General features: G+C 44.6%; 2 protein-coding genes, 1 long non-coding RNA gene and 1 other non-coding gene across 7 annotated transcripts; 2 read left to right on the top strand and 2 right to left on the bottom strand.

Moving 5' to 3' along the window:
• Positions 1 to 33691: 33691 nt before the first annotated feature.
• RAD51 (RAD51 recombinase) lies at positions 33692 to 51956 on the bottom strand. Of its 2 annotated transcripts, none has more exons than XM_053257682.1 (10): positions 51832 to 51956; positions 51281 to 51388; positions 50114 to 50251; positions 48458 to 48575; positions 47625 to 47716; positions 44509 to 44603; positions 42634 to 42747; positions 41567 to 41696; positions 39524 to 39645; positions 33692 to 34420 (listed from the first exon to the last, which is right to left on the bottom strand). In XM_053257682.1, the coding sequence occupies exons 2-10, from the start codon at positions 51368 to 51370 to the stop codon at positions 34297 to 34299; spliced, it is 1023 nt and encodes a 340-aa protein (XP_053113657.1). In that variant the 5' UTR covers positions 51371 to 51388; positions 51832 to 51956; the 3' UTR covers positions 33692 to 34296. The 2 variants fall into 2 exon arrangements, with proteins under 2 accessions (XP_053113657.1, XP_053113665.1); XM_053257690.1 differs by having other exon boundaries at positions 51805 to 51851.
• A 2-nt stretch (positions 51957 to 51958) lies between these two features.
• On the top strand, positions 51959 to 73716 carry LOC128328092 (uncharacterized). The gene is made up of 3 exons (XR_008309000.1): positions 51959 to 52003; positions 66100 to 66223; positions 73554 to 73716. It is a non-coding gene; the product is annotated as an uncharacterized LOC128328092 (long non-coding RNA).
• KNL1 (kinetochore scaffold 1) lies at positions 57510 to 139812 on the bottom strand. Of its 3 annotated transcripts, none has more exons than XM_053257641.1 (26): positions 139636 to 139812; positions 138482 to 138535; positions 137542 to 137581; positions 136092 to 136151; positions 131621 to 131682; positions 114769 to 114815; positions 114612 to 114651; positions 113735 to 113772; positions 108755 to 108807; positions 103735 to 108207; positions 95705 to 95852; positions 94203 to 94270; positions 93975 to 94073; positions 93380 to 93495; positions 92553 to 92643; positions 90716 to 90832; positions 79250 to 79337; positions 78388 to 78471; positions 77360 to 77399; positions 77136 to 77237; positions 73657 to 73757; positions 63512 to 63580; positions 62037 to 62143; positions 59569 to 59687; positions 58518 to 58640; positions 57510 to 58403 (listed from the first exon to the last, which is right to left on the bottom strand). In XM_053257641.1, the coding sequence occupies exons 2-26, from the start codon at positions 138514 to 138516 to the stop codon at positions 58280 to 58282; spliced, it is 6444 nt and encodes a 2147-aa protein (XP_053113616.1). In that variant the 5' UTR covers positions 138517 to 138535; positions 139636 to 139812; the 3' UTR covers positions 57510 to 58279. The 3 variants fall into 3 exon arrangements, with proteins under 3 accessions (XP_053113616.1, XP_053113637.1, XP_053113627.1); XM_053257662.1 differs by having other exon boundaries at positions 58518 to 58619; XM_053257652.1 differs by lacking the exon at positions 139636 to 139812 and adding an exon at positions 139449 to 139474.
• A 356-nt stretch (positions 139813 to 140168) lies between these two features.
• Positions 140169 to 140250, top strand: TRNAS-GCU (transfer RNA serine (anticodon GCU)). The gene has a single exon. It is a non-coding gene; the product is annotated as a tRNA-Ser (tRNA).
• The last annotated feature ends 3929 nt before the right edge of the window (positions 140251 to 144179 follow it).

Below are 144179 nucleotides of genomic sequence, written 5' to 3'. Positions count from 1 at the left end.
GGAAGAATGGCTGTTCAGTCCCCAAATAGCAGAGCAAAACCGGTTTGGTGAGAAAGCAGCAAAGCAAGAGGTCTTGAGACAGTTCTTTAGGATTGAAGAACTTAATGATTGAATCTTTTAAGGATTGAAGAACTGAGGATTTATTTAAAGAAAAGATTACAAACAAATGTGAAAAAGCCTGTAGCTTAATTTCAGCTGTAGCTATAGCTCATGGCTGAAGAGAGAGACCAAAACAAACAGCCATCTCTGGAGAGACAAAATGGGGACTAATACTGAAAGAACAAAGCAGGGAGGAGTCCAGCACTTTTCTCCATGACCCTAAAAAACCCCTGTGGTCACTATGAGACATTGCAGCTGAGATGCTGCCAGGGTCCTAGCTCCAACAGAAGCAGGGAATGCACCTCTCTCAGATGGACAGTGTGCCTGCCTTGTGGTATGTGGTCCATCAGCCTTCCACGTAGAAAAACTCCATGCTTATAGAAAACTAACACAGCAGGAAGAAATACAAATATGACAAATATTTTATATACTTCTTTTCAACAAATAGCAGAATGTTATTGTATCCAACAGGATTCTAAGAAGCCTTGGAGGGATTTAGAATTGGAACAGTAAACTCACCAGGGCAGTAGACATGATAGCATATAAGCGTTCTCTCTGACCACTTCAAAATTGGCCTCTTGGTATACAGAAGAGCTACGGGGACTGAAGCGGCGAGGTAGATGACTGGAGCGGAAGTGAAGGAAGACTCAGCTTGAATCTGACAGATTACAACATAGAGCACATTTGGAGATTAATGTTCTGGCAATATGGGCAGCAAAGAAGCAATTCTTTCCAGCCCTTATTGTGTCCGCAAGTTCACATCCAGTGAAGTTGTTCAGGGTTGTGAGACAGCTAGTGAGTGCCCCTCCTCCTTTGTATCAGAACTTGGAACCATCTATTACCAGCTGTGACATGTTTAATGAGTTTTTTGTGGATAAAATCTCTCGTATTCAGGCCACTTTGGATTTAGACCCCACAATTACTGCAGTGTCTGAATCAGAAGTGTCCAGCAACTCTTCTTATGTGGTCAGGCTGGATCAGTTCCAGTTTGTGACTCCTGAGGATGTGTCAAGCTGCTTGGAATAGTGCGGCCTACCACCTATTCTCCTGACCCGTGTCTGACATGGCTTATACTATCTGGCAGGGAGGTTGTTGTAAAAGGCCTAGTAGAGATTATAAATGCTTCTCTGAGGGAGGGTAGGATGCCTCCTTGTCTTAAGGAGGTAATTTATTAGATCTCTTTTGAAGAATCCTGTGTTGGATCCCTCAGAGTTAAGCAATTATAGGCCTGTCTCCAACCTTCCATGATTGGGCAAGGTAATTGAGAGGGTGACTTCCCAACTCCAGGCAGTCTTGGATGAAACTGACTATATAGACCCATTTCAGACTGGCTTTCAGGTGGAGACTGCCTGTGGGGTGGAGACTGCCTTAGTCGGCCTGATGGATGATCTCCAATTGGGAATTGACAGAGGAAGAGTGACTCTGTTGTCCTTTTGGACCTCTTGGTAGCTTTCAATGCTGTTAACCATAGTGTCCTTCTGGAGCGTCTGAGGGGGTTGTGAGTGGGAGGCACTGCTTTGCACTGGTTCCACTCCTACCTCTCGGGCAGATTCCAGAAGATGTCCCTCGGGGACTATCGTTCTTCAAAATCTGAACTTCGGTGTGGTGTCCCTCAGGGCTCTGTATTGTCTCTGATGTTGTTTAACAGCTACATGAAACTGCTGGGAGAGATCATTAGTAGATTTGGTGCAGGGTGCTATCAGTATGCCGATGACACCCAAATCTTTTTCTCCATGTCAGCATCATCAGGAGAGGACATAACCTCCCTAAGACATAACCTGCCTGGAGGTGGTGATGGGCTGGATCAAGGATAACAAACTGAGACTGAATCCAGATAAGACGGATGTACTTAAAGTGCGAGGTTGGAACTCGGGACCTACAGTCTGACATGGTGCAGGGGTAGCTCTACCCCCTCATTCCCCAGCATGTGTAGGCCTCAGGGACAGTGTGTGTGTGTGTGTGTGTGTGTGTGTGTGTGTGTGTGTGTGTGTGTGTAATTGATTGACATGGCATGTCACAAGAGCTTCTAATGTTGATTGTAATATGTGGGAAGAAAGTTAAAAGTGTGTACAGTGCCTGGGCTTATTAAGTCGGGTTATTAACTGGCATGGTTTCTTTAGAATTTGCTTCTTAATCATTAGTGCTGTTAAAGCATAACAATGAAAACTGTTGTTAAATGCTTCCTTCCAGTACAATGTTTGCTTACAATGTTGAAAATCCAGTTCTGGAGATCAGGTAAATCTGTTCTCACTTTCAAGCTGTGCTGAGCTTAATTGATACGGAAGATAATTCTGCTGCTCTTCCTTTCAAGGTTCTTATAATAGTAGCTTCTCTTGCAGTAGCAGCTTACTTTGAATAAACAGATCGCTATTAACTTGGAACAACCATTATAAGAGGCCCCCAGAGAGCCTCTCTCAGGACAGCTGTTTAATTTAAACCTGACTGCTTCAGTATGTGTTCTTTCATCTCGCTGGCTGTATGTTTTAAAAAAAGAAAGAAAGGGAAGACAACAAAGATGGAAACCAACTGTCTTGTAAATTCTCAGTCATCTGCATTGCTGTATGATGACAAGAGTAGGACAAATGGCTACACTGCCTTGTAGATAATTAACAATGTAATAAAGCATTTAGTGTAAGAATGTAAGGCTGGTTTCTTGGCCTAGAAATTCCCATTCCCAGAGTAGCAAAACATTGCTAAAACAACAAACAGGGCAGTCGTACGCCTCCCCCCACACTTCTTCTTTCAAAAGTTGGTGGCTCGGGAAAAGAAAACATTCTCTCCCATTTCTTGGAGGGACAACTTAAGGCAAGAAATTGTGAAATGTTTTGCTAGTAGGTTGAGGGTAAAGGTAAAGTGTGCCGTCGAGTCGGTGTCAACTCCTGGCGCCCACAGAGCCCTGTGGTTGTCTTTGGTAGAATTCAGGAGGGGTTTACCATTGCCTCCTCCCGCACAGTGTGAGATGATGCCTTTCAGCATCTTCCTATATTGCTTCTGTCCGATATAGTACCAGCAGGGATTCAAACGGGCAACCTTCTGCTTGTCAGTCAAGCATTTCCCCGCTGCGCCACTTAAGGTGGCTCCACTGTGCCATTAGGTGGCTATAAGACGAAGGGTTATGCTGTGGCAAATTCCTTACATCTAGGTAGTATATGGAAGTAGGGTAGCTTCTAGTAGGGAAGCTGTCCAAAGCAAGTAGAAATGCAAAAGACAGCTAAGAATGTGAATTGGCAAAGTACATTTTCTATAGGCTTGTGCCCGAAATGTTTTGGAGGCCATTGTAAAGGCCTCCGAAACGTTTCGGCGCTGGGGCAGGATTCGGTGCTTCGGCACCGGCGGGGTAGTACTTTAAGGGTGGGGGAGGGTGTACTCATCCCCCCCGCCACGTTTCCCCCTCCGGCGCTCTGCAAATTTCAAGCCCCTTGGGGCGGCAGCATTCCTCCCTGCCGCCCTGTTCCCCCCCGTCGGCTGGAAGTGGCCGGAAGCTGCGAGCGCCGGGGGGAACGCGGCGGGGTGTGTGTGTGAGTACACCCTCCCCCACCCTTAAAGTGCTACCCCCGCCGGTGCCGAAGACCATTCGGGCACATCCCTAATTTTCTATACAAGAATTATTTTATAGCTGGCAGTAGCTCCTTTGACTATCTGCATTGTATTTATTACTTTTATTCTTGACTATGACCTATCCAGTAAATTTGAAAAGCAGACATTCAGCAAAGTTTATTTTTTAAAGAGCTTGGGACAGTTTGGTTACACACAGCACAAATCCACTTTCAATAAATCCAAATACCTTTGTTGGACTTCCAACTGAAATCCCCGTAATTCTCCTCGTTCACTCATTGTCCCCTATCATGGCAGTCCTTGCATTAAAACCTAGAATATATAGAAACCTACATCTTGATACCAAGTAAATTGTGAAAAGTAAACATTCACATTTGCTTAATATATTCTGAGCACAGAATTTGCATTTTCTTGGTGTAAAACTTTTGGGAACAGATATAAAATATATTCAGTCCTGATTATCTGTAAGGGTGAGTCAACAGGCAGCAGCCAAATATTTGCATCAGATATAAATGACCCTTGTAAATTAAAGTCCCAGTGCTGGATACCCCTCGGGAAGGGGCAGAAAGCTGGTTGCTTTCCCCTGGAAGCTAAGGAAGAGATGGTGCAGACGCAGCCATCGTTAAATCTAGCCCTGCTATTAAGCAAAGCGAAGTGGGTGGCTAAGCAGGAGCTTCCAAGTGCTATGAAACATGGGCAAATTATCAGTTGTTTTAACTTTTTATTGCAGCTAAATGCAAATTGTCCTGGCCATACTCTTCAAGATGGCCCAGTCATCTTGCAAGAACGGAAAAAACGGAAGAAGGAGACTCCTGGCTGACATAACCCAGTCATAAGGATGTCTACTAAGTTCCCTTCAGTTCACGGAGTGTGCATAGGGTTACAGCCTTATGAGTGCCAGAGAAATGGCCCTGTTAGTCTGTTGTAGCAGAAACAACAAAGAGTCCTGTGACATCTTAAAGACTACTAAATGTATTGTAGCAGAAGCTTTTGTAGATGCAAAGCTACAGAAGCTTTCAGCAGATGCAAGAAGGGTTCTCCTCCATTGTCAAGGATGGATAATAACACTCCATGCATTGACTGTAATCTATGAACGCTTATGCTACTTATGCTATTTGGCAACATGCCACAAGACTGTTGTTTTAGTCATTCCAATGTCTATAATAGCTGTGCCAGCTTGGGCTGATCTTAACTGTCTGTAGACTGCTATTGACTGCTATCTATTGACGTGGGCTGACTTTGGTAAGAAGACATGGATTTTGCAGGCTTGGTTTCTCTTTTTTAAAATATAGTAAGATGCCTTTTGAAAACTGCAGTAAAAGGACAGGTTTTCCTCATCCTAGTTGTCCTTATATTGCTGCAGTTTACAAAAGACATTGTATATTATTATTTTTTTAATAGTACCATTTGGAACATTTTCCTGAATGGATAAATCTGTTGTCAGTCTAAAAGAGGCGAAGACAGATTTCCAGGTGTAAACAAAAATGCTCCTATGGACCATGCTGCTTAATTCATTCCCATGTCAACATGCTGGGCAGCCTGCAGAATCCCTTAATAAGCACTATTGAATTCTTTAGACGCATGCCAGGTCAGAATGCCCGACTCCTGGGACCAAGAGTTGGAGCAAACGTTCCATTCGTGTTCAGTTAAATGGGACACTACTGGCTCCACCCTGCTGTTCTATCAGCATGTCCCTGGTCACTCCACAGAATTACCTCTAAAGTTTTAATAAGTTTATAGTACTCCAAGATTTTAGAAATAGCAGCTGACACAATGAGGAAAATCACTCAAAGTAGTCCCACTTAAATTAAAGGGACTAATTAGGCAATGACTACTTTGGGTAATTTAATTTCAGTGGGACTACTTTTGAGTAATTTTCCTCATTGTGTCAGCCAGGAACATCTAGAATGTGTTAAACAGAAATTATTGAAACTTGTTTTGGAACTCTGGAAATGGTTCAAATAAAAACTCAGGTGGACCTTGTTATTTGTGGGGATTCCTTTCTTGCCTATAGGTACGAATACGGAAACCATGAACAAGGAAACCTTACCCCTATGGGAATCCAGAGGTTAGGTTCCTACACACACAAAAAAGTCTAAAAATGCAGGGAGGAGGCAGAAATAAGAGAAATAAAGTACTGTACCTTGCTCTCCAGGTCTTCAGCAATGCCCACCCCCCGCCCAGTTCCTCTGATATTCCACGAAAACCATGGGGCAGTTTTTAAAAAAGCAACAAGATGGTTCTGTGTGGTAAAGTGGCGTCTGGAAATGACTTCAGAAGTCACTTCAGGGTCATTTCTGGCCACTCAAACCTGTGAATAGGTGAATTTTAGCCTATTTTTATACTGTGGATAAAGCAACTGGCCATCCGTGGATACATGGAACCACGGTCTAATTCACTAGTACAGTGATGTGAGCAGCTAGATATTTTTGGTGGTTCCTGCTCCTGCCACGCCCGCTAGTCTTTGCCCCTCGGCCTGCCCTCCCTCACTCTGTGGTCCTTTCCCTCCTCCCCCACTTTGCCCTCATCAGTGCTGGAAAAGAGCCGCTGCACATCAACTCCTGGTGCATGTCACTGGGTGGTGACATCGTTAGCCCTCGCCAGCAGTTGCAAAGAGCCAATATCAAAAAGGTTGAAGAGGCAGGCAGGCCATAGTGGAGGCAGACAGTACATGCCTCCCCTGGCCCTGGTCCCATGGCATGAGCTCTTTGCTGGCACTGTTGAGGGAGGAAAACAGGTGGATGGCTGCAGAGGCAAGCAGTGCACCACTCTGCTGGCCCCGGGCCCACTGGGCAGCCTATAGTCACTGCCCACAGTTGCCCAACGGTAAATCTGCCCCTGTTAGTGTACAATTTGGTTCAAAGTGCAGGGCTTTCTCACTGCACCCTTCTGCATGCCATTGGCCTTTTTAGTTGCAGCAAACTCCAACCACATCTGCGGTTCAGAGGCACATATGGCTAGGGTTGCCATATCCAAGCTTCCCAAATCCGGGTGGCCTAATTTGCATATTATGTAAAATATGTGGCAAATAATCTGCATTTATTTATTTATTTATTTATTTGACCGATTTGTATACTGCCTGCCACTACCCAAGTATATATAAATATATATAAAAATATATATATTGCAGTTATATAGTGAACCATTTTGGGAGTCTTTATAGGGCACAAAGATGCTATGTAAATTTGAAAACTGAAACACAGAATCACATTTTAATCAGTGTTTTAGGCCTGGAATATGTAGGGTTTGCCGCTCTCCATAAGCATGGCAAACAGCCATAAGCAAGCCTAGACATGCATATGTGGATGCAAATTCCTTTGTGAAAGATATTTCATCCACTGACACATTTTACTGACCCAAGTGTAGGGGAACACCATATGCTCATGCATAATATCATGTGTGGTGGGTGCACACACGGCCATTTTAACATAGAGAAGTCATTATTGGCATGCCCCATCTGTGTACTCCCAGCAAAACAGACATCATGCTAAATCTTCACAGTTGTAAGTATACAGATGTTTTCTCTCCTTCTGTTGACACCAGGGGCAGCTCCAGATTTCTTTGTACTTGAGGCCATGCACCAGATGCTCCTTTTATGCATACCCTCCTCCCCGCAATTTCCATTTTTTCCCTTACAATGTTGGGCAGAAAGGCCTCTTGCTACCTTGCAGGTTATGCTCCAATAATCGGTTGCCTGCAGTGACCGTCTCGCCCTGCCTCATGGAAAGGCCGCCCCAATTGACACCCATGTCATGTGAGAACTGGACCTAATAAAACAAGGGAGAGTGTGGGGGAAAAATAAGTTGGATTTGTCTGGAAGGCCACCACATGCGAGTCAGCATCTCGGTTTTGCAAGAAGAGTTCCGCTTGCTAACCGTCTGTCAGTCCCCATGTAATGTAATTCAATCCATTCCAGCCCGCAAAGCATTGTTATTCATAATCATTGCCAGCTCTACTGGTGAGAGCAAGGGAAGGCGGGGGTGGCGGGGCTGAGTGTATGTGTGTTTTGGAATGCAGCCTCTTGCCTCCCTGCCTTTCTCAGTCCCCAGAGGGTGTGGGCATTTTCGGGTGCTCTCTTCCCCCCCGCCCTCCAAACAGCTAAGCAGAGCTGGCTGTGGAAAAAGGAGCTGACCCAGTGGTGACTCCAGCGGAAATTTGCGTGTGAAAAATCTGACCATTGAGAAGCTCAGGGGGCCGCAGTCACGAAGGCCAGAGCTGGAGCTGATCAGTGTTTACCACTTTCATTTCCTTTACCTCCCAGCTTCTGTCACGCACTCCCAAGGTGGCATGGCCGGGAAAGAGGGGGAGGGAACTGGGATCTGGAGGTAGAAGGCTCAAGTGTACAGAAGAGCTGCTCTTTGCATATTAGCAGTGGGGCTAAGGGGATTAAAGGGCAAGTAGCCATAGGTATCTGAGCAGAAAACATGCGTAGGGCTGTGTGTTTTGTAACTGTTCTGCTAAATTGGGAATGGCGGTCTCCAGGGCTGCATATCTGGCTGCTTTTCCAGTGCTGATCTTTAACACCCAGTAATAATTATTCCTGACTTCGAAGCAAAATTTCTAAATACTAGGTCATAGCCAGGGCCACAAAGGATCCTTCCAAGATACACTCTTTCCCAGCACAGATGGTCTTAATTTATCATTTTTGTAAGGCCTGCTATGCCTCACAAAACCCCCAGACCTGAACTGTTCTCCAAGAGCGAAAACTTCAGCCGAGTTATAACACAGCTAAATTCTGACCTGAGTTTACTTTCCCCAAAGAAGTTCTTACTTTCCTAGGTGACCTGCACTGCTTCATTTGCTCAGTCAGTGCATGGGAAATGAAAAAGTCAAAGTGAAGTGAGGCTTAACCGTGGGGGCTGATGAGGTGCTACTATGGGCTTGTGCTTCAGAAGATGACTGAATTTAGCACCCTCTCTCAAGGCATTTCGGGGGACATGCTCCTGTGATTCCACACTTCTGTGGAAGTGTGATTCTTCTGTGATTCTTCTGAGCTCCCTGCGACTTGCCTTAATTTATCAGGTTGTATAGCTAAGTTGGCAGAAACAGTTTTCATTAACTTTTTTATTTTTAAATCTCAAGAGTACACAGTATTTTCCTGTTAAATGGTAATCCGTGCAAATGTTACTATGCTCCAAATCAGCAGAGAAAATCTATGCATGGAAAAAAGACTTTATGCATGCAATCAGTACAGATTCAAATGTTAATCTACATCATGTTAATCTACATCATGATTAACCGTGGGGGCTGATGAGGTGCTACTACGGGCTTGTGCTTCAGAAGATGACTGAATTTAGCACCCTCTCTCAAGGCATTTCAGGGGACACGCTCCTGTGATTCCACACTTCTGTGGAAGTGTGATTCTTCTGTGATTCTTCTGAGCTCCCTGCGACTTGCCTTAATTTACTAGGTTGTATAGCTAAGTTGGCAGAAACAGTTTTCATTAACTTTTTTATTTTTAAATCTCAAGAGTACACAGTATTTTCCTGTTAAATGGTAATCCGTGCAAATGTTACTATGCTCCAAATCAGCAGAGAAAATCTATGCATGGAAAAAAGACTTTATGCATGCAATCAGTACAGATTCAAATGTTAATCTACATCATGATGCTCGTTTGGACCCACTAGAACAGACTAGGCATTGCTTATGACATGGATCCAGATTCACATCCCCAAGAGTGAGCTCACTAGGTTCACACTGGTGTGTATGTGTCTAGCTGTGTGCAAGCTGAGCTTGACCAGGGCCATTATCTGTTGTGCTTCCCTTCTCATCTGAGGTTTGTAATAATCTATGCAACTACATCATAGTAGTTGCAACTACTACAGATAACTATTGGAAGAGTTAGCCCTGAACAGAGTAACACCACATTGTTAATATATCGGAATTCTAATAGTTATAAAATGGTCATGGTGCTTAAATCTCCTGAGATGTAATTCTGAAAAATTATGTGGGGGATTTCCAGCAAGGAGTTGGCATGTCATCTTTCACGGGCTGGCTAGCACCATAAATAATTCATTTATGTTACACTTCCAGGAAAGCCTGAATCAATGATTAGCTGCCATCAGCAATGTCTCTGTGCAGTATAATCAACTTATTGGACAAAAGGTTTATTAAAAATTGAGGGGGAGGATACAATTTAGCACTGTTTGGTTTGTCCTTCTCTTTTCCACATTCATATTGTTTTTATTTTTAAAACCACTCTTGCCTTTGAAAAAGAAACTTATGGTTAATCAGTGCTAATGAAAGTCATATTGGGGCAGCATTTGGTGATTGGTGGATTTGATGTTGTCCCCTTGCAAAAAAAAAAAAAAAAGTCTGGTCTCACACTTAGATAAGGTTTGAAGGTCCGACTTTAGGTGCTGTCCTCTGAAGTAAGCTGGGTGTGACTGTGGAGGGGGCTTTCCTGGTGGTGGCACCCCATTTATGGAACATCTCTCCCCATAGGGTGCAACTGGCACCTACTTTGATGTTCTTCTGGAACCAGGTGAAGATCGTTTTGTTTTCCCAGGCTTTTAATTGGTGACATAAATTATTTTTAATTGCTATTGGCTGACGTCCAGACTAATGCACTAGTGCAAGGATGTTGTGCTAGCTAGTTCCAGTAAGTCAGGCGCTTGAGTTTCAGACTAGTGTGCTGGTGCATCAGGGTACACTTGCAGGGCATATGGCACACCTTCTCCTATGAAACCTCTTCCTCAGTCCATAGATGTTGCAGGGAATGATGCACAGCCATCCGCTAACCATTTTAGCGCAAGTGCAATGCTTGCACAAGCAGGATGGGAGCACAAGAGACTGAGCAACTCTGATCATCTGCTCAGCTATGTGACCTTCTTGCGTGGGTACCTCTTTGTTAATTACACTACTGCAGCATTAGTCACTGTTTTTGTCTAGCTGCTCTTTTATTACTGTTTTGTTAAAGCCCTGAGTAGGTTTTTGCATTGAAAGGCAGGATATAAATCAATGGATTGATTACTGAAGGAACAATTAGTTTGCATTGATAATTCAATCAAATGATGAATGAATGATTGCATTGATCATTCAATCAAGTGATGTATTACCCTTCAGTCAGGGGCGTAGCAAGGTTGGAGTGGGCCCAGAGACAAGATTTTAAAATGGGCCCCCCACACACTGAAGCTCAGCTCATGAAATAAAGAAATTTTAAATGAGGCTGAATAAAAGTTTTTCTAAATTGTGGACGATGCAAGTCATTTAGTGGTACTAGAGAAAGACATGCTGTTCTGGTAGCTCCAGGTCTTAACACTCACATCAATTTTGGAGGATGAATACTACTGAAGGAAGCCTGGGTGGGTGCGCGGCTGGGGGAGTCAGTCATGTGACTTGCCTCGGGGGCCCCCCAAGGCAGTGGGCCCCCAGACAACTGTCTCCCCTTGCCCTATTATAGTTACGCCCCAGCCTTCAGTGCTAACTCTTAGTTGTAGGCAAGGGTTTACTAGCCTACAAATATCCAATGTTCTTTTTCCTGTTAAAAACTCCCTTTTTTGATAGGTGCACTTGGTATCTTCCATAGCAGACCTCTGAGTCTGCACAGGCACTATGTCCACACAGGGCAAGCCAGGCCTGTCTTCAGTCAGCCTCTCACTTTCAGGGCCATAACCTTCTCCAGGAGATTTTTGACTGGCCTTCCCAACATTTTCTTTATAATGAAATTCAGCTGTGGTGGGAAGGGCTGCCAGTTTGGAACAATGACAAGGGATGTGGTCTGTTAACCTGTTTCCCCTCAGTGCATTTTCCTGATCAAAATCTCACCCAAAGCTGCCAGTAGTATCTGGGGTGGTGGTAATTTTGGTGAGGAGCTGAAACATTGTTCCAATCAAACTGCCTGCCCGTGATGGCTGTGCTTCATCAAAAAAGAAATGATCAAGACACCCATTCATAGATTTCGCACCTGACATTTAGTTGGGAAAACTATATCTCCCATCTGTCATATAGTGAAGACCTCAGTCTTCACTTGGTGGTGGTGGTGGTGGAGGAAAGGAGGTGCAGTGTGCTCCTCTAAAGCAACCAAAGACTCAGACTTTCAGTAGTTGCAACCTTTTCTGCATACAGGTATTCCTCAGAATCCTAATTAGTTGTAGGGTATCCACAACTGGTGATTATCTCTTTGCAGGAGAACCTGGTAGACTGCACTACATGAGGAGCAGAATGTCTGTTATCTATGGACACATCTACTGTACACACTTAAATTGGCTTTATACCATGTTAAGCATCATGGCTTCCCCCAAAGAATCCTATGATTGTAGTTTGACAAAGGTCCTGAGTATCCTGTTCTTGAGTCTCCTTCACAGAACTATAGTTCCTGGGTTTCCTGAGGAGAGGGAATAATTATTAAGACCTCTTTGATTGTGGGGTGGGATAGATTTAAAGAGGGTGGGACCAATAATTAGGTTGTAGGACATCTGCTTTGCATGCAGAAGGTCCCAGGTTCAATCCAGGGGTGTAACTACTGTTAGGCAAGGGGAGGCAGCTGCCTGGGCCCCCCCACGCCTCAAGGCCCCCCCCAGAGGCAAGTCACATGACTCCTCAACACCCACAGAGCTTCCTTCATTATGATCCTTCCTTCGTATTTCTTCCTTCGACCTGGCTAGTATCTCTCTCTCTCTGTCTCTCGACCCTCCCTCCCTGCCTCCCTCCTTGTGTGTGTGTATCAGCGAGGTGCCCATTTTAAAATTTTGTCTCTGGGCCCACTCCAGCCTTGTTACGCCCCTGGTTCAATCCCTGGCAGCACCTCCTGAAACCTTGGAGGGTTTCAGCCATTGTCAGTAATATTGAGCTAGATCAGGTCTGCACTTAGCACCCCCCCCCAGCTGATCAATGGCCAGGGATCATGGGATCTGTAGGTAGGCCAACATCCGTAGGAGAGCCAAGGTTGATAGAGCTAGATGGACCAATGCTCTGAGTTTATATAAGGCAACTTCCTATATTTTATATGTTCTTAAAGCCACTAAATGGTGCAACAGGGAAGCAACCTGCCTAGAGAGCAGCAGGCTGTTGGTTTGAATCCCCATTGGTGTGTTTCCCAGAATATGGGAAACTCCTATATTGGGCAGCAGCGATATAGGAAGGTGCTCAAAGGAATCATCTCATACTGCACGGGAGGCAGCAATGGTAAATTCCTCCTGTATTCTACCAAAAAAAGCCACAGGGCTCTGTGGTTGCCAGGCATTGACACCGACTTGATGACACAACTTTTCCTTTCCTTTAAAGCCCCCTTACTATGATACTGGTCCAGCTGCTATTTAGTTGGTTTAAAAACAAGTCCATCAGCTCTAATAAGAGACTTAACGTCCTATGTAGTTTGGCCCTAAGTCTTTAGTCTAGACATGCCCTTTAGTATCAGGAGCTGATGTAGCAGGAAAGGAGAAAATGCCTGCCTCTTTGTCATCTGTATGCTTCTGTGCAAGAGCTGGCAGATAAGAATGTGGATCCCTTGGTCAGATAAGTGTGGGGCAATCAAACACATTCCCAAGTAGGGGAGACCTCATGATGTTCATACAAGACTATCTGGCTTTCATACCACGCAGCACCTGGCTAATCCAAGAGAGGGGCATGATCCCATCCATTTCTAATCAGACCCATGCTGTTTCCAAGCTTGGAGGGCCTCCATGAAGCTTTGCAGATCAGACTTTTATTTTGAATCCACTCCAGATTGGAGAGTGCCAGTCCACATATTAGCTGGATTTACCCCGAAGTCCCTGTGGGCTATCAGGGAGCAGGACAGACAGGACTTTGTGCCCCCCCCCGCCCCCCAAATAGAGGCTGCACATTTTGGCTTAGCCTGAAGTATGTTTGGCTTTTAAAAAATCCTCTCGTTTCAGAGGCGTGTGTGTGTGTGTGTGTGTGTTGCGAGGGGGAATGGGGTTTCTGTTATGACCCACATTTTCTCTGTTATGTGTGGGGTACTCATGCCAGTAAATTGGTGTTTTTCAAAACTCAATGAAGGGGAGTTTGACAGCTGTTTGGGGTATGGTCTGCTCTAAGTGATTTGCAATTGCAAGAGCGGGGGGTGGGGTGTTGTTGCAGATTGGTGATACTCTCTTGAGGGAGTCCAGAAGGGGAGGGAGAAGGAGAAATTCCTGAGGTAAACACAAGCACAAACTGCAAAATGTGTGTCTTCCTATGTTTTACATAGGCTTTAGATATGCAGAATGGATGTAACCTGGGCCCTTTTTTGTCTGAGCTGATTCCATTAGGTGTGTGTGTGCGGGGGGGTGGGGGGGGTGGAACATGAGGTGATGAAGGCAGTCACTCACAAAGGCAGGGGTTAAGCATGCTGCTGTTTGATCCAGCTGCTGCTTGGCAACTTGTCATGTTGTCCTTCCGCTCTTAGCTGCCAAGCTAAAAAAAACCCCACAACCTATTCTCTTGCCTCTTCCTCTGTGGTGTGATTTGTGATTGGTTGGAGAAAAACCTGGAGCAAGTAGGTGGGAACCCACAGGAAAAAGATCTGCCAGGGAGTGTGGGGAGGAGCCGACAGCTATGTGAACTGTCAATGTAATCCCCTGAATTAAACATCTTGCAGATCTGCTGCGAAGCAGATTTGCTCGTCAGATACCCCGTGGCATGAAAACATGTGTGAATAACTCCCAGGGTGAGTAAGAATTGTGTCAGTGCTGAAGCGATGCCTCTCCATAAGGAATAATGGGAGATTTGTCACTTGAGCATTGATGTAAGTCTTAGTTGCCATGGAGGCTCTTCAAGCTCAGAAAGTGTGGTTGCCACTTGGAAACAGACAGAACCAGTACAGGCACCCCACTCTTGGATTGGCAGCAGAGTACTATGTAAGCTGCTGTTTCCAATTCCATATATATTGGAACGGATCTAAAAACTCAGTTCATACTAAATGTAATTCGCCCCAGATCACTGATGTCTTAACAATGTGAAAACAAAAGAAAGATGGAATTGCCATGAGCAATAAGATATATAAACATACACATTCTTCTCCAAAAAAAAGAGAGGGAGTATTTTTAAACATGCTCCTGTGTGTGTAAATAATAAAACGACGCAGTTATAGCTGGCTATGAACCTACACCGCATTCAATCAACCAGGAACGAGCATATGGCAAGTAGGCTGAAGCTGTGCCAAACTGTCTCTTTGCAGTTCTGAGTGTATGGCTCCTATAATGCTCAATTATCAGAAGCCTTTTGCAACATCTCATGCTATGTGTAATATAAAAGATGTCACATGCGAGTTCAGTGCAGAAAGAAAATACCACCCATTTCAGTCTCTCGCAGCCAATGCTCTGCAGTTCCCATTCTCAGGGCCAAACTACACCACAGGCCTGGCGTCTTCAAGCTTGGGTCCCCAGATGTTGTTGGACTACAACTCCTATCCTCCTCAGCCACAATGGCAGGGCTAATGCAGCTTCAGAAAAAAGGAGTGGGGGGGGGGAATGGTTAAATGCCTTCTCCAGCCTTGCTCCGCCAATCAAAATTGGAGCCCCCGCAGCCCCTTTGAAGTTTAAAAAAGGAAAGATCCAGACATGGAGCACCTGGGCCTTGTGTCCAATCTGGTTACATTAAATTACTCGAGAGTTGGAGGATTGTTGTCTTCCTCTCCTGTGCTGCATCAGCATGGGTGCTATGGACATTTGACAAGAGCTGGGTTACTTGGGAACCTGTCCTGATTTGATCAGGACAGAGGAAAACTCTTTAGAAATACTTCAAAATAAAACAGGATTATTTCAACAAGGCTGGAAGGAAAAACTGAGTTTACTTTACAGTACTATGTGTTGGTCTAAACACAATTATCAGCTGGTCCTCCTTAGTGTCCTGGGCCCGGTGTAGTGCATGGTGCCGGGCCCATAGGAGGGCCTTCTCTGTGGCTGCCCCTCTTCTTTGGGACACTCCCCCCCAATTTGTTCAGCCCCCTCCCTAACTGCTTTTAAGGCCCTTCTTAAGACCTACCTGTTTCGCCAGGCATTTGCCCTTTAATTTTTGTTGTTGTTGTTATTGGTATTGTTGTCGACCGCCTAGAGTCTTTGAAGGAGGCGGTATATAAGATAATTTTAATTAATAAATAAATAAATTACTAGGGTGAATGTCCCTTGGACCCAGTGGCCTATATCTAAACTGAGAGTTGATTGTGGGAATGCTTGTGGGGACATGTTTCTGGGAGGCACAGGCAGCTGCAGAAGGAAGGGGGGACTGCCAGAAACCACCTCTCCCCTTCCAAGGAACATGGAAGTGTTCCCCTGACACAACTCTTTGGATGTAGGGCTGCAGGACTTGCTTCCAAGGAAATCTGCATAAGATTGTGCTGGGCATCTGTTATATAAACTTAGCAGCACTATTCAGTGTTTCCAGAATACAAGCAAATTGAAGTTAAAGCTTCAAGTTTAATATTTGCTTTAGGCCCTGTCCAAAATGCAAGCAAGAACCCACTAAAAGCTTGGTGAAATTGGGGTCATATGAGCTCTGCAGCAGAAACAGAAGCAAACAACAACATTTTTTTTTTTTAAACTGAGCTCCAAGTTAGCAATGAAGTGCAACACTGAAAAGCTTCAGTTTTACACGGTAGAATTCAGACAAATTGGCAATGCAAAGAGAAAATATAGCAAACTTATGAAGCTCCTTTATACTGAGTTAAAAAGTTTATTTATCAGACCCAGCATTGTTTATTATTCCATCAGCAGTTGATCTCCAGAGGATTAGCAAGGGTCTTTCCCAGCCTTGCTGGCTGAGATCTTTCTGACTAGCTTAACCTGTGCAGAGCATCTGGGTGCTAGTACTTGATTGCTCCCCTTCCCCACTGCCACAGCCCCGCTGACCTCAGAGATCTCTCCACCCTCACATGAGTTGCATTCCTGCTCCTCCTCCTCCATCCGGTTGCTTCCATCCCTTCTTGGTCCCTCCTCCATCCCTTTACTCCATCCCCTTCACCCCTCTTGGTTGTGGCTGCAGTGTTGCTGGTACCTGTTGGCCAAGCTGTAGTCCCCATCCCCAGAGACCTCCCCACCCTCACCCAAGACCCGTTCTTGCTCCTCCCCACAGGAGCAGCAGCAGTTGATTAGGCCCTTCCTCGCTGCTGCCACCACCACCACCATGTCCGCTCATTCCCCTCAGGCTGCTGAAAGGCCTGGGCCCGTCCCTTGCCTGCCTGCCTCCCTCCACCAACTCAGTAGCCCCAAACAGCAACAGTGGTTGACTGGGCCCTTCCTTGCTGCCAATAGGTGCTGCCATGGCCACTTACAGTATACCCCTCAGGCCGCTGACAGGCTTGGGCCTATCCCTCACCCTTCCTTCCTTCTTTCTATCTTCCCCTCCTTCTTTTTCTCTCTTTCTCTCTCCTCCACTTGCTCTTCCTCTCTGTCTTTCTTCCTTTCCCTTCTTCTCTCTCCCTCTCCCTCCCCCTTCCTGAGTCAACAGATCTTGTTCATCTTGTTTCCTCATCTAACTCACACAGCGGCAGCCTCCTTCTCCTGAAGGGGTTCTTCCCTCTCTTTGCAGACCCCTGCCCACTATCCTTTTATATATACTAGCTGAACCAGGCACAGCATCTGCTCCTTTAGTTCTCCCACTTTCTGCCCCCCCCATCTTCCACTCTCTGGCCATTTGGCCAGCAGGCGGGCCCAAAGAGGGAGGCTGCACCACCCTCTCCACCACCTGCTCAGCCGTTCTTCAGAGGCCCCAGTGTGGGCCATCCTTCTTTGCCGCCGCAGCTTTCCCACCAGCTGGCCACTGTTTTCTTCCCGACTTTTCTCCCCGGCTGCCTGCCGGCCACTGTCTTTCCCCCCTCTGGCCTGGCTGCTGCCTCCACCACCACCATTTCCCCCCCTCCCACCCGTGCCTGTCGCTGTCCCTCGCAAACTCTTGCAAGGGCTGCCACACATGGGATTAGCCACAAGTACGTCTTAGAGAATTAAATATATAGATTCCTCTCCTCTACAATCAAGATCATCTTCCAGCCAGTAACAGTTGCATTCCAATTGACCTTAACCGTCACAGGCTCCTCATCTGCATGGAATCCCCACTGCCCAATCAGATGCTTCTGCTCGCAAACTCTTGCAAGAGCTGCCACACACAGGATTAGCCATGGGTACGCCTTAGAGAAGTATATATATAGATTGGAGGCAGCAAGGATTGAACCTGGGACCTTCTATATGCAAAGCGTGTTCTCTGTACTGAGGAATAAATTACACGTGTAAATGTGTGTGTTTTATAGCTACCTCCCTTATAAACACAAAGTAATCTTATGCAGATCTGTCTGCCTGCCTGCCTGTCTATCTAACATGTTTTCTATACCGCCCAAAACTTGCATGTCTGGGCAGTTTAAAATTAAAACCATTTAACCATTAAAATCAATTAAACAAAATAATTTAAACATCAAAATCGTTAACATTAAAATCAGTTAAAACCCAACATTAAAAGTATTAAAACTATAAATCTAACTAAAAGCCTGGGTGAATAAATATGTCTTCAGTGCCTTTTAAAAAGTTGCCAGAGAGGGGGAGGCTCTTATTTCAACAGTTTTCAATAAACACTAGGAGTTTATTCAGAAACAACTTCATTTTCTCCTCCTTTCCCTTTTTGACTCCACTCCTCACACTCTTTATAGGAGCCGCACTGGGACAAACTTCTCAACAACAAAACATAAAAGATTACTAGACAGAATACAACACACTCCTCCTCTTTATAACAACCAGAATTGAACTGATTTAAAAATCAGTGACAAAGTCTTGAAGACTTTTAAGTGGTCTCGTCATATACCCTTCTCCTAATTCTTAGGTTCTCTGGCAGATAGTGATTTCTCTCTCTCTCTCCTGGCACAGAGGATTGTGCATCACTTTCATCAGCCTCATCTATGAGGTCAAAACTAGAGGCAAGATCGAAGTCCCCTCCAGTTCTTCTCTGGAGATCAGACTCCCTCCTCTTCGATAAGGGACTACTCCCTAGTAGTTTGATAAGCAAATAGAGGTTCACGGATTGCCTCTTTCCAGGGTTGTTGCGTAGTAGCCAGTTTTAAACTTTCCTTCACTAACCTGTTCATTCAGACAATTCAAAACACAGTGCTAAAAACAATATTAAAACAATTAAAACCATTTAAAACCAATTAAAATACTTTAAAAATACTTATAAAAAGGCCTTCTTTAGGAAGACCTTCCCTCACAAAAATTGCAGCCGTGAACTGGATCACCTTGTTTGTAGTAATGTTGTCAGCAAATGAAACTTCTGGCCACCTGGAATAGTAATTCGGATCGTGTGTGATCCCCCTTGGGAGTATCCCCCAATGTACCACACTTGTTGAGCAGTGCATTGTGGGATACAGATGGGTAATGATAGTGTACAGAGAACCAGGATCAGCCAGGATCAGCACTTCATGGCCATTATGTTTAACTTGACAATGTGGAGAAGCAGGCTCTGATTCTGCCATACTTAAAACGCTGTCAGGAAGTGGTTCATCTGCCTCATCCTTATCATATGGTGAATCAGTAATGGAGTGGACTGCAGACTTGCAAAGCTTAGCAAAGTATCCCCCCCCCCTTTTTTTGCACCTGTTCCACATGACCTTCCATACAAGATAGTGAGCAAAATTGGCTTTGTGGACAGAATCTCTATTGGTAGCATTGGTAGCTCCTCCTTTCTTGTGCTGTCATATTATGGGGCAGTGCCATATGAGAAGATTGGGTTTGGAAGGATTTAGTCTGAACAGCCTGGATTTCAAGAGGTTGGGTTTGGGGTACCAAAGAGAGCAATTCTGCACAGTGAAGAGCATTTTCTACCATCCTAGCCATCTCTATAACTTTATCCAAGGTAAGTTCCCGCTCCATTAGCAGTTTTTCACACAATTTGGAGTAGTTTGTTTCATAACAATCTGATCCCTGATCATTTCATCAGTAAAGTTGTCAAACTCACAGGTTCCACTTAAGGCATGATGTGATATACTGATCAACAGATTCATTAGGCAGTTGGGATCTAGAATAGAACTTGTAACATTCAGCAATCACATTCAAAGTAGGGTTGAAATGATCCTCTAAGGCTTGAAGAGCAGCTTCATAAGGATTGACCCCTTCCAAGTTGGCAGGAAAGGACAAATGATTATATATGATTTGGCTTTTAGGGCCAAGGCAGTGAAGCAATATAGCCTTCTGCTTTGCTGGAGTAAAATCAGGAGTCTGTATAGTGAGAAGGTAGTTGCAGAAATAGGACCTCCATTGCTTCCAAGGAAGAGGCAGGTTCTCCTGGGGGTGGACAAGAAAAAAGGTGGTGGTGGGATCTGAGCCATGCTGCAGTGGGCATTCAGTGAACAACAGAGTCCAGGACTGAGAAGGAAAAAGTACCTTCAGGGGTTGTTCAGGTCAGGAAACTGGAGAAACAATCAGCAGCAGCAATAGTAGAAAGCAGTTTAGGAATGTAGACCCAGTAATGGAATGGAATGAAGTTGCAGGAACATTCACAAGCTTTGCAGGCTCACTTGTTTAGCTGGTTCAAAATCTCATCACCAAATGTTTTATAGCTGTTTCCCTTATAAACACAAATAAATCTTATGCAGATTTAACTAAGAGTTTATTCAGAAACAATTCCATCTTCTCCTCCTTTCCCTCCCTTTTCCTTTTTGACTCTGCACCTCTCCCCCCCCGCCCCCACTCTCTACAGGATCCCCACTGGGACAAACGTCTCAACAACAAAGCATAGAAGATTACTAGATAGAATACAACAGTGTGTAGCTGTAACCCTAATGGGTCCTTGTTTTTAGCCCTGTTCAAATGTTATGTTCAACACTCGTACAATGAGTATACTGTGTACACAGGTATAGATCTGTACACAGGTACCGTCATTCGCACATTATGTTGAATTTATCTAACTTATTATTTAACATATGTGTATACTGCACAAAATGCAAGTCTCTGTGCGGTTTACAACACAATAAAAACAACAAATAAAAACGTTGACATTACAACAATTTAAAATTTAAAACATTAAAACTATTAAAAGCACAATTAAAACACTATCGAATGAAAAGCCTGGATAAACAAATGCATCTTGACTTTAAAAGTTCTAAGAGATGGGGAGGCTCTTATTTCTGCAGAAAGTGTGTTCCAAAGCCACGGGGAAGCAACGGAGAAGGCCTGTCCCTGAGTGAGCCACTGGCAACTGCAGACGAACCTCTCCAGATAATCTCAATGGGTGGTGTGGTTAATAGCAAAGGAGGCATTCTCTTAAGTACCCAGGGCCCAAGCCATTTAGGGCTTTATAGGTTACTAGCTGACCTGGCACAGAGCATCTGCATCTCTAGTCCTCCCTGTCTCTCTTCCCTCCCCATCCACTGGCCTAGCCGGCACCTGCCGCTTTTATTCCCTATCCATAGGCCTGGCCAGTGCTTTCCCTCCCCGGCCAGAGCTTTCCCTCGCTGCCCAGCGGCTCCCGCAGCGCTTTCGCTTGCCACCCGTGGCCAGTGGTGGCATACCCGTGGCTTTCTGGCAGCTGCCTACGAACTCTCGCAAGAGCTGCCATGCATGGGATTAGCCACGGGTATGCCTTGGAGAATTAAATATATAGAGAACCAAAACCTTGTATTTTGCCCGGAAACTTATCGGCAACCAGTGTAGATCTTTTAAGATAGGAGTGATATGGTCTCTCCGAGATGACCCAGAGACCAACCACCTATGATCCTCCTCCTATCTGTCCCATGCATTCAAGAGGACTGTACCCAGGTTCACTCTTAACATGTATATACGTACAATCGTTCACACAACAATGTGTACCTGTGGACAGACAGCTGTACACTAATACAACATAAAGTCTGAATAGGGCATTTGGCTTTAGGGAATTTCAGGACAGTCTGATTAATAGCTGAAAAGTTGCAGGAGGTGTATGCTTAACCCTTTCCTCAGCTACTTTTACCTGCTTTAAATCACTTTGTCAAGACTCTCCCCTCCCCCATATTTGATCTAACAACAGATATTCCCAGTGTTCTTTGCTCCATGTTATGCATTAGACATAGGAACATAGGAAACTGCCATATACTGAGTCAGACCATAGGTCCATCTCGCTCAGTATTGTCTTCACAGACTGGCAGCGGCTTCTCCAAGGTTGCAGGCAGGAAAATCTCTCAGCCCTATCTTGGAGAAGGCAGGGAGGGAACTTGGAACCTTCTGCTCTTCCCAGAGGGGAATAACTTACTGTGCTTACAAATCAAGTCTCCCATTCATATGTAACCAGGGCAAACCCTGCTTAGCTATGGGGACAAGTCATGCTTGCTACCACAAGACCAGCTCTCCTCTCCCAAAACTTCATCTTTCTCCCTTTCAGTTCAGGAGCCTGGATGTATGAGGTTGTCTTCTATGAGTCAGACCCCTGAACTACCTAGCCCAGGCTTGCCTATGCAGACTGGCACTCGCTCTCAGGGGTCTTTCTCTGACTTACTGGGGATGCCAGGGATTGAACCAGGGACCTTCTGCAGGCAAAACACATGCTTAATCAGTGAGCTATACCCCATCTCTGAGACCTCTGTGGAACCATTGCTTTGGATATAAATCTTCAGCAAAAATGCCCAGAATGCTCTTTGACATGATGGATGTCTCACTCTCTGCGTCTCAAAAGAGCTCTGCTGTCTCTCTTGACACAATGACCCTGAAATCCACTCCTTCTCCACCTTCATGCTTCAGGCCATTGAACGCTGCAAACAGCTGGCTCTCCCTCTGTGAGATTTGAGTAAAGGTGCTTCAGGAGTCAGGAAATGTTAACTACCCTGTAGTGCAGTTTCCTCTCCACCCACCCCTTAAAAAAAGAAAAAGAAAAAGAAAAAAGTAAGGCAGGTAGGAAAAGGCAGGGAGGATGGAAGGGCTCTTTTTGAGAGAACCAGTATTTTACAATGACCTGACAACAAAATCAGAAATGAATTATATCCTGGTGTGTTTTTTTTAAAAGGGCCAGACACTATACCAGATTGACAGGGCCAGGAAGGAACTGGTTGGTTTTCCTATGAAGCTAGAGTCTAGGGAAAGTACAAGAAAGCACAAGAGCAGATTAGGCATCTAGGTGTGGCTGACACACGAACCGTTAAGCATTCCATATTGTAGGGGGTGGGGAGAGATGGGGTATAGCTCACTGATTAAGCATGTGTTTTGCCTGCAGAAGATCCCTGGTTCAATCCCTGGCATCCCCAGTAAGTCAGAGAAAGACCCCTGAGAGTGAGTGCCTGGGCTAGGTAGTTCAGGGGTCTGACTGATAGAAGACAACCTCATACATCCAGGCTCCTGAACTGAAAGGGAGAAAGATGAAGTTTTTAGCAGAAACTGCACTGCCACTTTGTAATTTTTTTAAAAAAATAATCTCTGTTAACACAATTATGAAATGGGTCTTCCGGCAGTTCCCCGTCCAGTTGCCCACCGGCTTGGCTTCAAGAACACAGCAGCACCAGGAATTCCAAAACCTTTGCGCAAGCTGCCCACCCCCAGAGGCGTAACTAGGGAAAACAGCACCCAGGGCAAGCACTGAAATTGCACACACCCCGCCCCCCCCCAACATACATCTAACTGACACACGTTTCAGAAAACTTCCGAGGAAGTCTATGGGACTGACTTAGGAGTAAGGGTCCACAGGACAGCAGGCAGCCTCGAGCGGAAAGCGCTTCAGATCGAGCTGCCCCCTTTCTTCCTGATGCCCCAAATTGACAGTTAGCATTGGGGGTGGGGGATCTGGATGGGCCCCGTCGAGGCAGCCTTCTTGGCGCGCCACTTGTTGTGTCTAGAGAATTCACTTTGGATCCCCCACCCCCCGCAAGCTTTAGACAATAGCAAAAAAAAAAAAAAAAAAAGCCCCCACCCCCGTCTTCTTCCCACTCCTCCTCCTCCTCCACCACCACCTCTTCTCTCCGCAGCAGAAAGCAGATGGGAGACGAAGGGAGAAAAACCAGCGCCAGAGCCGGGTAGGTTTAGCGAATACTTTGACGGGGATCTATAGATTTTTCTCCTTCCGATGGCTGAATGGGTGTCTGTGAATTCACGGGCGACTGTAGCGTTTCTCCTAGGATTTCGCCGCTCGCTTCCCACCCCAGTCACTTTAGCGGTTAGTTTAGGGCGATCCTTACAAATTCCACATGGCGCAATCCCAGGTGGTGGACAGTGAAGGAAGCTAGATCCGCGGGTTCGGTCCCCCTCCCTGGCCTATCCCTGGACTGGGGGAGGGAAAAATTAATTACCTCCGTACCCCTAAATTGGGGACAATGAATCCCCCCCCCCGAAATGTGCGTGAAAGGTAAGCTCCACGCGGAGTGTCTTTCCCTCCAATCGGTTCAAGATTTATTTATTTATTCCCTAAGCGTGGAGGAGGCTTTCATTATAGACGGGAAGTTTTTTAATTTGGCGGCTTGGTGGATTTCAGGATTCGCAAACAAGAAGTGCCTTTCCTTGTGACTTTCCCCTTTTGAATTACACCCCGCAGACCGGGGGCAGCGTGCCTCCTCTCATAAGGCTAGATCCTGGCGAGAGCGGCTTACCTCCAGGCAGGCAGCCCAACAGCGCCCGCAGAGCGATCTGCAGCAGCAATGGGAGGGTCCCGGCGAACGCGAGCCAGTCCTTGCGCGCTCCTCCGCACAGCCCCGGCCGGAGCTTCTGGCGATCTCCTCCGGTCAAGCCGGGCCCGGAGGAAGGCAGCAGCATCAAGCGAGCAGGCGGCAGCAGCAGCGAGCCTCAGCCTCTCTCTGCTACATCTCCAGCCCGCGACGGCAAATGGGCAACCCCGGTCTGCTCACTCCTGTCCAGCCCAACGCACTGCACGGCAAGTGCACGTGGTGCAGCCGTGCAGGCGGCGAGTTCTCCCAGCCAGACACGCATGCGCGGCGTGTCCTCCCAACACGCATGCGCGACTGGCGTCAGCAGACTCTCGGAGTGTCGAGTGTGAGAGAAAGAGAGTTGCCTTGCCGACGAAGCTGCAATTTGCAAAGCAGGCAGGCACTACAAACGGCAAACACGGCGGCGGCGGCGCCGCCCAGTGCCGGAGCTGGCGCCGAGGGGGAGGGGGAGGGGGGACCGCTGCAGTGCACTCAAAAAATATTTTTTTTCTCAAAAAAAAAAATCCCCCCCCCGAAAACGGCAGGGGATCTTCGGGGGTACTTTTTGGCACCCCCTAGCGGGTGGCGCCCGGGGCACATGCCCCCCTGCCCCCCCTATCATTACGCCTCTGCCCACCCCCTACTGTCGCTGGCTGACATGGTGCGCAGTGCTAACAGGACCAGAAGTAATTGGCGCCATCACTGCTGTGTCTTGTGGTAGCAAGCATGACTTATCCCCTTAGCTAAGCAGGGTCCGCCCTGGTTGCATACGAAAGGGAGACTAGAAGTGTGATCACTGCAAGATATTCGCCTTACGGGATGGAGCCGAGCTGAGAAGAGCAGAAGGTTTCAAGTTCCCTCCCTGGCTTCTCCAAGATAGGGCTGATGAGAGAGATTCCTGCCTGCAACCTTGGAGAAGCCACTGCCAATCTGCGTGGACAATACTGAGTGAGATGGACCTATGGTCTGACTCAGTATATGGCAGCTTCCTATGTCCCTATGTGTCCATGGAAGCAGCAGCGCCACTGTCCCAGCCTTCAACTGTGCAGCTGCACCCCTGCAGTTTCTCCCATTTGCCACAACAGGAGAAGCCATGGGGCCCCAGCTTGTGCAGCCACAGGTTCGGATGGTGGCGTTGCGACCTCCATGTACACAGCAGTGTGGCGTAGTGTTGATGTCTTCTGGCCTTATTAGCATTGTGCACCATGTCAGCGCCTCTGTTTTCCACAGCCATAAAACAGTGATCAAAATAAGAAGTCCTGGCAATGCTCTTTAAAGACACTCAGCTTTGGAAAGTCTCCAAGGGAACCAGAGTGTCACCATTCTTTGGGGCCCCTGAAAGCAGTGGTGTTGTTAGGTACTTAGCCAACAGCCCCCACTTTGATACTTAAACTCAATAGCCCTATTCACATGTTACGTTCAACTCATACAATGAGTATACAGTGTACACAGGTACAGTGATTCACACATTATATGGAACACAGAGACAGCAATACACTTCCTATTTGTACCATCCATAGGAAGCTGCCATATACTGGAGTCAGACCATTAGTCCATTTAGCTCAGTATTGTCTTCACAGACTGGAAGCAGCTTCTCCAAGGTTGCAGGCAGGAATCTCTCTCAGCCCTATCTTGGAGAAGCCAGGGAGGGAACTTGAAACCTTCTGCTCTTCCCAGAGTGGCTCCATCCCCTGAGGGGAATACCTTACAGTGCTCACACATCAAGTCTCCCATTCATAAGCAACCAGGGCAGACCCTGCTTAGCTAAGGGGACACGTCATGCTTGCTACCATAAGACCAGCTCTCCTCTCTGGAGAGGATTCATTTGAGGGGCCTGTACCCAGGTTAACTTTTAACATGTAAGGACAGAAAGTCATTTACACCAAAATGTGTAACTGTACAGACATCTGTATGCTCGTGCAACATAAAGTCTGGGCTCATCATGATCCCCCCCCTCCAATAATTATGTATGTTTTTTTAAGTCTCTAATTAATATTATAGTACAACACATATGAAGGTGGAAGCGGTAGAGTGCTTGATGAGGCTAGGAGCTCTCTCTCATGTTCCATGCAGGTGTCTCCCCTGCTGCACTTCCTTTCTGGACGATTCCAGACCCCTTCCTGGAAGAGGTCATGGAGGAGGGAGGGGGCTGGTGAGATTCTCTGACCAATTCATTGGGGGGGTCTGTGCCTCATGGGTCACCCCTTAATGATGCCCCTGCCTGAAAGTGTGTCTGCATGTGCCTTTGGTATCCTAACCTGGCACACAGGGAGTAAACTCAAGAGAAATTACAGTGTGACCTAAAAGGGGATGTTTCTGTGGTATGTGGAGCTCAAACTGCTATCGATATTGAGCTCTATGTCATTGCCAGTGTTGCTAAAGCCTGAAGCTCCTTTCTTGTTCTCTGTCCCAACCAGGTCTCCTGTTGCATACAATTCTGACATACAGCCAGGATAATAAATGAACTGTGTAATAGGATGGATAAGATTCCGTGATTCTTTCATCCCCATCACATACAGATTTTCCACTCCATCAACAACCCCAAGAGCAGCTGATATTTAGCAAGTTTAAGAACACTGAAGGTTCAGGTAATAGTTGGAGGATTTGTGTGACTTTTTTATTTTTGCTGTCTATGCAGCAGTGAGGCAGGCAATTATCTTGGTAAGCTCTAGAGACAGAGAATGTTCAAGGCAGATACTACATGCTTCCCTCTAGTTGCTTCCAAATGCTCAGCTGTCATACCGTCCCCTCCCAACTGCTGCACAGTTTCTTACAGGAATTGTGGGGGGTGTTTATGATTTAAGCATAATCCACTCTCTTCCTTCCTTCATTTTTTGTTTCATCGTTTCAAAATACAATGAATCAAATTCACTTCATAGCTTTAATGCTGCTCAAGGACACCCACCAAGTTTTCTGTCTCTAAACGTAGAATCTGTGATGACTGTATTACCAGAGAAAACCAAAACAAGAAGAGGGACCCCATGGGGACGATCCCTTTAAAATTAAGCCCTTCAGAATCCCATGGATTTAAATGGAGGAAATAGCTCCGTTCAGCAGGCAGGAGTGTTAGTTGCAACCAGCCGGAGTGCACACCCCGCCCCATGGCAGTTCTTTGATAATCAACAGTTAGATGGGGTGGGAGTGGAAAAGGGGATGGCCAGTCTCAAGTACATTTGATCCTTTCCATCTCCTCCAGGGATTTGGACAATAGACATTACTCAGAAGCCTCTCACAGCATCTGTCTACTATTAGAAGGGTAAGAGCCTGGAAGAAGGCACTCCCCCGCCCTCTCACCCGGCGTGGCAGCTAACTGGTGCTCAACAGGGCTTCTGCTCCATCACCCTGCTCGCTTAGCACGAACATTAGCGCAGCAGCATGCCTGCAGCCTTCCCTTCTGCTCCTGAGTCTATGGACTGCTGTCCCTTTAGGACTGAGTTGCAAATGTGTGATGCCGTGTAGGGCCTTTTAGGGATAAGACCAGGCAAGCAGCTGCAGTTCTGCAAGTCACAGAGAGGTAAATGAAAGACTTGGACTCTGCGTTACCTTGGATTTTCCTGTCGCTGACGCACTGCCTTTTCTCTTCTGTGGCTTTTCCTCTGGTGACCTGCTTCTGCTCTAGTAATTAAACTTGAACTCCTTACCTGCCGTCTTTTCCCCACTCCCCACCGCTACCACTGAACTCTATCTTACCCATGACCTTAGCAGCTTGTAAAAGATCCATTAGCCTGACATGTACAGTGTGATTGTAACTTGGCATGGTGTAGCATTCACCTCAGATTATGAAAGATGAAACATAGAATTTTGTCCATCATGAGCCTCTTTGTGCTTAAGGTAGATGCAAACTTCAAAAAGCTGAAGCACAACCAGAAAGACCATTGATGCTGAGGCTGATAAGCTGAAAAGTCAATTATACTCCATCATGTTTAGCTTTTTAGCCCACAAACAAACATGTTTGATCCAAAGGGAAAGGTATGGGGAGATCCATAAGCCCCACTCCCAATTTTAATCCAACCATGCCCACTCCCTTTAATTTTTGTTTTTAATAAAGAGTATTTGGGTCCCTTTACCTCATACTTTACTCATTTGTCCAAAGCAAGGAAATAAGCCTAATTTCATTACAGAATGCTACAGAATATGATGCTGAAAACCTGTACAAGACATAACAAGAATTATTGCTGAGTGCAATGATCAAGAGTAAGGGAGTGTTACAGCTACCAAGGACTTTAGTCTAAATATGTTAAGAAGGCTAGACAAGAAGACGGCTGGAAGATTACAAGAATGGAATGACATTTTGGAAAAAATCAAAATCCATTGATATTTCAAATCTCCGAAAGTGTATTTTTAAAAAAACTTGACTTCAAAAGTAAGGGTTAGGGAACAATTAATGCCGTAAGTTGCCAACTATTAATTAATATCAGCATTCTGACAATAGTTGTAAAATGTCAACTGTTACTGTCTGATATTAAGCGTCACATATTGTCAGATGTCAGTACAGACATAAATTCACACAGAAAAATGTTGAGAAGAGGTGAACAAGGCAAATTAACTTCATCTCTGCATGCGAATAGACTACTAAGTAGATTTAGTATTTGCATTAGAGCTCCATAAAAATATTTTCAGAGCCATTTCCAAAACAAGTTTCGCAGATTCACACTCTCTGCATTTGCTACAGAATATTACTAACCATCTCCAGCTACGGTGCAAAGGGATTAATTTCTGCCATGTTTTCAGCAATAATAGATGTGCCTTGTGTAGCATCCTGTTTAAATTGCCAGGCAAAGATTACCCAAGTGCTCTGCCGAAATATTACCCTGGACTACTCCCATCAACTTTCATCTGACATGCAAAGTTCAAAGCGTTGCTGAAAAGATTGCTCTCCCTGACTTGAAACACCTGCTTTTGAGTTTAATGGAAGAAGTGGACTACGTAGACGATAATGGGCCTTCCATTCCCAGAATGAATGATGCTCAGTCTGTTTGTGTACTGGTGGAGAGTGAGGGAGGGAGAGCTGTCAGGATATCTTGCCAAAGAAAGAGGAGGAACTGAAATGAAAAAGTTCCTTCTGGCATGCAAAATCGAGACATAATCACTGCTCTTCATAACTAGACTTCTTGGCCAAAGAACAGACTCCCCCACCCCCACCCCCACTTCTGTCTCACCCTTGAGAGAGAAGTGTGTGTGAGGAGAAGATTAATCTACTGTCGGTGTGGATTAATGCTGACAGGAGGGCCTGGACCGTGACAAGATAGATGACAGGGTTACACGGCAATGCGTGAGAACCCTGCCCCCTTTGAGCAAGCGCTGTTTTCATTGCGTGACTGCCTTCCTTCTCCCTTCCAGCCGGCTTCCACCTTGTGACAGGCTCCCCTTAACTCTTTGTTCTCCAACCACAAGAGAAAGGAGGTAGCGAAGGGTTGAAGGGAAAGCGGCCACTGCGTTCCACAGGGGAACAAGATGCCAGGAACTTTGATCGTTCTGCTGGTGCTTCTTTCTGTGATTTTGAACATTAGGCCTGCCCTAACCATGGGATACAGACACCAGAGTGCTACAGACTTATTACAATGGAACATTTAAGTTCTAGAAAGTTCTCCAAGAACATAAAACCTGTAATGACCTTTAATGCAGGTCTTTAGCCAGATTATATCCACATACACATTTATAGGTAATGGGTAGCACCCAGACTGTGTTAAGTCATGTTCATCAGGAACATGAACAGGAAACTCAGATTCAGATGGGCCCTCAGCTGTGAAGCTCATTGGACAAGTTACCATCTCCCAGCCTAATCTACAGGGCTGTTGTGAAGTTAAAAACAACTTATTAGGACAGATCATAACAATTCCTTCCAACAAGTGTAACAAAAACAACAGGTATACAAAACATTGGATTTCTAAGCCAGTATTGCTGGAAGTGGGGTGGGGTTTGTATGTATATGTTTATTCCTTATGTATGCCCAAATTAGATCAAATATATTTACAGAAGCATTCACAGTGGCTGCCTGCTGCCTTTAGAACTCCTTTCCTTTGGAGATCTACCATTGTCTAAGCCCCAGCATCTATCTTAAATTTCAGATTTGGTGACTGGAACTAAGTGGGGGTGAGGTTTTATAGCCTGTGAAATGTTTTTACATATATGTATGCTCAATTATAAATTATACACCTCAAACTTTTGGGGTGCATGAGCTACAGAAATGACATATTTGCATCTATATAAACACATATCACTGAAGACATGGAGCACAGCTCATGAGGAAATCATCTTGCACAAACAAATGGGAGCTGCGTAAGACCATGGTGGTGCCTTTGCACAGCTCCCAATAATGTTAACAGGTCTTGTATCAAAATCTGTGGATTGTGTCCAAGCTATATAGTGCTTGCACTAGAGAGAGAAATCTGTATAATCTGTACATTCAATGACCTACTTGCTCACATGTAGATCAAAAGGTGCTATTACCATAAATATTCTTCAGAATGCTCCACAGCAATTTATGGTTGAAGTTTGTCAAATTTTGACTTTTTTTTTTAAACTTTGCAGTATTTAACATTCTCTAGCATGACATATTTATCTCAATAGTTCACAGCCAAATGGTATTTAACATTTGACTCAATTTTGATAAGTGGCATTTTATAATCTTTTATACATAATACCAGTGATATACACACTATGCATTATTCTACATACTCTGCAGATTGCTAGAGGTTATTTGATATCAACACTGAGAATCAATATTTGTTTGATATGCTAAGCAATTGCAGTTCATTCTTTGCAATCTGCAGCCAACTCATTTACAGACATCTTACTTTTCTAGAACTACATGAGCCACGATGTAGTTCTTAGACAACAGACCTTCCTGACCAATTGCTAAATTTTACTCCTACTACAAAGCTTGTGGTGTTATGGAATAAATGAGCATGATCAGAAAAAAGATGAAAATCAGGTGAGGTCTGTCCTGTCAGTGGTAGCTCAAGAACAGCTAAGCTCTCTCATATAACGCACATACCATTTTCACACTTTGCCTGCCTTGAGTAGGGAAAAAAGCTGTTTGAATGAGACAAATTAGAGAATTGCACAAAGTTACTTTATTAGCAGGACCTCTGCCAGTAGAGAGTATGTAGAACTGAGATAGTCTCTCACAAAATACAATTCTTGATTACAACGTGAAAGCTGAAAATGAGGTGTATAAATTTTGTCACCCCAGAACTATGGATATGATTCAGTCTGTCTCCACATATATGGGATAGGGGTGAATGAGGATTTTCTATAAGAACCCTGTACACAAAATTAGTCAAGGCATTGAATCATCACTTAAACACAGCACTGTGTAGCTCAGGAGCCTGTAGGTTTGTAGGTACTCCAACAGAAGAGGGATGGGGCATTAGCTCAGTGGTAGAGCATTTGCTTTGCAGGCAGAAGGTCCAAGGTTCACTAGTTGTCTGTTGATAGGGCTTAGAGAGACTCCTGCCTGACACTTTGGAGAGTCACTGTAGACAATTCTGAGCTAGATGGGCCAATGGTCACACTCAGTATAAGGAGTTCTGTGTTCTAGAAGATGCCACCTTTTCTCTTTGCTATACGACGACTGGAAACCTGTTACTCTCATACTAAAAGATAGAGGTGTACTCTGGCAATCAATAGCCATGCCTATGGTTAAATGCATCTATAACCTATGTAGCAATTGCTTATACCAAATTGGCAAAATTGAGAGAGAGATGGCATGAATTAGTAGTCCCTCTGTATTTGCACCAATTAAGTCTACATATGGAAAGAGTTTGCATATACTCCTGAAAGCTGGGCAAAGAACTCAACTTTTGACCACACACAGTGACAAATTCAGCCAACTCTTTGCCCGCAAACTTGTTACAAGATGTGGATTTTCTTTCCAGAAATGAGAGAACAGATTTCTCAACAGTGCACAGCTATCCGTTTGTTCCTCCAACTGGGAGCCTGGCTCAGTTCCGCCGTTCTGTGGTTCTTCCACATCTCACGTATATTAGGCAGCATTTTAATGTGTGTACAACATGCTAATTGTTTAGTGTATGGTGTTGCCAGTTCTTTTGGATATGTACAGCAGATGTCTTAGACCTCCAAAGAGTGGCAGCAGGATGTTCGTGACTGGTAACTAGACCAGTATACTGCAACAGTTTGGGGCAGTTTAGGCAACAGGTTTCCCACCCAGCTGACAAATCATCCTCAAGGGCAAAGATGCAAGAGCAGAAAACTCATGTTCAGTGCATGCAGTTTTGAACAGTCCAACTTCTTCAGACTCCTGCAGCCCTTAAGACTTATTTCAGTACAAGTTATTCATTAATCAGCCTTTCAAAGTAGTCACATCTAGGCTTCACTTTAGGTTTTAGCACAACTTGAATATGAGCAAGTTGTCATTCAAGAACATGCACTGCCTGCATGTTTTGTAGCCTTTGTCCACAACCAGGGGGTTGGTCTTGTGTCCCCATGGTACACTGGTCCCTCTTTCAGAGGGGAAAAAAGCTAGTCTGCTGAACACCCCTGCCATGTGAGAGTGAACGATAGTGGCTTTAGCATTAAACTGAACACAGTTATCCAAAGGATACAAATAATGTGGTGTAGAGACACCACTGCCTATGTTTTACCCACAACCCAAGTGTAAATAATAGGTTGCTCAGTAAGAACAGAACGTGGGCATCATTTAACTAGATGGAACTAGACATGCTGAAACACCACAGTTGACCACAAGAAACAGAGTACATCTGAACAGACCATTTTCACTCTGACCTGGAGCAGAGTGGAACAGATCATATTTCAGAGAAGATTTGTAGGAAAGAGCTGATCCTCAGAAACCTGGCAGTGCCACATTTTGTCAATGTTGACTGGCAATCTCTCTGCAACACAGTGCAAGATGAAGATACAGAGAGCCAGCAGGTTTAGTGCAATATTGTCAATATTCTATTCCATTATGCCATTTGCTGCTCTCTCCACCCCCTCCCCACCCCACCCATTTTGAGGGGGGCTTTGTACTGAACCCAGGCCTATAGACTGAAAATTCAAAGTGGGTGAACATCAAATTGCAAGTTAAAAATGAAGTTAGAAGAATCTTAGGATGCCTGGTTTGGGAAGTCATTCAGCACATACCATTTTAGAAGATCTTGTTGCTTACAAACTTGCTGAATATGCTGGTTTCAACAGACAGTGTTATACAACAACTCTGGAATTCTGGAACAGGGAAAAATACACAGAGTTTGTACACTGGCATGCATTACAGATTTGCACCATTTTTGTAACTACCCCCTTTCCATTTATGCTAGTTATCTCTTGAAAACTTTGCAGTAAAAACAGCAACAGTTTAAGCTGCTCTTGTACTCTATTTTTTGTATTACTTGATCGTCACAGTATTGCTGCTGGTTAAATGAATTCAAATAGAAGATTGCGGATGGTGTGTTATGCAAATGCTTAAATTCAATTAGGAAATGCCATCACTTCCTTTTCACATTTGCCTAGGAGTTGTAAATAAAAATAGAAACATAAAAGGCAGTGATCTCCACAGCCAGCAACTGCAGGTGTAATATTAACTTTAATCAGTCTTAAAGATTAGCACAGAATTTCTAGGAAGTATTTACAAGTAATCAGTTCAAACACACCTTTTGCTCACCATTTCAACAGAAAAGACTCTAATCTGAACTGATAGCTACCTACACATTAGAAAAGAATCAAATATGGTCAGTTTGTTTACAGAACATATTTGTTCTTTTGGGGATTAATCACAAAATGAGGGAAACATTCAGTATTTCACGCTTGCTATAACCGTGACCCATACACAAATTTTGCAGGTGCCACATTGTTTCTCAACGTTGTCACCAGACGACAGCATTAAACAACGTAAGGTCTAGCTTAGGGAGAGATGTCAAGAGGTGTGTCAGCTAGGCACACAGTCTTTGAGTGCATTTTTTTTTTGTTTTTTTAAAGACAACTAAGTGCACCAACAGGAACAGAATTCCTCCAGGAAGTGTTCACATGTTCAGTCGGAGTACACCTAGCTTATGGCAGCTTCCTCTGACAGTCACAAAAGCTATAGCAGGACAGTCATCAGCAAAAGGATCATTTGGAAAGGATAATCTTTTTGCCCAGTCTCTTGCTGCAAGATGAAAACATCAGGTTCTTCAGTCTTTAGCATCTCCTACTCCATCAGCATTAATAGCAAACATGGCTTCAGCTTCAGGAAGGCAAGGCGAGTCGTAGATTTTGCATATCCTAGTTTCACCCCGACCTTTCCTCAAGTACAGCCTGACAGAACAAAAATTAGATCCGTTAATAAATCAAGGAAAATAAAATATCTATATCTATAACTTATCTATGTTATCTATGTCTATAACTTCTCCCTCTACCTCCTCCTCCACCCCCCCCCCATCATCTACCAGAAGCTAGGAAAAAAGTGGTGAGAGAGAGGGAGATTGGCAACAAACGAAGAGGTTGCTGCAGCCCCATCTCCCTGGGTAAGCAGATGTACTTGACACACAAGGACTCTTCTGTCCAGTGAGGGGATCTTCTTGTTTGCTCCTTGCCCTCACTAAAAACCATCGGTCAGCATGGAAGAAATATTGGTTTCACTCTGAAGGTTTCTTCTGGATGGGTGGAGGATATCAAAGGTGGGTTATCTCCTACTCACCCCCAGGTAGGGGATGACTTCATAAAAAATAAATAAATAAGCAAGACTTAAAATCCACTGAAAAGATCCCATCCTATTTCCCAGGACACACTAAGCTTAAGCAAACAAGCAACAATTCTTGATTTGCAATGAAACACAGAGCCCTTTCTCATGAGCAGAGAAAGGGCTCCAGCGGGGCAAGAAAGAGCTGTGAAAAATTTAGCTCCCCCAGCAGACGAATAAGTCCTTTGCTCTGGGTGGGCGGATTGCCCACCCAGACAATCACTGGCTGCTGCTGGTTGCTCTGAGGATTAGGGTGTCGGGACATGTTGCCCCGGAGCTCCAATAATGCACTGCACAGGTGCACAGTGCATTATGGGGATCTCCCTCCCCTCCCCTGCTAGTCACGGCTGCTTGCTTTACCGACAGACTATCGGTAAAATGAGGATAAGGGAGCGCTTGCTCCCTTAACCTCATGTTAAAAGGGAGGCTTCGTAGATAGGTTTGCTGCCACCAGGATCGGCCCAAAACTGGGCTGGGCTCCCTTAGCCTGGTTTTGCACATGCATGTGAACAGCATTACAGACAGAATTGAAGAGCATAACTTTATGGCAATGGGGGAGTACCAAGATAGGATTATTTCCGACTGTATCCTTTGGAGCCAAATCACTTGTGTTCTTTTTGGGAGAAGCATGGTATTCATGGACCACCGAGGTGGGCCTGGATAGCCTTCATCCACCCATAAGAATAAGCCTTTTAGGTCAGCACCAATGTCTGTTTTCTGTAAGGGGTGGAAGGCTTACAGTGTGGGAGATGGAATCATAGCCTGAGGAGGGGTATCTTGCTGCTCCTACCAAGGTAAAAATTCTTTTTTGAAAGCCACAGCTACATTCTTGCTAAATGCTTCTAAATCAAAGGAGGGAGAAGGGTGGAAGCCTCATCCCATCTGTTTCAACTGTTTCTTCTCATCTTGTCTTCTTAAAATCTTCTAGGTCTGGTTGGTTTAGGTTCAACCTTCTTAAACTGAATAATGCTAGCCAGTTTGATTCAATGAGTTTGGGTTTTTTGTTTTTAAACAAGACACATTTTAAAAAGCTGTGGACTCTGTCTCTCTCTCTGCCCTGTGAGGCTTGGAGGAAACAAGGATTCAACTGGAAAAAAACAGTGAAGGCCTGGGTTGAGGAAAAACTCCAGGTGAGAGCTTGACTTGAGAGTGAAGGCAAGGAAATAACCCACAATTATTTAATCAGAGAAGTAAATCTCTCAGTGTATATGTAGCAGACCTTTGCGTTTATGGTATTTGCATTCATGATTAACTTCTCAGGAATTTCTTTCACCAGCTCCACCTAGTGTGTGAATACTGTGATCTATCACTTTCAGACCCAGCAACTTCTATTCATGTCTTTGTAACTTTGAGGCTGCAGTACTACAGGCTACAGTCTTAAGACTGTTGAGGATGTAGATGAACGCAAGCCACCTACAGACTGGGATGGGTTACTGGAAGGACATTAATTCTGGTGCTCCACGTTTATACTGCCTCTCTAGGCTTTGGTTTCCCTCAAGTGTACTACAGGTCACAATTCAACAAGCCAGTTTGTACCATAAAACCCTTTAATAAACCTAAAATGTTTTAAAAGGGTGCTTTCTTCACTGTTTCCCAATATGTGTGTTACACTAGGTGTACCAGTTCTCCTGCTAATGTCTTTCATTGGAAAAGAAGGCTAAAAGACACATAAAGACACCTCTTGCCTGGCCTGGACAGCTAGAAGATCGGCTCTGCTATGCTGCCTTGGTTAGAGTTGTGGCCTTCCTTTCCTGATTGCCTGATAATCTATACCTGTGAGCATTAGTTACATGAGCCCTGTCTCCAGCTCTGAGTCTCTCATGAGTTTCTAGGGCTTAAAAGAGGGTGTGCCGCCTGCAGGCAGAAGGCCTTTGGTGTGGGACTGAGGGCTGGGGCAGAGTATGTTATTTTATGGTTGTATGAGAAATTGAAGCTATCATTGAGAAGGCTCATATTGAGTCTTGGGAGAAGCTAGTCTACAGTGTGTCTAGCCTTGTCTGGAGATGGGGAGACAGGGTGGTGTCCATTGACTGTGGGGCAGCTATTCTGGTGGTGGTGGTGGATAAAAGTAGTAACAGCAGGTTAGCAGGCCATTACAGGGGATGGGAAATCAGATCACTGTTTCCCATTTCAGCTGTCCTGCCAGCTCTTTGACCCTGGAGATCAGTGCCAACTACACACAGAGCCTCACCTTGCTCCTTTGTAATATCAGATTGGTTGGTCCAGAACAAATCTGAATTAATCTATGATCTGATTAAGCTGCTAGGAACAGTGTGGGCCTACCACCTGTTCTCTTGACCCTTGTCCAACATGGCTTATACTATCTGGCAGCGGGGTTGTTGTAGAAAGCCTAGTAGATATCTGAAGAAGCCTGCATTGGTTCCCACAGAGTTAAGCAACTATAGGCCTGTCACCAACCTTCCATGATTGGGCAAAGTAATTGAGAGGGTGGTGACCTCCCAGCTCCAGACAGTCTTGGAGGAAACTGATTATCTAGACCCATTTCAAACTGGCTTTCGAGCGGGCTATGGGGTGGAGACTGCCTGGGTTGGCCTGATGGATGATCTCCAATCGGGAAGGACAGAGCGAGTGCTACTGGTCATTTTGGATCTCGCGGCAGTTTTCGATACTATCAACCATAGTATCCTTCTGGAGTGTCTGGGGGCTTTGGGAGTAAGAGGCACTGCTTGTGGTTCCGCTCCCACCTCTTGGGCAGATTCCAGTGTCCCTCGGAGACTGCTGCTCTTCAAAACGTGAATTTTTATATGGTGCCCCCCTGGGCTACATACTGTTGCCAATGCTTTTTAACATCTACATGAAACTGCTGGGACAGATAATCAGGAGACTTGGTGTAGGGTGTTATCAGTATACTGATGACACCCAAATCTACTTCTCCATGTGAACCTCATCGGGAGAAGGCATAACCTCCTTAAATGCCTGCCTGGAGTCTGAGATGGGCTGGATGAAGGATAACAAACTGAGACTGAATGCAGATAAGATGGAGGTACTTATTTGTGGGGTCGCAGCTCAGGAGACAATTTTGATCTGCTGGTTCTGGATAGGATCACACTTCCCCAGAAAGAACAGTTAGACAGGAGTACTTCTGGATTCAAACTTCTTCTTGGTGTCTCAGGTTGAGGCAGTGGCCAGTGGTGCTTTCTATCAGCTCTGGCCAATTTGCCAGCTGTGTCCATTTGAGATAAATGACCTCAGGACATTGGTACATATGCTGATAACTTCCAGATTTGACTACTGCAATGCACTCTATGTGGGGCTGCCTTTGTACGTAGTCCGGAAACTGCAGTTGGTACAGAATGTGGCAGCCAGGTTGGTCTCTGGGTCATCTTGAAGGGCTCATATTACTCCTATATTAAAAGAACTACACTGTCTACCAATAGGTTTCCGGGCAAAACACAAGGTGCTGGTTATAGCCTATAAAGCCCTAAGCAGCTTAGGCCCGGGGTATTTAAGAGAACGTCTTCTTCACCCATCACCCACTGAGAACATCTGGAGAGGCCAGTCTGCAGTTGCCACCAGCTCATTTCTTGTCACCTTTGAGACTTTGTAATGTGCTTCCTGCTGAAATAAGAGTCTCCCCATCTGACAACATTTAAAAGGTCACTAGCGACACATTTGTCCACCTGCTTTTTAACTAGATTCATGGTGTTAAGGCTTTAATCTATATATTTAATTCTCTTACCACTAACTATGTAAGGAACTGAGTGGGGATGCGTCTGGATGCCTGGTGGAACTCTTGCGAGGTCCTGCGCAAGTTCCAACCATTGACTTGGGAGGGAACGGCAGCGAGGGAGGCAAGCGGGAGAAAGGAGGAAACCGGACCACAGAGAGGGTGGCGAGACAGACATCCACCGTCAAGGAGGAGGAGGAGGAAAAGTGGCAGTGGAGGACAACAACAGGGAGGGGGCAGCTGGGACAAAATAAGGACCCCTGTGAGGTAAACGGACCCAAGGAGCAGGAGGAAATTTGGTGGCTGGGCAAGCAGTGGCGAGGGGGTGGATGGGGACAGTACCGATGACTGAGGGAGCGCAAAACGGCAAGTGGCTCCGGCATGAAGTTCACCACTTTCTGCCTTCAAACAGGCGCATTTGCTCTGGGCAGAAGTGGGTGGCGAGAGGAGACTAGGACAGAAGGGGCTGGCGGAGGTGGGGGGAGTGTACTGCTGCACAGATGCTCTGTGCGGGTTCAGCTAGTTTATGTTCTAATTTGTTTGTTGCTGTACACTGCCCAGAATCCGATGTTTGGGGCTGTGTACAAATATAATATAGATAAATGAAGGCAGCAATTCCATTTGGCTGCTGCCTAGCTCCGGAACTTGCTGCCCCAAAGGTACAGTATACCAGATCCAGATCTCAGCATTGTTAGAAAGCAACATGCGATTTCTAAATGTAAGCAGACATTTAGTGTGTTTATTCTCATGCTATTTTACTTCTTTTATTTTTTAAAGTTACTGTCTGCCCTGAGCTAAGGCACAGGCTGGAATTTAAGAGCAATTATTACACCTACCCTTCAATCTCAATTGAGGAACAAAAATCTGTTCTTGCTTTAAGGAAGGAACAATTCAATCTTCATAGTGAAGCATCAAAGCATAATAATTTCAGGCTAGTTAAATGACAACACAGAAGGCAACACAAATAGAAACTACAAGTCTGCTGTCTTACCTGGTTGTTGAAGCATGTGCAATGATGTTTCCTCCAATAGGCTTTTTGGGATCTGCCGCAAACATTGCAGCTCCATCTACTTGTGCTACCACCTGATTCGTGATCACCACTGCTACACCAAACTGTCACGGAAGAGGCATACAAGCAATTTAGCACAATTTTGCCTGTTTACAAAGCAGTAAGTTCTATTATGTTCAGTAGGGCTTCCCCTCAGGAAAGCATGAATAGGATTGCAGCCCATGTTTCTTTTTCATAAATGGAGAGACCTCAAGTAGTCTGTCACTTTCTCTCCAAACCAAGGTCTGCATAGAGTCAGAGTTTAGGAGCTGGTCTTGTGGTAGCAAGCATGACTTGTCCCATTAGCTAAGCAGGGTCTGCCTTGGTTGCATCTGAATGGGAGACTTGATGTGTGAGCACTGCAAGATATTCCCCTCAGGGGATGAAGCCGCTCTGGGAAGAGCAGAAGGTTTCAAGTTCCTTCCCTGGCTTCTCCAAAATAGGGCTGAGAGAGATTCCTGCCTGCAACCTTGGAGAAGCTTCTGCCAGTCTGTGAAGACAATACTGAGCTAGATAGACCAATGGTCTGACTCAGTATATGGCAGCTTCCTATGTTCCTATGACCTTGGAGTTCTTCTAGTCCAACCCTGCAGGCATCTGCTATAGCATCCCTGACAGATGGCTGTCCAGTCTGTTTGCAAACTTCTCATAGCTCACCACTGCACAAAGCACTGCACTGTTGAACAGCTTTTACAGTTAGGAAATCTCTCCAAGTGTCTAACCTAGATCTGCTTCCTTGGCATTTCATTGCTTCTAGTGCAGTCCTCAAGAGGAACAGAGAACACATCTGCTTCTTCTTCTATGTGATAGCTCTTCAGGTATTTGAAGACAGTTTAAAATATTTCCTCTAAGTCTTCTCTTTTCCAGGCTAAAACATACCAGACACCTTTATCCATTCCTTGCAGGACTTGGTTTCCAGACTCTCAACACCTATCATGCTTTCCTCCAATTCTACTTCAGTTTATCAATGTCCTTAAAATGTCATGCCCAGAACTTATCACAATAATTCAAATGAGGTCTAACCAGCACAGAATAGAAACTATACTCTATACCTTTGTTAAATGCAGCCCAAGATTGCACTTTTTTTAGCAGCTGCATCATATTGCTGGCTTATGTTCTATTTGCAGTCCACTTAGACACTGTTCACAAGTACTGCTGCCAAGCCAAGTAACCGCCATCCTAAATTTGCACATATGGTTTTTCTTACCCAGATGGGGATCTTTAACTTGACTCTGCTGAACATCCTCTTGGTTTTGGTCCAGTGTCTAAGCTTATCCAAATAGTTTAAAATATTGATTTGGACTTCCAAGGTGTTAGCTATCCCACTAACCCCCACTTTCATGCAAAGGTGAACAGCACAGAGCCCAGGACAGAGCCCTATGTTACTCTACTCAGTACCTCCCTTCAGGTTGATATTGAGCCATTAATTAGAGTGTGCATGGACCATGGTTTGTGCACTGGGCTAAATTTGGACCAGCCCATGGCCTGGGACACTGGTTTGAGGTGGCACTAGGGGACGTGGTGAGCGGCATCTTTAAATGTAAAGACGGAGGGCCTTACCAGTCGGACCGCCACTCCAAGCAGATTCCTGCAGCAGCAGCAGCACTCCCCTAACAGGGAGCTCCCTAGCATGGCTCTGTCACTCACCTGGCCTCTTGAAGCTGCTTGGAATAGCAGTCCAGCCCTCTACTTTTAAAGCTGCCGCCCACTCCCCCCCCACCACCTCAAACCACTGGACTGGTTTGAGGTTTGGCTGAACCGGGCTGTGGACTGGTCCAAATTCGGACCGGTGCATGCAACACAGTCCATGCACACCCCTACCATGAATGCTTGCTGAGTATAGGTGCTCAACCAGTTGTAAAGCCACCTACAGATAGTATGATCTAGCCGACTTTTTACCATCTTGGCAATAGTACATCCAACCCCATGACCAACTGGAGCTGCAAACAAAACAAGATGGAGAACAAGTTTCTACTAACAGCTCACCTCATCTGCAAGCCGAAGCAACATACGTAGAAATCTGGCCAAATGCATCTGTCTGGCTGAGAGTTCACCTCGGCCAGAGTAATCTGTCCTGTAAAGGGCTGTGGCGCTGTCTACTATCAGCAAAGCATACCTAAAAAACAGAGAAGATGAACATTCACTGAATTTTTCTGCTCTAGGACTCAAGAGTTTTGTTTGTTTCTATGAAAGGACTGACACATTCAACAGGCTTATAATTCACCAGAGAGATAGGCTATATCCTAGTCTTCTTGACTAAAGCGTAGATGTGCTGTCTGTACTCAAAGCTCTGTCTGCACAGACACCTGCAAAACCCGTACACTGACCCTCATCTTGTTCTCTTAGCACTAACTCAATTCCACAACCATGAAATACTGCTATTCTGCAGGTGTTCCTAACACTGACGAACATCCCATACTGGAAAACTGCCTGCTATTCCTTCAGATGATAAATGATCTTTGACCCATTTGAAGTAGTACCAGGCACTGGTACTGTGTCAGGATCAATATCTGAAAACTGATCTTTTCCTCCTGTGAAAAGGGCACTGTTCTTCCTTGAAAGATTGAATATGGGTGGAAAAGAAGAGGCCTGAATAGAATTCAGCTGGTCTGTTGCAGGGTATAGAGAGGCAGGATGCCAGAGATGTTCCTCTGGAAAGAATTCCACTTGCTGGCAAATCAATTACTTACTTACAATAATTCTTTAGAAAGTTAGCATCTTGTCTCAACCTAAATTACTACTGAGTCAGAAGCTTAGTTATGTCAACATGCTGTTTGTGTGTTTATTATCATAAATACCTGAATTTTCTTTAAACAGTGGCTGACATGATGTGCAGTATAATGGAAGCATAATGCTGAACAGTGGGGCTGTTGCAGACTTCAAAGGGGGTGTTGGGGATGCACAAAAGGGGTGGTTGTGCAACCCACGCTTCCACAAGTTTCCCCATTGTCCCGAAATATAAATCATGCAGCTACTGAGACGTATCTGCTCAGTGCATTATCTTGTTTCTTAACGAATGAAGTTCGCCCTTCTAACTGTGCCACGTTTGTTACCTTGATTCTGTCATCATAGCAGATGCTTGGTAAAGGAGCTGAGTCTGATGGTCTGTGTTAAATCCTCGAGCATATGCTACATTATCAAGTACGTCACTGCCAGATAAGCCATACCTAGGGAAATCAAACAAAAGATAAGCAATTTCTGTTTTTAATGAGGTTGGCAAGCACTATAAGAGGCCTAATGAATTCTGCTAAGTTTTATCACAGTTTATTTGAAAAAGGAAAAACAGTAATTTCTTCCTCTCCCTTGCTCCCTTCTTTATTACATTATTAAGAGTTCCCTTATCCAGTGTATAAAGGAAGATTTCTTTAAAAGAAGTGCTTCTATGCTACCGAAGCAGTTTCTCTTCACTACCCTGCCCCAGTTTTTCTCAATCAGCAAGGTATGGTGAACACTGTTGCCTGCCTTACAACATGGCTTTTATTCAATCCCCTTCACAGGAAACACAAACTCTCCAGCTCTGCCCAATAGGCCAGTGCAGCCACCACATATAAAACCATGTAAGAACTTAAAAACAAGAGCCCTGCTGGATCAGACTAAAGGCCTATTTAGTTCCACATCCTGTTTCTCACAGTGGCCCACCAGATGCCTCTTGGAAGCCCATAGGCAAGAGGTGAGGGCATGCCCCTTCTCCTGGCATTGCTCCCCTGCAACTGCTTTTCAGAGATATCCCATCTCTGAACCTGGAGGTAGCCTATAACTTTTCTGTTTAGTAGCCACTGATAGTCCTGACCTTCATGAACTTGTCTAATTAAAGTCATCCAAGCCAGCTCTTTGCAGAGCATTCGGCCAGCTCCAGTGCCTTACAGAACTATGGAAACTGTTCCAGACAGATGTATAGTTATTTCTCCTCCATTGTGCTGCTCCCTAGGCAGCAAGGGGATCTCTTTCATTTTGACTTGATAACTGGGGCAGAGTGGTTACTACTATAGGTTGCTTTCTTTTTTGCCAGAAGTCCTTAAAAGCCATCTTTTGTCTTTAATTTCCCTGCACTTCCATGACTTTCCAAGTGCCAAAAAATTAGTCTGGAAAAGAAAAGGTGGTATAGTGTCAAAGACCTTGCATATATTGTCTTAGTGAATGATGTAATTGAAGGACCTTTACTGTGGCTGCAGCAATTGCCTGTATACCAAATTCCTAAGAGCAGTGTAGAAGGAACCTGAATCACCACAAAGCTTCCTGTAATTGTCAACAACTCATCTGAAACCATTAGTGTCTCAGGGTGGGTGGGTGGGAAATAAATCAATGGAAGGGAACTGAAAAAAGATCTGACAATTCGTCATTGTTAATTAGTAAGCAGTGCATTCAGTTCTTTTATCATCAAGTAATTTGAGAGTGTCTCAGAGAGCACTATCAGAATGGATATGGTAGTTCCATACCTGGAGAGCTGTAGTGCATGCATATTCTACTACAAGACAACCCACTACTGAAAGAATACTGTTACATTCACCTGCCAAAACTAGAGTCTACTAGGCCAGCACTGCAGCACAGAGCAAGCCAGGCTGTAAATGGAATGCTGGGCAGTGGAAGTTCTGTTGCCTCTTGGATCTCTCTTTGAGGCAGTGGAGAATTTCATTGACAACCAGAAACATGCATCTATGCTTGCAGAACGCAAGCTGTATACACTACTAGCATTGCACAAGATATTATAAAAATATTGTACTACTCTTATCTTTAAGCCAACTTGAATAATAAGCTAAGTGAACAATCAGGCCTGACTTTCTATGGCATTCTAGTAGTTTAAACGCAATTCAGGTTTACTACAGTGTCAAGTATTTGTTTCAATGGTCAGTAGATGGTGCTATTGCTATACAGATTTTTGGAGCACTCTGGATGCAAGAGCAATGATCTCCCAGGTTAGAATTACAGACCTCTCAGCCACGGCAAGCAAACGTTCTGGACGGAAGGTGCCCTCTGTGTCGATGTACATTGCCTTCCCTTCACCACCACCTCGATCAATAGGAAGCTAAGAACACAGAGCAAAACAAAGCCCAATTGTCAAATGTCCTTTATTCTATGGTAAAGCTAAAAAGTAATTGCATCTTTCTAATAGCTTAATGTTTTTGATAATTGAAGTGTTGCCTCAAGAACATCTGGAAACAGAAACCCAAACAAACACAAGGACAAGTATGATATCTTAAGAACATATAGGAGAGAAAGGTAAGAACCAAATGATTATTTTGTCTGCAACTCCTAGGGCAGAGCTTGCTTGCTTGAATGAATGAATGAATGAATGAATCTTTATTACGGTCAATGACCCATAACAAAAGCAAGACAATACAACTCATTTCACAAAATACAGAAAGCGGGGGGGATTAGTGAGCCAATCATTCTAATACCATTTACTCAAACAATTTAGATCTAATCTTGAGTGCTGCTGCACAAAGTTTAGCCACATTCAGTGTTATACATTCACTACAGTCAGCTAACAGAAAGAAACATACCCATCCTCAGTTCTACCAGGGATATCCAATAAAAGAGGGGCAATCAGTTCAGAATGAATATCCTTATAGAACAATATAACAAAACATGAATCACTGTTTCTACATCTTGGCCACAAGGACAGATCCAATTGTTAATAGTAATTTTGTTATACCTGCCCTCTACTATAGCTGATAACATCGTACAAGGGAGAAGGCTGTTCTCTGGGACTTGGTAGCTAAATTAAATACATATTGTGCAGGTTTTGGATAATTTATAAAACTACCTAAGAAGTTACCTGCAGAAATTTGTGCAAGGTCACTCTGTTTTTCAACATCTGCTATACGCTGCTTAATAAACCTCTTAGCATTATCAGGACCAGCAAAGCTTGCTTAAAGTGACTTAATTAAAAGAAAAGTGAGGGAAGGATAGAACATGATGACACCCTGGACAACATCCAGACTAAGTCATGACTAACTTTTTCTCATTGATTTAAATGGTGCTTAGTCATGACTGACTAGTCTGGATGTTGCCCCTTGAAAAGCAAGTCTAAAGTGATGGCAACCAAATTGCTAAAATGTTTTTAAAAACCCTCTGCTGTACAAATAGCTTATTTGTGAGCTAAAAAAATACAGCTAACAGATCTTGTGGAGCAGTTTTACTATATGAACTCTTCTTTATGTTAAGATTGGCTGATCAAAGCCTATTTGAGAGGAATCATCTGCCGAGACTAGATAATTATCCCTAGGGCTTAGAGCTGAGCTAGGTAGTTGGTGTCCAGGAATGGGAACTGAGTCACTAAACAAGTGTAAAACTGTTTGTAAACAATGCTCTCTGCCAACAAAGCAAAGAGGTACCTTTCAAAATGGCAATTCTCTTAAAGTGTTTCTTCTCAGAATGTGAGCCCTTTGAGGATAGGCGGCCATATTATTTTTCTATGCAAACTGCTTTGAGAACATTTTTGTTGAAAAACAATAATAAGAGATATCTGTGGGGAGGGGGAGGTAGATACCTAACTTAACAATTTCCCCCTGCAGGCCACCCCTCCTCCCAGTACTTCTGTGCCTGCCCTGCCAGGATTCTGGACACACTTGCCATGCTGTGGTGAAAAGCAGGAGGGAAAGTATTCCCTTCCTGAAAAATGATGCTTCTCCTCCCTGCTAGGGGTGTGCATGGTCCGTAGTCCCCCCTGGTCCGGGACGGGGTGGGTGGGGGAGGACTGTAACTTTAAGCGGTGGGTGGGTGGGTGGTAGTACTTACTCCCCCGCCTCACCGCTCTTCCCCCTCCAGCGCTGTTCCTTTGAAGAATCTTCTTGGGGCGGCAGAGTTCCTCCCTGCTGCCTCTGCCCCCGTCGTCGTTCCTTAAAGTCCAAAAGAGACGAGCCTTAGTGGTGCACATGAGCGCTAGCAGTGCACATGAGCCCTGCGCGCGCGCTCTTCTCTGACACTGCCACGCGCCGTGATGTATGCGGCGTGCACACGGCAGCGTCAGAGACGAGTGCGTGCGCCGTGCAGGGCACATGTGCACCGCTAGCGCTCGTCTCTTTTGGACGTTAAGGGACGACGACAGGGGCAGGGGCGGTAGGGAGGAACTCTGCTGCCCCAAGAAGATTCTTCAAAGGAACAGCGCCGGAGGGGGAAGAGCGGCGGGGGGGGGAGTACTACCACCCCCCCCACTTAAAGTTACAGTCCCCCGCCCATCCGGACCGGTCCGGCGGTCTTTCTATTGTGCCGGACCAAAACCGTGCACACTCCTACTCCCTGCCTCTTTGAAGCTGTTCAGAGATGACCAGGGTCCTAGACCAAGTTCAGCTGAATATCTAGTTCAGTCCTCAATGCTTAGTTTCCAGGCATGAGCATTCTCTCATTTTGTTCAGACATATTAGGAGGAAATCCAGCCCCCCCCACCACAAAAAAGTCTATTTCAGACTGGAAATAGTCCTCCAGACTGGATTACTGCAATGGGCTCTATGTGGAGCTGCCCTTGTGTGTAGTCCGGAAACTGCAGCTGGTTCAGAATGCGGCAGCCAGGTTGGTTTCTGGGTCATCTCTGAGAGACCATATTACTCCCATATTGAAAGATCTACACTGGCTGCCGATAAGTTTCCGGGCAAAATACAAGATGCTGTTTATAACCTATAAAGCACTAAACGGCTTGGGCCCTGGGTATTTAAGAGAACGTTTTCGCCCACTCAGATAATCAGGAGAGGTCCGGCTCATCTGGTGGTTACTTGGGGACGGGTCTTCTCCGCTGCTGCCCCACAGCTTTGGAACACTCCCTGCTGAGAGCCTTCCCATCTCTGACAATTTTTAAAAAGTCTTTAGAGACGCATCTATTCACTCAGGCTTTTAATTAAATATTGTTTTAACAGTTTTAGCATTGTTTTAAAATGTTGTTTTATAATTTGAGTTTTTGTAATGTTTTAACTTTTCCTATATCATTTATTTTGTTTTAACTAATGTTTTAACTTTGTTTGCTTGTTGTAAACCACCCAGAAACGTGAGTTTTGGGTGGTATAAAAATATGTTAAATAGATAAATATTTGAAAGAATTTCAACTACTTACTTGACAGGTTACTGCCAGTGTGTGACACAACTGAGTCTTTCCTGTGCGGAATTCTCCAAACATCTCTGTTATAGACCCGGTCTCTATTCCTCCTTCATAATGAAACACAGTGAATTTTAAAAATTCACTACACACACACACACACACACACACACACACACACACACACAGAGTATCACAAGTGTTGAAGCAAGTTCATTGAGGTTATATCAGTTTCTGATTTCTGCAAGATGTAGTAAGCAATTGATTCTAGGTTAGCATAGCAATTAAAGACAGACTGCAATTCTATATACTAGCAAGTAAGTCCCACTGAACACAGTGGGATTTATTTCCAAGTAAAAATGCAAAGAATTGCACAGGAAGTGACTGAAAGACATACAGTGGATAGAAGATGGAATCTGGAAAGATCTTATAAAGCAAATTAGTTATAAAGCAGCACTTTAAAAACCTATTATGAAAAATATTAAATACTTTTCAGCAACTAGATAAAAATCCTTATATGAAGCTAGTATTTATGTACTCCTTTGCTGAATAAAGTTATTTTTGTATGCAACTTCCCTTGCTGTGCTATGTGTGATACACATGAATAAACTGACACAGTAGTATGTGTTTTCATGAAACAGTGGTGCAATCATCTTTACAAAAGATCGGACCCTTCTCTTAGATACTGAATTATACATTTAAGACTATGTGGCCTCAAAAGAAGTTTCCTCCTTGCTTTAGAACTTCATAATTTACATGCATTTTTCTATATGTCATATTATATATTTGGTTTTGTGCCTATAACAAAATGATATCGAAATAAAGGGCTAATTAGAAGCCAAGGGGCATACCTTGGAGAAGCTTATCAAGTTCTTTGGACCCAGTGGTGATCTGAATGATTTCTGACCTCCGTTGATGGAACTCTGTTGCTGTGGTGAAGCCCATTGGAACCAGTTTTGCTGCTTCTGCCTGGAACATAGGAAGGTGCCTTATACCAAGTGAGACCATTGGTCCATCTAGCTCAGTATTGTCTACACAGACTGGCAGTAGCGACTCCAAAGTTGCAGGCAGGAGTCTCTCTCATCCCTATCTTGGAGATGCCAGGGAGGGAACTTGGAACCTTCTGGATGCAAGTGTGCAGGTGCTCTTCCCAGAGTGGCCCCATCCCCTAAAGATAATATCTTACAGTGTTCACACATGTCTCCCATTCAAATGCAAACCAGGGTGGACCCTGCTTAGCAAAGGGGACAATTCATGCCTGCAATAACAAGTCCAGCTCTCCTTCCATGTTGCCAGAAATCCCCCTGCACCCCATATCACCAGCTTCTATAACAGCCTCTGGAAAACCAACTATTTCCAAAGATGCCAGACAAATCATGGGGTATAAAATTTGGCAAACTGTATTTTCAGAATCAGTGCACCTAAACACATGGTTGTTTCCAGTTCAGTGGATTAAAAAAAGGGATGATTTTTTAAAAATTGGGACTTTTGAAAAAGTTTCAGCTATAATTTTTTTAAAAAAAATTAATCTGGTGGAAAATAAAATCTGAACTTAATGCAAACATGTACTCCATATTTTTATGTCAATAGTAATAAAAGACTATTATTTTTACTTACAAGTATCTAAATAATAAAATTTAAGTTGCCTTGATTAAGATTAATCCACTCTGCACTCGTTCCCCAGAAATCCCTTCACCAAGTTTTCTAGAGGCTTTTCCTGGATTTCTGACCAGTCGAACACTAGCGCTTTGTCAACAGCCACTCAGACACAGGAGTCACCCAGCACCTCCTGCAAGCAACTGCAGGGCCCTCTTCTGGGGCCCACAGAACTGTCCTTCCCCCAGTCAGGCTCGCAAGAAGTACAGCCAAGGAAGACAGAACAGTTTTGTCAAAAGACTAAATGGTAGAAGTTGTTTTCCCAGAAAAAGTATATTAACTGCAAAGAGCCATTACATAGCTGTTTCCAGGTCCAAGACAATAGGGATCTTTGACAAACTTCAGTGATGCAAGAATTACCCAATTACCAATTTGAAATGCTTAATCATATTCAGCAGGAGCACCTAGAAAACTAAACTGCTTCATTTCTCTTTCCACTCTTTACATTATTGTAATACACGTGGGGTGGGAGGGATAGAGAGAGCCAGCGTGGTGTAGTGGTTAGAGTGCTGGACTAGGACCGGGGAGACCCGAGTTCAAATCCCCATTCAGCCATGAAACTAGCTGGGTGACTCTGGGCCAGTCACTTCTCTCTCAGCCTAACCTACTTCACAGGGTTGTTGTGAATGAGAAACTCAAGGATGTAGTACACCGCTCTGGGCTCCTTGGAGGAAGAGCGGGATATAAATGTAATAATAATAATAATAATAATAATAAAATAATACTGAGGAATGTATTTCAGTATACCACCACAACTAGGAAAACCACCCAAAGATTATAGTTTTATAGTTGACTATAGTTTTATAGTTAATATACAGACACAGCCATTTAATAGCTTTACATATCATTACCAGGATTTTGTCAGCTTTGGCTTCACTGATGCCTTTAATATTAAGCAGTTCCTTCTTTGGTGCATAGGCAACAGCTTCAACGGTGTGAAATCCAGCTTCTTCCAACTTCTTCACATCATTTGCATTAATGCCGCATTGCTACACAAAATAAAATATGGTTATTTACTACAAAATGTTTAGTGTAGAACCTGAAGCAAGGCACTTCAGTTCAAGCTTGCAGACAATTACAGTAGTACAAAACTGAAAAGGATACTCCTTTGTCTAGATTTCAGTTATTCACACATTATGAAGGGAAACACAGCTCTCCTCTTACTTCATCTGCTGGATAAAACACTATATTATGTTGAAATACACAATCCAGTCCCTTGTTAGGCGGATAATTTTGGCATGTTTATTTCTACAAATCAGCAGCTTTCCTACCATTATTGTTTCAATTGTTAAAAGATAAGGGGAAATTGCATTCAGATTAGCACACACTCAGCATTAACATTTCTTCACCTTCATTCTTTTGCAGATTAATCTGCTAAAACAAAACCAGAACAGAAATAAGAATTCCCTTCTCCCCACCAAGAATAAGCTAAACTTAATTTTGCTAAAATTTTGAGTCACATAATCAATGAATCTACTGAGTTTTACACTGCAGTATTTGAACACCACAGCAACAGAACATTAGGGCTGCTTCAAACCTTAACCCCAAGTACATATTTTGTGACATATTCATGGTGCTGCGAGTGTTGTTTACAGTATCCACATAGATGGGGAAGTGCCTCTCACTGCAACATAAAAGTAATGCCCCACACAGAGCAATGCTCTGTTGAATGCAGAAACCACACGACTATTGCCTCCTTCCTGGGCAGCCTTTGGAGCTTTCTGAAAAGCCCTTCCCAGAGTTGAGGGATCTTCAACAACAGGCAGCTGTAGTGGGAGGGGACAGACCGAGGCGATCAGACAGCCATTTCCCCATACGCCTGGTTGCTGGGCTCTGTACCATCCCCTATAGTATTGGCCCTTGACAAAGGACTGTTCAGAAAGCTCAGGGGGGCACCCAGGGAAGAGGCGACAGTTATGCAGACTCTTGAGTGCCACTAGCATTACTCTGTATGTGAGCCAATATATACAGCAGGCAGCCGTGAGACTCTTTACCTAATCTAATCACAAATCACATACCTCCAGCCGTGCAATGGGCTGAGGACCAAGACTTTCTTCTTCTGTCGATATGTCTGCACTTGCATCGCACTGCATTTGCATAGCCATCATATAAAGTACCCAACGTTCCTATAGAGAAAAATGGAAATAAGCGCACTGCTTTAAGAAGTCTCTCTTATTGCGTTGTTTTACATAATGCGCTAAGGAACTACCATCCACTATAGGACATTTTCTTGAAGCGCCCTTCCTCCTATCCCGCAAGGCGCAAACTTCGCTAGGTAGCCTCGTTCAGCTTATTCCCTAGGGCAGAAAACATGATGGCAGACAAGGACCAAAAGAACTCCCGATTCCTACAAAGAGAGGACCACATTTCACAGGGAAGTTTCCGTTCCCCACCCGTCGTCAGGCAGGCCAGAAAAGCAAGTCAACCTCTCCACCCCCTCCTCCCGCGAGCCTCCACTCTTCAGCAACGTCTACAATAACACTGTCTCTTTCCCTAATTCCCAAAAGGTCGAGGGGAAAGCTCTTCACCAGCCCCAACCTACAGCGGGGGAGGTAGCTCATCAACCCACCTCGGAGGCACCCGCCCCACTGCCCCGGCTGTTTATCCTCCCGGCCCTTGAAGCGCCTTCCGCCTCCGGATTCCGAAGAGCCCGCCACTGAGTCACGTGATACCCACGTACACACGCAGCCACGCCTCACTCGCGCGCTGACGCCGGGACAGAGGAGGAGGCGCCGCTCTGTGTAAGCCCGCGCGTGGCCGTCTAGTGTTTGTTTGGTCTCTGCCGGGGGTTTCCCATCCCAAGCGGAGGTCTTTTGGTCATGGTGGCAGAGGATGCTGGGAGTTGCAGCCCGGCACCCAAGTGTAGGAGCCTCTCCTCGATCCTCTTGCATTAGGGCCGTTTGGGGAATGTGGGCGGCCAGGCTTTTTCCCTGACGCTTAAGTTACGGCTGAGGGAAAGGCGCCCTTCAGCACTCCGTATAGAAGTTCTGGGCAGCTTTATTTCTTTGGACTTTCGATGCTGGTGCTGCCTACAGTGACTGGCAGCAGCTCCCTCGGCTTTCACACAGGGGTTTTTATCAGCTCAACCTGGCGATGGCAAAAGTTGAACCTGGGGGACCTTTTGCCCCGGAAGGAGGTGTTTCACACTAAGATTCGAGCTTACTGCAATAGTTGAGCCAAGTGAGAAAACAAACAGCATTTGTTTGTCTTGCATGCCAAAGCATTTTGAAAATATGAAGTGGGAACCTAGTATTTCCTTGCATGTTTGTCACACATCTTGCTGCTAAAATGTTAGTGTTCAGAGTTTCAAAATTTACATGATGGAAAAGCTGCAGTTTCATAGACATAATAAATAACTAGCTTAACCTGCGGAGAGCATCTGCATGCTAGTACTTGATTGCTCCCCTCACCCCCTGCCACAGCCCCCCACACCTGAGCCACCCTCCTGCTCCTCTATCCGGTTGCTTGCACCCCCCCTCACCCGGCTTGGTCAGGGCTGCTGGCCAAGCTACAGCCTCCTATTCCCAGAGACCTCCCCACCCTCACCTAAGCCCTGCTGCTCCTGCCCACAGGAGGAGGAGCAGCAGCAGCAGCAGTGATTGACTGCTACTGCCATGGCTGTTCATTCCCCTCAGGCTGCTGACAGACCCAGGCTCTTCCCTTGCTTGCCTGCTTCCCTCTGCCATAGCAGCTTATTCCCCTCAAGCTGCTGACACGCTTGGGCCCATACCCTACTCTTCCTTCTTTCCCTCTTCCCCCCCTTCTCTCTCTTCCCGTGTCTTTCTCTCTCTACCTTCCGAGTTAACAGATCTTGTTTCCTCATCTAATTCACACAATGGCAGTCTCTTTCTCCTTAAGGGGGTCCTCCCTCCCTCATGATCCCTCTCTTCGTAGACCTCTACTCACTATCCTTTTATATGTATAGATTCCTCTCCTTTACAGTCAAGAACATCGTCTGACCAGTAACAATTGCATTCCAACTGACCATCACAGGCTCCTCCTCTTCATCTGCATATGGAATTCCCACTGCCCAATCACCAGGGTGATTCTGCTCATGAACTCTCGCAAGAGCTGCCACGTATAGGATTAGCCACGGGACCTTAGAGTTATATATATACACAGACATACATACATATACACACACACATTATAGCTGGGCCGGACACAGAGCATCTGCACCACCTGCCACCACCTTTTTCTTTCTCTCCCTCCCCACACCCCTGCAACTTTCTGGCTGGCTGTACACTGGCTTCTTCTCCCATGTCCCTCACCCCGTTTCTGGCCAGCTTCTCCTCGCCTACCTGCCGCTTTCTGGCTGGCTGGGTGCTGGCTTCTTCTCTGTGCCACCCGCTGGGTAGGATTCATTTGGAACTTTGGCCATGTGTTGCAGTAATCTAAGTGAGAGGTCACCAGAGCATAACTGTGGCTCTGTTATGCTGTCAAAGCTGATAAAAGGTGTGCTGAGCCACAGAGGCCACTTGCGCCTCTAGTGTCAGTGCTGGATCAATGAGCACCCCCAAGCTGCAAACCTGGTCCTTCAGGGGGAGTGCAACCCCATTTAGAACAGGCTGATCATCCTTCACCTGGGCAGAGGAGCCACTGACTGGCAGTACTTCTGGCTTAAGTCTCAACTTGTTCACCCTCATCTAATCCATTATTGCATCCAGGCCACTGTTCCTTCTAAGGATTGCACATATGCACATGCTCACACATTTTCTGATGTCTGCTCAGTTAATTTTAGATCCCACTCAGGTTGAATCAGGAAAGCCCCATTCTGAATGCATATGCGTGTACACTGCCTTGATACTGCTGCCCAGAACAAAACTCATTCCACACACAGATGAAAAAAAATAGAACACTGATAGACAGCCAGTAATGTGCTTGTCAAAATGCATCTTTTATTCTGAAATTTGCAGAGTAAGGTTTTTCTAAAGAACACTGACATTCTTAGCTGGGGTTTAACACCACGGACTGCACTATAAGCAGAGGGGAACAGTGCCCTTCAGACCGGAGTATATACTCACTGTTGTGAAGTGCTCTTGGGCCTTTCTTGGCTGAAAGTGTCAAAATAGCAGAACTTCCAGAACAGACAGCAAACTAAAATTTGCTGCTTATAGAATAAAACAGTACTACAAAAGCATGAAGATTGGGCATTTTAACATCTTTTAAAAACTTGGGGGAAAGTCTGTGCCATGGACCAGCACTAAAACAGTCTAGGCAAAAAGGCTGTGCTGGGTGTTTAGCACTGTCCAATCAGAGAGAATGTATGCGATTTGTTGTGACAACCAGGGATATATCAATACCTGTAGAATGCACATTGTATTTTACTATTCTACATAAAGACAGAGTCACAATGCAGAGAGGAAAAAATGCAGTTGCTATACATTTCAGAAAACATGGCAAGCATTGTGTGTCAGCTAAAAAAATTGTTTGGCAATGGATTCTTTTTGGCCTGGAGATGGATGAATGTAGACACCTTATCAAAGGAAACTAAAAAGTCTATTTGAGAAAATGTAGAGGTACTTGCCATTATGAGTTTCAGAATGGAGTAATAAATGTGCCATACTTGTTTCACAGTTCAGCAGATGTCGAACTCCTACTATATATTTAAAAACCCTAAGTTTCTCATGGTGCACCATCAGTTCCTTGGGTCCAAACACAACCACATTTTTTCCTTTAGAAAGTTTTATTACTACTTTACAGAACACACAAAAGATTAACATAATGAAAATCAAATATATGTACAGAATTTACAGGTAAATTTGTTTCCCACTATTCAATAAAGATTTATCAGTGCCTTGGAAAAGTATTACACTGTCATCCATCTTTAGTCTGTACATGAATTAATTTAGATCACACATTCATGCACCTTGTATTCTTATTTGCATATACATGGGTCCCTCTCTAGACTCCAGTATTTAGTAAATAAGATTCTTTTTGCAGTCAGTATAGACTACAGCATCTCATCTATAGGGTTAATTCTTTGTATGTATTAATGATAAAATAAAGGTCAAACTTACTATACAAATATATTCCACTTATATTTCTTATAGTTTGGCCAACCTTTGTGCCATAAGTGATAAACACTTGCTAATCCTCTTACATTTCCAGAAAAGTTGCAAGCCAGTGATCCAAGAGTAAGGTGGTAGCAAACACTTCACTTGTGTTAATGTTTAGTTTTTATATGGACATATTTACTGTACATGACTGGAAGCCTACTGGTTCAGTAGATATGTGCTTTGGACTGTGTGTGTGCAATAACTGCCAAATTAGCACAGCACCAAGCTGTTACACTATGGCATCATCATAAGCAGAGTAAAAATAGAGTTGTGTTGAAGTTAATGGGACTTGACATCTGCTAAAAATCAGTGCTGGTCAGAGTTCTAAATCAGGCCAACTAGATTATTTCTTTATAGGAGTAGAGTCAAAAACAGAAGATTTCAGCTCTTGCTGATAAAAAAATCTAAGTGCATTCCCAAGTCCAACATGACATTTCCCACATGTATTCTGTTATGCTTAGCCTATTAGCAACTGCCCCTGATCACTGGGTTATATATACAAATAGTGGAACACTAACCAAGTCTTCACTCCCTGAGAAACATTTACCCTTTCCAACTCCATACTAGCATATGTTGCTTCAAGTTATGGGGCTCTCCTAGCAGTGGAAACTAGTGTATATGTGCTAGTTATAGACCTGTCTTAGAACATTAAGTTCGGTTGATATAACTTGTGTACACTGCCTAGAGATGTATATATCAGGCAGTATATACATATAATAAAATAAAAACAACATGAGCCAGTGTGGAGTATTGGTTTGTGTCATATTAGGGACAGGGAGTCTTAATTCAAATCCCCTAACTCAGGTATGAAAGCTCACTGGCTGGCCTTAGGTTAGTCACTGTTTCTCAGTCTAATCTACCTCACATAGTTGCTGAGGATAAAATTGACAGTATGCCACCCTGAACATACATCAGAAAATAAGATAGGACGACATGTAACACGTTACATTTATATACAGAGTAACTCTGGAGAATCATTGAATTTTGAGTGAATTTCCAGTTATTGGTAGAGTGGTATCACATCATCATTTGTTTTTTGGAATACTGAAGATTGTAGATAAATACTGGAATCTTAGAGCTTACTAATTTGAGATTTGGAAAAGTGCTTTATACATATCTAAAATAATAAATAGTAGAAATCTAGTTAAAGATTTGGAGATTATGACATAACATTATGTTCCTAAAAATCTATGGAGAAGTCAAACAACAGTGCACATAAAGTTATAACTAGAATTGCTCTGATCACATCAGTAAATATACACTACACTCCAACCCTCAGCCTTCTTCAGCAATACAAAGGGACTGGTAGTTGAACAGCAGAGTCCTCCAAACTTTTACAAAGTATGTTTGAGTGCCCTCTGCTGGCTAAGCACAACTATAATTAAACCTTTGAGAAATATTCCAAAGCTTTAAGTATTTTTAAATAATTTCTGAGATAACTGCATATTGTTGATGTAATGCAATTGTTTATTGATAGATTGCAACAATTTTTTTTGATGAACTGAGACAATGAGATGTCTCGTTGATGTGCTGGATTTTCTATTTATTCGTTAGTTAAATAAGTAGTTAGTAGAGCTGATGGATTAAGTCCAAATGAAGCAAAAAAAATGAGCATGTGGACAAAGCAATTACTGCTGGAAAAATAAGTCTCTATTTTAGCTGGGCACTCAAAAAAAAAAGGGGGAGATAAGCAAAATACGGAATGGAATACAAGCGTATCAGTAGTTATGAACACAGGTATTTCTTCAGTGTTCTTTAGAGAAATAAATTTGAGGTATTAATGAAAAATGAGGTATTAAAACAAGTGTATAGCGCAACATATGCAAAATAATTGATTAAAGCAAGAATAGAAAAGTTGATTTACCTGTACTTTAGCCATTTTTTTCTGAAAGAGATTCAGAAAACTATCCTGGGAAGAAGGCTTAAAATTTGTCTAGTTTTGACCAAATTAGACAGACAATTTAGAGTAAATAGTTCTCAAACATTTAAGTTATAAGTAACATTGAAAAGGACATTGAGGTTGCATTCCTAAGTGCTCTTATTAGCGAGAAAGTTCCACTAAAATCATTGAGATTCCTTCTAAATAAACTTGCTTAGGAACTGCACTATGAAGCTAGAAGCTAGTGGATTTAGGGGAAGTGTTAGCAGTGTATCTTCAATTTCTAAGTCACTGCGAAGACAAAAACAATTTTACAGTATTAGTGTAAGCATATTTATTAAACCTTCCTCTTAAAGAAAACATTTTATAAAAATGCACAAACTTCAAAAAGTGTTTTAATATGATGTACATACATAGAAAGATCCGAGGCAACAGAAGAGCACACTAGAGATATTCTGGTCATTTTGCTAATACAAATTGTATAGATCTAGGATACAACCATATCAGTCTGAATGACCAAAAATATTTCAGAGTATGCTAGTGATATGACTATAGTCTTCTCTGAAACGGAAGAATTCAGTCTATACAAGCATGAATAAAAACAAAAGATTCAAATACACTAACATTGTAAAGCACTTGCTTTCTGCATGCAGTGTTTTAATTTTTGACATCCCAATTACTGAGAGCACATAATGTCGAAAATAAAATTTTGTCATGGGGTGTCAAAGACTCCTACTGATAATCCATACGCTTGTAAACCTTGTAAAGTGTGCAGTTTCATTACTTAAAACCTTTGAAATTGCACAGACTATGGTAGCAGAATTATTATATTGTTTTATGTGTTAAACTAGTTTTCCAAGAATTATAGGTGGCTACATGCAGCACTGGAAGAAATGAAGAGAAACAAAGCAAACGAACTATATAGAATTTCTTATTAGTCTTTTCAGTTGACTTTGCTGAAGGAAGAGCTAGTACTTGTGTATACTGAGATTGTATTTAAAGATCTGATGACTGCAAAATTTCTCTCTTGGTAGTTGACTTATCACAGAGGCAGAGTGTCCTATCTGATAGCTGCTCAGTTATCTTTGCTGTTTGTGGCTTGTTGAAGGACACTGGAGCAGATGATGAATCTGATTGACCATTCTCTTCAAGTAGTTGGCTCCCACCGGAACACTGGACAAAACTACAGAAATTTCCTCTTGGCTGGGAAGAGAAAATGTGAACATAGGTGCTAAGGATCGAGTTATTTTAATCAAGTTCTCCCACAGAACTCTAGTAAAGATTATTTCTATAGTAGTTTGGCTTTATTTTACTCACCCAATATTTCCTGTGTATTTTTGGACAGTGAAAGTCATTGGGGATGCAGGGTAGCTGGCAGTTAAAGAGAGTTCAACTTCAAACTTTGCAGAAGCTATAGAACTGGAAAATAAGAGCTTCATGCTAGGAATGAAACAGATACAGGCACAAAACATTATTATCGTTGTACTTTGTTACTGAACTTTTTATCATCCCTGTTCCGCACCCAGGACTTCTGCCACTTCCGGCTGAGGATGGGGAAGGGACGGCAGGGAGGTACACTGCTGCCCCAAAGGTTTTTACCGGTAATGAGCACTGGTGGGGGGAAAGCGGTGGGAGGGTTAAGTGCACCCTCCCCCGCTCTTAAAGTGGCACCCCTCCCTGGCGTTGAACTTCGAACCGGCCCCATGTTTGAACCTGTTTGGAGGCCTGTAAAAGGGCCTCCGAACAGGTTCGTGCACATCCCTAGCAGAGACCCTTTTCTGGATGCCCCTGTCCACAGAGTCTAGGTAAATGGTTACCAGAAAGAGGGCTTTTTTCTGGAGATAACACCTTGACAGTAAGTCTCACTCTCAAAAATCTGCCTGGTACCTTCCTTATTTTTTTAGATGACAGGCAAAATCTATCCTGTTTCAGGAGGCTTTGACTATTTAAATCAACTGGAAAAGAAAACTAATTTCATCTTGTTGTGTTATGGTTCTGGTGGCACAATGTTTAAATTTGGCTCTACTCTTACTTGATGTGTATATGTAGTTGGGCTGCTGTTATGCAATTTTATAATTATTAAAGTGTATGGTATCCATATGGGGTTTTATCCCTCATTAACTGACTTGAGTACTTTTTGTATAAAGGTGGCAAAAATGTGCACATTTTTCTAACAAATATACATGTGCTGAAATATATTAGAGTTTTGTGCTAAGCAGGACCAATTCTTCAGAACTATAGCCAGCCAGGACTAAGAAATACACAGCACCAATCTTAACCTTTTAAAAGCCCTACTCTTTGTAGAAGTATTATTCACACAACACATCAATACATTTTATAGGACTAGAACTAGATATTAAGCACTTACTTTGTATCGTTCACTTCAGTCTTCAGAAGATTGAATTTTCCACCCCATCTGTCCAGGAACTTTATCTCTTCCCCTAAATGCTGACAACGACTCACCACAAGAGAGATGTCATGCAGCATCTGGTTGGAAGATCAGAGGAAGTATTTGACACATCTTAAATGACTATAAATCATATCAAAATTTTGAAGGTCAAACAAGACTATGGAACTATTAGAATAATTAGAACAAGTTGTTCTAGTAAGAACTAATCGGCCTACTTTCTTTTCACTGTCTCTACATCTGGACTAAGTTTGGTGCATACTGAGGTCCACAAGTTAGCTCTCTTGTGCCTCAAATTTTCATGTGTCCGCCATCTTGGATTGGAGTGGATGTCATCATTACAAACTGCACCATTGAGGTATCCCTGTGTGTCATTCACTACAGCTGTTCTAAATTTGATTCAAATCGGTTAGATAGTCCTCAAGTTAGTGCACTTGTGCCTCAAAAGTTTATGCATCCGCCATCTTGGATCGAGGTGGGTGACATCATCACAAACTACACCATTGGGGCATCCCTATGTGTTCATTCAGCTATAGTAAATTTGGTTCTAATTGGTTAGACTGTCCACAAGTTAGTGCACTTGCGCCTACAAAGTTTACATATCCACCCTTGAACTGAGGTGGATGACATCATCACAATCTTCGCCGTTGAGGCATCCCTATGTCCCTACAGCTACAGCAAATTTGGTTGAAATCAGCGAAGCTGTTCACAAGTTAGTCCACTTGCACCTCAAAAGTTTGTGTTCGCCATCTTGAATCAGCGTGGATGACATCATCATAAACTATGCCATTGAGGTGTCCGTGTGTGTCACTCACTGCAACTGTATCCAATCTGGTTCAGATAGGTTAGGCAGTCCACAAATTAGCCTGCTTGTGCTTGATATGTTCATGCGTCCACCATCTTGGAACAGGGTGGATGACATCATCACAAACCACACCACTGAGGTGTCCCCATGTGTCACTCACTACAACTGTACCTGATTTGGTTTAAATTGCTTAGACAGTCCACAAATTTGCTTGCTTGCGCCTCAGATGTTCATGTGGCTGCCATCTTGAATTAGAGTGGATGACATCATCACACACCACACCCTTTGTGCATCCCTATGTGTCCCTACATCTGTAGAAAGTTTGGTTCAAATTGGTTAGGTGGTTCACAAGTTAGCCCACTTGCGCCTCCAAAGTTTACGTGTCCACCATTTTGGATCGCGGTGGATGACATCACAAACTATGCCGTTGAAGTGTCCCTATGTGTCCCTACAACTGTACCTGATTTGGATCATATTCATCCAGGCGTTGCAAAGTTGATGGAGGTGGACACACACACACACACACAATGCTGGGTGATCTCATAAGCCTACAGGAAAGTAGGCTAAAAATGCATGAGATAAACTAACAGAGATTTGCAAGAAAAATAATGGTTTGCCAAATAAGTGAAGCTTCTTTGAAAGAGTTAGAAGTAAATATAGACTTTGAATGCTTGCTAGGAATTGAATGCAAAAGTTCTGGCTTCACTTTTTGAAGTGACCTCCATCAGGTTAGCTGCTGGCACGTTCATGAATATGCTGACTAAAACAGACAGCATGCAGAGAAAAGGCAGCACTGATCATGCCCTGATCCCAGTCTCTGAAACAGATCACTTCATTTGCTGGGGACAGAGGAAGAAACCAATATCTGGAATTGATTCCAGATGCCCTTTCCACATACCCTATTGCAATAAGTCAGGTTTTGGTTAATAGAAGTGCAGAAGCTTGGCAAGTTTAGTTCCCTGACATAGACCCTCCATTCTCCTCCTCTGCAGGGATAAGGGGAAGTGGATTCTTAGCTCCCACGTTCTTGAAATGGAAAAAGGCTGCAATTTATTTTGCAACATTTTCAGAGAGGGAAGGGAAGTGGGTGCTCAGCTCTTATCCTGTCCTGGACCCAGTCAGATATAAGCCAAGCCATTGGCTTCTCTCTTCTCTGGAATTCTGCCATCCATTTGTACTGACTCTTTTGTACTTTAATAAGTCATACCTAATATCAAGTCTTCTAGAAAGCTGTGATCCAAAGGATAGCTGAATATACTGCATGATTAATGTATCTGTGTAATCTACTTTAAGTGCCAAATGGCAGTAAAGCAGGCAACAAATGCTACTACTAACCCACCCAGAATTGTACCAAAAATGTATACAGTTCATCACAGATTTAGAATTTTCTTCTGCACCTCAGCAAACCCCAGGAAAGTAAACTGCTGAAAGATCCAAGAGAATCAAATGAGTTACATCTTCCCGTCTATCTCCCAGCATGGGCTATTCATCAGGCCAGTTTCAGTCCCAGGTTCAAGGCAGTTTCAATCCCGAAACTGATCCAGAAGCCAGTCAAATTAAGGATATCTAGTTTGTTCTAGACAAAATTCTATAGGTTTCATTTGAAACTAGACATATCAATTACCTGATAAAGGTTGTGCAATGTTGAGCATGTCTCCTGCCATTTCTGACTCTTAATAAATTGGAAGATGAGCCTTTGCACTAGTTTGGAAGAGGGCAACGCTTTTTCTTCTGGAAGAACACCAAAAAAAGTCATGGTAAATTAAGTTAGTCAAGTCATTTCATTGTAGACTATACAGTTCTAAACAGCTGGCCAGTTTGATTAACACCGCTTTCATTGTGAGTAGTAATCTGTGGTAGGGCTATGCCACTTTCAGGCTACAGCTGGGGGCTCACATGATTGAAAATTTCTTCCTTTTCTCACATAGAAAATGATGTCAGGAAGGAGGATTGTAGCTTAGCCTTCTTTCTGACACCTATGTTTCAAAGTAAAGGACTTCTTGTGGGCATGGACGAGTGCCTTTCACACATATGAGCGTGCACCTGCAATCTGAAAGTGGTATAGCCTAGACACAGGTTCACTAACTAGGCTACAGTCACAGTCAGAGTCAGTAGCAAGGCAGCCAGTTTGCTAAGCAAAATGCCAGAATTCAGCTGCTAGGGTCCAATATAGCCTAAAACCAATTCAAATGCTATTTCCCCAAAGTTCCTGCCCTGCACTAGTGATTTTATCACATTGGAGTGGTAGCAGAGCCAGGTCTGAGCCACACTTGGAGACCACTACTACTACTTATCTACTACAGGTTGAGTATCCCTTATCTGAACTGCTTGGGACCAGAAGTGTTCTGGATTTTGGAATATTTGCATACTGTAATGAGATATCTTGGGCATGGGATCCAAGTCTAAACACAAAAAGTTACTGTTCACAGTATTTTATTTTTTTAGGTTTTATTTAAAGTATAAAAGCAAATAAGCATTGAATTTACAATAACTACAGGTAGCTGTAAATGTAATGAAAATGTAAAGCCCAAAACACATTTGGTTTCCGGATTTTGGAGCATTCCTGATTTTGGATGTCCGGCTTAGGGATACTCAACCTGTATCTACCTCAGCTCCTTTTACTACTTTCTTGATAGTTTTACGTGTTCCTACAGTCATGGCTGTGGCTAGGTTTCACACTGCAGTGTCACCAGCAGGCAAATGGCCAAACTCAATGAAACTTAAAACAGGTCATTTGCCCATATGTCTTTATGGTTTTGTGAATAGTAGCTGCGGGGCTCTTGATCTGGACTGGGACCGTAGCAAGAGAGAGCTAACCTGTTCTTGTCATGCTGTAGTCCTGAAAACCACAAACACCCCTACCTACCTACCTCATGACTGCTATTTCCCTAGGTGCAAGATTAAATGGTTCTCCATACAAATCATATTTGTAAGATTGATTAGAAGTACAGAACAGACCACCACTACCACAAAGGTAGGATCCTCTTGAAAGCGGGATGCTTTTCATATTTTACTGAAATATGGCAATATATTTCACGTGACGTAAATACAGATCTTCTTTCAGAAAGATGGACACAACAAAATACTTCAGGGACTTACCATCCAACAGTGATTCAAAGTTCACACCAGCAATCTTCCTGCAGAACGTTTTGCTGAATGTAGCATCATCTGTGAGAAAGCAGCAGCAGCATGAAGAATACATACATTTTAGATTTATTTATTTTTATTTATTTAACATATTTCTATACTACCCAAACTTACATCTCTGGGTGGTTTACAAAAGAAAGGATTAAAATATTAGTTAAAACAGAATAAATGACAGAAAAGTTAAAACATTAAATAAAACAAAATAAATGATAACAGAAAAGATTGACACATTACAACAATTTAAAATTTTAAAATATTTTAGAAACAATGTTAAAACTATTAAAACACTATTTAATTAAAAGCCTGGGTGAACAGATGCGTCTTTAAAGACTTTTTAAAAGTTGTCAGAGATGGGGAGGCTCTTATTTCAGCAGGGAGCACATTCCAAAACTTTGGGGCAGCAGAGAAAGCCTGTCCCCGAGTGGTCACCAGATGAGCTAGTTGCAACTGCAGACGGACCTCTCCTGATGATCTCAATGGGTAGTGGGGTTCATAACGAAGACAAAGTTCTCTTAAATAACCAGGGCCCAAGCCGCTTACAGCTTTATAGGTTATAACCAGCACCTTGTATTTTGCCCAGAAACCTAGCAGCAACCAGTGTAGCTCTTTCAATACAGGTGTAACATGATCTCTCCAAGATGACCCAGAGACCAACCTGGCAGCCGCATTCTGGGCCAACTGTAGTTTCTGGACTATATACAAGGGCAGCCCCACGTAGAGCGCATTGCAGTAATCTAGTCTGGAGGTAACCAGCATATGTAACACTGTCCTGAGGTCGTTTATCTCAAGAAAAAGACGCAACTGGCGTATCAGCCAAAGCTGATAGAAGGCACTTCTGGCCACTGCCTCAACCTGAGACACCAAAGAGAGGCTTGGATCCAGGATCACCCCCAGACTGTATCTGCTCATTCCGGAGAAGTGTGACCCCATCCAGAACAAACTCAACTCCTGAGTTTTGACCCCCGCACAATGAGTACCTCCATTTTATCTGGATTCAGTCTCAGTTTGTTATCCCTCATCCACCCCATCACCGACTCCTGGCAGGCATTTAGGGAGGTTATGCCCTCTCCTGATGATGCTGATATGGAGAAATAGATTTGGGTGTTATCAGCATACTGATAGCACCCTGCACCAAATCTCCTGATGATCTCTCCCAGCAGTTTCATGTAGTTGTTAAACAACATCGGAGACAATACAGAGCCCTGAGGGACACCATACAAAAGTTCAGATTTTGTAGAACAACAGTACCCGAGAGGTAGGAGCGGAACCACTGCAAAGCAGTGCCTCCCACTCCCAACCCCCTTAGATGCTCCAGAAGGATACTATGGTTGATAGTATAGAAAGCCGCCAAGAGGTCCAAAAGGACCAACAGAGTCACACTTCCTCTGTCCATTCCCAATTGGAGATCATCCAACAGGCTGACCAAGACAGTCTCCATCCAATACCCAGCCCGAAATGGGTCTAAATAATCCTCCAAGCCTGTCTAGAGCTGGGAGGCCACCACCCTCTCAATTATCTTGCCCAGCCATGGAAGGTTGGAGACAGGCCTGTAGCTGCTCAACTCTGAGGGATTGAAGGCAGGCTCCTTCAGGCTCCTTCAGAAGGTCTAAGAATTGCCTCCTTAAGACAAAGAGGCATCCTGCCTTCCCTCAGAGGAGCATTTATGATCTCTACCGGGCTTTCTACACCCCCCTGCCAGATTGTATAAGCCATGTTGGGCAAGGGTCAAGAGAACAGGTGGTAGACCGCACCGTTCCAAGCAGCTCATCCACATCCTCAGGAGTCACAAACTGGAACTGATCCAACCGAACCACACAAGAGGAGTCACTGGACAGTTTCACATCAGACACTGAAGTAATTGTGGAAGTCGGCCAGAAAAACAGGTTGCTTACCTGTAACAAATGATCTGGTAGTGGTTCTATTAATTCATAAGTAGTGGGTTCTGCGCCTGTGCAGATCAGCTTCGGGAAGAATTCGTTAGCTCTTTGCGACGCCGGCAACCGCCCGTTGCACGTTACTGCAGTACCCTCTAGTGGCGGTTGGGCGTCTCTGTAATCAGTTTCTTGATGGCTGACATGGCGCTTGATGGAACAGTGGCCTGTGTATGAAGGTATAGTGGCTTGCCATTTCAGTAGCGGGGATGGACGGGAGGGTGTTATGAATGAATGGAACCATTACCAGATCATCTGTTACAGGTAAGCAACCTGTTTATCTGGATAGTGGTTCCATCATTCATAAATAGTGGGTGAATTACGAGCTACCCAGCTGGTGGTGGGTATACTTTGCAAGTCACTGTAACACCCTCTTTAGGACCACCCTTCCAAATTCAGCAGCCTTAGCCACACACAGATCTATGGAGTAGTGCTTTATAAACGTTTGATGTGATGACCACGTGACCGCAGAGCAGATATCCACGAGTGGGCCCTAATTGTGGCTGGTGGACTGACTCCCTGTTGGTCATACGCCAGTTTAATTAATTCCACCAACCAAAAAGACAGTTTCTGTCAAGTTGGCAAACATCCCTTGAATTTCCCTTGCAGGTCAATAAACAACTGAGGTGTTTTACGAATACTGCTAGTGGCTTTCAAAGAGAAGAGAAGAGCTCGTTGGACGTCCCCCGAATGCATCGCACACTCGAGAGCAGACAAAGGTTCCCTGAAAAAGGTAGGCAACACAATTTTGGCATTCAGGTGAAACTCAGTAACAATTTTAGGTCGGAAGTCGGGATCTAAGCACATCACGACCCACTCCGGATAAATCCTTGTATAAGGCTCATCTATACAGAGTGCACATAGTTCACTTACACGCCTGGCCGAGGTTATTACCACTAAAAAGTGTCTTTAGAGTTAAGAGTTTCAGCGATGCAGTTGCCAGTGGCTCAAATGGTCCCTCCGTTAGCAACGAGAGTACCAAGGAAAGACTGCAGTTCTCGGCCGGCTGCCGCACAGGTGGGTATAGGTTATTGATACCTCTCAAAAAGTCCTTACATCTTGGAAGGGTGAAGACCGTTTTGCTGTCCCACTCATCGTGGTGAGCAGATATAGCCGCCATATGAACCTTAATAGAGACATTTGCTAGACCGCTTTCTTTTAGAGTGGTCAGGTAGAGGAGGACGGCTTTCAGACTTGCCTCCTTTGGGTCATAGTCCCTAGAGGCAGCATGTGCTGTAAACCTACGCCACTTTGCCCGATAGTTTCGCCTCGTGGACAGCTTACGGGTGTTCAGGAGGATCTTCCTCAGAAGCCTATCCTCTACGCAGTGAGATTCAGTACGGACAAGTTGGGGTGAACCACCCTGCCCTAATCCTGTGTGACTAGATTTGTCTACTTAGGGAGCCTTCTGAATCTGCCCCTGGACAGTCTGAGTAGTTGCGTGTACCATGGTTGTCTTGGCCATCACAGAGCAATTACTATCGCCCGCATTTTGTCGTGAAGGAACTTGGCCAGCACCCTGGGCAGCAACGGAGTGGGTGGATAGGCATAAAACAGCTCCTGGCTCCATTGATATTGAAAAGCATTACCCTTGGTTCGTGGACTGACTCCCATCCGAGAGCAATATTGATCGCACTTGCTGTTCTCGAATGTCGCAAACAGATCCACTTTTGGTCTGCCCCAAGTCTGGAACAACTGCTCCATTATGTCTGGATTTAACTCCCATTCGTGCTGTTTCAGCATCAGATCTCTGCTCAATGAGTCTGCCAGAAAGTTCATGGTGCCCTTGATATGAATGGCAATGGGATAAATTTTGTGCTGGATGCACCAATTCCATAATTGTACATTGAGACTGCATAATGATCTGGACACTGTCCCACCCTGCTTGTTTACATAAGCAATGGCTGTTGAATTGTCCATCTGTAACTGGACAGTTTGTCCCACAAGCTACTCCTGAAAGGCAACTATGTTTTTGAACGCAGCCAGTAGTTCCAGGAAGTTGATATCTATAAGTTTCTCCTTTGGAGTCTACCGCCCCGTACCCTGTGGTGTGACAGGTGGGCTCCCCAGCCGTGCATGGAAGCATCGGAGGTAACCGTTTACGTTGGTCTCTGTGTGTGGAACTGCATGCCGTTGAGCATGTTCGTCTCCTTTGTCCACCAATTCAGCAACTCCAAAACCTTTCCTTTCCTGGAATTGTGATCTGCTTGGATTGCGGCTCGACTCTCGGTTTGTAGGCTCTCAGAAACCAGAGTTGTAACCTGCGCATCCGTAACCTCGCATATAGGACCGTAGTGGTTCAGGACGCCATCAGGCCCAGCATCACCTGAACTGTTCTTGCCTTTTGTACGGGAGTTTTCTGACACAGGAGAATCAGCGCACACAGGCGTGCAAACCGTTCTTTTGGGAGGAATGCCTTTTGGGCTGTCATATCTAACTACGTGCCGATATACTGCAGGCGCTTTGCAGGTTGTAGAAAGGACTTCTCCCAACTGACCTGCACTCCCAAATTGTCCAACAGAGTTGTCACTACGCTTATGTGTTCCAGTAGTTGTTCTCATGTTCTGGAAGTCAGAAGCCAGTCATCCAACTAAAGGTATATGGACGCACTCTTTATCCTGAGATAGGCGATTATCACTGCTACACACTTTGTGAATACCCTTGGGGCGGTGACTAGGCCAAAGGGTAACACATTGTACTGATAAATCTCGTTCCCCATGGTGAAGCGGAGATATTTGCGATGATTTTCCTGAATGCCTATATGGAAGTACGCATCCTTCAGATCAAGCGTAGCAATCCAATTCTCTCTGTGGAGGAGTGGAAGGATGGCTTGCAACGTTGTCATCCTGAATTTTTGTACTTCGATGTACTGATTTAGGCCACGAAGATCCATTATCAGTCTTATGCCCCCATTGCGTTTGGGGATTTGGAAATACCAGGAATAAAATCCCGTCTGGCTGAGAGCCCACTGCACTGGCGATATTGCTTCTTTCAACAAGAGCTTTTGCACCTCCTCTCTCAGTATTGGAGTCTCGGGAGTGCATCTCATGCCCAGGGTTTTGGGGGGGGCAGCGTTCCTCCCTGCCGCCCCTGCCCCCATTGTTGCCCGGCAAAAAGGGAAGTTGAAAGCACACATGTGCCTGTTGCGACGCACGCTCGTCCCCACCATGTGCGCGCGCCGCACACATCACACATTGCCGGCAACGGGCACGTGCGCGTGCCGGCAACGGGCACGTGCGCGCCGCAACAGGCGCATGCATGCCCTCAACTTCCCTTTTTGCCGGGCAACCACGGGGGCAGGGGCGGCAGGAAGGAACACTACTGCCCAAAAAACTTTGCTACAAAGTTGAGCGCCGGAGGGGGAAAAGCGGCGGGGTGTGTGTGTGTAAGTACTACCCCCCCACCCTTAAAGCTCCATACTCCCCCCGCCCACTGGACCGGCCCCAATCCGGACCAGTTCGGAGGCCTCTACCATGGCCCCGGATCGGTCCAGGGCACATCCCTATAGGAGACCCGTGACTGGTGTCTCCCTGGCTGAGAGAGAGGGTGTTTTAGGTATAGCCAGAGGCTGGTGGTCACCCTCCTGAAATCCTGTAAAGGTATCGATTGAAGGTGTACTCTCTTCTGAATGCAACATGTAGGCTAGACGTCCGGTAGGGAGATCACTCATCCCTACTGGGGTCAAAGGAGATGTTCTAGTTGCAGCCAGATTCACATAAGCAGAATCTTCCTCGATGTTGAGTTCTGTGTCTAATATGATTGCAACTGTCGATTTCGGTGCTGTGAAGTTGTTCGATGTAGACATTGACGTCGTGTGTTGTTGATGTCGAGTGGTCGGAGTTGAAGGTATTGATGAGCAATACGTAGGCTCTTCACCAGTCCTGTTCAATGTCGAGTGGTCCCGACGTTGGGTAAGTCGAGGTCGTGGAGTCAGTGGTGACTGATGTGGTATCGGAGCCGGGGATAAGGAAGCCACTCGGCGCCAAGGGATCACATAGTCCTGCAGCCCTGAAGGTGAAGGGGTATGCTCAACACTCTGGTCACAGTGTTTCAGCTTTAGTTTCTTATGCGGAGGCTCCTGCATCGAAGCCTTATCCTTGTGTTTTCTCTTTGGGCTAGAATGTCGATCCTCAGGCCGCTTAAATGGAGCCGAGGTGTCCGATGTCGTAGCGGCAGATGTCATGGCTTTCAATGCTGATGCAGTTAACGTAGTGCATGACGTCAAGGCGCTCAAGGTCAAGGGTTTATTCAACCTCCCGGGGACTTTAGACTGCACTTTTGAAGCAGGACCCGGCGTTGTCCCCTTGGAAGCCATGTTAGGCGCCAGAGACTGCTCTAGCAAATACACCCTAAGGCGTGCTGAGAGATTTTTCAAAGTCTGCTTATTAAAAGTAACGCAGACTGATCAGGTTTTCGTATCATGTGTCTCTACTAAGCAGAACAAGCAGAGGGCATGGCCATCTGTTGAGGGGATTTTACCCCGACAATTGGTGCACCGCTTAAAAGTTGTCTTGTCCTTACCAGACTTGCCTGAGTTGCTCGCCTTACTAGGCTTGCCTGAGCTGCTCATTTCAGAGTAGTCGTCTGTACATTTAGATAAGAGTAGTTGTCCGTTCCGTAGTCACAGGGGAAGGCTGAGATTGAAACAAGTCCGAAGGAGTAGGAAAAGAGTCATCAAGTCCGTATCCAGAAGTCTCAAGCCAAATAAGTCTCAAAATAGTGCCAAATCCGAAGGAATTACCAAAGAATAGTCAGAGTCCGTTTCCAGAAGCCAAAAAACCAAATATACAAATAAAAAACTTTCTCCGAGGAGCAAACTGTCTCCGGGAACTGATCGCTATGGCGGTCAGAAAGAAACTGATTACAGAGACGCCCAACCACCACTAGAGGGTACTGCAGTCACGTGCAACGGGCGGTTGCCAGCCTTGCGAGGAGCTAACAAATTCTTCCCGAAGCTGATCTGCGCAGGCGCAGAACCCACTATTTATGAATGATGGAACCACTATCCAGATCACGAGAGACTTTCCCCACAAAGAATGCATTAAACACATCACAGTGGGTAATTGATGGTTCCAGATTCTGATTCTGTTGGAGATGGACTTCCAGTGTATCGACCTTTTGCACCAACTATCCTAATGACCACTAGAGGCACTGGGAACAGAGACAGTGAGTAAGTGTCTCCCTGACTGTTCTACCTGTCTCTACTCTATGACCCCTGATCTGACTCTTCCGGACCTCCTGTGCTGAGCCACAATTCTTCCTTTCCTCCTAGAGATCAGATGGAAATATCTCTCTCCCTCCTTACCTATTTATTATGTAGTTCTTTAGATTAAGTTTAGGTCTTTCCTATCCAAGTGTACTTAACCAATAAACCACTCTAACTGGAGTGTGTGCCCATTCCTTAGTGCTCTGCTATTTTATCCACTGGGGTAAACATTAATAACCTCCAATAGAGTCAAGGGAGAAGGGGCACATACTAGCCCTCTCACAACCCTGAGCAACTCTGCCAGACGTGAAGTTGTGGATACAATATAGGCAGAAAAGAATCGCTTCTTTGCTGCATGTATTGCCTGAGCATAGATTTTCAAATGAGCTCTATGTTGCAGTCTGTCGGATTCAAGTTGAGTCTTTTGCCACTTGAGCCCCCATAATTCTTACTTATACCAAGGAGCCAGTTTTGAAGCGGGTCAGAGAGGATCATGTCTATTGCCCCGGTAAATTTGCTGTTCCAGTTCTCCACCAGGACATCAGCAGGATCACTGGCAGAGCCAACATTAAGTTCCTCCAAGGTTTCTTGAAATCCTATTGGATCCAATAACCTTCTTGGGCGGACCATCCTAATAGGTCCCTCACCCCTGCAAAGGTGGGAAGTGACTGTGAGTCCAACCTTAACCAGATGGTGATCGATAAATGACAATGGGAAATCACAGGAGTCCCCATCAGGAACACCACCCTGATCAGAGTGAAAGACCAAATCAAGCTTGTGACCAGCAATGTGCGTCGGTCCTGAGACCACCGCTATGAACTCCTGAGCTGCCCCGGACAGATTGGTCCCGAAATGAACACTGAAGTCCCCTACCACCACTAGTCTGGGGGACGCCAACATTGTCCAATAGCTCAGTTAGGGACTCTTTGAGCAGCGGGGTGATCAGTACAGCAACAGAAGTCCTAATCTATCCCTGGTCCCCAAACTTAAGTACACACATTCTATATGGTCTGACACTTCCACAGGGATCTTGGTAAGATATATATTATTCTTATAGACCACAGCCACTCCACCTACCCACCCACAGTCCCTCACCTGCTCCTCAACAGAGTATCCTGGAGAAAGAAGCTGGGACCAGAGTGGGCCACTAGCCTTCCCCATCCAGGTCTCGGTAATACATACCAGGTCAGCGCCTTCATCCAGAATCAAATCGTGGATGGTTTCTGATTTGTTCTGGATTAGTGGTATGCACGGAACCGCCGCGGCGCGGTCCGGCACTGAGGGGGGTCTACCTTTAAGGGCGGGGGGGTAGTACTTACCCCTCCCGCCGCTCTTCCCCCTCCGGTGCTGCAGTTAGGAACAAAGTTTCGGGGGCGGCAGCATTCCTCCCTGCCGCCCCTGCCCCTGTCGTTGCCCGGAAGTCTCGTCAATACCAGCACACATGTGCTCATCGCGGCGCGCGCACGGCAACATATGTGGCACGCGCCGCGACGAGCGCATGCCTGCTGGTATTGACGAGACTTCCGGGCAACGACGGGGGCAGGAGCGGCAGGGAGGAACGCTGCCGCCCCCGAAACTTTGTTCCTAACTGCAGCACCGGAGGGGGAAGAGCGGCGGGAGGGGTAAGTACTACCCCCCCGCCCTTAAAGGTAGACCCCCCTCAGTGCCGGACCGCCAGACCGATCCGGTTCCGAACCGGTTCGGAGGCTTCCAACATGGCCTCCGAACCAGTTCGTGCACATCCCTATTCTGGATCGACCTGGCATTACAAAGGAGCAAAGTGAGGTTCCAAGGGTAGTTGGCACTGCTCCCCAAGGTCAAAGAGCTGGCAGGACAGCTGGAAGGGAAAACAGCTATTAGATTTCCAATTCCCCTTCCCCTGTAATGGCCCGCTGACCTGCCAATGTTACTACTTCTGTTCCCCACCACCACCGGAATTGCTGCCCTACAGTCAGTGGATACACCCTGTCTCCCCATCTCCAGATAAGCCCAGACACATTATAAACAGGCCTAATTTTTAAAAAAGCACCCGGGACTAGTTAAAACAGAAGCCACACTATTAAATATACACCCACATGTGCTTTCTTGGGTCAAAAACCTGGCCCTTACTGTCCCCCTTTGGTGTCACCCCTTCGGTGATGACCCTGCTGGTGGGCTCGCCGCCACAAGCAGCATCCCTTTATAGGAAAGCCACTCTGGTCAGATGGTAAGGCAGGGACAGCTGAGTTACTCCCGGCCCCGATCCTGCACAGTTCTCCCCGAAAGAGCAGCCACAACCAGAGGCCACAATCCCACAGGTCAAACAAGGGGCTGGCAGATGGTCTCTCCCTCTCTTGCAGGCAGGCACGCAACAGCAGCAGCTAGACAGCCAACACCAGCCTCTCACACTGGGGGCTGTCTGGGAAGCAGGTGGTCTCTCCCTCTACTGCAGGGCTTCTGGTTTGGGGTGAAGTAGATTGAGGCCTACTTCTCACTGCAGTAATAATCCTGTGCTTGGGCTTTCTGACTTTAGGTTATAGTGGGTGATCAGATGGTCAAGTGTTCCTCCATTTTACAAAAAACCCGCCACATAGAAAAGCTGCATGCCTAGCTTCACTATGATATGCCAGTTTTCTATGTGAAGGATTTTACTGTTTGTTTTTGTTAGTTCTCTAGAAAGAACTAGACCTGTCACTCAGAAAAACTGAAGGGAAAGTGGCTTTCAGTTGGTATCAAAGCCATGCTGTTTTTACAAATCTGATGTTTTGATCAAATAGCTCTCAGCTTGCTCCCAGTACTATGGATTTGCCTCCTAGACAGTTTTAATTGTTCAATCTGTTATGTGTTTGTCGGGTTTGTTTTCTCTCTCTCTCTGCAGGCTGAAAATTCAAACACAAGACAAATGGCCCAAAACACACAGTCAGTGAAGTGGTGCTTCTTCTGTGTACACCAGAAAAAACTCCTGCTCGTTTGCTACTTACCTACATGGCAGCCAAACAAGACAGTGAGTTCAATAGAATCATAAAGGAAGGTGAAAACTGCCTTGTGATCATTCCATTCTTTTATTACCCATTCAGAGAAGCTACCAAGAGAAAAAAAAGGGGGGGGGGGAGGAAAAAAGCAATTATTACCAAAAATTAGTCATTCAAAGCTATCATAATAAAACATCTATAAGCATCTATAAGGCTGTTGCTAACAATACTATAATACCATGATGTTCAATAACCATAATCTTCTCCCCAAATATTTTTCCACATCTGCTGCTGCTTGAGGAACCTAATTTAAAAGAGACAGGACTATTTCCCCCACCTTCCACCATGTTGCCCTGAGGGAGCAAAGTTTTGTACTAATACAATAAAAGTCATTCTTACTATAAATTTAATCATTATGGGTTGTTTCCTAAGAAAATTTTCCACTGAGATTAATGAGATTTAAGCTAGTCATGACTAATGTGTCACATTGTTTTAAATGGTGTTTAGTCATGACTAGCTTTGTTAGGACACAACCCAATGTCTTAATTTTCCTCAGGGTCCACGTGTGGATATGAAGGATTACAAATGAGCATGAATGGGGGACATGCTCTGTGGGGTAAGAGAGAAGCTCTGCTAACAGAGACCCTTTACATTTGCAGACAAGCAGCAGCAGCATATCCCTTCCACCCCCACAAAACAAAAACAAAACCACCACAGTCCGAGTATGTACAGATAGTTGCTCACATACACATTACCAGGAAATATACTTGGAAACAGAGAGCAAGTGCACAGGCCACCCAAGGCTGAGAATCTGGCTGGCTGGCGGGAGGGGCTTCTCTTCAGTCTAGCACAAGCTTCTCATGATGGATTTACAGTCAAATTAGGCAGTTGAGAGAGAGGGGAGCACACTCACATACAGTCTTTATTGCTGGTCTATGACCATAATCAATTCAACTCAACATACACTTTGTTTCTGAAGTCATTAGAATAGAGTACTTTGGGATCTGGGAAGGATTCTATGGGAAGCGAGAGGAAAAAATAAGATCTCCTCATTGCCCTGCCCCCATAATTTTATTGTCACTGAAATGTTCACTTATTCCTTTTAATTAGAATAAGACAATGACCTCAAGTCATAGCAATTGCCCAAGCTATGGCTATGTCTGTCTGTGTGAGGCACGTACTCACTCACATAGGAAACACTCTTATTTGAAAAGGTATTGGTTAGCATTAAGCCAAATTAGTTTTGCACCCTGGCTGAACAATTTTTATTGTCCCAAGCAGTGTTCCCTTTAAATTTTCTCATCTCTGTGTGGAATGAGTTTTGTTCTGGGCAGCACTATCAAGGCATTGTGTGCGCACATGTATTCAGAGTGGGTACTTCTTGATTCAACCTGAGTGGGATCTAAAATTAACTGAGCGGACATTAAAATGGCTGGGCATTATATCTGAGTGGGTGGTGGCCTCCAGCTCCAGACAATCTTGGAGGAACTGATTATCTAGACCCATTTCATACTGGCATTCGGGCAGGTGATGGGGTGGAGACTGTCTTCGTCAGCCTGATGGATAATCTCCAATTGGGAACTGACAGAGGAAGTGTGACTATGTTGGTCCTTTTGGATCTCTCGGTGGCTTTTGATACTATCAGTCATAGTATCCTTCTAGAACATCTGAGAGTGTTGGGGGTGGGAGGCATTGTTTCACCATAGTTCTGCTCTTACCTCTCAGACAGATACCAGATGGTGTGGCTTGCAGACTGTTGTGCTCTTCGAATTGTGAGCTTATGTATGGCATCCCCAGGGCTTCATACTGTCTCCAATGCTTTTTATCATCTTTTTAATTTATTTATTTATTTATTTTATTTTTATGTTTATATCCCACACTTCCTCCAAGGAGCCCCAAGCAGTGTACATGGTTATGTTTATCCTCACAACAACCCTATGAGGTAGATTAGGTTGAGAGAGACATGACTGGCCCAGGGTCACTCAGTGAGTTTCATGGCTGAATGGGGATTTGAACTCAGGTCTCCCCGGTCCTGGTCCAACACTAACCACTATACCACACTGGCTTCATCTACATGAAACCGCTGGAAGAGATCATCAGGAGATTTGGTGCAGGGTGTTATCAGTATGTTGATTTCTCCATGTCAACATCATCAGGTGAAGGCATAACCTTCCTAAATGCCTGCCTTGAGGCGGCAATGGGTTGAATGAGGGATAATAGACTGAATCCAGATAAGATGGAGGCACTTATTGTGAGGGGTCAGAACTCCAGAGAGAATTTTGATCTGCAGGTTCTGGATGGGGCTTCCCACAAGTATGCAGTCTGGGAGTGCTTCTGGATCCACACCCCTCCCTGGTATCTCAGGTTAAGGTGGTGGCCAGGAAGTGCTTTCTATCAGCTTTGGCTGATACGCCAGCTGTGTCTGTTTCTTGAGATGAACGACCTCGGAACAGTGGTACATACGCTGGTAACCTCCAGACTTGACTTTTGCAATGCGTTCGATGTGGGGCTGCCTTTGTACATACTGCGGAAACTGTGGTTGGTACAGAATGCAGCAGCCAGGATGGTATCTGGGTCATCTTGGAGAGACTACATTACTCCTGTGTTGAAAGAGCTATACTGGCTGCTGATAGGTTTCCAGGCAAAACACAAAATGCTGGTTATAACCTATAAAGTCCTAAACAGCTTAGGCCCTGGGTATTTAAGAGAATGTCTTCTTCACCATGAGCTTCATCGCCCATTGAGATAATCCAGAGTGGTTCATCTCCGGTTGCCACCGGCTCATCTGGTGCCCAAATGAGGATGAGCCTTCTCTGTTGCGGCCCCAAGACTATGGAATGCACTCCCTACTGAAATATGAGCCTCCCCATTTCTGACAACTTTTTAAAAGCACTTGAAGACTTCTTTCTTCACCCAAACTTTTTAATCTGTGTCTGGTTTTTAATTGTTTTAAAGTTTTTATTTTTCTGTGTTTTAACCTGTTTTATGTTGCTGTAAACCACCCAGAGAAGAAAGTTTGGAGCAGTGTGCAAATTTGATAAATAAATAAAATTGTGTGCATGCACATTTCTTAGAGAGTACACCAGTCACAAATGAGCAAGCTTTTGAATCTGAGAAGTAACCCTGTGAAATTGAACTTCCTTGTGTTATTTGAAACCCCACACAGGCTTATTTAGCACTTATTCTCTGGGATCAGTCTAACAACTATACACAAAAAAGGAGGGAATGTTTGATTCAAGTTTGTATAATTTTTTTAGATCAGCAGGGAGATAGCAGCCTTTAGTACTGTTTTCTCCTAGGCAGTAAAAATCTTCCCTATAAATGCCACCTCATTTGAGGGTGAAGGAAAGTCACAAAACAACTAGATTCACTGCTAATAGGGATGAAACTTACAGAGATAGCACATAACACAGAGACAAAATATGCTGGTATGGAACTGATTAGCTGGTGAGAAGCATAACAGCAAAATTCCCTTTAAATTACTTTACTTGTATTTCTTCATGAGCTCCTGATATCTGTTTGCATCTTCCTGGAGATGGCTGATCTCAGAAGTTCTCTCTTGCTTTTGATCTCTGAGAATTGAATGCTCTCTACAGGAATCCAGCAAGGGGAAAAATGCAATATGTGAGAGCAAAATACTCTGGAAAGTGCTAAAACACAAGAACACTTCACAGGATGCAAATGTAGTTCAAAGTTTAATGCCAAATACTACCTTTGAAGTTCTTCCTCTTGGGCTTTGCAGCTTTCCAGCTCTAAGAATGCAAAGACACACAATTAAGCGCCTAGGAGTAGATGGCAAGCATAGTTGTATATTCTATCCGATTAAGCAAGTCTGGTTCCTGACAAAATATTCAGATTTCCTCTCTAAAGGATGATGTACACAAAAATGAAATTTCCAGATGGGGATAATTTGTTGAGGGTTGAGCAAATTCTACATATAGGGTATTATGATCCTACAGGCAGGGAATTCACAGCATATATGCAAGCACTGGGAATGTGTAGCCAATCACAACTTTCTAATGTATATATTGAAATACTATTACACATGTCGTGACTTCCATGCAGGATTTTCACCATGTGCAATATAGATGTACCTAAGGAAGACAACATTTACTTTTAAGCAATGCCAGGACGGAACCTCCTTTATTCCTCATGTAGTAGGGGAAAAAACAAGTTGTTTTAGTAAGAACTAATCAGCCTACTTTCTTTTCACTGTCTCTACAACTGGACTCAATTTGGTTCAAATCAAGGTTCACAAGTTAGATCTCTTGCACCTCAAATGTTCATGTATCCACCGTCTTGAAACGGGGTGGATTACATCATTATAAGCTATACCATTGAAGTGTCCCTGTGTGTCACTCACTGCAACTGTACGTAATTTGGTTTAAGTTGGTTAGACAATCCACAAATTATCCCGCTTGCATCTCAGATGTTCACATGACCGCCATCTTGAATTGGAGTTGATGACATCACTCACTATGTCATTTGGGCATCCCTATGTGTCCCTATATCTGTAGCAAATTTGGCTCAAATTGGTTAAGCAGGTGTCCCTACAACTGTACCCGATTTGGTTCATATTGGTCCAGGCGTTGCGAAGTTGATAGTCAGGACACACACACACACACACAATGCTGGGTGATCTCATAAGCTTACTGGGAAGTAGGCTAAAAAGGAGGATGCACGACTTCAGTATAGTCATGCACAATACATTGATCATGTATCTCAAAATGACTACTGTACCTCTCTCAGCATCTTTCAGCTTGGATTCATATTTTGCTATGGAGACCTTAACGTCCAACTCAGACTTTTCTAAATCAGCAGTTTCTAAAAAGCAAGAAGTGTTTAACAAGAACACTTAGTCCCAAAATGCTATACACATATTCAAGGAAACCCTGCAGAAAATGCAACTTTTATATCTTGGAGGTTTAGTGTATTGAGGTTCAACAAATTAAAATACTGTAATTAGACTGCATTTTCTTTACACTTACAGAAAGTGTTCAAAAGGAAATACAGAAAGAATATATTAAGAGCAGGCAACAGTAATTTATGAACAAAGTCTGCTTTCATCATCATAAGACACTGAGAAAAACCAAAAACCAAATTAGTTATTCTATTCCAATAGTTCCTATTAGAAGGGACCGTACACGTTCTATGTCAGCACAGTATAGCATATGACACCCAGAACTCCTCTTGCCTGTTTTTTAAAAAAAGTATAACCCTGATAGTATAACTATCAGGGTTATATACTGTTATTCTGAAGGCATACAGGTTGTATTCTCTGAAGCTTCAGAAGTCAAATGAAGCTACAGATGGGACTTCCATTGATAAGGGGGCTGCAGCACTGTGTTCTGTACAATGGCTTGTTCTCTGCATGGTTCCTCACCCCTGTGCTTTGAATGTGCAAGTTCCAAGTACAGAATTTGATTTTTTTTTTTTTTACACCAAGTACTGTATTATACAGCCTGACAATTCTAAACCAAATCATGTTTGCAGGGCTGTAATGCTTTCCATTTTCTCTAGCTTGTAACACCGACAAATAACTGAAATTATTGCTACCAGTAAAGTAGAGTTATCAAAAGGCTAGAACCTTTTGAGGCTTTACCTTTCTCCAGAGCATGAAGACTGCTATCCATTTTTTTAATAAGTTCATCTACTTTAGCTAGTCTTGATTGAAGTTTTTCCCGTTGGAGCTTAAGAGGAAAAAATTGGACATTTACAACAATATTTGTAATATAATGTATATATTATATGGCTTTGATCTTGGTAACATCCTTCTTTGCTTGCTAATTCCCAAATAAATAAAACCAATTTTAAAAGTTGTTATACTTGTATTCAGCGATAGAGGCACTTCCGGGATCTCCCATCCAGAGGGCTCATCAGGTTCATACCAGCCTAGCATTGGATGTTGCTATTTGTAGGAACTATCAGACCTTTTACAGGGACCCAAATGAAACCAGTTCTGCCCATCACAGAAACAGACTGGCATATTAAGAGACTCAGAAAGTTAACACCTGAGCCGCTATGTGTTTTGACTAATTATTTGCAAGAGCTTAGGACAGAGTCAGTTTGGGGACTGCCTGGACTGCTCGTTCAAATCAGCATCCAGCTTACTATGTAGCCTGGAATCAGTCATTATCTCCAAGCCTAACCTACCTCTCATACTTGTGGCAATAAGCGAGATAAGAATCATAGACTACTCCAAAGAGTAGCAAAACTAAATAAGTGCTAAAACGAACAAGATTATATAGTTTGGCAAAAACAGGTTGCTCATCTCTAACTCTTGATGTGGTAGTGATCCGTTGTATTCATAATGACTGGGTTCTGTGCCTGTGGAGGGACCTCGCGGGTAGACTAACTAGCTCCTCGAGATGCCCACTCTGCCTTGCACAGACTGTCAAAGTCTTTGGTATCGACATCCTAGTCGCGGTTTGGTGCTTTGATGTCAGCAGCCGTTCTCTAGCTTGTAACACCGACAAATAACTGAAATTATTGCTACCAGTAAAGTAGAGTTATCAAAAGGCTAGAACCTTTTGAGGCTTTGATGTCAGCAGCCGTTCTCCCTTGTCAGGCTATAAGCCAGCAACATCATTGGGGATGGAGTTCCATTCCCTGTCTTGCTGTGGTGCTTTTTTGTTGGAAGTGAAGTGCTCTCTTCTCCTGAGGCATGCTTCCGCTTTCTTCCTTTATGTCTGTGGCTTGTCTTCGAGACCTCCTTTGGTCTCTTGAAAACAAGCTTCGTCTGCTCTGACACGGTTTTAGACTGCGTCACTGCAGCTCCATGTGTGCTCAACATTGAGCTTGGCATCGAGCTCGAGCGAGTCTCTGACATCGAAGGGTAGCTTTGTCTTGGCGTCGGCGGTCTTAATTCCTCACCGTAGAATGCTGCTCAAAGGCAGAGTGCTTTGTTTTTCATTGTTTGTTTTGAGAACGAGCAGCAAATTTTACAAGCAGCAGTATTATCTCCAAGGCACAAGCACGATTCATGGTAATCTGTAGATGGCAGCTTTGCACGGCATTCTACACATCTTTTGAACATTTTCTTTAACTCCATGATGTTAAGGAGCAGCCAGGGCAGACACCCCGCAGTGTCCATTCACAAATCCTTTCTCAAGTCCTCCCCCCACCCCCGTTTAGCAAAAGAATTGTCTTAAGGTCCTATACATCCTGAGGACCATACAAATGGTCCTGAGGTCCTATACATCCCAAAAATCAACCCTGAAAACTCACTTGTCTTTTCTATTTCAAATAATCCAAGAAGCCAGTACCGAGATATTGACGCATTGGCAGTCAAATAGAAACTGAAGAGATGGCGCCCTCAGCTGCCGTTTACAATGGAAGCACGGAGCATGTGCAAGGCAGAGTGGGCGTCTCAAGGAGCTAGTTAGTCTACCCGCGAGGTCCCTGCGCAGGCACAGAACCCATTCATTATGAATGCAACAGATCATGATCCAGATTAGAAGTTTACCTTGAGACTTTCCTGGTCCCACTCCAAACTGAGGTGTCCCGTCACTAATCTAGCACCAGAAGCCACTCTCTTTCAAAGTTTACTGAGCTCATGGAAGTAACATCCTACATCTCGATCTTATCAAATTGCTCTTCCTCCACCTTATTATTTTAAGTTTGCAGAAGTACCCAGGATCCAAACAGAGCAACTATGTGTGAGCATATAAGAAATGAGTCCCTCAGAGTATATTTGTTCTGCTCAGGAGATCAGAAAGTGAAAGGTTTGACTGTAACTAAAGTGTATACAGCACATATAACAGTTTTAGCTTCCACAATTTTGACCTTCTGCAGGCAACTTCCAGGTATATTACACATTAGCTATCATAGGGTTAGTTTTGATCTTTCACAGTACTGTCCCCCCACCATAGATATGTTTGTGTAATATACTGAGAAGTTGCCTGCAGAAGGGCAGTTTGTGCTGTTTCTCTGGCCACAGCACCCATCCTCTGCTCCTGGGATGGGGTGTGTGGGTGGATGTACCTGCTCCCTCTTTGCACCCAAGCCCCTGCCCACTCATAGCCCATCCAGACCAGTGCTGGCTGAAAGCCCTCCCAGGATTGCTCCATCTTCAGTGGTTCCATTGCCAACCAGCCTTGGACTTGGAATTTTGAATTTGAACCTGGGAATTGTAGTCTTCTTGGGGGCACAGAACACAGCCAGGAATTAGGTAGGTGCATACTCTTACGGAGCTCAGCAAGGTGGTGGTCGGGGGGAGGAGCAACAGGCTTGTGGCGTTAATTTTTAAATCCCTGATTAGATTCTCAGCTGACTGAATCTTCCTGCTAACTAAGCAAAGGGGCACCTTTTAAAATGGTGATTAAAAACTCTTCTGTTTAGAGTAAGTGGCCCTATTCAACTCCAGCACAGCATTTTCCCAAATGGTTGTTGGTGGTGTTTCCTTATGTCTGTTTTGGATTATGAGTCTTCTGGGGACAGTGAACCATCTTATTTATTTCTATTTATTTTTTATATTTAAACCACTTTGAGAAATTGTTGAAAAGCAGTATATAATTCTTCCAGACAGTCTTGGAGAAATTACAGGTTGCTTACCTGTAACTTTAGTTCTTCTAGTGGTCATCTGTCCTTTCACAACAATGCGCTATACACCTGCGCAGAGACCTCGTTGGGACCTAACAAGCTCAATTCTCCTGATTTAGGAAGGAACCCTGCCCCCAGCCGCTATATGTGGCTGTGCCACTGCACATCTCCATAGTCACGGAGTCCACCTTCAGTAGACCCAGCGGGGAGACGGGAGGGCGTGTAAAAAGACGGATGACCACTAGAACAACCAAAGTTACAGGTAAGCAACCTGTGGTTGTTTGACGTGGTCTCACGTGGTCTTTTACACCAATGGGCGCATAACAAGCTAGTACCCAAGGAGGAGGAAACAAACGGAAACAAGGCTGCACTCTGCAAGAAGAATTTATTTCATAGAAACAAGGTACATCATCTGAAAATGGACTGCAGGACAGTCCTGCCAAACCTAGCATCATTCCGTGCCCTGGCATCAACAGCATAATACCGGATAAAGGAATGGGGCGACGCCTAAGTAGCTTCTTGACAGATAGTGTCCAAAGGGACTGCATGATCAAAGGCAACAGAGGCTGCCATAGACCTAACTGAGTGTGCCTTAGCAGTCACAGGCAATTGTTTATGTGCTAAATTGTAACAAAGTTCAATAGTAGAGACAATCCACCTAGACAGGGACTGAGCAGAAACTTGCAAGCCCCTGCAAGGCCCATCATATAGAACAAACAGAGAAGGAGTTTTCCTCCAACCCGCTGAGCTCTGAACATAGGAGGACAATGCCCTTTGAACATCCAAACAGTGCAACCTGCATTCTGCATCAGATGAAGGGTTTTGAAAAAAATACAGGCAAGGTGAGTGGTAGCGAGCGATGAAAGGTAGAAATTACCTTCAGAAGGAATTGAACATCCGGCCAGAGCACGACCTTATCTTTATGAAACTGCAGGTACAGTAGATCAGTCCTCAGGGCCAACAGTTCATGCACCCTCCTATTAGGTGATTGCCACTAAGAAGGCAACCTTTCACGTCAGGAGACGAGGATCAACTGAGGCCAAAGGCTCAATGGGTGGTCGCAGAAAACTGGCCAGAACTACTGACAAGTCCCCAGCTGGTGACATAAGAGGGTCATCTGGCAAAATATGTGATAAACCCTTCAGAAAACTCTTTATCAGCAGGTCCTTCAACCACGAAACCCAAGAGGCAGGCGAATGCACCACAATGGCCGCCAAATGTACTCTGAGAGAGGAGAGCTTCAAGCTAGACACTTTCAAGGATAACAGGTAGGTACAAACATTTTGAACAGATGGATTAAGAACATCAAACCCATTCTGATTAGCAAATGAAAAGAAACGAGTCCATTTGTGTCCATATGACTTCCTCGTCTAGGGGTTTCTAGCTGCCAGCAAAATGTCTCTGAGTCTCACCAGGAAGTCAGTCAGATCTTCCAGGCAGACAGGTGCAGACACTGGATGTCTGAATAGAGCACCCAACCTTTCTCCTGTGACAGCAGGTGAGGCAGAACGGGAAGCACACCCAAGTCACTGTCAGCTACCTCAGAGCTACAGACCAAGGCCTCCTGAGCCACCCAGGTGGTATCAGGCCCTTGATGGCCCTGGAGTGGTCCTCCCTCAGCTTGTGAAGAACCTTTGGTATGAGGGGGAATGGCGGAAACAGGTAAAGGAAGGGGCTTTTCTAGGACAGGATGAAAGCATCGCCCAGAGAGCCCTCCCTTCCCCTTAGAGGGCACACTGAGCATTGTCTCGAGATCTAGACATCTAGATCCGGAGCACCCCACACTGCAAATATGTCCCGGAGTACACCCCAGTCCAAGGTCCACTTGTGGGAGACTTTTCAGCCTGCGCAGCATGTCCACCTAGACATTCAGGTTCCCTTGGATGTAGATTGCATGAGGCGTCACCGCATGTGCTACGCACCAATGCCAGAGGTCAATCGAAAGAAACAGGAGGCTCCTGGAGGTCGTGCCTCCTTGCTGATAGATATAGGTCTGCGCCACTGTATTGTCGGTTTGAATGGTCACCGAACAACCTGCAATTATGGGTAAGAAGCCCCTTAGGGCATGGAATATGGCCGACAGCTCCAAGTAGTTGATGTGCCAACCCCTCTCTGTCAACGTCCAATGGCTGCTTAGGCAATAACCGCCCAAATGAGTGCCCCAACCTAACTCCGACGTGTCAGTCGTAATCACCCAGCGTGGAGGGGAGACCTGAAAGAGGGAGCCAAGGATCAGATGATGAGGCTTGACCCACCAGTCCGCAGCTTCCCACACCAAACGAGGAGACATGCGCTCCAACTGAGTGGAGTCCCAAAGGAGATTGAGTACATCCAGGAACCACCTCTGAATGATGCGCATCCAAAGGCGAGCATGCGGAAGCATGTACATGGTGACAGCCATATGACCTAACAGGCACTGCACTGAATGCATGGTCTGTGGCCCTCTGGCTAGGAAAGCAGAGGCCAGCCACATAAGTGTCTCTATGCGGGCCTCTGGGAGGAAGACTTGTTCCAAGCTGGTACTGAAGATCAGCCCTATAAATTGTATCCTGTGGGCTGGATCCAGCCGAGACTTCTTGAAGTTGATCTGCAAGCCCAGGCTCTGCAGAGTATCTATGACTGCGTTGAGAGAGCTCAAAGCAACCCACTTCAAACCTGCCAGGATGAGCTAATCATCTAGCTATGACAGGATTTGTATCCCCTTTTCTTGCAGAAACGCCACCACAGGGGCCAGACACTTTGTAAAGACCCTTGGGGCCATCGTGAGGCCAAACAGTAAGGCCTTGAACTGATAGGTGACTCCCCCATCAGGAAGCACAGGAAACAGTGATGTTGAGGGCGTATGGAGATATGATAGTAAGCGTCTCTCAGGTCCAAGGAGACCATCCACATGTCTTTCCCCAACAGGGCCAAAATAGTTGATACTGACAGCATCCAGAAATGCTTGTAAACAAGCTGTCTGTTCGGGCCCGAGGTCCAATATAGGGTGCTGACCGCCGTCTGGTTTCGGAACGACAAAGTAACAGGAATAAAAACTAGGGCTTGCCACACTGGCGACCTTCTCAATTGCATCCTTCAAGAGGAGAGCAGAGACAACCTGATACAACGCTGGGGTCGATGGAGTAGTCACGGCCCCGGACAACGGTGGTGTCTGGCAAAACTTGAGGGCATAACCCATGCGTATGACTGTGAGGACCCACTGATCCACAATCACTTTGTCCCAATTCACCAGAAAGGAAGCCAGGCAGGTCCGAAAGGCCCAATAGTTATTGCTTTTTCTGAAAGGTATTTGGACGCTGTTTCTGAAAGGTAGGCTTATTGGGCTGGAACCCAGACTTGTATCAGGGTTGGAACTTGCTGACCTGAAAAGAACGCTCCGACAAGGATTGCTGCTGTGAAGGGGCTTTAGGCTGTTGTTATGTGGACCACCTGGGTTGCCTCTGCAGCTTAGGAGCAGATGAAGAGTAGGACATAGATTTTGCCATACTCCTCAGCTTCTGCACCATCTGTAAGGTGTCATCAGTCTGTTCTGCGAAGAGGCTAAAGCCCTCGAAGGGGAGATCCTTAATCCTAGTGCAGGCCTTGTAGGTCAGCCTGGAGAAACGCAGCCAGGCTTGCCTCCTGAGAGCCACGGACACGGCCATTACCTTTGCTGCGCATTCCACAGAGTATCTGGCCAAGAAAAGTTCTTGCTTTGCCATCTGGACAGCCTTGCACAGGATGTCCTTCGCCAGATCACACTTATCCTGGGGCAGAAGATCCAAAAAGGGGGCCACCTTCCTGCCCTCCTTATCACCCGGCACAGAGTGAATGCAAACTTTAGACTTCTGCTGGGATGTCTCCATCACAATGGAATCAGGTGTAGGATGATTCTTCAAGGTGGTCATATCTTCCTGCATCTGCACCCTATAGAAGTTCTCCAAACGCCTGTTGGGTTGCAAAAGAGTTGCTGGCTTTTTCCAGTGTCCATGCATGACTCCCAATAAGGCAGTGTTAAGTGGCAGAGTGGTCGGTACCTTAGCCTCAACATCAATGAGACCACATAAAGAGTCCAATTCCCCTTTCTGTTGCGTATCAAGGCTCACACCGAGGGCCAAGGCCATGCGGGCCACATAGGCTGAGTATTGCTTCAAATCTTCCGATAGAGATACTGGCTTAGAGTCTGGAGAGCCAGGTTCACTTTCACTTTCCGTCTCAAGAGGAGCCACCGAATCTGGGGCCAAGACCAGAGGGGCAGCTGGGAGCTCAGTCTGGTTTCCCCAATGGTTCCGGTAACAACCCATCTGCCGCTGCAGACGGTACCAAGGCAAGTTGTGGCATCAAAGACTGAACTGAAACTTCCGAAGCGCAATCCCAAAGGTCTTGTTGAGGAGAGCAAGGCCTCCCTTCCAAATGCAAAGGGGCCTTATGCCAACCACAAATAGTTCCAGCTTCTCCATAAGCAGAACTCTCTCTGTACCAGGATCCGTATCAGGGCTTCCCATAGTCAGAACGATAATCAGAGGAATACTGTCTATAAATGACAGTGTCACGGTGCCAATCTCCATAAAAGGAGAATTCGTCCTCTACATATGTGGAACCTCGTGCAGAGACACGGTATTGATCAGTGTATGAAGGCCCACGACGATCCCAGTCTCTCCCATATCTGTACTCTGAGGAGCGCTCCTCTAAGTCCCAACGTGCTCTCCAATTGCCAAGTGAGGGCTGCTCCACAGAGAGCCTGGGAGACAAATGACGTGGAGGCAGCCATGAGGCATTTGCAGTGGGCTTGTCCGACGAATAGGGTTTGTAGTCCAACACAGCATAGTCCCATTCATTGGCTGCTACTGAGAGTTCCTGTCCCACAAAGGTACAGTTGGGCATCTGACTGGGAGACAACAAGGCCACCAGAGAACTAGGGCGAGGGCCAGTAGAACTTGGTATTGGAGGAGCGACCTTTGGACGCCTGGTCCAAAATTGCTGAGCCATGCCCCGAAGATGCCAATTTCGGCTTCTTCACCAGTGGAGCCTCCGAAGAAGAGACTGGCAAGGGCTTCTTCTTTTTGGGGATAGGTGAAAGGTGTTGGTCTGCTGGCAGATGAGGAACCAGCATTGGCTTCTTTTTCTTCTTGATCGGTACCAAAGGGAGGTCTGGTACCAGAGGTAAAGTCTGCTTAGGCAAGTCCTTGAGCGGCACAGAAGGGGCTGACACCACAGATAGGTCCGAGGCAGGCGTTGATGACACCGGTACAGAGGCCGGGAGTTCTGGTGCCAGAGGAGTGGAGTCCAAGCGCTCTGGTTGCATTGAAGAAGCCATTTTAATCTATTGCTTCAATGACAAGGCCTCTGAAGAATGGAGGGCCAAGTCCCACAGGGCAGTGCACAAGCAAAAAGCCCTATTCTTTCGAGCCTGCTTCGTAAACCTCTGGCAATGAATACAGGTCTCGAAAATGTGGGATTCCTCTAGGCAGAGAAGACAGTTGGTATGAGTATCGGGGGAAGGGATCTTAAATCCACAGCAAACACATTTCTTAAATTTCTTTGTGCCTGGCATAGAAAACTTTTGGCCAGTCGGCCACAAAGCCCTGTCCCAGACAGAATCTGAGCCAGGAAGATTGAGAGAGAGAGAGAGAGAGAGAGAGAGAGAGAGAGAGAGAGAGAGAGAGAGAGTGTGTGTGTGTGTGTGTGTGTGTGTGTGTGTGTGTGTGTGTGTGTGTGAGAGAGAGAGAGAGAGAGAGAGAGAGAGAGAGAGAGAGAGAGAGAGAGTGTATAATAAAAATGGCAAGAAAAAACTGCTACTGCACCAAACCAAAAAACAAAACCAATAATAGGCGTGAAAACAGGGATTCAAGAATAGTCCTGCTTGTTGCCAAGCTGAAGATTCCATGATGTCTAATGAAGCAAGGACGATGAAGACTGAGTGGCACAGCCGCATATAGCAGCTGAGGGCAGGGTTCCCGCCTAAATCAGGAGAACTGAGCTTGTTAGGGTCTGACAAAGTCTCTGCACCGGCGCACAGCCCATTGGTGTAAAAGACAGAGGTCACGTCGAAGAAACAGATTATCAAGACCCATTTCAAACTGGCTTGGGGTGGGGGGCTACAGAGCGGAGACTGCTTTGTTTGGCCTGATGGATGATCTCCAGTTAGGAACTGACAGAGGGAGTGTGACTCTGTTGGTCCTTCTGGATCTCTTGGCGGCTTTCGTTATTATTCGCCATAGTATCCTTCCAGATACTATGCATCTGAGGGGGCTGCTTTCCAGTGGTTCCACTCCTACCTTTTGGGCAGATTCCAGATGCTGTCCCTTGGAGACTGTTGCTCTTCAAAATCTGATTTTTTAAATGGCGTCCCTCAGGGCTTCATACTGTCTGCAATGATTTTTAACAGCTACATGAAACCGTTGGGAGAGATCATCAGAAGATCTGATGCAGGGTGTCATCAATATGCTGACGACACCCAAATCTATTTCTCCATGTCAGCATCATCAGGTGAAGGCATAACCTCCTAAATGCCTGCCTGGAGGCAGTGATGAGCTGGATGAGGGATAACAAACCAAGACTGAATCCAAATACAACAGAGGTATTTATTGTGCGATGTTGGAACTCTGGAGTCAATTCTGAACTGCTGGTTCTGGATAGGGCTACACTTCCCCAGAAGCAATAGGAACACAGTCTGGGAATGCTTCTAGATACAAACCCCTCTCTGGTGTTGCAGGTCGAGGTGGTGGCCAGAGGTGCTTTCCATCAGCTTTGGCTGATATGCCTGCTGTGTTTATGTCTTGAGATGAACGACCTCAAATGTAACAGTGGTACCTGTGCTAGTAACCTCCAGACTTGACTACTACAATGCGCTTTATGAGAGGTTGCCTTTATACCTATTCTGGAAACTGCAGTTGGTACAGAATGTGGCAGCCAGGTTGGTCTCTGGGTCATCTTGGAGATACCATATTACTCCTATACCAAAGAACAACTCTGGCTACCAATAAGCTTCTGGGCTAAATACAAGGTGCTAGTTCTCTATCTGTCTGTCTGTCTGTCTATCTATCTATCAATCATTCTCTAAGGCATATCCATGGCTAATTCCATGTGTGGCAGCTCTTGCGAAAGTTCACAAGCCAAAGCACCTGATTGGACATTGGGCATTCCATATGCAGATAGGGAGGAGGAGCCTGTGAAAGCAGAAGCACCATGGTGATTGGGCAGTGGGGATTCCATATGCAGATAAGGAGGAGGAGCCTGTGATGGTTAAGGTCAGTTGGAATGCAATGTTACTGGTCGGAAGATGTTCTTGATTTTAGAGGAGAGGAATCTATATTTAATTATTTTATTTTATTCATTTAAAGATTTACTATACTGCCCAATCCACAGACTAAGGGTGGTGTACAAACAAGAACAGCATCCAAGACCAACAAAAAAACCCACATTAAATTAAAGGGCAAACACCTGGCAGAAAGGAAATTTCTTCAATAAGGATTTAAAGACTGAAAGGGAGGAGGCAGACCAAATCTGGGGACGGGGTGGGGAAAAGAGTTCCAGAGGTGGGGGGGAAGCAACAGAGAAAGCCCTTCCACAGGCCCTAGTACTATGGACTTCTCTGAGACCAGGGACCAAAAGAAGGACAACCTTAGAAGATCTCACAGGGTGGGATAGCACTGACTGGGAGAGGTGGTCCTGAAGGTAATCAGGTGCTAAGCCCTGAAGGGTTTTAAAGGTGAGAACCAACACTTCGAATTGGACTCAGAAGCAGATAGGTAACCAGTGCAGAGACCTATATATAAAAGGGCAGTGGGCAGGGGTCTGCAAAGAGAGGGGTTGTGAAGGAGGAGACTTCTATTGTGTGAATTAGATGAGGAAACAAGATGTACAAGATCTATTAACTCAGTAAGGGAGAGAGAGAAAGAAAAAAGAGGGAGAGGAAGAAAGACAAAGCAGAAGTGTGAGTGGAGGAGAGAGAAAGAGAGAAAAAGAAGGGAGCGGAAGAGAGAAAGAAGGAAGGACGAGGGACAGGCCGGAACCTGTCAGTGGCCTGAAGGGAATGAGCGGCCATGGTGGTGGTGGCAGCGGAAGTAGCAGCAGCAGCAAGGAAGTGCCCGGTCAACCACTGCTGCTGTTTGGGGCTACCAAGGCCATTGGCGGAGGGAGGCAGGCAAGGGATGGGTCCGGGCCTGTCAGCAGCCTGAGGGGAACAAGCGGCCATGGCGGTGGCGGCAGCGAGGAAGGGCCTGGTCATTATAGTCTTATTCAGACATTATGTTGACCTGCATTAATTTTGAAAGTGAAACTGGGTACAGACCCTCTCAAATGCAGGGTACAGATATGTAGTGTACTGATGTATGTGCATTCAACAGAATGTATGAATAACTATGTGCATACATCATACACAGATTGCATGCATACTGGAACACGGCTTATCTCTAGATCTAATCTACCTCACATGTTACTGTGAGGAAAAACAAGTATGCTATCCTGAGCTTGTTTGGAGAAAAAGCAGGTTACAAAGGAAAAATAGCCAAGGATTACCCCACACCAGTTTTCTCAGACAGGTTACCTGTGCATTCTGCACCAGCGTTCCATATAATTTTGCTTTCCCCCTGTGAGCAAGAACCTTACTCTTCTTGGTGAAACAAGATTTCATTTTGTTCAATTCCGCTCCAAAGCCTTTCAGCTGCAATGGGATTAAGGATAGCAGCAAAATGAAAAAAGAAAGAAAGGGTCATGTCCATAACTTAGCAGCAGTATATGACAATCACAACAAAATCAAATTTGGGTCATGAGAGATCTCATTACCTACCTAAATCTGAATGTGTTTAAGAAAGCAGTTTTCCATGTTCCCTAGGATTACCACTCAGTAGGACCCGCCCCCACTCCCCGCCTTCAACTTTTGGAAGTAGTTTTCTGGAGTATTCAGCAATAGTTTCAAGGATGGGCAGATCAAATACTATTAGCTGTTCCACCTCCTCAGAGGTCTCCATTGCTGGGGAGAGGGGAGGGAATTTTTCTTGTTCTCCTTTCCCTCTTGGAGCTGCCTCTCTCAATCCACCCCTGCTGAGAAACCAGATCTGCCAGGGAGCAGACACTTCCTCGTCCTTCAACTCCTGTCCTTGCTTCCCAAACAACTGCTGGCATTCCTGGCAGCTGTATAGCAGTGGAGCATGCAAGAGCCCTAGCATCTCACAACACTCCAGCCATCAACAGTAACAGCACTCCTGCGTTGGTTGGCTAGGTAATGTGACAGGCATGGTCTTGGCAGATAGCTTGTAATGGTTGTATGTAGAACTATGAAGTCCCATATGAATAACGATGCCCCTCTCTTACCTGTTCCCTGGGACCTGCTAGCTCATCTTGCTCAACCTCCTGGATTGCAGCAGCAGGAAGGAGCTCTACTCCCTGACAAATAAACTTAATGATCATAGGAACTTAGGAAGCTGCCATATACTGAGTCAGACCATTGGTCTATCTAGCTCAGTATTGTCTTCACAGACTGGCAGCGGCTTCACTATTGTTTTTAGAGTATGTCTGCACCAGATATTTTGTCTGCATTTTTTGTATCTGACTATACTACAGAGAGTGTATGCAGTCCACACTCCATTCCACATCATGTCCCATTTAATACTCTACATCCCATTAGCTATTTTTGCAGTGTCTGCTATGCTGATTTGGGCAGCCATTTTACAGTGCCGCTCATCTGGTCACAGCTCTGGTGCTTCTCCTTTTCTTTGTTTAAAGTAATTTTGAACATGCCGTTCTTCCTGGTCACCCATCCATGAAGAGAGAAATTTGAGGTGGGCAGCGCCTACCTGTGAAGAACAAAAACTCTCTCTCCCTCCACTCTAGAATAGTAGGAATAGGGGGGGAAGTTGAAGGTGAAGGAGCGCCATGGCCAACCTGCCACCTTGGAGCAAGACATGATGGAACTGGGAATCCAGAGGAGCTCCTCCCACTGGAAAGGGGGGCATGTTTCCTAGAGAGAGACTTTTTCCTGGCCCTGTCTAGGAGCAACCCATTTCCACAGGCACTCCTCCAGTGCTGGAGAATGTAGTTTGAGTTTCTGACATGGCTCTACTTACTTTTGAATCCCACAGGGATTAAAGAGGTCCCCTCTGTTTTGTACTCCAGCAAAGATGATGGTGTTAAGGGTGCTCAACTGTCCTTTTTTTCAGAAGTTACCCAACTCAAAAGAACACCCCACAGTCTTAAAAGCGGGGAGCACTTATAGGCAAAGCAATGTCCAAAGAACATGTGCACAACAAACAAGAACAATGCTCAAAGAGCAAGAGGGCCACCTTAGGATAAACCAAATGACATATGAAGAACTGCAACACTGGAGTACTGGCATAAACTTACTTCAGTAGCTGCCATTACACAAATACACTGGTTGCCCATACCTCCTCATCAGAGCAGGTTTTCATTACTTCCCACAGACTTTTATGCACATTCACCAGAAGTTTATCTTGGCCATTTACATGTAACTTTAACCTGAAATATTAACAAAAAGTATATTTTAAAGATTAGCCTATAGATATGTTTCCATTTTAAGAGGCATAGCAGGGCCCTCAAATGATCCAACAATCCTGAAATATTTTCATTACCTTTTCAGTGTTAATACTGTTATAGCCAGCTGTTCTGAGAGACCATAATTTGTAGTTTATATGCACTTGACTACAGGATGCTTCCAACAGCATTAACAGAACCCATCTCAGGTCAACACAAACTATGCAAGAAAAGACTGGCTGGGATCCAAAGAGCCCTGAATGTGCACTTGGATATCCAGTTTCTGACAGTTCATTTTATGCTGTGCCACACTGCAGGAGTCCCTTCACTTTTGGGACAAACTTCCAGGCATTTGTGAAGACGGGCCTCAGACATCTGATGTGTATGTTTTAAGTACCACTCATAGGCCTTTGAATCCTATATGTTGTGTTTTCTGCATTAAAATATTACAATTTTTTCTTCAAGCTTCCCTTAAGTGGTTCAGCTGTTCTCCCACAAGGACAAAGATCTATTATCACAGAGCATATTTTGCCTACTACTTACTCAGACCTCTTGATCACACTCTAAAATATATACATGCTTGAAAAACTCCCAGTAACTTTTTGTCATGCAAACCCTCTTTAGGTGAACTGAATATCGATAACAACGGTTTCAGCTCATCAGGTTTCCTTTACATGCTAACTCAAATACATTCTATGAACAGAAAATGCAAATATCTTACTCTTCCATTGTCTCAGAGAGAATGTGGCAATCTTCATCATAAGCCTGCAACATGGGACGATAAATGTACTGGCTGCGAATTGCATCTTCTAGGGTCGGTGGTTTGTTGACTGCATACTACAGAGAAGAAAAGAGAAAAACCCTATATGGCACAATGCATTTCAGAAGCAAAAGATGTGACATTTGCACACAAAGGAAACCAGATATATAGCCAAAGCTTAAAATCTGTCCCTTTTTTGCTGCAGCAATTCTGAAGATACCAGCTGCTTTTTAAACTGTATAGTGCCTAGTCAATTCAGAAATGCTACAGTAAAAATTACAAAGTAAACTTTGGCTAAGCCAAAGAAGATGTAGTTTGATTGTAATGGTTGTATGAAGAGCTATGAAGTCTCATGAATATCAATGGATTTCTAACACCCAATATAAAAAATGACATGCTTACTTAGAAGCTGAGATTTGGACACAAGCTGCAAAGCTGAAAAGAACTGATGAGTAACAGGGATTATGAAAAAGAATGTTATATGTAGATCTTAAGGTAAGTGAAAAATACTTCACACATATGCTAGGATAAGTAAACATGCAACTTTAACACTCACTTTGGGTGGAAGCTGGCTCTGGCGAGGCTTCTGTATCAGAACATGAACTTGAAGAAGAGTGAAAAACTCCCGGACTGTGATAACACCTTCCTGCAATTTCTGGAAATGAAGTTCACACATGAATACTCCAAACAAGATTGCAGAAAGGCACTTAAGAGTTTAGATCAAAAGCCAGCAATATGCTTTTGCTAGAGAGGAAAATTAAAGGGTTTTACGCCTCTTATATACCTCCTGCAAATTTTGTCCACAAATATTGTCCATGAGGAGCTGAGTCTCCATTTCACTATTCCGCTGAACTAGAGGAGTGGAAAAGGAGATGTTGCTTAACAAGAATACATATTCCAAGTATATACAAATACAACACATCAATATCGAGAAAAAGATCACTTCAATCAGGCCATCTTGACTGATAATCTGAAGAGATTGCTTTTTGGCTATGGATTCTCATCCCTTTTCAGTTGAAGTCTTTATAAATCTTGAGATTTTATAATGGAGGAGAAATACCTACACGCCAGGCTCATCTCCCCCACCTGGCTGATCTCCCGCCCCCACCCGCCATAGGATGGAGGTTTTTTTTTAATTATCAACAGTGTGTATAGAGTGAATAGAGAAATTATTCTCTCAAAATACTAGGAACCTGAAATCATCCAATGTTTTATTTAGAATATTTATACCTAGCCTTTCACCCAAATGATCTCCAAGGCAGATTTGTAATATTAGTAAGATATTATTTACATACAGGAATACCCAGCAGTCCCTTTCCCCCTGGCTGATGGCAGAGTATTCTCCTCCTCAGGGTAACTGTCAAATGAGCAGAGATCTTTCTGGCAGGGAGGAAGAAATATGCTCCTTGTAGCTGCTCACTGTCTGGCCAACAGCTGGGCTTTCCCTTGCTATCGTTTTCTTCTTGGGAGGGAAAAGGTGCATCTTACCAGTGGCCCTTGTTCCAATAAATTGGATTGGGAGTGGGCTTAGTAGAAACTATTTAATGCAACACATAAGTAACTTATGGAATGTATTGTCATGATATGTCAAGCTTAGATGGCTCCGAGCAGGTTAGATAAGTTCCTGGACTTCTAATCAGAGCCAGCATTGCAAATGTTCTGAACACATTCCTCTTTCTCCAGTACAGAACCAGTGTTTTGTACACTGCAGTGGGCAGAGGAGAAAATGTGGAATGCACTAACAACATGACTGTAAGATGAACAGGGAACCTTGTATTTAGCTTAGGATGCCCTCCTACCATGGAGAAGCATTCCCAAGTCTCATTCAAGATAGTATCTGGAAACTTCCATTCCAGGACAAAAAGAGTTTTTAATAACAGGATCCTTTAAATTTTCATTGAAATACAAAGCAACATTTTTGAGATGTTACATACTTGAATGGGCTTGCAAAAATATTAGGGTTGCCAAAAGGTGTAAAATTATGAATACAATTTAAAACAGATATGCCAGTATACAATATTTTGGGCACGTTATTTTGAGAAATTCTTTATGACTTTTATAAACACTGAAACCTTTAGGAGACTGAATCTTACACAGAGACACACCTAGTGACCTGTCTGGAGATTTTTCCTGTATTCAATTGTATAGCTCTACCTCTGAAGCAAGTGGAAGGAGTAACCTGACTACCATCCATCATAGAAGGAGGAACATCTATCACATGCAGAATATGGTACAATTTGCTGGATTTGCAGAGTAAAAAATGATCACATTTGAAAGAATTCTTACTGCTGAAGTCTATGTCAGCCTTTAGAGAATCCAAAGAGCTGCTGGTGCTGCTTTGGGTCTTTTCCAGGTTTGTAGCTATCAGATCCGGAACAGTTTTACCATCATTAGTTTCTATATGGCTGTGAGTGACCACAGTGCTGGAAAGGGGCTGGAATTAAAATAATGATTATTCAGAATATATTAGATCAGCAAGAGACTATTCTAGGATGTAAGAAATACTTTGGTTGATATATAACTTGCTGTGAAGCAGTAGAAGCAATTTTTAGATTCTCTTGTCGTGATCAGATCAACAGGAAGTCCCGGTTAATCCGACTCCTGATTGTTTATCCAAGAGAATTTACAACAGAGATTTCCAAGTACAGCAAAACTTTAAGTGCTACTGGATTATATAAATGGTCATTAAACAATTGATCTGGAACAAGATCCATAAGAATGGGTAATGCGCAGGGCCCACATGCTAGCATGCCACAGCTCGTCGAGGTGACCAAGCCCTGCCTACATGCCTTCAGCATGCTATTTAAAGGCAAGCTCGGCGCCATGTTCTTCACTTCTTTTCTGACCACCATTGCGTGCAGTCCTTGGGCTGTCGCTCATCATCAGATTAGTTCTTTTTCTGAGTTTATCTGCGAAAGAAATTTATGGACGGATTATTGGCTTTGACTGGAACGGCTCTCATACTACTCTGGTGTTAATTGTATGGAAAGGCTTTCGGACTTCCCTGGCATTAATTATGAAATTGGAACGGACTTGAACAACAGATTGGATCACCCATAAAATGGCTGAAGAGAAATGGACCTTCAAGAGATGCTCTGGCTGTAATGCCAAGCTCCCTTTGAAGGATCTTCACGACTTGTGCTTAATCTGCTTGGTGGAAGAGCACAATGTCGCCTCATACAAGATTTGCCTGTCCTTCTCAAAACGAGAGGGGGGAAAATCAGGTTTTACGGCTGTGAGCTGCTATCTATGATGAGGTGCTAAATTCCTCAAAGTTGACAGAACCTTGCCCTTGACCCCAAAGGCTTCGATGTCGACTGCAATGCATCCTCATACAAGGCCACAACCTTCGACATCGAGTTCAGCACTGGCATTTTTTTTCGAAGACCACACTGGAAGGTTCTAAAGCAAAGAGGAAGCACTCAGATTTGGAAGACCCTCATTCTTCCTATAAATCAAAAAGATCTGACAGTAGATCTGACAAAGGAAGGAACACCATCTCCTGAGCCCCAGCACCTTCCTTCAAGACCTCCTGCAGTCGAACTCGAAAGCGACATTGTTCAACATCAAAGGCTTTGACTTCGAGGGATGCTGAATGTTTGAAAACCGTCAACACTGAAAGGACATCAGCTCCCAGACTGTTGACGTTGAGAGCCCACTCCCTTTCACCAGCACCGACAGCCGATAGATTTGTCTCTTCCATCGATGCCTGCTGACCAACATTGAGAGAAGCCATTGATATCGATGTAAGGTACTATGACACAAAAAACTCAACCTCCTGTTTTGTTGCTAAATACACCTGTTCTGTCGGCATTGAGGCTAGTGACCCCTCAATAGCAGACAAAGATCCCAACCTTCAACACTGAGGAAGAAGATAGGGAGGTAGTGTTGGATACTACGACAGCATACATGTTACTATCGATCTTAGATTCTAACTCCAGCACCCCTTCAGCTTTGACATTTAAGGGTTTCCCTCGAACTTCCAAAACAGGGACCCCGAGGGAATCAACAACTAAGCAACCTCTGACCCAAAAGGCACAGGGTGCACTCAGAGCAGCACACTTGGCATCCTCACCATGGCATACCTGCAGATTTACGCACTCTTCGACAGCAGGGGAAGCGCTTATGTTGAGAACTTGGTCCCCTGGCTTCCCCTTTGATTTCCAAGATCAGCCTTGGAAACAACCTCAAACGAGATCTTGCCCTCTGCCAGCTAAGGTGATAGCCTTGATTCAGACGGTGCCAGTGCACATTTCAATGGCCACGTAAACAGATTCCTGGCCTCCAGAGAAGTTTTTCAAAAAATTCAGCCACACAAGCCTTATGTGAAAATGTGGACACAGACTTTAAACATTCCAATTCCACAATGAACAACCTCCACTGAGATGCAAACCTTTATACCTCCATCTCCCTCCCCATCAGAGCACCACGGATTTCAGACTTCAAATCTGACCCTGATGATCCGGATGCCAGAGTGGCCCCACCTACTCATGTATCTAAAGAAGAGATGAAGGTGTACCATCAACATGTTAGGGATATGGCGAAGGCTCTGGGCCTTGACCTTAAAAATCGGAAATGGCCACAAATGATGATCCAGGCAGAATCTACACAACTGATGGCTTTGCCTGTACTTCCAGTCATTACTAGAGCAGCACAGTGTACATGGGGGGGGGGGGTGATCCACACATCAACTCCCACATCCAAATGGCTGGAAAGTCTGTATCGAGTGCAGACAAAGGATAACCGATATCTATTAAAGAATTCTGCAACCAATGAGTTAGTCACTGATTGTACGACGTCATCATCTATAAAGTCCGGTCATAAACATACCACTCCAACAGTCAAAGGGAGGAAATGAGACTTTCTAGGAAGAAAGATCTACTCCACTTCCTACTTGTCCATCAAAATAGCTAATTATTCTGCCCGCATGGCAAAATATGCACAAGGACTATGGGAGGAGTTACAGAACTCTATGGATCTCCTCTCTGAAGAATTCAAAAGAAAATTCCAAGAGACCCTGGACAAGTCAGCTACACTTACCAGGCAACAGTTAAGTACAGCCAAACACTAGGCTGAGTCAGAGGCCCGCTCTTTGACAGCAGCAGTCTCCCTACGCAGACACGTGTGGCTTCGCTCAACACATCCACATGGGGATATGAAGGAGCGGGTTGAGGGGTTACCTTCCGATGGGAAAGGCTTATTTAGTGAAAATACGGACTCCACCATGGAGAAGATGAAAAAGTGACGTCGAAATTCACGGTTAACACATTTACTACGACACCCACCTCCTCCTAGGACTCCAGATACTGCCAGCAGCCAAAACAAAAATCCGCGTTCAAACATCAGGAGCATCGGGATTTTAGGAGACAGTATCAACCCTACAAACGTCCTTTCCACGGGAAAGGAAAGCAAAACCAATCTCAACACACTAAACAACCCAAACCTCAGAAGCACCTTTGAGCGTTGGGACCACCCGTTGTCCCTGCTAAACTCCTCCCTTCTTCCGCCACTGGCGGCCACAACACCTTGGCACGTGAGCAACAACATCTCTCTCATGAACTCTATCCTCCTGCCAATGACCAACATCAATTTGGCACGCCATGCCCCTGCATGGAACCACATAACATTGGACTGCTGGGTCCTGAAGATCTTATCTGCAGGCTACGCGATAGAGTTCACAACCACCCCAAATTTACAGAGATGACAAAACAACCCTCCCAATCATTATTGGAAAAAGTGAAGTAACTCCCAAAGGGGCTATTGCCCTAGTACAGTGAGTGCACAGACAGAAGGGTTTCTACTCCCAGTATTTCTTGATCCTGAAGAGAGATGGTGGCATATCATATGACCTATTATGGATCTGCACCACCTGAACAAGTTCATCCATGTGAGAAAATTCCACATGATAGTGTTACAAGAAATCCTACCTCTTCTATATCAAGATAGTTGGCTGGTGACTCTGGATCTCAAGGATGCATATTTCCACATTAACATCAGGGAACACCACAGAAGGTATCTCAGGTTTGCAGTAGGAAGTCAAATGTACCAGTACACAGTCTTACCCTTTGGACTTGCCACCGCCCCCAGGGTGTTTACAAAATGTATGGCTGCAGTGATAGATTACCTGAGGACACAAGGTATATCAGTTTATGCCCACTTGGACAACTGGCTTCTGACTTCCAAAGAAACATATTTTCGCAAACAAAATATGTTCTCTCTCTCCTCCAAGACTTGGGGATCCAAGTCAATTCGAAGAAGTCCGAGCTGGAGCCAGTTCATGCAATCAGCTACACTGGAGTGGTTCTAGACACAAAAACCAGGAAGGCTTATCTACCTCAGGAATGCTTCCAGTGCATCAAGGACTTGGTTCTCCATGTCCAGCAACATTAATCTCAACCAACCTGGCTAATTCAAAGACTCCTAGATCTGATGGTATCCTGCAACACAGTGGTGCGATATGCTTGGTTAAAGATGCACAAATTGCAACGGTGGTTTTTGTCGGTCTTCCGCCCAAATTTAGATTGACAGGACTTTGTGATCTAGTTATCCCAGATCAATTCCTACACTCATTTACCTGGTGGTCAATGAGAAGGAATCTGCTGGAAGGGGTTCTGTTCCAAATGATGACTCCTATCTGGCTAACAACAGACGCCTCTCTGCTAGGCTGGGGCCCCCACTGTGGAACTCATCAGATACAGGGCAAGTGGACCCTTCAACAAAAACACTTACATATCAGTTTCCTGGAGCTTCTAGCTGTCTTCAATGCAATGAAAGCCTTCCTCCCTCTTCTGCAGGGAAAAGTGGTGCAAGTGCAGTTAGACAATACTACAGCCCTGGCCTAGAGGAACTGTCAGGGAGGGACTGTGTCTCGGAGTCTCTGTGCACTCAGCCTACAACTTTGGCATTGGTGCATCCGGCGTCAAGTCTACGCATTAGCCATACACATAAAGGTCCTGGACAACATATTGGCAGACGACCTGAGTTGGATATTCCCACAACAGCACAAATGGGAAGTCAAGACTGATTGCATCACACTTCTCTTCTCAAGCTGGATGCAACCAACCATAGATCTGTTTGCCACTGCAGAGAACAAAAAATGTGCCTGCTTCTGCTCCAGGGCAGGACACAACCCGCGATCAATGGGGGATGCCTTCTAACTGAACCGGCAAAAGGAAACCTCTTATATGTTTCCACCGTGACCCCTGATCAGCTGAGTGGTCACCCATCTTCTGGCTACTCCTACATCCTGTATCCTGGTGACTCCATGGTGGCCAAGACAACCATGGTTTCCACAGGTACTCAAACTCTCAAGGAACCACTATCGAAGGCTATCACAAGTAGCAGATCTATTGACTCTGGACAAAGGCAAGGTGCTATATCCAGATGCTCTAATGCTCTGCCTAACAGCTTGGAGAATTTACTCCTGAATAAGATCCTCAACCAGAGGAAGTCTTCTACCAGACGCAATTACAGGAGCAAATGGCTCAGTTTTAAATTTTATGCAATGGTTTCAACCTGATCAATTAGAGATGTGCTTCTCTACTTAAATCTAAAATCTAAAGGTTTAGCTAATGCATCTCTCAAAGTGCATTTAGCTGCACTTTCCCCTAGACATCCAGGCTATGAGGGGAAGACTATTTTTTCACACCTAGAGAGCAAGGCTTTCCTAAAAGGCTATATCCACCTGTCTGTAATCCTGTGGCGCAATGGAACATATCCATAGTTCTTTCAACACTGACAGAGACCCCGTTTGAACCTGAGCTCTGCCTCCATCAAACTGGTGACTTTGAAAACTGCTTTTCTGCTAGCAATAACAACATGTAAATGAATTAACAGCTTTGTGGATAGACTTACCATACACTATGATCCATCCCGATAAAATTCTAACGCGAATGGATCTGGATTTTCTTCCTAAAGTAGTGTCCAGCTCCCACCTCAACCAGGACATTGTCCTCCCTGCATTCTTTAAAGACCCATCGACTCCGTTAGAATGCGTGATGCACTCAGATGTGCGAAGAGCACTGTTGTACTACTTGGATCACACTAAGCACTTCAGCTCCACCAAACGTCTCTTTGTTGCATACAAGGGCTCTGTAAAAGGCTCCTGTATTTCTAGACAGAGAATGTCCAGATGGCTAGTGGAACTCATCCTGCTAGCATATATGACACAACATGTCCAACCTCCAGAAACAATCAAGGCCCACTCTACCAGTGCCTATGCTTCATTGGCTGCACACCCGTCAAGGGTAAGCTTCATTGACATTTGCAAAGCAGTGACTTGGTCCATTGAGTTGCCTTTTGTCAAACATTATGCCATAGACATGCACTCTGCTGCTGAGGTGAACTTTGGGAGAAGTGTTTTAAAGTGGGTGTTGTAATAGCTACTATGGCACTCTCCTCCAGGGAGAGCTAGCTCAACACCCATTCTTATGGATCTCGATGGATCTCGATCCAGATTAACAGGTTGCTCACCTGTAACTATTGATCTGGTAGAGATCCATCGATACCCATAAGTGTATCCCTCTGAGACCACCCCTCTGTAGTAGTGTTACGCTATGTGTGTATTGAGTGTGCAAGCTATTCTCCTTGGAAGATAAACTCACCTGATTCCGGATGATCATCCTTCACGGCAGTCGTTCAAGAACTGAAGAACATGGTGCCCAGCCCGCCTTTAAATAGCATGCTGAAGGCGTGTAGGCTGGGCTTGGTCGCCTCGACGAGCTGCAGTATGCTACTGCATGGACCCTGAGCAGGCGCATTACCCATTCTCATGGATATCAATGGATCTCTACCAGATCAATAGTTTCAGGTGAGCAACCTGTTTATCTGAAAATTACCTCAGGTTTATATTAAGCAATGCTTAAATTTAATGTCTTTGTGTTGCTTCAGACCCAATTTAACTTGATAACTTGGTGAAAAATACTTAATAGTACAGTGCAATGAGGTCAACTCAGAAGCCCCACTCAGGGCAGTGGAAGTTATTCCCAGGTAAGTATGTATAGGATTGCACCATAAGCAGAGGCACACAATAAAAGCCAATGTAAACAAAATCTAGATTGTGCGCTTAATAGTGTATAGCAGACTCCCAAATGTGTTCATGAACCACCTGAAGCTGTGCATGCATTACTCTTCATAAGTAAGCTAATAGATTTACATAAGATATACTCAATTATGTTCAACATAACAGAAATCCAGTAAAATCTCAGAAGAACCAACTCAACATTTCTAAAATAGGCTCTTTGTAATTCATTTAAAAAGTCCTTTTTTATTGTAGGTATTTCCCAACTCTTCAGAAAATTCAAATGCTACCATCTTTTTTTTTTTTTTTTTAAGATTAAGGTTAGAGGGGAATAGAATTGACACGTAGCTAGAGGAAAGATTTAGGATAACACTACACAAGTGCTGAACGTATTGCCTTAGTCATACGAACTTATGAAGCTGCCATATTAAGTCAGGCCATTGGTCCATCTAGCTCAGCATTGTCTACACCAGTGTTTCTCAACCGCTGGTCCACAGACTGGTGCTGGTTCATAAGGCGTTGAGTACTGGTCCATGAGGAATGAAAAACAAAAACCAAACCCAAACACAGTTTTGGGTCAGCAGGTGCCGCCACTGGCGGGAGCTCTCCAGAGCTCATTTCTAGGCAGGCAGCCCTTGTTGCTGGATAATGTCTATTTTGCTTCCTCAAAATGAATGTTATCCAGCATCAAGGTCTGTCTGCCTAGAAATGAGCTTTGGAGAGTTTGCCTGGGCTCTGTGCATGACATCATGAGCAAAGGAGGCGGGGCCCAGGATCAACAGAGCCTGAGTGAGCTCTCCGAAGCTCATTTTTAGCTTGCTTCCCCCCCCCCCCCTTTTGCTTCCTCAAAATGAACGTTATCCAGCAACGAGGGTTGCCTGGAAATGAGCTCCGGAGAGCTCCCGCCGGCAGTGACCCTTGCCAGGTGTGTGTGTGTGTGTGTGTGTGTGTGTGTGTGTGTACCTGGGGGCAAGGGTGGTGGGGCGACCCCTTTACTAACTGCTGGTCTGGGAAACTGTGCACGAAGAATGTACTGGTCCATGACTCCAAAAAAAATTAAGAAACATTCGTCTGCACACAGTGCTGAGCAGTTCTCCAGTTCTCTAGGACCCCTTCCTAGCTTTTTCCAGAAATGCCAGGAAATAAACTGGGAGTTTCTACATGCAAAGCATGTGCTGTACCACTGAACTACATTCCACCCCCCATCCCCCACTTAAGCCCTCTACGAAAAGGTAAGATACCATTTTACAGACTTGAGAAAGAGCGACCAAATGCCAAATAGTGATCTTGTACCAACCTGTTTAAACTCTGCCATTGTTTCCCAGCCCTCATCTACTTTAAGCTTCTTTTCTTTTTGAAGTTCCTCATCGTCTTGATTCCAAGCTCTCTTCTGCCTGCCATTAGTTTCAAATACTTCAAATAGATGCCCTTCATTATCAGTGATCTCCTGTCCACTTAGCACATCACAAGGCTTTTCAAACACTTCACAACTCAGAGACTCATTAGAATCCATTTCCTCTAAACATGGTGGAAGCAATTCTTCACCTATATAATGAGATGGACTTAAATTCTGTGTAATTTTGTCTGAGAGTTTCTTAATCAGCAAAGAGCTTTCTGAATCTTGAGCTTCTTTTCTCTCTTGGGATCTGGTACAAATATCATCTACATTAGACAGAGCAGACTTTCTTCTATTTGGCAGTTTAGGTGGGAAGATACCTAGGGGCAATTTTGTTATTTGACAGTGATTTATAGTATTTATGGGTACACTATGGGGAGCATCTTCTGCAGTACCCATATTTGTCTGTTCATTGCAAGCAATAGGATTATTCGGTTCTTTGACAATATGTCTCAACTCCAGAAAATCATCTGGCTTCATCGTTGGTTTGGCCAAGTGTTTTTCAAGACTGGGTCTAGTGTTCTCAGAGAATAGGACAAGTTCTGACTTCTTCCCAACATTTTCCATCTTTGAACAATCACTGACACTAGCAGATATCCGAGGCAGAAAAACGTGATCTTCCTTGGAAAGAAAATTGAAATTAGTTTGCCGGTCTTTTGTAATACTTCCCCATTCACATGGCACAGTTTCACAATTCTTAGTTACTTTGTTATCAACTGGAAGACCTTCTGTTCCTCTACTCTGATTATCTTCCTGTCTTGACTGAGACAACTTCCTTGGATCATTTTTCTTGCTTTCAGTAATCATTCTCCCTGTGTTCAAATCAAGACCTGTTTCTGCAGATTGTGGACTTGTCAATACTAATTTATTTTCTTCCCTACAGGACACATTTGATGCAATTTCTTTTACAAGATTACCGATACTGGATGTGCAGGATTCTAGCTGTTTTTCTTTCATTTTCAAATATTTCTGTTGCTCTTGGACAATATTCAGAGGTATAGAAAACATCACATTGGCAGAACAAACTGATTTTTCAGGTATACTTTTGTCAGTTTCAGCACTGCCCAATTTAGTTTCATAAGGCACTACAGAACCTGATTTTGCCTGGGAAAGTAGGTAGCATTCATTCTTTAAATCATTTGTATGCATAAACTCAATTCCAGTTGTGTAATTTCTAGTCATCTCCATGTTATCTTCATCTAAAAGTGAGATCATCTTTTCTCTTGACTTCATGGAGGAATTCAGTATCTGCTTCTCAGAAGTCAACAAGAAGTTATTAGAGCCATGAATAGTAATGGTTTGATTTCTTGCAATTTCTATATCTTGCTTTTCCGCCCTGCAAGGAAGGGATGGCATGTTATCCAAGTTCTGCTGTGTGTTTTTACTTGGCATTTCTTGCTTCTCAGATCCCTTCAGGCTCCCATTACCAGTAGTATTAAGAGGCAAATCAGTGACTTCTGCACCATTCTGGCAAGATGCAAATGCATGAATCTTACTGAGAGAAAATCCAGATCCAGATTGGCTAGCTGACTGATTATGCAAGACTGCTTTGCTATCAAATGGCATTGAATAGCTTTTAGTGGTCTCTATATCGGCCAGAGTTTCAAAGTTTTGGTTTGAAGAGGGCTCCCATTCAGCTTGCTTTCCAAGTTTCACCACACTCTTTGGCATATTTATTTTTGAATTTTTGTCAACAGCAAGAAATCCTGCAATGTCCATATCTTCCCAGCCAAATGGCACTTGAGAGGTTCTTTCATACTGGCTGGCAATACCATGATCAACTGCCACTGTATGGCTCTTAGTAATCTCCATTTCATTTTCAGGTGGTGCAAGATTAATGGTATCGCCTTTAGCTGTGCCTGGTAACACTGCTTCCCTAGCCTCTTTCCCTTTCTGTGACAAAGCTCTGAAATTAGTATTCTTCAGAAATCTATCTGTTATGGGTTTAGAAATTTCTATTTCGTTATTGTGCACAAACATCACAGTTTTATCTAGGGGAAAACAAGTTGTGGATTTAGTTACTGGAGTATCACTGCTTTGTACTGACACACCAGTTTTATCTGCAGGATCTGAGAACAGCTCTTGAGTAGCTACCTTGGCTTGTTGGATAATATCATGGCTTACTGCCACTGTACAGCTCTTGGTAATCTCCATTTCATTGTCTTCTCTCTGGGAAAACAGCACAGTCTCACCACTAGCTAAATCTGTTACACTTTTCTTACTGGCCCTCATTTCATGTTGTGGCACATCATGGAATTCAGCAGTGTGAACAAATAGGTCTCTGAAGTATGTTGTGGGTTTAGTTATTTCCATGTCCTCACTGCATGTCAACATAATAGTTTTATCTGCAGGAATGAAGGAAGTTGCATTGTCTGAAACCCCACTTTTTACACAAGTTTTACTGTCTTCTGCTGTTGTATGATTGACTTGTTCAAACACAGTCATATCAGATGATATGGGAAGAAACTGATTCTCTGCATGCTTTCTAGCACTTGTTGCAACCAAACTTGTATTTAAATCAATGTTTTTTGATGAGGAGACAGCGGATCTTTTACTTGGCAATGAAACAAACAGAGAGTTTTCTTTCCTCTCAGGAAGGTAGGAGTCCCAAGAGTCAGGACCTATTCTTGGATTTAGCAGCTCTTGAGTAGCTACCTTGGCTTGTTGGATAATATCATGGCTTACTGCCACTGTACAGCTCTTGGTAATCTCCATTTCATTGTCTTCTCTCTGAGAAAACAGCACAGTCTCACCACTAGCTAAATCTGTTACACTTTTCTTACTGGCCCTCATTTCATGTTGTGGCACATCATGGAATTCAGCAGTGTTAATAGATAGATCTCTGAAGTACGCTGTGGGTTTAGTTATTTCCATGTCCTCACTGCATGTGAACATAATAGTTTTATTTGCAGGAATGAAGGAAGTTGCATTGTCTGAAACCCCACTTTTTACATTAGTTTTACTGTCTTCTGCTGTTGTATGATTGACTTGTTCAAACACAGTCATATCAGATGATACAGGAAGAAAATGATTCTCTGCATGCTTTCTAGTACTTGTTGCAACCGAACTTCTATTTAAATCAATGTTTTTTGATGAGGAGACAGCGGATCTTTTACTTGGCAATGAAACCAGCAGAGAGCTTTCTTTCCTCTCATGAAGGCAGGAGTCCCAAGAGCCAGGATTTATTCTTGGATTTAGCAGCTCCATATTTGCAGATTCTCGATTTGAAGCAGCAATTTCATTGTAGGGGAAGGAATGTTGCACACTATTTAGGTAAGAATTTGTAGAAGCTTGGTTTTTTGTAATGGCCATATTGCTCTCTCCAGAAACAGTTCCCTCCACTAGCCTTGCGACACTGCTTCGTTGTTTTTCAGAAGTACCATAAGGAAGATTACTAGTGTGCTTGGAATTTCCATCCCAAATTAAACCTGAGCAACTGCTAGTCATTTCCATATCTGCACAGAAGCTAGAGAAGACAGTGGTCCTATCACCATGGAGAACTGGCACAGAAGTGGCAGGCCCAAACGGTATTGTCCTGTTTCCCTGATTAAAAGCCAGTGAGGCATCCCTACTAGTCATCTTGTCAGCATGCTTAGCAGCAACATCTGCATTGTTATTTACAATACACATATGTGGGTCCTGCTGGACACCAGATTGGTAACTAGAAGTATTTAATCTACAGCTATCAGTCCTACAAGTGACTGAGCCATCTCTTTTGAGGTGCTCCTGTTGATTCACCTTCTTAAATGAGCTAGTTCCAGGTAGCAAAATTATTTCAGTATTGGCAACAGTCAAGTCCATGCTTTCATCTCCACAAGCCAGAGTCACTTCCCCACATCCTGATGGTTTTAAGGGATGCCAAGTATGTGGTGAGGTTACATTCTTATTAGATACGCAGTACTCTGTAACATCCATTCTACTATCAAGTCCATCAAAGACAGTAGTTATGTTGCGGTTTTTCCCTTGTGAGTGGGTATAAGCATCTTCCGCTGAAGAACACACATTTCTTTCTGGAACCATGGTAGGAACAAGATTTATAGGAAGCACTTTAGTTGACTTCAAGCTTTTCAGAAAGTAATCACAGTTAATTTTCTGTGTGTTTTGAGTGTTTGTCTTCTGTTGAGATACAGAAGTCTCATTCACCTTTGCAGAGCTACTAAAGAAGCTGAACTCCTTATTCACTTCTGAAACTTCTTTACTAAAGGCAAATGATTTGAAATCAATTTTCCTGGGCTTATTATCAGTGTGAGATATTCCAATATCATGGGTAATCATGACCATGTGACCAACTGTCATATCCATTTCATTTTCTTCTGAAAACAAACATGTTCTGTCCATTTTGTTCCATTCTTGACCAGTGTTTGCATCATGACACTATAAAAAAACCAAACCCAAACAAATAAGCTAACGCTTATTGACATTTCTAAATGCTAAGTGCTGGTTATATTTTACTGAGGTTTCAGATAATGGAACTTTAAGATTTACCTCCCCCACCCCCGCCAAAATAAAAAAGGTTTTAAAAAACAAGCCTGTGCTACTGGAGGCACACTCCTTGCTACCTCACACCATGCAAATAGGCAACAGTGGTGGCAGAAGCCGAGGCCAGTGGCAAAAAGGCAAAGCGGGGCATTGTCTGGACTGGGGGCAGTGTGCCATTTGGGGGGGGGCAGGCCAGATACAAGACAGCAGCAGAGTTGACACACATATGGTGACAGCAGACAGACTAGGCAATACCTGCCAGAGGGGCAAGGTGCCCACATTCACCACCTCATGGTGCACTTGCTGCCCAAGGCCATTGCCTTATCTGGCCTCATAGAAGAACCACCCCTGGTTTTTGTAATATAACTTTTCAGTTATATTGTGCCCATTGTACACAAATTGCTATCTTTGATTTAAAATATCACCTGGGTGGAATTTTTACCTCCATTTGTTGTAAAGGTGTCTGGATAGGGGCATGTAGTAGAGTGTTCATCCCTTTGGGAAAGGAAAAACAAACAGACAAGCTTTATTTCAGTACAGTACTTATACTATGAAGTTTAGCCTGCATGCAGCTTTTGAGAGAACCAAATCCTTCAGATTCCTCCCCAAAACCTATCTTTTCTATGAAGGCTTTAACACAATCCCTTGGTCCTCATAGTCTACTGTAACTAAGCCTAAGTACAGGGACTCCCCAACAAACGGATGCTTGACTTCCGAAGCAAGCTCTCTAGTACAGAAATCCTGGCATACAAACACCAACCCGCACATGAGTGGCATAGGCTCAGCTGTTCTTTCTTAAAGGGACTGCCTCCTGTGTTATAGTCTTAAATGCCCCTTCCTCGGCGGCTGCCTCATTTAAAAGACAATGCACTTGGCTAAGCTACTGCTCAGTACAGTACAGCCCTTCCCTTACAGCCAGCAGCTTGCTCTTAAAAAACAACTGTCAGGTTGTGCACACTCTTCCAAGCTGCAAGTCAGTCATACCCCATCTCATTGCTGCCCAAACCCCCGCAGTTGCAGGGAGCCCCAAGCCCTCTCTCCAGAGCAGCAGGCTGCATTTTGGTTGCCAGCATCCCCTCTAATCTGCACTCCCTTCTCCTTTTCTTGCAGGCGCATGCATTCCAGAGGGTTGAAATCGCTCTGCGAGTGCTTCGGCAGCACCTCCAAACTAAACTCTTTCCAAAAGCCGCCTCTCTCTGGAGCAGCGGGCTGTGTTTTGGTTGCTGGTGGCTCCTACAATTTGAGCACCCTTTACCTATTCTTGCAGCCGTGTGTGAGTGGGTGCTTGGCAGCAGCACGTGGAAAGGGAGTTCTCCCAGCACACGAAGCAGAGGAGGTGGTGGCCGCAGGTAGAAAGCAGCTCACTATGCTGGTGGGAAGCAGTGTTCAGAAAGGGTTTGGCTTGGAGCTCCCCACAACTTCCAGGCCTGGGCAAGCAACACAGCAGAATGTGACCAATAAGCAGCTCAGAAAGTTGAAGGGCTGCAACAAAATCATTTGGCGCACACCACTGGCCACTGAGGAAGGGACGTGACTGAGCAGCAGCTGAGACCAGCACATTGCTTTTGGAGTGGGGCAGAGGCAGCAACACCACACAGTTTGAGCTGCCGGCCTCCAAGGAAGAGGTATCTCAGACCCTAACACAAGAACAAATGAGACCTTCATAGTGAGGCAGCAGCAACGGCCTGGTGAGGGGCAAGATACAGAGGAGGCTGAAATCACAATGGGGAGCTCTGTGATTCCTTGCAGCAGCCCAGGGGAAGAGCAAGTGTGGGACTGGGAATCCAGGTTTTAAAAACCTCCCAGCCCACTACGGACAGAGACCTTGCAGCAGCAGCAGCAGCAGCCCAGGTTAAGATGACTAAGTATGGGACTGGGGATCCAGGTGGAACAAGCTCCCAGCCTGAGGTCAAAATCACCCAGAACCCTGCTCAAGACAGTGTGTATGTGCTATGTACCGTATGTGTGTGTGCTACTCAATTGCTTACTTGCTGCATTCCATGTGAAAGGTTTTTTCTTTGAGCCCTAATCATGACTGATAAGCATAATAGTAGTGATACACCTGTGTCATGGAAAAGAAAAGCCATAACACTTGAAATCAAGTTAAGCATAATAGGGCATTCAGAGAAAGGAGAAACACCATCATAGACTGGTATGTGCCTGGTTTAAATCGTTCTATGATAGGAACAATTATTAAGGACAAAGCCAGAATTATAGAATACGTGAAGGGATCGTCACCCATGCAATCAACCCTGATATTAAAAAAAAGAAAAAGAAAAAAGGAGGAGGAGGAATCATTTCTGACATGGAAAAATTGTTGATTTTGTGGCTTGAAGACCAACATCAGCGTAAAGTGCCTGTTAGTCTTATGCGGATTCAAGGAGGCCTTTTACTCTTTATGAGGACTTGAATTAAAAAAATCAGGCAAAAACGCTAGTGAAGTGGAACCATTTTTGACAAGACATGGGTGGTTTAACAGATTTAAAGCTAGGCAAACTTGCATAACATTAAAATGAGTGGGAAAGCTGCTAGTGCTAATGAAAGAGCAGCCACTGATTTTATCCAGAGATTTGCTGCTATAATTGAGGGAAAATACAGCGCTTATCAAGTGTTTAATGTTAATGAGACCGGACCTTTCCGGGAAAAGATACCTGAGAGAACTTACATCTCCAAGGAAGAGAAAATCATGCCTGGCTTTAATGCTGCAAAAGACCACTTGACACTTTTGCTTGGAAGGAATGCCGCTGAGGATTTTAAGCTTAAGCCACTCCTGGTTTCTCATTCTGAGAACCCTAGAGCACTGAAGAGTATAACAAAAGCATCTCCATCTGTCGTGTAGAAGTCAAATAAAAAGGCTTGGCTAAATTCTGGTGCTTTTTGAAGTTTGGTTCCTTCATCATTTTGTACCTGAAGTTAAACTGCAAGAAATAGTATTCCCTTCAAAATTTTGCTTGTGTTAGTCAATGCACCTGGGCACCCAGTTTCCCTAGATTATTTTCAACCTGACATCAAGGTTGTGTTTCTACCTCCAAACACAACCTTCCTGCTGCAGCCAATGGGCCAAGGAATTATAGGATCATTTAAGGCTTACTACACTCATAGAACTTTTATCCAGGGAATTAGGGCTTCAGAGGGGGAAGAAGCTCCTACTCTCAAAGAGTTCTGGAAGGGTTACAACATATATGCTGCAGTAAAGACCATTGGGGTGTCTTGGCATAAGGTCATGCAGACCAATATGAATGGGGTTTGGGGGGAAACTTTGCCCTCAGTTTGTTAATGATGTTAAGGGGGCTGAAGAGACTCTGCAGAATATCACTGAAAACATAACTGACATGGGAAAGCAATTCAGTCTTGAATTGGAGGTGGATGATATAGAAGAGTTGTTGGACTCATATGCAGAACTCTGATGAGGACCTTATGCAATTAAACACAAAAGGTTACAGAAGAGGCAACTGCAGAGGTGTTGGCTGAGATGCCTCCACCCAAAAGATTCAAAACAAAATGCCTGAGATCTTTAGGATTATTAATAAAGTATTTCAGCTATATTATCGTTTAAACCTAACCACCATTTCTAAATAGGGATGCGCAAAACATTTCGAACGTGAAAAGCTTCAACTCAAAATGGGCTGCTTCACGTGTTTTGAGCTCGAAACAAAACACCATCTAAGGGCCTGTTTCAAGCTTGGAACAAAACAACCTAGTTTTGATCGAAATGTTTCAAGTGTCATTTGGAAGGCCTGTTTTTCCCTTGCTGATTGGTTTTCTGGCACTAGCTTCCTACTGGCTTGAGATCTCCTTGCTTCTTGGTTGGCTTGTTATCACATGAATCAATTGTTGTCATGGGCAACTGTGCCCACACTGGCTGGGGGGCGGGGAGACACAAAAGGAGTGGATACATCAGGAGAGGAGGAAGGAAGGTTTGGTTTTGTGCCCCCCCCCCCCCCCAATCCAGCACTGAGTATAATATGCTGTGCTATTGCAGCTACAACTATCTGGTTTTGCTGGACTCGAAACTCGAGCTCGAAACAAAACACTATCTAAGGGCCTGTTTCAAGCTTGGAACAAAACAACCTAGTTTTGATCGAAATGTTTCAAGTGTCATTTGGAGGCCTGTTTTTCTCTTGCTGATTGGTTTTCTGGCACTAGCTTCCTACTGGCTTGAGATCTCCTTGCTTCTTGGTTGGCTTGTTATCATATGAATCAAGTGTTGTCATGGGCAACTGTGCCCACACTGGCTGGGGGGCGGGGAGACACAAAAGGAGTGGATACATCAGGAGAGGAGAAAGGAAGGTTTGATTTTGTGCCCCACCCCCCATCCAGCACTGAGTATAATATGCTGTGCTATTGCAGCTACAACTATCTGGTTTTTCTGGACAAAAGTTCAGCAAAGGCAGAACTTGGGTGCCTGCCTTCCTTGAGTTGTGGTTTGTTTTGTTTGTGAGATAGTGTTGTGGCAAAAATGGACAGTGGTGTGTGTGTGTATAATAGTTCTTGGTTACTGCTGTGATGAGCTCCATGTCTGACCTTGAGACTAACGTATGCTTAACTCACTGCTCTGCAATCTGCATTGCAAGGTGTATTCAGTCAAAATGTGGCTGAAGTTGCTCTAGATGAGATTATGGCTATACTTCCTTCTAAGGGTTCTGCTGTGGCAGCTGTTGCAATGCTAGGAACATAAGGAATCATAATTGTGTGTAAAAGAGCAACTTGTTCCAATGTTACTGCAGTGCTGGCACTGTGGCTAGCAGTGGATTCTAGGTCAGTGATTCTTTTTTGGCCATTTTTGGACTGTGTTTGAGATGTGTGTTTTGTGTTGTGAGGGGCAAATTGCAATGCAAAACTTGTGTATGCAGTCTGTGAGTGCAGCTTGTTCTGGTTATAGGAAACAATGGGGATACTTGAAACACCCCATTGTTACCTATGGCCGAAACACTCAAAACGTTCCAAATTTGTTTCATCGAAACAGTCGGTTGTTTCCTAGGAACCTTGTTTCCCACTCAGAGTTCCCAGGTCACAAAACTATAGCAACAGCAGAAACAACAACTGGAAGAATGCCTATGACAGGCTATCTCAACCTAGCAACCCTATGCCCCCCATGGCTATCTAGGCATCCTCCATGTCAGATACCTGCCAACAATATACTGTGACATGTTTTAATCCCAGCCAAACTAAGAGATTGCAAATTGCTTAGTTACCCTAACAACTGAACATTCGATGTCACCACACAATCCGAGTCACTCAAGGTTAGAGACTTTACTGCTAGCACATAATACCAAACAGATCATCATTATTACCAGGGGCTAAGTATTTTTATGAAAAACTATATTAATGGCACATAAATTGTTTTAACAAACTGTTTTAAGATGGATATCAAAAAAGCTTCCCATATTTAAAGATATTTGACTGGTTCTTTCATGCTTACCAGTGATCTCACATGGAACAACCTCTGGTTCTTCATTTCTTAAAAAAGAAAAGAAAAAAGGTTTACTATTAAATTCCAAAGACTATCTCAACCATAAAAAAAAGAAGCCAGCCACTGGCATTAATGGAAAGCAGAAAGTGCTGGAATTAGACCAGCACTCCTATGAAGAACGATCCAAAGTTATCATTGCACTCATGGAAGATCTTTCATTTACAGAAGGTACTTTTGTAAGAACAGAGGTAAGTTCAGATTCTAAGCATGGGTAGGAATGTTGATAATTTGAAAGTGTACTATCAGTGCAATCTAACTTAGTTAAGCAAGCAGTGGATTAATTTTCATTCCAATATCAAAGGCATGTAATGAATAGATCCTTGTATTAAGACACTAATTCCCAGTCATTGTACTGGGGAACACTAGAGTGCCATGAGACAAAAAGAAATAATTACCGTATAAGCTCCTGTGAATACAAAACACCTACTGACAAAGGTGGCTGCTTGCAGCATCTTTGCATGGTTCACTGTTCCAGCCCCATTTCCTTCCAGTCAGCTGTGGTGAGTAATTTTCAGTCTCTACAGCAATGCGATTGGATTTCTGAGTTACTCCCAGTGCAGAGATGCAACTGAATTACTTGTTACGTAGGGGCAACTGCCAATTGCCAGCTTACACACTCCCACAACAAGCCTGTTTGAGTGCAAGAGTAAAACGGGCCTCCCATTTCAGTTTATGGAACAGAAGAGTGCCTCCATTATTGGAAGTCTGTGAAGCACTGAATTAAGCATTAGTTACTATTGGTACTAGAATTATATAGCAGAAAGTCTAGTTGGAACAACTTTAACCTGAAACAGTTCTTCCATTAAGCAATGTATTCCAAACTTACTGATAAAGTGGGTCTTGATCCTTGACATCTGCTGCATTCTCTAAACACAGAAAAACCAGATGTCAGCATTATGGCATTCATTATATGGACTGCTGTTGCCATATAAGGCTTCCCTTATCATCCCTGATCAGCTAAAAATGTGAACAGAAGAGCTCACCTGCATGGTTTGATTCCACAGTGTTTTGAAGATCTGGAGGGAAGACCCTAAAAAACCCACACACAGAGAATGCCAATGTTACTAATTTAGAAAACATGTTGTGAAGCAAAAATAAAAATAAAAATCCCATCATGTTACATGTAGTGATCTAGAGCCCATGAACATTGCTTAGTGCTTCTGTCCTACACAGATAAACATGCTCCCCCAATTTTCTATTCCAATAGCATGTTTCAGTTTCAGGCTTTCTCTTCCTCCCATTTTGCAGCTGCTGTATCTAAGGGGAGCACAGGCAAACACCCACTCCATGCATTCACCATCATTGTTGCCCAGGGTGAGGTTGTAACCCAGTTCCATCAAGTTCTCCATGCTGCCCAGCTCACCACTTTCCGGACTGCAGTGAATTGCACTCCCCCCGATGGGCTGAATGGCTGTGATGGAGCCAGTATACCTCAGCAGTCATGGAAAATGTTGTGAAATGGGAGGGAGAGGTGCTGCTGGGCCCAGATGCGCCTGGCCCATGTGTGGAGAAGCAACAACGTGGCATGTGCCCCATCTTTCTCTCTGCCCACCAAAGAGAGAGTGAAGGGAGGTGGTATGCCTTTGCTTCAGCTGTGAAGCATCTGGAGAATGTGAGCAGCCTCAGACCTTCTGTGCCAGCCATTTACTTTCCACTGCAGGTATCCGTTTTATCTGCATATAGGAGTGTTTCACGCTGGCCATTAAATTCGGAAGATTGAGGTCCAGAAGTTTTCTCTGTACTTCTCAAGAAATTAGTTACAATATTGCAGGCCAAATGCACAAAGACTGTTACATTATATGCAGTACAATAATCACTCCCACTAAACATGCTCAATTTTCTCCCCAAGAGGCTAGAATCTTATTTTAGAGATGAGACTATAAATAATATAGGGACCTTTCCCAAGTGACTGTAGCCCTCTTTTCACATTCCGTCCATGTATACAATCAACATATGGAAGGGAAGTGGGGTTGCACCTATGATCACACCCTGAATACTGTGCACTCAGCAAAAGGTAAGAACAGGTGAACAACCTCCAGTGGCAGTCCTACAGAGTATAAGCTCATACCTCTCTACAAGAGGACAAAGAATATCACAGATAGCAAGTGCTTAGTTAACTAGAAGGAGAACCTTACTACAGATACCCAATCAACTGGCTTTTTGTAACCTCCTTTATGTGGGGCTGTTTTCGTACGTAGTCCAGAAACTGCAGTTGGTACAGAATGCGACAGCTAGGTTGGTCTCTGAGTCATCTCGGAGACCATATTATTCCTATACTAAAAGAACTACACTGGCTACCAATAAGTTTCCGGGCAAAATACAAGGTGCTGTTTATAACCTATAAGGCCCTAACCTGTTTAGGGCCTTATAGATTATTTAAGAGAATGTCTTCTTCATTATGAACCCCATCACCCATTGAGATCATCTGGAGAGATTAGTCTGCAGTTGCCACCAGCTCGTCTGGTGACTACACAGGGACGGGCCTTCTCTGTTGCTGCCTGAGACACTGGAATGTGCTTCCTGCTGAAATAAGAGCCCCTCCTTCTCTGACAACATTTTAAAGGTCCCTAAAGACTTGTTTTTTCATCCAAGCTTTTTAACTTGACTGTGGTTTTAAATTGTTTTCAGGTCTTCATTTTTAATCTGATGCTGTTGTAAACCTCCCAGAGACAGAAGTTTGGGGTGGTATACAAATCTGGAAAATAAATAGATAAATTGCATAATGGAGCAACAGAACAGTATCAGAATGTTGGTGAGGCTCTTATGGGTCTAGTCCAACCCTCTCCTCAATGCAGGGAATCCAGAGCTAGAGCAACACCAACAGATGGCTGACCAGCCTCTGCTTGAAGACTTTTAGCAAGAAATAGCCCTCCCACCTGCGAGTGGTTCTGTTGCTAAACTGCTCTTATCTTTAAGACATTTCTCCTAATAGCTTAACCCATGCAGATCATTTGCATGCTAGTACTTGATTGCTCCCCTCACCACCTGCCACAGCCCCCCCTCACCTGAGCCACACTCCTGCTCCTCCTCCTCCATCCGTTTGCTTCCATCCCTTCTTGGTCACTCCTCCATCCTTTTACTCCATCCCCTTCACCCCTCTTGGTCGTTGCTGCAGTGTTGTTGCCGCCTATTGGCCAAGCTGTAGCCCCCTATTGCCAGACACCTCTCCACAAGGGGGGGAGGAGCAGCAGCAGCAGTTGACCGGGCCCCATCCTCGCTGCCACCACCACAGTGGTCCCCTCAGGTCTCTGACAGACCCGGGCCCATCCCTTGCCTGCCTGCCTGCCTCCGCCAATGGCCTCGGTAGCCCCAAATAGCAGCAGTGGTCGACTGGGCTCTTCCTTGCTGCCACTGCAGCTCGTTCCCCTCAGGCTGCTGACAGGCTTGGGCCTGTCCCTCGCCCTTCTTTCTTTTTCTCTTTCTCTCTCCTCCACTCGCTCTTCCCCTACCTTCTTTTTTTCTTTCTCTCTCTTTCTCTTTTCCTTCCTGAGTTAACAGATCTTCAAACAACGGCGACCTCCTTCTCCTGAAGGGGCTCTTTCCTCCCTCACCACCCCTCTCTTCACAGACCCCTGCCCACTGTCCTTTTATCTATTATATTAATTCTCCTGGGTGTGCCTTGGAATGTACATCCCAGAGCCCAGCTGATTGGCTGGGTGGCGGACACACCTGATTGGCTGAGGCGCACCCAGGAGAATTGGCTGCCGCAGTGGCGCCCCAGCCTTAGAGACCAGAGGTGGCGGGTCTGGCTGCGGAGGTAAGGCCCAGGAGGGAGGAAAGAAAGTGGTGGGGGGGGGGAGTGGCAGTGGGGAGGAGAGGTGGCTGGGCCCGGAGGCAGGGACTGGGGCAGAAGGGGGGGGAGAGGTAACCACCAGCCCCAAAGAGCGCACAGATGCTCTGTGCGGGGTCAGCTAGTATGTATATGTTCCTCTCCTCTACAATCAAGAACATCTTCTGATCAGTAACAGTTGCATTCCAACTGACCTTAATCATCACAGGCTCCTCCTCCCTATCTGCATATGGAATCCCTACTGCCTAATCAGATGCTTCTGCTTACGAACTCTTGCGAGAGCTGCCACACACGGGATTAGCCATTGGTACGCCTTAAGAGAATTAATTAGATAGCTAGATAGATATACAACTGGAAGTTACTCTCCTGTAACAGCCCTTTAGATCTGCTCCTATCCTCTGGGGCAGCAAAGAACATCTTTGCCTTTTTCTGTATAACAGCCCTTCAGATATTTGAAGAGTGATATCATGTGCCTGCCTTGGTCTTCTCTTCTGCAGGCTAAACATACCTAGTTCCTTCAGCCTTTTCTCATAAAATCTCCCCATCCCTGGCCAACTTTGTTGCCCTCCTCTGAACCTGTCCCATTTGTCTACATCTTTCTTAAAGTACAACCCCCAGAAACAGAACACATGTGTTCTGACTAGTGTAGAGTAAAGTTGAACTATTTCTTCTCATGACTTTGAAACTACAGTTCTATTAATACAAATTAAAATTGCAGTAGCCTTTTTTGCAGCTACATCATAATGCTGGCTTGTAATAGACTATATTCCTGAATTATTTTCATTTATACTCCTACCAGATGTCATAACTCCCCCCAACCTGGAGGACAAGGACAGTTCAGGGGATTAGACAGGGTAGGGGGAACCAATGAACCTGCCTTGTTGGGACTCCTCCCCTGCACCAGGAGAACTGGGGGAACCCAAGCCAGCATGGCTGCCAGCCCAAGAACATACCCCTGCCTTCAGCATATATATTTATCCCCCACCCCCAAGATGGCATCCAGGTGACAGTGTTTTTAGTGAGTTCTCTCTGTTTTTCTTCTTTGGTTTTGTTTTTCTGATTCTACTAAGTTTTATTTTTCCTCTGTGTGGACTTTTATTCTTTATCGCATTAGCTTATTGCCAGTTTACTGCTTTCTTGCTTTTTCTCATCTTTTGTTTGCTTTTGTGTCTTGGCTATGGGAAGGCGTCGGGGAAACTCTTCAACTAAGACTGTTTATCCTTGGACTTACTCCAAGATTAAATCTATGACTGAGTCTAAAGGCACAGAGACTGATTTGGGACTGCTTAGCTGTTTTTTCTCTGCTAATTTTTCATCGTTTGCTCAGTCTTTGAACTCCCAATCACATCTCTGTTGTCCGTCAGACATTCCTTAGGAACGAATGGCTGTTAGATCTGACTCCTCTGACTTGCTTGCCAGCTCTGATGAGACCTTGGATTCTGGTAAAAATCTGAATTTCACTCTGTTGCATGCAGTGCAGGCTATTGACTCTAAAGAACCTGTGCTCTGTGAGAGCTCTGACCCTGATCTCCCGTTCCATCAGTTTAATCTATCTAGTGAACTAGACACCCAGCCTGTGTTCATGATGGCCCTAGGGTCCCCAATAAAGAGCCTGATCCTTCCAGGACTGATTTTCTCAGGACTGCTGCTGATCTCTGTCAGCTCGCTGCTTGCACAACAACCTTCTGTTGTGAGAAAAAATAGCCTTAATGAGCGTTTTTCAGATCTCTCAGCAGCCCTCTGTGATTTTATGTCTGGTCTGGATGGGATACTAGCTGCTAGGTTGAACTGTGATATGCTTCACTCCCAGGACTGTTGTCTTTCTCAGAACTTTCATTTGGATCGAGAGTGTGATGGTCTTCCTCCGCCTGAATTAACCCACTGAAATTCTCTCATCTTTGCTGGTTTGGGGGGGCAAGGCTTTACAGCCTCTTCAAATTGTTTTAATTATTGTGGATAACGGTTTTAACCGGGGGCGTTGGTCTGATAAGAACTCAATCATCACCTCCTTGTGCCAACTTCTCCACTGGACACCTGTGGATATTAATTTGTTGGGGGTTATTTTTTGCCAAGTGCCTTTGGGTTTAAGAAACTGCTACTTGTGTTTCACTCCTCCTATGTACCATTATATTGCTTTAAACTTTGTTACTATCTTAAACTTTGGGACATCTATTATATTAGGGTCTTTTCGGTTTCTACGGTCCAGTCTCAACCATCACGGTCTAATGCTTCTTCTACTCTGTGCTCATAATTTAAAATCTTCATCTGGCTCTTTGACTGATAAGTCCTCTGTGACCTTGTGTGATAATCTTTCTGGGCTCTCAGCCAGTAGTCCTGGGCTGTCAACCAATGCAGCTTCTGTTTTGCCATCTGGCACTGCTGAGGCACAAAATTCTTCTGGTGTTGATTCTCTCCCTTTTTCTTGTTCTGGTTTAGTGCACATTGATGCTTTTCCTCACCCTGCCCTTGTCTGTAATAGATCTTCTCCTGCCTTTTCTGGTTCGTCTATTTGTTTCTGGCTATGATACGTCACCTGGAATTGTCTTCTAGGGTGACCCTCATTCTTTTCTTCCTGCTTCCTCCATACCTTCCTATCTCTCTTCTGTGGCTTCTGGCTTGTCTCCTCCTACTTTTAATATTTCTTTTGCTATTTGAGTTGAACCTGTATCTTATACTATTTTTAGACTCTTTTTCAGTTATTATGCCTGTTCACCGATTCCTATATGTTTATTTTTTTCGGTTTTTCTTATGTTCTTTTTAGTTTTCAGGTTGTTGGGGGGTTTTTTTTGTCATCTAGGACTCCCTGGCGTATGCTTATTCCTGGAGATGGTTTTCCTGATGATGTGTGGGATCGGGCAGCCTACTCTCACAGTGATGGGCTATGGGAGGTATGGCAGGAGGCAACTGGTTGTGAATGCCTTCTTGTGACACTGGGCCTATTTAACAAGATTAGGAACATAGGAAACTGCCATATACTGAGTCAGACCATTGGTTTATCTAGCTCAGTATTGTCTTCACAGACTGGCAGCGACTTCTCCAAGGTTGCAGGCAGGAATCTCTCTCAGCCCTATCTTGAAGAAGCCAGGGAGGGAACTTGAAACCTTCTGCTCTTCCCAGAGCAGCTCCATCCCCTGAGGGGAATATCTTACAGCGCTCACACTTCTAGTCTCCCTTTCATATGCAACCAGGGCAGACCCTGCTTAGCTAAGGGGACAAGTCATGCTTACTACCACAAGACCAGCTCTCCTCTCTCAGATTGGGCTTCTGCTGGTGTACTGGCTGCCCTGCTACCCAGCTGCTGCCTTCTGTGAGCTCCCTGGCCTTGTAGCAGGGCTGGTGGTTGAGACCCTAGACTTTTGGTCTTGGGAGACTTCAATCTTCCCTTGGCGGGGCCTTGGTATCTGCTCTGGAATTCATGGCCTCCATGACAGCCATGGGCTTGTTGCATGTAGTCACTAGCCCAACTCATGTGGGCGGAAACACTTTAGATCTGGTCTTTTTCTTGGAGCAGTGGCATCATGATCTGGATATGGGGGAATATAGCTATCTCTCCCTTGCCATGGTCCGATCACTTCCTGATCTGTATGCAGATTACTGCTGCTCCTTGCCTCCGCAGGGGCAGTGGACCTACTTTGATGGACTGCCCCAGGCGCCTTATGTATCCTGATGGTTTCTAGAGAGCTCTTGGGGATATTTCCCAGCAATCTGGTGGGCATTTCTTCAGTACAGCTAATTGAAGCCTGGAACATCAAGGCCACTGGATGAGATTGCCCCTAAGTGACCTCTCAAGATTCATGGATCCCGGCTTCTTTGGTTTACTCAGGAGCTTAGGGAGATGAAGCACCTTAAGAGGAAAACTAATGCTGAAGCCGACCAAGCACAGTTATTCTCCTATCTTTGGGAGTATTCCATAGCGATAAGGGCAGCAAAGTCTAATCACTTCTCCGCTCTTATTACATCAGCTTACCCTTGTCCAGCAGCCAGATCACCTGTTCCCTGCTTGGGGATGCAGATCCAGTGGAGGTGCCACCTGGCCGCTGTGACAACTTTGCTAGATTCTTTGCTGATAAAGTCGCTCACCTTTGGTGGGAGTTGGACTCCAATTGCACAGGATCCGATGAGGTGACAGAGACTTTGTCTTGTGATGTCATCTGGGATACCTTTGAGCTTGTCGAGGCAGAGGCCATGGACAGGACTCTCTCTGGTATGGGTGCTGTGACCTGTAGCCTGGACCCCTACCCCTCCTGGCTTATTAGAGCAGCTGGAAGGAACTTAAGATCCTGGCTTCAGGAGTTAGTGAATTCTTCTCTTTGTGAGGTGTCTGTGCCAGCAGTCTTAAAAGAGGCTGTGGTGCACCCTCTCTTGAAGAAGACTTCTCTCAGTCCTCAGGCCCTTGATAACTATAGACCAATCCCCAACCTTCTTTTTCTTGCGAAGGTTTTGGAGACGGTTATATGTGCCCAGCTTGAGAGACTTCTGGATGAAGCCGATTTTCTAGATTCTTGCAAGCTGGATTTCAGGCCACGGCACAGAAACAGCATTGGTCACTCTGGTTGATGACTTGTATTGTGACCTTGATGAGGGTAGCTCCTCTTGCTTGGCCCTTTTACATCTCTCAGCAGCTTTCGATACCATCGACCATGATATCCTTCTGGAACGCCTGCATGGGTTGGGTATTGGGGGCACTGTTTTGCAGTGGTTCTGTTCCTTCCTTAGTGGGTGCTTTCAGTCAGTGTGCATTGGTGGCGAGTGCTCTGCCCTGTGGCCACTCCTCTATGGGGTCCCTCAGGGCTTGGTTCTCACACCCATTCTTTTTAACATCTACATGAAACCCCCTGGGACAGGTCATCCGTCATTTGGGGGTGAGATTCCATCAATATGCCAATGATACCCAGTTGTATATTGCCACCCCAGGCCACTCCGGATATGTTGTTTCTATGCTTGCCCAGTGTCTGCAGGCTGTTAGGATCTGGATGGGCCATGACAGGTTCAGACTTAATCCTACCAAGACTGAGTTGCTTTTGCTTACTTCTCAACTTGGCCAATTGCAAAGTTTGAGTCTTTCTCTGGATGGAGTTGCGCAGCCCCCTGAAGGAGGTGGTCCATGACTTGGGGGTCTTCTTGAGACTCACAGCCCCTGCTCGAGCAGCAGGTGGAGGCTGTGGCCAGAGGTGCCTTTGCCCAGCTTCAGCTGCTCCGCCAGTTGCAGCCTTATCTTGACTGGCGGGCCCTGGCAACGGTAACTCATGCCCTCATCATCTCCCATTTGAATTACTGTAATGCGCTCTACCTGGGGTTGCCTTTGAAGACGACCTGAAAACTTCACTTGGTCCAGAATGTGGCGGCCCACCTGCTTATGGGTTCTAGAAGATATGGTAGTGTGACACCTCTTTTGCGGTCACCGCACAAGTTACCTATTTGCTTCCAGGTCCGATTCAAAACGCTGGTTCTCACCTTTAAAACTCTTCAGGGCTTACTGCCCGTTTACATTCAGCACCGCCTCTCTCAGCCAGTCCTGTCCCACCCTAGGTTGCCCTTCTTTCGGTCCCTGGTCTCAGAAACCGTTCCAGGTTGCCCTTCTTTCGGTCCCTGGTCTCAGAGAGGTCCTTAGTGCTAGGGCCCATGGAAGGGCTTTTTATGTTGCTGCCCCCCTACTCCGGAACTCTCTTCCCCACCAGTTTCGGTCTGCCTCCTCCCTTTCAGTCTTTAAATCCTTATTGAAGACATTTCTTTTCCACCATGCATTTGCCCTTTAATTTAAGGTGTGTGTGTGTGTGTGTGTGTGTGCACGTGTGTGTCTCAGATGCTGTTCTTGTTTTGTACACCGCCGAGTCTGTGGATTGGGCGGTATAATAAATCTTTTAATAATGAAATAAATAAATCCTTTGACTTGGAAGAGTCCTCTGAGGACTAATCAATATTAGCAGAAGCCTTCTAGCACTTATGGAGCCACCAGTTACAAAATTGGGCAAAGCCCCTTTAAGAAACAGCTTCTTCCCTAGGCAGTAGGGTAGTAGCCTTTACTGGACAGTGCATGGACAGCTCCATGCACAGGGAGCCAGCACCTCAGCTCGAACAGATAATGGCAAGTTGCTCCAGTGGTGTCTTGGAGCAAACTGTTAACTAGGAGCCAGTAGTTAACAGTTTGCTCCAAGACACCACTGGAGCAACTTGCCATTGATATCTGTTCGAGCTGAGGTGCTGGCTCCCTGTGCATGGAGCTGTCCAAGGTTTGTAGTACTCTGGCATCTCATCCTTGATAAAGGCTTCAGCTAGTCCAGAACAAGATACCAAGCCAGATATAGGAAGGGAAAGATTGTGCCATCGAGTTGGTGTCAACTCCTGGCAACCCCAGAGTCATGTGGTTTCCTTGGTAGAATACAGGAGTGGTTTACCTTCATAGGAACATAGGAAGCTGCCATATACTGAGTCAGACCATTGGTCCATCTAGCTCAGTACTGTCTACACAGACTGGCAGCGGCTTCTCCAAGGTTGCAGGCAGGAATCTCTCTCAGCCCTATCTTGGAGACACCGGGGAGGGAACTTGGAACCTAGATGCTCTTCCCAGAGCGGCTCCATCCCCTAAGGGGAATATCTTACAGTGCTCACACATCAAGTCTTCCATTCATATGCAACCAGGGCAGACCCTGCTTAGCTAAGGGGACAAGTCAGACTTGCTACCATAAGACCATCTCTCCTTCCTTCTGCACAGTATGAGATTATGCCTTTGCCGTTGTCATTTAAGTGAGCATCCATCTCCAGCACCTTCCTATATCACTACTGCCCGATATAGGTGACTGGTTGCAACCTGGTAAGCAAAACAGGTTGCTTACCTGTAACAGATGATCTGGTAGTGGTTCTAAACATTCATAAGTAGTGGGTTCTGCGCCTGTGCAGACCAGCTTCGGGCAGAAATCGTTAGCCCCTCGCGACGCCGGCAACCGCTGCCTGCACGTGACTGCAGTACCCTCTAGCAGCAGTTGGGTGTCCCCTCGCTCAGTTTCTTGATGACCAATGATTTGTCACCTTGTGTTGTTTGCCCCACTCAGATGCGGGGACAGACGGGCGGGTATTATGAATGTTTGGAACCACTACCAGATCATCTGTTACAGATAAGCAACCTGTTTATCTGGGTGGTGGTTCCAACATTCATAAATAGTGGGTGAATTACAAGCTGCCCTGATGGTGGTGGGCTTTTGGTCAAGCTACTGTAGCACCCATTTCAGCACTGCCCATCCAAATTGAGCTGCAGCCGCTGTGCGGAAGTCTATGGCGTAGTGCTTCACGAACGTCTGATGTGACGCTCACGTTGCTGCCATGCATATATTACTGAAGCATATGTCTGCCAGATGCGCCGCCAAGGAAGTATACGCCCTCGTCGAGTGGGCCTTAATGGAGGCCAGTGGACTAATGCCCTGGAGGTCATATGCAGTCTTGATCAGTTCCACCAACCAGAAAGATAGTTTCTGGTGTGAGGGGGAGTATCCCTTCTGGCAGCCTTGAAGGTTTACAAAGAGACGCCTTGTCTTACGAACCTGCAGAGTGGCTTTCAAATAGTAGAGCAGTGCCCTACAAACATCCAATGAGTGCATCGCTCGTTCCATTGGTGGTGTTGGATTATGGAAGAAGGTTGGTAGGACAATATCGGCATTCAGATGGAAGTCAGTTATAATCTTTGGCCTAAATTCTGGATTCAGGAGCATCACAAGCCGGTCCGGGTAGATCTTTGCGTATGGCTCATCTATACAGAGAGCTCTCAGTTCGCTTACACGCTTAGCTGTTGTAATTGCTACCAAAAAAAGAGTCTTTAGGATTACAAGCTTAAGTGTTGCTTCTGCAAGTGGCTCAAAAGGTGGTTCCGTCAGAGACGAGAGCACCAAGGAGACACTCCACTTTTCTGCTGGTGGTCTCACTGGTGGATACAAATTATTTATTCCTTTCATAAATTCTTTACATCTGGGGTGTGTGAAGACAGTTTTCTCGTCCCATCCGTCATGGTGAGCTGATATTGCAGCCATATGCACTTTTATGAAGACATTTGCCAAGTCCTTCTTTTCCAGAGAGAGTAGAACCAATTGTAGGCTTGCCTCCCTGGGGTCAAAACCTCTAGAGGCTGCATTAGCAGAAAATCTGCTCCACTTTGCCTGGTAACTGAGCCTAGTAGATTTTTTCCGGGTGTTAAGGAGGATTCTCCTTAGAAGCTTATCCTCCACGCCGCGAGATTCAGCATGGATAAGTTGGGGTGTGTCATGCCGCTGTGGTCCTGTGTGAGAAGGTCTGGCCAGTGGGGAAGCTTCCTGAACCGGCCTTGAGACAGTCTGAGTAGTTGCATGAACCATGGCTGCCTTGGCCACCATGGGGCCACCACAATTGCTCGAGTCCTGTCGTGTAGAAGTTTGGCCACCACCCTGGTTAGCAGAGGTGTTAGTGGATAGACATAGAACATCTCCTGGCACCATTGATATTGAAAGGCATCGCCCTTGGAACCCGAGCCGGCCCCCATCCTGGAGCAATACTGTTCGCACTTTGTGTTCCCGGTAGTTGCAAAGAGATCTACTCCGGGGACTCACCATGTCTGAAACAGTTGTTGTACAATCTCTGGATACAGTTCCCATTCGTGCTGTTCCAGCACAAGTTCTCTGCTCAGAGCATCCGCCAAGCAGTTTAACGTGCCTTTGTTGTGTATGGCGATGGAATAGACGTTGCTTTGGATGCATCAATTCCACAACTGCAGAATGAGGTTGCATAAGGATCTGGACACCATCCTGCCTTGTTTGTTTACGTAAGCGATGGCTGTTGTGTTGTCCATCCGTAGCTGGACGGTTTGGCTGACAACATGTTCCTGAAAGGCAGTCAAGGCTATGAATGCTGCCAAGAGTTCCAGGAAATTGATGTGCAGTCGTTTCTTTTTTGGAGTCCACAACCCTCGTATCCTGTGGTGTGACAGGTGGGCTCCCCAGCCCTGCATCGAGGCATCGGACATCACCGTGCTTGTTGGTTGAGGAGGCAGGAAGGGTACCCCGATGAGCAGGTTCGCTTCCTTTGTCCACCAGTGCAGGGAGGATAGAACCTTCCCCGGAAGCGTCAGTAATTTGGTCTGAGGATCAGTCTTGGGGTAGAAGTTTCTGAGGAACCAGGCCTGCAACTTGCACATTCTTAACTTTGCATAGAGGACCGTTGTGGTGCAGGAAGCCATGAGTCCTAGAAGCACCTGGACCTTCCGCGCTCTCTGGATCGGTGTTTGAAACCTGTGAACGAGCCAGCGAATCAGTTGGAAGCGGTCCTCTGGCATATAAGCCTTCTGTTTCTCCATATCCAACTCCGCACCAATAAACCAAAGGCACCTTGCTGGTTCCAGGAATGACTTCTCCCAATTGATCTGGATGCCCAGGTCTCGTAACAGGTTCGTCACCACCGCTATATGCCTCAACAGCTGTGCCCGTGTCTTGGTGGTCAGAAGCCAATCGTCTAAAAAAAGGATACACCAAGAGACCCTGCATTCTGAGGTGGGCCACAATCACAGCCATGCACTTTGTGAATACCCTTGGGGCAATGACAAGGCTGAAGGGCAACACATTGTACTGATAGATCTCTGACCCCATCGTGAAGCGGAGATATTTTTGATGGTTTTCTTGAATGCCAGTATGGAAATACGCATCCTTCAGATCGAGCGATGCAATCCAACTCTCCTCGTGGAGGAGTGGCAGGATAGCTTGCAGCATTGTCATTCTGAACTTGTGGACTTTGATGTACTGGTTCAAATAACGTAGATTCATTATCAGTCTTATCCCCCCATCACGTTTGGGGGTCTGAAAATATTGGGAGTAAAATCCCGTCTGGCTCAGGGCCCACTGCACCGGTGATATGGCCTCTTTCAACAAGAGCTTTTGTACCTCCTCCCAGAGCACTGGCGACTCGGGAGTGTATCTCACGCCCAAAAACGGAGGTTGCTCCTTGAACTCTATTGCATATCCCATTGTGATTATGCGTAGGATCCATTGGTCCAATGTTATATGGTGCCATGCTTGGGCATGGCTTGCCAGCTTGATGTTGATGCTGGCCAAATTCAAAGAGATGTTGTTCCCTGTGTTCAAGGAGATGTTGTTCCTTCTGGTGGTTCTCTTTGTTATACTCAAGGAGATGTTGTTCCTTGTGTTGGTTAGCTTTGGTGTTTCGTTGCAGTTGTAATGAAGAGGCGCACTGTTGGTCGCAGTCGGGCCCTGGCCCAGATCAAAGCTGCTGCTTAGATTGTGGTGTATTCTTCAAACGGTTGGATTGGTTCATTTTGTTCCTAGGGAAGTACAGTTTTCTGTTATTATTGTAGCGCTGGTAAGGGCGTTTGAAGTCCCTTCTCTCTGGTTGGCGATATGACGATTGCCTTCTCTGATACTGGTTGTATGGGTGGTATCTGGAGTTAGAGTAGCGCGGGTTCGTAAAGGAGTGAGTTGCGATTTTCGACTTCTTCCACTGCTCCATGTTCTCGTCCGTCTTGTCTGAGAAGAGACCCTCGCTACCAAATGGTAGAGTCTCGATGCGATCCTTCATGTCCTGTTGCAGTCCGGTTGCCTGCAACCAGGCATGTCTCCTAAGTATAACGGACATGGTCAAAGTTCGTGACTCTGACTCCACCAAATGCTTGGCGTTCGCCAGTTGTTGGCGGGTGGCCGTAGCTGTCTTTGCAAACACTGATTCAAATTTCTTTACAAAGTCACTTGGGTCCAATGTTGACTTCTGGTCAAACAGAGCCTCCCAAAGAGAATGTGTATATTTGGCTTGACAAGCAATGTAATTTGCTATCTTCAGAGACAAACAGGCAGTTGAATAAACGCGTCTGCCTAACACGTCCAACTTATGGCCCTCTTTGTCCGCTGGTGTGGTATGTCTTTTTCCACTCTTGGATGAGGTAGCGCAATCTACTACCAGAGAGTTTGGAGCCGGGTGTCATAGCAGGTACTCGTTCTCCTCCTCCTGAATGCAATATAGCGCTTCCAGGCGCTTGGAGGTGGGCACTGAGGTTTGCAACACTTCCCACACCGACTTTGCCATCCTGGTGATGTGAGGAAGCATAGGTATAAATACAGGCTGTAACTCGGAAGCTGTCATCATATTGTACACAGGATCTTCTAAGTCCGTAGACTTTTGCTTAAGACGTAATCCCAATACCTGTGCCATCTCTGCCACTTGCTGATGGTAACTTTTCATCTCCTTATTTGGAGAAATCGATGGAACTGCAGCAACAGCTGGATCTGGGTCTGGTAGACTAGGTTCTTCTGGTTCCCCTAGGTCAGGGTTGGAAGAATCAGAGGTTTAAGGATCTTCATCATCATCAACATCCAAGGGAATAGGAGAGTTATCCCCCGCCGTGCCCGCAACAAGCACTGGTTCCTGTGGAAGGCTTGTCTGCGTGGCTGTTTGACAAAGAGTTGGTCGCGCTTCAGTTGGTTTGGGTGCGAAGATAGTCTGGAGCGAAACTGTTCGCTGTTGCCTTACAGGTGCAGTGGTCTGAACTGCAGACTCAGCGCGTATTTGGTCACCATGTAGGAGTCTCCCCAGCCTCCATAAGGCAAGAGACCGCTCATCGGTGTACCCTTCATTGAAAGAGATGGAGTCTTGGGAACTGAGTCCGGCATAACAGCATTGTCCTGAAAAGTGTCTTTGAACCCCACAAAGGTCCCTGTGGAAGGTGTGCTTTCCTCCGAGTGTAATAAGTGGAACAGTCGGATGGCCGAGAGGGTCCGCATGCCCGCAGGAGTCACCGGGCATCCCTCAAAGTCTTCAAAGTCTTTTCCTCCTGGTAACTCATCCGGAACGTGCTCGTACTCGACGTCGGCATCGAGTTCCATGTCCAGTATGACTGCAATCGTCTGATTCAATGCCGTATCCAATGGCCTTACAGTGGTCGATGTCGAAATTGACATCGATGTTGCTGCAGTTTGAGACATCGATGTTGACGCTGAGGTAGTCTTCGTATCAATAGTCTTCAACGCCGTGGCCAACTTGGACGTCTTAGTGGACGATGTCAACGTCGACGCTCGATGTCGAGTGCTATTTGGGGCGGAAACTGGAGTAGATGGAGACTGACGCGGCGTGGGCGCCGGAGACAACGAGGCAGCCTAATGCTGAGGGGCCTGTAAGGACTGCAGGCCCAAAGGTGAAGGGGTATGGGCTCTTTCCTTAGAATGGTGCTCCTTGTGCCTATGCTTCTTCAGCGGTTCTGCCGCCAAGGAGTGGCTCTTTCTCTTCGGGCTGGTTCATGAGCCCACTGGTTTCTTAAACGGAGCCACGCCGCCCAATGTCGAGGCAGTCGATGCCGAAGTGGTCCCCTTCGGGGCTGTCAATGCCAAAGTGGTAGATGCCGAAGCGGCCGATCTCGAGACTCCCGATTGGGACGAACTCTTCTCTCCAGCCAGGACAACTGACGCGGAGGTCTTTTTAGGTAAAAGAGCCTCTTCTAACAGAAATACCTTCAAGCATGCCTCACGGTTTTTCAGCATCTGCTTGTTGAATCTTACACAGACAGAACACTGTGAGGTATCATGCCCCTCACCCAAACAAAATAAGCATTGGGAGTGACCATTGGTTGAGGAGATTTTACCGTGGCATTTGCAACACCTTTTAAAGGTTGTCTTTTCCTTACCCGACTTTCCTTTCCCAGTCATTTTATCGTCTGCGCCAGTAAAAGTAGAGCAAAAGTAGAGTAGTCGTTCGGTCCAAGGTCTTAGGGTAGAGACAGAGAATACTACCAAACAGAAGGAGTTCCGAGAGAGTCGTCAGAGTCCAAGTCCAAAGGTCATAAGGAAAGAGTCAGAAATCAAATTCCAAATCCAAAGGGAAAGCCAAAGAATTGTCAAAGTCCATTTAGCAAGAGGCCAGAGGGTTTAGTAAATCAACAAACTGAAAAACTGAGGAGCCAATTATCCGAGGTCTGATCGCTATGGCGGTCAGAAAGAAACTGAGCGAGGGGATGCCCAACCGCTGCTCGAGGGTACTGCAGTCACGTGCAGGTGGCGGTTGCCGGCGTCGCGAGAAGCTAACGATTTCTGCCCAAAGCTGGTCTGCGCAGGCGCAGAACCCACTACTTATGAATGTTGGAACCACTGCCCAGATATATATTTACTAGGCACAGTCTGAGAAGCACACCGGCGGGGATTTGAACTAACAGCCTCTTGCTCCCTAGGCAAGCTGCTTTCCTGCTGCACCACTGCAGCTGATAAGCTAGATATACTCTATCCTAAATCTATGCATTTTATCTTCTTTTGGCCTGTGAAGAACTTCACATTTCTCTCTAATGAACTCCATGTTGTAAGTTTCAACTCAGTTTTCCATCCTATTAAGGTCATTTTGAATTTTATTCATATCTTATGAGCCATTAGCTAAACCTCTCAGTTGTGTCAAATGCAAGTTTGTTTAAAATTCCCTCCACCCTTCATCAAAGTCATTGATAAAAATGTTAAAGAGTAATAAGCCCAATACAGAGCCCTGTCCTCCAATTAGATGGAGCCATTCATGAGTACTTTCCAATCAGTTATAAATCCAACTGATAATATCATATATCCCACATCTGATCAGTGTGCTAAGCAAAATATTACAGGAAACCTTTGTCAAATGTTTTGCTAAAATCAAGATAAACTACATTCACATAATTCCCATAATCCACTAAACTGGTAATCCGATAAGTAAAAAGAGATTAAGATTAGTCTGGCAAGATTTATTCTTGGCAAATCCATGTTGGCCTAATGGAGATGCTTACAGACCGATTGTTTTATAATCCATTCTAATAAGTGCGAAATCTGACCAACCCAACTGTATTTTCCCAGATCCTCCTTTTTCAAGACTGGGGCAACATTGTCTCCAGTCTTGTGGTACCTTATTCGATCTCCAGGATCATAGACTACAATAATGTTGCATTCATGAACTGTGAAACTCAGTATAAGTATTCATAATTTCATACATGTAGTCAAAACATACACAAATTTCAACTTTTTGCCCAATGTATTGAGTGTGAACAAGGATTTATATATGTGCAACTGCAAAACCAGACTCACCTTATGGTATCTGCAAAACTGACACGTCTAGAGTTTTTCTGACGTTTCTCAATGTTGCAGTCCTGAAAAAACAACACACAAATTAAATAGCCAGCGTGGTGTAGTGGTTAGAGTGCTGAACTAGGACCAGGGAGACCCGAGTTCAAATCCCCATTCAGCCATGAAACTAGCTGGGTGACTCTGGGCCAGTCACTTCTCTCTCAGCCTAACCTACTTCACAGGGTTGTTGTGAAAGAGAAACTCAAGTATGTAGTACACTGCTCTGGGCTCCATGGAGGAAGAGCGGGATATAAATGTAATAATAATAATAATAATAATAATAATACATAGGCAGCAAATATGAAAGCTTCCAACTTGTTCATCTGATGTGTAATCAGATGTAATATGAAATGGGTGCCCAGTAACACCAACTAAGACTTTTTCTTGGCCTCCCCACCAAAACAAAGCCAGCAATTGTACTGCCATCATAGTCACAAAGACCTCTTCACACTTCATGTACTACCCAGAAAATTATTACTCGGATTTGCAAATTTAGTGCATACTTGCAGAGTTCTCTTCCTTTCTATTGAGAAAGTTTAATAATTGTTGTTTGCTACTAATCAGCAGTGGAGCATCTTTCAAAGTAGTGAGTGTCTATATTTAGCAGGGAGAGAGCAATGCTCCCTATTCAGCCCCAGCACACCATCCCTCCAGCAGCTGTTGCTGGTATGTATCTTATGCTTCTCTTTAGACTAGGAACCCTTTGGAGACAGGAAATCATCTTGTTCTTTTTCTATGTAAACCACTTTAAGAACTTTTTTGTCTGGAAAGCAGTATAGGAATACTACTATTACTCCTACCAACACCAACACCGATAAGTATTTGATGTTCTATCAATAATTTGTGGCCAAGTTACTGGGGAAAAGATGGCCTTATTCCTTGCATCTCAAGTACACCATATTATTGCCTCTTTTGTTTTAAAGTTTAGCCAAATTAGATTTGGGGTTGTTGTTTTTTTGGAGAATTTTGATTGCACCACACATTAAAGGACTTGGGATTAGAACATTTGGAAACCTTTTAAATTAAATAGAAGGACCTGGACTATGTAATACCAAGAAAATACACAGCACAGGATCTGGTAGAATGTACTATCGAACTATCATGTGCAACATAATAATTGCAACTATTTGATCAGGCTTTTAAAGTTTTATTGATGGTTATTTTAATTTGTTTTATTTAAGGTTTTTAACTGTTGTTGTGTTTTAATTTGTAAGCCATCCAGAGATTTGATATGGGGTGGTATATAAATGCCATAGACAGAGCACTGAAAAGTTTGTAAGAGACTTCTATTTTTTTTATTTTTTTATTTGATTTTTATACCGCCCTTCCAAAAGGCTCAGGGCGGTTTACAGTTAAAAACAGAAACCATTAAAACCAATAACAATTAAAACAGATATAAATATTAACACCAATTTAAAACATCTTAAAAAACAACTAAACTATCATAACAATTAAAACCCTGAGAATCAGGTTGGCATTAAAACAATTAATACTAATTAAAACCCTAAAAGGCCAGGCCAAACAGATCGGTTTTTAGGGCTCTCTTGAAGGTCAGTAAGGAATTAAGATTACGAATTTCTGCTGGGAGTGCATTCCACAGCCCAGGAGCAACCAAAGAGAAGGCCCACCTCTGTGTTGCCACCCAACGAACCGGTGGTAACTGGAGACGGACCTCCTCAGATGACCTTAACGTGCGGTGGGGATCATGTAAAAGAAGGCGCTCTCTAAGATATCTCTATCACTCTATATCTTCTATATCAACTAGCTGGCCCAGGCACAGAGCATCTGTGCCTCTAGTTCTTGGCCCCTTATTCTCAGCTCTCCTCCCTCCTCTTCCCCCACTTCCAATGTTTTTTCTCCCTCGCTCCCGCTTTCTCCCCCACTTCAGCTGCCACCGCTTCCTGCCTACTGGCCTGTCCTTGGCCTTATGTTCTCTGCTGCCATCGCTTCCCTCTCCTCCTCCCCTTGCTTGCAAACTCTCGCGACAGCTGCCACACATGGGATTAGCAATGGGTATGTCTGAGAGAAATATATAGAGAGATGATATTTAAACTGATGTAAACTGCAAAAAACACACCACCACACAATCATGCTAGATTCTGAAGACGCAATACACAACATATTCCCATTTGGCAGTTCTGTCCAAGGATAAATGTTTTCTTGGCAATGATCACTGCATTACAAGCAGCACAACCCTAAGAACTAAGGTCAATCATGTTCATTAGGACTTACTTGTGAGTTAGTGCATATAGGATACAACAGATACAACAGGGTATGAGTGGCCTATCAGTCCTAAAAAAAGTCTTCTAAAGAAGTTAAAATATAAAGGGAAACTGTGATAGGGCCTTTTTAAATAAATCTATTACATGCAAGCAAGAGTGTGTGTGTGTGTTGTAGCTAACTGTAAAATTAAAGATTTGCCTACTATGAACGACTACTTGGGGGGAAAATACAAACACAAATAGCTGAAATGATGAAGCTCACACTGTATTAGAATCAGAGAGGAGGACACAAGTTTGCGGAGAATTAGATTTTATCTGGTCATTACTGGAATGAGAAACATTATGATAGATGTTCCGCCACTCTTCTATGTTGAAAATCACTTTCTTTGTACAGTTGTAATTTGAATTTATTACTACCATCTGACATCCAAAGTTTCCACCAAAGCAGCAGGGTTTTTCATTGCATGAAGGTGATTCCTGGTGACCTCCCCTTTCCTCTGCAGCTGCATATGCCCTGAAACTATGTCCTGTAAGGTTGGGAAGGGAGGGCTTTCAGAGACATGGTTTTGGGAGGCTACGGGTGGCTGCAAACGGGAAGGGTAGACAAAAATTGTCCCTCCCACCTGTGTAATGGCAAATCGTGGCACGTTGGCCGAGGGTCTGGATGTTGGCCACAATTATCTTTTTAAAAATAAAAGGTAATAGGATGAAGATGGAGACAGTTGTTCTGATTTCTCAAAGGCAATCTGCACACAGAAGCCAGTTCCATGCACAGATACCCGTTAGACTGAGTCCTGTTTGCACAATTAGGGTGGGAAAATTAGGGTGGGACTACGCTCTTGGGGAAAAAGCCCCACATCCAGCAACCAGGCTGTGCACAGGAATTAATGCTAAACCAAGCCTGTATCCCCAAACACAGTTATCTTGAGAACCCCTATATTTTTTGTGTGGTGGCAGGGTGGGGAGACAAAAGGGAGACAAACCAGGCTCCTCCTGCTTTACTTCCAACAGCGCGCGCACACACCAGACTATTATCTCCAAGCACATTTAGAATTTGACAATTTATTATATCCCGCTCTTCCTCCAAGGAGCCCAGAGCGGTGTACATACTTAAGTTTTTCCTCACGACAACCCTGTGAAGTAACTTAGGCTGAGACAGAAGTGACTAGCCCAAAGTCACCCAGCAAGTCTCATGGATGAATGGGGATTTGAACTCCAGTTTCCCCGGTCCTAGTCCAGCACTCTAACCACTACACTATGCAAGGTACCCTTAATCCAACCCCCTCACTCCCAATAAGTGGTGCATGTGCTTTATGCCTGAAATGCAACAGGCCTGACTTCCAAGATAAAATTGTCCACAGTGCAAATAATTAAGTTCTGCCATCTCTCACCTTCTCCCCAAAAGCAAGTTCTTTCTGATAAAAAATTAAGATGCAAAATACTCCCAAGTCTTCCAAAGCCCTCACTGTCAACCCAGTGAACCATACATATAATGTATCAGTAAACTTCCTTCAGCTTAGAGACACAGATAAGAAGCCAAAATAAAAAACCAACCAATAAAAAAAGTGCCCCCCCACAATTATAGCGAGCTACTCTTGAAATCTCGTCATAAGAAACTGCTAACTGGATGCCATCTTAACTCTGCAAAAAATAATTTAAGGCTTGTTTGAAGCAGAATGCAAGAGATAAAGCAATGTGGAATAAACATTGTAGAAAAATTATCCAAAAATTTTTGTATCCCAATACCAAATATATGTATACGCAAGTAAATCCCACTTATTTCAAATGAAATTGCTTCAGTGAAAATGTGGCAAGTTTTTAACCTTGGCCACATTCATATGACCAGAATGATCATGGTTAAAAAGTTAACTGTGATTGGCTAGTCCATGAACTCCCATGGAACCTGCCTCAAGAACCCAGAATTTCCGGGCAATTCTGGTTAAATTGCTATTAACCACAGCGATTTAACCGGGATTACCCAGAAATCCTGGGTTCTCATGACACGTTCAACTGGAGTGTGTAGGGCTGGCCAATCACAGTTAACTCTTTAACCATGATTGTTCTGGTTGTGAGAATGCAGTCCTCCTTATACTGTTACCATTATTATTATTATTATTTTAAGTTATCAATGTGGGGGTTGAAGTCAGCAACACAGATCGTAAACAGGTCCCATCCATAAAATACGTACAAAGTAAAGGTTGAATGCCTACCTGAGTCAATTCATTTCCATTCCCTATGTCACGAAGAGGAGAACGAGGAGCTTTTAAAATCTGAAAGAGAATTATGCACAGCTGAGAACATAATTTCTGAGATTAAAAAAATACAACTGACTTTTTTTGTTTAAGCTAATACTTCTGTACAAATAACCATGTATGATAATGGTTTTTACTCTATCAGTCAAAATCATAACCCAAAGAACAGGAGCATTCGCTTCACATAATCAAAGAGGTGTTGTTACTCTCCCTCCCCAGATCATCACTCCACTTTTGACAAACTGAACTGTTTCAAAAATAAGTTTGTGATTCAAGTTCTGTTGTTTAAAGTAGTAAAATAGTAATAATCCATCAAGCATGCACCTAAAATAATAACCCAGCTGGTGTGCACCAAAAAACAACTCTCTGGATTAAGTCACAATAATAATTGTGACACACAGTATTGCTGTAATTATTAATTACAAGAATGATAGTCTGAACACTCTCTAGCCGAGAAGAATCAGAGTGTGCCAGTGCTAAAGAGAATTAAAATAAACAAATATATTTGCTAGGACTAAGATCCAAGGCAATTATTCATGTGGATGGAAATGAACCTGGCACACCACAGTGACACTTTCTTCCACAGCTGTCAACAAGACAAACCAAACCATGTCTTTAAAAAGGGAATTAAACAAAGGCATGGGGAAAATGTCTGTCAATGGCTATTAGGCATGATGGCTATATTGCCCATAAGCCACTTTGACAGCTTGTATGTGGAAAGCCAGCATATAAAATTGAAAACTGAAAAAAACATGAAGCCTCTGGATTCAGAGACAGTATACAGTACACTGGAAAGTAATGACAAGGAAGGGCTGCTGCCTTCATGCCCTGGCTGTTGGCTTACTGAAGCATTTGATTGGCCCCCCGTGAGATCTTTGATCTGGTCCAGCAGGTCTGCTCTTCCGCAATTCCAGAGAAGGGGCGGAGACCAAACACCTTTTTTTTCCTTGTGCATAAACTGGCTCAGTTGGATAATGTCCTGTGTTAAATCTGCAGCCTGAGGGGAACTTATTGAATAACCTATAAGTCATATACCAGGAACACTGGCACAGTTCCCAGCCACTACTGAAGAGACAGGCACTTTATAAGCGACACATTAGTTGGTCAATAAAAATAATATTTTGGCCATTATATCTTGAAGTATTGTTTTTTTGCAGTTTCACGTCAGATAAAACCCTATCTGTAAGACAGGAACAATGGGCTAGTTCTACCATCAACATAATCACAAATGCAGTGTCTCAATTTTTAATAATTCCATAAGGGTATTACTAAAGAATATACATTGCAATATCAACTTTTGAAGTTCAGCTTTACACTATTGTGTTATTCCCCCCACAAGTGAAATCAGTCTGATCTGCTACTATCTGTTTTTACAGGGATAAATATGAGGGTCATAAGTTATACTTACTGAAGAAATCCTTCTTTTTATCGTGCAATCTGTGTAGTCACTGAAAAAGCAAGAAGAACTCAGCGTGCAAGGCAAAACACACCATGCTTCCTAATCTCTCTATAAAAAGACATGTATAAAAAGTTTCTACAGTGCAAAGCAACAAGTATTTTGAAATTTAAAAATAAAATGGCTTCAATACAATTTGCTCTGGCAGAACGTTTGTGACACCAAGTAGTCAACATGCTGCATCTGCATTACCAAATCATTCTGTGCAGAAAACATATTCAGTAACCTAAAATGCTTACAACAGGTTCAAATTTTCTGTTATATTAACTGATATAAAGGGAGCAATCAGCAAGTAAAACCACAAGTCTATCGTCTTAGAAGAGAACTGTCCCACAGTGCCAGGAGAAAGGTTATTACATGTATTAATTTAGTGATGGATTCATGTCTTGCACTGAAGGACCTGAATGCTGTACTGGAGTATATCCCAGCTGACTGGGGACTAAAATCAAGTTCTAAATAATGGCTTTGGAGAGGCTTACTGGTGGCCAAGTGAGTAGTATTGCAGCAATGGAAATCTCCCATTCACCCTAGGACTGAGAAATGGGTGCATGACCCACTTGAGTTAGCAGCACATGAAAAATGGGCTCTCATAAGTAAATAAACCAGATAGATGGTCAGAAATTTGGGGAAACTTCCTTGAATTAATCTTAGAATAAGAATTATTTTGATTTATCCACAACTGTTGTTGCAAAGATGTATATTCCTTCTCTTCTCTCCTTCTGCTCTCCCTTCTCCTTTCTTTTCTCACCTCCCTGCAGCAAGAACAGCATACAAAAGCTTACTTGAAGAGGAAAGGTTGAGGTGGGAGACTGGGCAAGATGTTTGTAGAACTACATAATGTGAAAAATCGTGTGTGTGTGTTTTAAAGAACTGTGCTGTAAGATCTACTTACTTTTCTTCATTTGCTTCAGAATAAATCCTGTCCATGTTGGAAGGCTCTGGTTTCCTGCAACAATTGTAATATTAGTGTCCTACCTAGATCACCACTGTGTGAAAGTATGATTAGTAGTTAGGCAGCCCTTCCCCCGATTTCTGGGGATACATCTTATTTTTTCTTTTCAAAATGATCATGTAGAATTAAGCTGGCAAATGCTCCTTATTCAGATCGCATCATCAGAAACTATACTGAACTTGAGCACCACAAACGCTCCGTGATTTGGGAATGCGAATCTGGAAACCCAGGGTATCATCATGAACATACCAATAAAGGCATTAACAGTACAATCTTAACGACGTTTACAGAAGCAAGTCCCACAGAAATCAGTGAGACTAAGCAGCCAACTCACGCACATTTTAATACAAATCAGACCTACTGGCTTCATCAGCGAGGCTGACTTCCAAGTAAACTTGCAGAGGATCGAGCTGCAAATCTGCTAAGGCAAAGAGACGCGAAAAAGGACCGGAAGGAAAGAAAAAGATGCCGAGGAACGAGGGGAAGGGAACGGGCCTGAAGCTCCGCGGCTTGCCTCCCTCTAACGTCGCACATCCATAAGCCGCGGAAGGAAACGCTTCTTGGGCAAGCGGCGGCGACCACGAAAACAGCAGGAAGGGGAAGCGAAGGAGAGAGACCCCGGGCGAGGGGCAGCAGCCGCGGTGGCGCTTTCAGGGTGCGGAGGAGGAGGAGGAGCAGCGGCAGCACATGAGCCCCAAAGCTGAGTTCAGGGGCTGGGTTTGCGGCCCCTTGTGCGCGCTTTCTGGGGAGTGAGCCCTTCTGGACCGTAGGGCTTACTCCCGAGACGACCAGCACGGGGGAAAGGGACTGTCGTCGGGGGCAAAGGCATAAGAAGCCCAAGGGGGCGAGGGCGGCGATGAAGCAAGAAGAGGGTGGGTGGGAGGGAGACAGACAAGCACGAACGGACCCCAGCAGGGGACCTGCCGCTGCCGCCGCCCGGGTAGCAAGATGGCCCACCACACAGCAAGGCCGCGCCTACGCCTCACCCGCGAACCCAGGGGCGACAGGAAGCCAAGCCTGACAGGGGAGACCAGCCCCCAAAGCCGTCGCACTGAGCCCTCGCCGGCAGCAGCTGTGCGGCTCCCCTCCCTCACCTGGCCAAGAAGGGCTCGCGTTCCCGCTCGCCAGTCCCCGCAGTCCAAGCCAAGCAGCTGCAGGCTCCGTCTCCGTCAAAACGTTCCAGGATAAAGCCTCCGCGCTCCCGACGAGAGCAGCAATAAGCCCACCTGCTGATCAGTACAGTCCCCTTCCCTTTACCAAAAGCGCCAAAAGGTTTCAAACTAACCGCCAGGGCGCGCGCATGCGTACTGCCCGCCAATTATGGCGCAGAGGCGTCTGAAGGTAAGTCTCCGTACATCATGGCGGCCTCCACTTTCCGTACAACATGGCAGCTTTCAGGAGGCTAGGCCTCCTCCGTCTCCGACGCGATCGCAGGGTAGGAAAGAATCGAGAAAGTACTCTGAGGACTCTTGGAAACGCTATCCATACTTTTGTTGTACTGCGTCCTGTGTAGTTATTGATCAAAGGTGGTCTCATATTCATATAAATGGACGAAAGATAAAAGATTGCGCTAATGAAACGGACGGAAACAGTTTCTTATAAGCTTGGAAAGAAAATAGGCTCCTGTGACGAGGTGGCCGAGTGGTTAAGGCGATGGACTGCTAATCCATTGTGCTCTGCACGCGTGGGTTCGAATCCCATCCTCGTCGTCATCATTTTTCCAAAAACCATTGTTCTTTTGAATTTCAATTCTAATCTTTATTTCCTAAGCAGACAAATTGTTTAATATGCACATGCAACATCTTATTTAATTAACTGGTTACAGACACCTTGCTATAACACCTACAATGCAAATAATTTGTTTACAATTAAATGGGGGTGGTTATGCCTGCAAAAAATAAATCTAAAGATGCCCAACTAAAGACAACCAAGGTATATGAGAAATTGGAAGGAATTTGCTGCTGGCACTTTTCTTTGATGGGTTGGATTCAACCCTCCTACACCACTTTTTCAGTGGCATTTTTGGAAAATGCCGTTTTGCCTGCGGAGGCTGCCTGTCTTGAGGGAGTGCTCGCTGAGTGACGTTGTTGACATCATTTTGAATGTCCAGGTATATAGTCTCTAGTCTAACTGGACAACCAACCCCGGCACCTTTAAAGTGTGGTGGCTGACGTATATTGAGCATATTCAACCGCAGCACCCTTCAGGTGGTTGTCTGCTGGTGTCTACCTTGTTTCTGCTTAGACTGTTAGCCCTTTGGGGGCAGGAAATGACCCTCTGCTCCTTTTGCTACATAAACCACTTTGAGAGGTTTTTGTTGTTGTTGTTGAAAAACAGTATAAAGATTTATTTATTAATTGTTGTTGTTGTTGTTGTTTACACAGTCAGACCGGTGTTATTGACTGGTTTGTTTTATCCAGACATGAGCCCTTCCCAAGGACCTGGGATGGCTGAATTTTATTATCAGTGCTGTTGCTGTTATTATTATTATAGTTATCATCGCAGAATATAGGCTGTTCCCAGTAAAGTTGCTTTTTGTAATTGGCTGATGGTGATTTCTGTAGCCCCTATGGTGTTGAGGTGCTCTTCAAGTTGTTTTGGAATTGCACCTAGGACACCAATTACCACTGGGATTATTTTGGTCTTTTTCTGCCACAGCCTTTCAATTTCAATTTGTAGATCTTTGTATTTTGTGATTTTTTTTCTATTTCTTTTTCTTCTATTCTGCTATCCCCTGGTATTGCTATGTCGATTATTTTAACTTGTTTTTCTTTCTTCTCAACTACAGTCATATCTGGTGTATTGTGTGGCAGATGTTTGTCTGTTTGTACCAACTACAAACAGACAAACATCTGCCACACAATAAGTCCCATAATATTTTTGCATCTTCATTTTCTACAACTTTTTCAATTGTATGGTCCCACAAATTTTTGGCTACAGGTAGCTTGTATTTTTTGCAGATGTTCCAGTGTATCATCCCTGCTACTTTGTCATGCCTTTGTTTGTAGTCAGTCATGTAGTCAGTCAGTTATTATTATTTGTGGTCAGTCATGTAGTCAGCCAGTTATTATTATACAACTAGATTATCCAAATTCACATATTTGTTGATGCTCTAAATCAATTCTACAATATTTATGAGGCAAGATGTTATATTGCATCAGGGGCATAACTAGGGGAGAGGGGCCCTGTGTTCACCCCTCTCCCCATTGCCTCCAGAGTGAGGGAGATGATGAAATAGAGACGGGGGTGGGTGGGCTCAGGAGCTGAGGGGCCCGGGTTCTTTGAACCCATCCACTCAATTACAGCTACACCCCTTTATTGCATTAGTTCATGATTCCGCACTTTTGATTCAGCACTCACTTCTAATTTTAGTTTTTTAAAGGAGATTGGACTGAATCCTGTAAATGAGGAGATTCGTTAGATTCAAATAGATCCTCTATTTTTAAAATTAAAAGATAAATCCTATGTATGTTTGCTCCAAAGTCGCACTAGGGTTTACTTCTAGGGAAGTTTGCAAAGGCTTTCAGCCTCAAACATTTACTGTAAATAATTGAACTTCTAAATATCCACAAACAGTTTTTGCCAATATCAGTTGACTTTTACTTCCTATGATTTTGCATGACTGACTTTTCTGTCCTTTTAACACGAGTTCATAACAAACACTGTGACAATGGACCACTAGCTGCTTCAAGAATAGTCACAAGGAAAGTGAAATTTGCTATATAGTAAAGTCTTATCATAGATATCCAAAAAATAAACTCTTTGAAAATGGATGTTGCCCTTTTGGTTATAATTACTAACAGCCACTGAGAGGTTTTCTCCGTGTACAATTTATTATTTCTTTAGAATGTCATATTCTAATCCTTTTAAAGATCCATTAGCAAAAGTTGCTGCAAAGAGTTCCATTAACTGAATATGCACTTTGTGAAGTAGCTCAATTTGCAACTTATCAGTTTAAATAGATGTCCCTGAATTTTTAATATTTTGAGAGTGAATGATTTCTCTCTCTCTGTAGAGCTGTTAATTAGTTTACAAAACAAGTTGTTCTGGTAAGGAACTGCTTTCCTTTCACTATCATCTTAATTGATAATTACCATGCTGACAAGTTAGCCCACTTCAGCCATAAACATTCAGATGCCTGCCATCTTGAATAGGGGTGGATGACATAATGACAAATTACACTGCTTAGGTGTCCCTATGTGTCAGTAGGCAGGTTAGTTCTTACCAGAACAACTTGTTCTTAGCTTAAAAACCTCCCACTTGTTTAATGAAGTATTTCTTCATAAATATTACAACCCATTCCCGGATCATTTTAATTTACCTTCTTTTTGTACCTTCTCCATCTTTACTGTATCTTTTCAGAGGTGTAGTGACAAGAAATGCAAATTATTGTAAACATCGGCTCATGTCACAGTGTTATATTCGGGATCTTATTTTGGTCCTCTTTCCTAATATTTCCCCAAACGGTGGTTGCCTTTATATTCTCACAGCAAACTGACCTAATATTTTTAGTGAGCTTTTTGAATTATTACTTCAAGATCAGTTACCTGAATGCACAACCAGTTCAGAACCTATTAGTATGTACATGTAGATTACACTGTTTCCCCCTATGTGTGCTGCTTTGTGTTTATTAACATGAAATGGCACCTGTCATTTTCTTTTCCCATTTCCAGTAACTGACAGGACAGAACCTTCTGGAGACTTTCAGTCTACTTTTGATTTTTATTGTCCTGAATACCTGTCTTTGTTGAACTTGGGCAACTCAGTTCACCTCTGCCTCCTTCCCACATATGAAAGCAGTTCATTCCCTCGAGACCACGGCGGCAGATCTGGAGAAGCTCAGAGAGCCATGCGGATGAGACCTTCAGGGGCTTGGTAGAGGCATCCCACTCCCGGGCTGATAGCTCCTCTGCTGTCAGGGAGAATGAAGGTCTCGGGAAAGGAGGACATCGGTCTGAGGAGAAATGCTCCTTTAGAAGGGGCCCCTTCCATGGATGATGATGAGCCCATATCCTCTCACACAGAGGATGCTCCTCCAGGGGTTGGGAACCCCCTTGTAGTGAGTGATTCAATAATTAGAGGTATAGAGAGATGGGTTTGTGACCCTGTGTTGACCACACGGTGACTTGCCTGCCTGGTGCAAAGGTTGCAGACATCATGCAGCGTCTAGATAGGCTATGAGGCAGTGCTGTGGAGGAGACCGCTGTGGTGGTGCATGTCAGCACCAACTATGTGGGGAAATGGAGTCGGGAGGTCCTGGAAGCTAAATTTAGGCTGATAGGTAGCGTACTGAAGTCCAGGACCCCCAAGGTAGCATTCTCAGAAATGCTACCTGTTCCATGTGCAGGTACAGTGAAACAGGCGGAGCTGAGGGGTTTCAATGAGTGGATGAGACATTGGTGCTGGGAGAAGGGTTTAGATTTGTTAGGCACTGGGATACATTTTGGGCAAGCAAGGCCTGTACGAAAGGGGAGGGCTGCACTTGAACCAAGATGGAACCAGACTGCTGGCACTTAAAATCAAAAAGGTTGCTGAGCAGCTTTTAAAATGACGCCTGGGGAATAGCCAACGGGAGCTGGACAGTATCAGGTTTGGCATATGCCATCTCATAAGGTGCGAGGGTGTAAAAGATTCAGAT

The sequence above is a fragment of the Hemicordylus capensis genome, chromosome 1 (genome assembly GCF_027244095.1).
Source record: "Hemicordylus capensis ecotype Gifberg chromosome 1, rHemCap1.1.pri, whole genome shotgun sequence".
In the NCBI taxonomy this organism is placed as follows: domain Eukaryota; kingdom Metazoa; phylum Chordata; class Lepidosauria; order Squamata; family Cordylidae; genus Hemicordylus; species Hemicordylus capensis.
The sequence above is the reverse complement of the archived record's forward strand: the minus strand, read 5'-3'. Positions and strand labels throughout refer to the sequence as shown.

Coding starts and splice junctions, on each gene's coding strand:
- RAD51 (XM_053257682.1), bottom strand. CDS start 51,370: ATGATGGCTATGCAAATGCAGTGCGATGCAAGTGCAGACATATCGACA. Junction 50,252..51,280: donor AGCCCATTGCACGGCTGGAG/GTATGTGATTTG, acceptor TATTTTGTGTAG/CAATGCGGCATTAATGCAAA. Junction 47,717..48,457: donor ACTTGATAAGCTTCTCCAAG/GTATGCCCCTTG, acceptor TTCATTATGAAG/GAGGAATAGAGACCGGGTCT.
- KNL1 (XM_053257641.1), bottom strand. CDS start 138,516: ATGGACAGGATTTATTCTGAAGCAAATGAAGAAAA. Junction 79,338..90,715: donor CGCTGGTGCAGAATGCACAG/GTAACCTGTCTG, acceptor TTTCCTCTTAAG/CTCCAACGGGAAAAACTTCA. Junction 63,581..73,656: donor CTTGTTTGGCTGCCATGTAG/GTAAGTAGCAAA, acceptor GCTTTCTCACAG/ATGATGCTACATTCAGCAAA.